Below are 112,994 nucleotides of genomic sequence, written 5' to 3'. Positions count from 1 at the left end.
AAAATGTCATAGTATAGTAAGGCATAAAATGTCATAAAAATGTCATAGTATAGTAAGGCATAAAATGTCATAAAAATATCAGAGTATAGTAAGGCTTGAAAACGTCATAGTACAGTAAGGTATAAGTATGTCATAGTATGGTAAGGCATAAAATGTCATAAAAACGTGATACTATAGTAAGGCATGAAAACGTCAAAAAATGTCATAGTATAGTAAAGAATAAAAATTTCATACTATAGTAAGGCATACAATGTCATAAAAGGTCATAGTATAGTAAGGCTTGAAAACGTCATAGTATAGCAAGGCATGAAATGTCAAAAAACATCACAGTATAGTAAGGCATAAAATGTCATAAAAACGTCATAGTATAGTAAGGTATAAAATGTCATAAATACGTCATAGTGTAGTAATACTTGAATACATAATAGTATAGTAAGGTTTGAAAACGTCATAGTATAGTAAGGCATAAAATGTCATAAATATGTCAAAGTGTCGTAATGCTTGAAAACATCATAGTATAGTAAGGCATAAAATGTCATAAAATGTATGTATAGTAAAGCATTAAATGTTCATGATAGTCAAAGGGTGTAGAAAAGCTTTGAAAACGTCCAGTATAGTAAGGCATAAAAAATCGTCAAAAAACAACATAGTAATAGTAAGGCATAAATACTAAAATAGTAAGGAATAAATATGTCATAGTATGGTAGGCATAAAATGTCATAAAAACGTGATACTATAGTTAAGGCAAGAAAACGTCAAAAAATTGTCATAGTATAGTAAAGGCATAAAAATGTCAAAAAACATCATAGAATAGTAGGAAATAAAATGTCATAAAAATGTCATAGATAGTAAAGCATAAAATGTAAAAAAAAAGTCATAGTAATAGTACAGGCCTTGAAAACGTCAATAGTATAGTAAGGCATGGAAATGTCAAAAAACATCCGCAGTATAAGTAAGGCTAAATGTGCATAAAAACCGTCATAAGTATAGTAAGGCATAAAATTTCAAAAAACATCATTAAGTATAGTAAAGGCTATAAAATGTCATAAAAACGTCATAGTAATAGTAAGGCATAAAATGTCACAGAAAACGTCATAGTAATAGTAAGGCATAAAATGTCATAAATATGCTCAAAGTGTCGTAATGCTTGAAAACATCATAGTATAGTAAAGGCATAAAATGTCATAAAAAAATGTCATAGTAATGTAATGCATAAAAATGTCATAAAAATGTCATAGTATATTAGGCATTAAATGTATAAATGTCATAGTATAGTAATGCATAAACTCGCTCCCACACCGCTCACTCCGCTCATCACCCGTAGGCATAAAATGTCATAAAAATGTCATAGTATAGTAAGGCAATAAAAATGTCAAAAAAGTCATAGTAAATAGTAAGGCATAAAATGTTCATAAAAATGTCATAGTATAGTAAGGCATAAAATGTCCAAAAACGTCATAGTATAGTAAGGCATAAAAATGCCATAAAAATTTCAAAGTATAGTAATGCATAAGTCATAAATATGTCAAAGTGTAGTAATGCTTGAAAACGTCATAGTATAGTAAGTGCATAAAATGTCAAAAAAAGGTATAGTATAGTAAGGCTTGAAAACGTCATAGTATAAGTTAAGGCATGAAATGTCATAAAACATCACAGTATAGTAAGGCATAAATGTCGTACAAATGTCATAGTATAAGGTAAGGCCATAAAATGTTCAAAAAACATAATAGTATAGTAAGGCATAAATGTCTAAATACGTCATAGGTGTAAGTAATACTTTGAAAACATAATAGTATAGTAAAGGCTTGAAAACGTCAATAGTATAGGTAAGGCATAAAATGTCACAAAAACGTCCTAGTATAGTAAGGGCTGCATAGAAACTGTCATACAATATGTCAAAAGTGTCGTAATGGCTTGAAAACATCATAGTATATGTAAGGCATAAAATTCAATAAAAATGTCATAGTATAGTAATGCATAAAATGTCATAAACCATCATAGTATTAAGATAAAAAGGCATAAAATGTCATAGAATAGTAAGATAAATTTTATAAATGTCATAGTATGGTAAGGCATAAAATGTCATAAATAACGTTTCAAAGTTAGTAATGCTAATGAAAACGTCATAGCTAATAGTAAGGCATAAAATGTTAAAAATCATAGTTATAGTAAGGGCATAAAAGTGTCATTAAATATGTCAAAGTGTAGTAGATGCTTGAAAAACTAGTATATAAGGCATAAATTCATAAATGTCATAGTATGAGGCATAAAATGTATAAAAATGTCATAGTATAAGCTAAGGCATTAAATGTCATAAATTGTCAAGTGTAGAAAAGGCTTGAAAACGTTCATAGTATAGTAAAGGCCAAAAAACGTCAAAAAACAACATAGTAATAGTCAAGGCATAAAAATATCATAAATAGTAGGAATAAATATGTTCATAGTATTGGTAAGGCATTAAACATGTCATAAAAACGTGATACTATAGTAAGGCATTGAAAACGTCAAAAAATGTCATAGTATAGTAAGGCATTAAAAATGTCAAAAAACATCATAGTATAGTAAGAATATATGTCATAAAAATGTATAGTTATAGTAAGGCATAAAATGTAAAAAAAAGTCAATAGTATAGAAAGGCTTAAAACGGTCAATAGTATAGTAAGGCCATGAAATGTCAAAAAACATCCGTATAGTAAGGCATAAATGTCCATAAAAACGCTCATAGTATAGTAAGGCATAAAATGTCAAAAAACAATCATAGTATAGTAAGGGCATTAAAATGTCAGTAAAAACGTCCATTAGTTAGTTAGTAAGGCATAAATGTCATAAAAATGTTCATAGTATAGTAAGGCAAAAATGCCATAAAAAATGTCATAGTATGGTAAGCATAAAATGTCATAAAAATGTCATAGTATATAAGCATAAAATGTCAAAAAACGTCATAGTATAGTAAGCAATAAAATGTACAAAAAGCTCATAGTATAGTAAGGCATAAAATGTCATATAAAAGTATCATTAGTATAGTAAGGCATACAAATGTCAATAAAATGTCACTAGTATAGAAGCATAAAATGTCATAAAATGTCATAGTATAGAAGGCATAAAAATGTTCAAAAAACGTCATAGTATAGTAAGGCATAAAATGTAAAAAAAAGTCATGAGTATAGTAAGGCTTGAAAACGTCATAAAGCTATAGTAAAGGCATGAATGTCAAAAACTATCCCAGTATAGTAAGGCATAAATGTCCATAAAAACGCATAGTATAGTAAGGCATAAAGATGTAAAAAACATCTAGTGCGCATAAATGTAAAACTCATAGTTAAGTAGGATAAATAGTCATAAAAATGTCATTAGTATAGTAAGGCATAAAATGTCAAAAAACGTCATAGTATAGTAAGGCATAAAATGCCATAAAATGTCTTAGTATAGTAAAGGCATAAAATGTCATAAAAATGTCATAAGTATTAGTAAGGCATAAAAATGTCATGAAAAATATAAGAGTTATAGTAAGGGCTTGAAACGTCATAGTACAGTAAGGTATAAGTATGTCATAGTATGGTAAGGGCATAAATGTCATAAACGTGACTACTATATAAGGCAATGAAAACTGTTCAAAAAATGTCATAGTATAGTAAAGAATAAAAATTTCATACTATAGTTAAGGCATACAATGTCATAAAAGGTCATAGTATATTAAGGCTTGAAAACTCTAGTATAGCAAGGGCTATGAAATGTCAAAACATCACAGTATAGTAAGGCATAAAATTCATAAAAACGTCATAGTATAGTAAGGTATAAAATGTCATAAATACGTCATAGTGTAGTACATACTTGAATTTACATAATAGTATGTAAGGGTGTTTGGGAAATATCACGCTCATGACGTGCATATAGATTGTAAGAGCATAAAATGTATAGAATAAGGTAAGATAGCTCGCTCTGCTCAACTGCTTATAAAGATGGGCAGTGAGAGAGGAGAGTATGTAAGGATAAAAATGTCATAAAAAGAGGCTTTATGAGTGATGGATAAAGGATATTCATATGTGTCAGGAGGAGTGGTCAAAGTGTAGTAATGCTTGAAAACGTGCAAGTAGTATAATAAGGCATAAAATGTCAAAAAACATCAAATAAGTATAAGTAAGGGAATAAAATGTCATAAAAACGTCACAGTATGATAAGGAAAAAAACGTCATAAAATCATCATAGTATAGTAAGGCAGAAAAACATCAAAAAACGTCAAAGTAAAGTAAGGCTTGATCACGTCATAGTATAGCAAGGAATAAATATGTCATAGTATAGTAAGGCATAAAAACGTCAAAAAATGTCATAGTATAGTAAGGCATAAAAATGTCAAAAAACTTCATACTATAGTAAGGCATAAAATGTCATAAAAACGTCATAGTATAGTAAGGCATAAAATGTCAAAAAAAGTCATAATATAGTAAGGCTTGAAAACGTCATAGTATAGTAAGGCATGAAATGTCAAAAAACATCATAGTATAGTAAGGCATAAAATGTCAAAAAACATCATAGTATAGTAAGGCATAAAATTTCAAGAAAGGTCATAGTATAGTAAAGAATAAAAATTTCATACAATAGTAAGGTATAAAATGTCATAAATACGTCATAGTTTAGTAATACTTGAAAACATAATAGTATAGTAAGGCTTGAAAACGACATAGTATAGTAAGGCATGAAATGTCAAAAAACATCATAGTATAGTAAGGCATGAAATGTCAAAAAACATCATAGTATAGTAAGGCATGAAATGTCAAAAAACATCATAGTATAGTAAGGCATGAAATGTCAAAAAACATCATAGTATAGTAAGGCATGAAATGTCAAAAAACATCATAGTATAGTAAGGCATGAAATGTCAAAAAACATCATAGTATAGTAAGGCATGAAATGTCAAAAAACATCATAGTATAGTAAGGCATGAAATGTCAAAAAACATCATAGTATAGTAAGGCATGAAATGTCAAAAAACATCATAGTATAGTAAGGCATAAAATGTCATAAAAATGTCATAGTATAGTAAGGCTTGAAAACGTCATAGTATAGTAAGGCATGAAATGTCAAAAAACATAACAGTATAGTTAGGCATAAAATGTCATAAAAACGTCATAGTATAGTAAGGCATAAAATGTCAGAAAACATCATAGTATAGTAAGGCATAAAATGTCATAAAAATGTCATAGTATAGTAAGGCATAAAATGTCAAAACTGTAACAAAAATGATATGACGGTATGAAATTTTAGGGCTGATAAGCAACAGAAAGTTGCTTCAAACTTGAAGTCTTGAACATTTTTCCTCATCTATGTTTTACTTCCCTTTCCTTTGTATTTTACATTTTATAATTACCATTGTTAAGTCTCCCTGAGCTATGATAATTTTACTCACTGTGGCACCATCTGGCCCTGGAGAGCACATCCTCTTGCAAATATGTTTGGGAGGTCAAACTCTCTGCAAGAACAAATTTGCAAACACTGAATTGAAAAGAATCCAGTTGTCTCGTTGACCTTGCTCAGTTAAGCTGTGCACATAACAGAAAACACTAATGGGTGCCAGCTGCCAGATAAAACCAAAGAAAAAAAAAAGGCAGGAAAAAAAAAAGTTTAAGTAAATATGGGGTCAGGCTGGAATCTAAAATGAGGTCAAACACAGTAAAGGTAACTTAGTGCAACCGATTGTTTTTCTCTCTTCAAGTTCAGGTAGAATGAAAAAACTTGCTTTTTTTTCCCCTTTATCCAACGGCTCATTAGTTTCTCTGTTGTTGTGAGCTTGTGCAAATTACATTATGTCCATTACTCCCATTGCTCAAACATTGAGCTCCCTGTACGGCTCCACCCAGCACTTCTGAGAAATGAATGGGCTCTGGAGTCGCGCTCGAAGCTATTTAGTTATTAGTTAATACATCAGCCATGTCATTGTACTGTCTGAGGCTTTCATAAAGAAGATGGAAGCGCCTGCTGATTTGATGTAGTCAGCTCAGCACACGGATGCCCTGCACCTTGGTTTATTATCCTATAAGATAAAATTGGCACAATGTTCAACATATGAGCAGAACGTGTTTATGTATGTTTATCTTTGGACTAATGTGACTCTGCTGCTGTGACTGAGTCATCCCTGCAGGGCTGAAGACATTGTGTTGATGTTGGTCAGCTCAGGCAGACAACAATTCAAACTGTCTATTAATCAACCTAAAGTCAGGTGCAACAGCATTATCCAAACACAGCTACTTCCCCTGGAACATTTTCCTCTGTCCTCCTGGGAACTGATATGATAATACTAGAGGCTGACAAAAATGAAACACTATTCAATTAAACCCTGTCCAGCTACGTCTTTAGTTGGGGCTTAAGCTGAAAACATCAGAGCTGAGCCAACCCATATTTAAAAGGGAACTCCGATGATTTTATACACAATACTGTTCATCCTGTGATTACAGTCCTACAAAGTCCTGGGTTAGGATCATCTGGGCTCACAGAACAGCAATCCTTAACATACATTGCTACTGAATGGTTTTATGTTTTGAAGGAAATATAATTGCTGTGTTTGTTTGTGCCCTAGCAATATTTTTTGGTGTTATAAGTGCAGTGTTTTGACAATGGAAGTTAATTGTGGTTTAGTTTCAAGAAAGAAAAACTAAACACGTGATTTTAGACATCATTTTCAACATTGAACTGCAGCTTTTTCTGACCTTCAGCAAGTGCTTTGAGTGGCCTTAACATAACCATATGAGGGTTAATCATGTTTTAGTTACCACAAGCATATATAGTGTAAAACAAACACTGTGCATTGCAACTTTGCAAAGCCCTTCAGTAAAACATTTTCTTATATTGCCTCCTTTATATAAAAAATAATCTGGGTGGCATCTTTAAATCTTGTAAAATGTATTTGTTGTTGCAGATTAGTGGAATATGAATGTAGTTTTTAGGAGACAGGAGACTTTATAACAAATTTATCACTGAAAGTCTGTGTTAAAAAGAAAGGGAGAGGCTTTATGATTGTGCGTTGACTGTTCTTTTTTTAAAATCCTTGTTTTATGAGCTTCCCCAAATTTATGAAAGTGTGATACTAAATGCCTGGAGTGCCCCTTTAATTTTCTATCTCAATACTTTATTCATTATTGTAGTATAAAAACCATGAATTTAGGTATTATTATTTAAAGCTCATGTTTATTTATGCAGAGGTTACATAAAAACCGAAACGCCCAAGAACTGCGTGAACTCAGCACATTTCTGCTCCTCTACCGATGTTTTAATAATCTCATGAGACACCGGGTTTGAGATGACAGCTCGGCTTGGGCTCCATTTATATAACATGAACACATTTCACCAACCTTTCTTACATTCTGATGCTGCTTACTGTGTTTTTGTATGGAAAGGAACTTAATCATATAAAGGGGTTTTAGGTTTTCTTTAATCCCCACAGTGAATAAAAGACACAGAAGACAGAATCCACATTGGTAAAAATAAGAACATTCACAATATATCTAATTTTAGCTAATGTAGACAGCAAGTGACAGAATAATACAGATAATCACTACTTATTTTCCAACAAAACATACATCTCAATAACCTGCAATAATCCATGCAGCATTTGGATGTTATTTTACCACCAATAAAAGGAGTGTGTTAGCTGTGTTAGCAAAAAAACAACTTTTCTTTCATTATAACAACCTTAGTGTTGTATTACATTCGATGTAACTCAAACACACCCAAAGTTACAAATTTCACAAGGACACTTGACCTGAAAATGAAGAAGGGAAAGTGCTTTACAACACAAAAATAACAGTAAGACATGCACACAGGAAAAGAGAAGAGAAATCAAATAAAGTTCTCAATGTAAAGCACTTGAGGCATTTGAGAAAATGGCAACAAGTACAACAGTCAGGAGGGAAAGAGTCAGATGCTACATAGTGACCTGAAGAGGTTTTCGACGTGGAGTCAGACAATCAAACGTTCTTTAAAAATCTGCAAAGTGGGCTGCAGTTACCTCGACTGATCTCAGCAAGAAAAAGAACAAAAAATATCGAGTGTTAAAGACGGCAAGGAACAATGAAATTCACATCTTTGTCCGCAGACCTTGCAGCCTAGACGTTTTAATCAGGACAAGCTAGCTCTGCTTTAAAGGAAGTGACCTTCAATTTGCTTTTTAAACTTTGTGTTATATGATGTGTGAACAGTCAGGGCTCATTCCACTGCCATTTCTGTTGTCAAGCATCTGAGGACAAGCGGTGATTGTGTCTTTTTTTCTTTTTTTTTTTCATTTGCATATATACAGCCAGGTACAAAGAGCAAAGTCTCTGCTTAAGGTTTGAGACGGGCTGAAACTTCAGTGCTCAGAACAAGAAATCAGGCCATTTGATAAGTTGTGTCGAAAACAAAAGAGCCAACATCTGAAATGAACAAGAATACAATTCAGAGGCCGCATCCTTCGAAGGAGGCAGTCGACGAAGTTGTTGCCCTTCGTTGCCTCCACAGGCCGCGAAGGCTGAACTGAAATGAGACAGTGTGGTCTATGGAGGATTTTCCCCTTAGCGTTGCTTGTAAAGCGCGGCTCCTGTCGCCTAGCAACCTTGACAACACATAACTTTTTTTCACAAAGACTTAGGGTCTTAAAGCCCTTGGTTTTAACAACTGTACCGTTAGCTGTTGAAATGAGCTGAAACCCAATACTAACATTTAAAAGTATAATCATGGGGCTCTCTGTCGGCGTTGTTTGCTGCCACATTATTTTCATTACTGGCGTGCAATGAATCTCGGGATAAGTTGGGCCACGAAGGATCCAACAGGTGAATCCTTTGTTGCCCAGGAAAAGAAGGCTGCATTTGAAATGGGACAGCGTAATCGCGCCGCTGTGATGCAATTCAAATGCAGCCACCAAAGGATGCAGCTCCTGAATTGGGACACGGCTAGGAAAAAAGCTAACCTGACTCCGTCTAAAGGTATCAAAATCATAAATGAGCTCTGAAAATTAAAAGTAACCTTTTATTTATTTTTTCCCCCTCCCACTCTTCCCATACTTTTATTCCTAGTGTTACAGAGCGAGTGTGTCTACAGTGCCCTTCCTGTGAGCCAGTAAATGATTCATGGAAGCCTATAAGAGGGCGTACACTCTCCATAATATTCAGGGTAACACATCGGTGGGCATTCGTGCAGTGTGTTCTGACTGAGAACAATAGAGTGTTTGTTGATCAGAAAATAACTGAGTGCACAGCCTGAAGCAGCAGAAAATGTTGGCAACATGCAACCTGCAGCAGAAAAAAAAAACAAACATGCTGCACACAAACCACTGCATCAACAAAAAATAAAAGCAACCATTATTTGAAAAGAAAAACAGAAAAAAAGAAAAAGATGAACAGAAGGAACACTGTGCTCTTCTTCCAGTTGTACATAAACGATTTAAAACAAATATGACAAAAGATGTTAATTTCTCATCCTGGTGTGTAGTGCGTTACAATTTAAGGTGGATATCCTGTACAGTAGAGGTAAACCGATTGGTGGAAAGCTGCCAGATGACTGCACAATCACAGGCTGAGTGGGAATGTATAAAAAGCTGTACGTTAATCATGTAACATGCATGGCATATTGTATGAATTCACGCTTCAGTAACTGAAAGAAGCATAATTTCAAAGCCGTCCCGAGGCCCAGATTTTTATCTCCGGGCTTTCTGAGCAGGGGAAAATAAAACTGCGAGATGTTTCTGCTTTGCATACGTCAGGTGGTGGACACTCTGATCTGCAGCTGCTTGGACTGAATACCTCTCCGGCTCTCGTCGTCCCAGAGGAAAACGGACCCGTGACCCTGCCTGTGTTCGGGCCGTCTCCTATCCGCTGAGCCACACCGGGAAGAATTTAAAATAGGGTGTTTTTACATATTGCTGATGCTCTTGTCAGCCCGGTCGGCTTACAATGAGTGACAAGGTGACAACAGGACAGATGAGTATTGAGTTCTGAGTTGTAGGACGGTGTCTGTTGCACTGTCTGGAAAACAGGGAGAGATCAGAGTTTCCTGATCCTGATGCAAAAGCAGTAAAAACATGTTTCCAAACATGCAGCTGACACACAAAACTGGGCTAAATTCAACAAAACAATCCCACCTCTTCTACATAACAGCTTCTCCTGGAGCTCTCAACCAAGTCACGCAGTCTTTGTCAGGAGAAGGAGTTTGCTACGTTGTTATGAAGATGTTGATATGTAGGATCAGTAGCTGTTATGATTCCATCTGTAGCATTTTTACAACTTCTATTAAGTGTGCAAAAAAGTTCATTTGTGACTTAGTGAAGGAAAAAGTAGTTACCACTAAATTTGCTTTAATTATTTTTCATTAAAACAGTTTTAGGAGCTAAAGAGCCAAAATAACTCAGCTCAGATAGAAAATAGCTCAGACAGTAAACGAAAAAACTGCATGTCCATGTTTGTTTCTGCACTACATCTAAGAAAAAACCTTGAAGGTTAGTTAAAGTGGAGCGATAATGGATGAGCAGCTTTGTTAGAAACACATGATGAGACTCACTGTTTTTCTTTGTCATTTACTGTTTGAGGTTTGAGGACGTGCAGAGGTGGAAAGGGAGCCTCAAACACATCCAATGGAATGACAAAAGTTCTAGATTATTTTGTCAAATGATTATTTCCAATGTCAAAAATGAACTTTGGCACTCAATCTGCTGAGTATTTCATGGTTTATTTCATCGCTTTGTTTCTAGACTAATCAAAACTGACATCAATTTGTCTTTGTAATTTTGTTTTGTCCTAATACTGATTCTCTCAGTGCCCAGAGATTTCTTACTCTGTGAATTAATGTTGTACACAAGTTTGACCAATTGGCGACGTAAACCCCTCCATCAGAAAGTGCTAGTTCTCACCACTGGGACTTTTTTTTTTCCAGGAACTAATTTGAGAGCCTTGTTCCTCCTGTTGAAATAGTTTTGTTGAAAGTTAAGTTTCTGAGTTTCTAAAAAGATTCTTGGAAAAGTTCCAGCAGCAGAGAAAGGCTCGTTTTCTACACATCAAAGTTACAAATAACCACTGCTTCAAAAGCATATTTCACTGTGCAGGTTGGACCTGCTTCACATTGAAATGTAGTCAGTGAAGTGTTGCTGGAACAGTGTTTATATGTAAAAACGGTAGCAAACAAATTCAGCCCAGTTGGAGTTTTAGTCTTTTTTTTTTTTTAACTGAAAGCTACTTTTTTCAAATTTTTGTTTTCAAGGTCAAAAAGGAACCTTCACACTTAAATTCAGCCCAGTTTCATCCACATGTTTTGTCTTGTAAATTATCACACGGGTGCGTACACAGACATGGCCTTAAAGCGGAGTGCCTGTGTGTTATAGTAAACAGTACAATGCAATGTTAAGACTGTGACGCTCAGCTGCAGTATATTACAGTCGCCGGGGACCCTGTGCATCAAGTCGCCTAAATTAGAAGTCTTTGAATCCTTCCAGTCCTCCCCCTCTGGGCCGTGATTCTGACCGGGACACTAATCACCGTGTCTCAGCCTTCCACAGCTACTGGCCAACCTACACACCTCGGCACTTCACTGATTATTCTTCACTGTCCTGGAACAGATGCATTCAAATGTAATGGCCTGAACCAGGAGACACGCACGCCGTGTCCAAAGACAAATGGGAAGATGTGTTCACACAGTGATACTGTTCACAAAGAGGCACAAAGCTGGACGAGAAGATGAGCGAGAGAGAGAGAGAGAGAGAGAGAGAGCTTCTTCTCTTGTCTCTATACGATGAACTGCAGAGTACTATATATTGCAGGCACAAAATGATAATAGAATACAATTAACTTCAAATGGTTTCACTGCACACATAAATCTCTCCCTCAGCGGGGTCACAAATGACTTTACTCCTTCCGTAAGGATGGGGTTTCTAATTGCACATTGCTCTATATGCTGTGATGCTCATATTGTCAATGGCACACTGTTAAAGAGCATTAGGAACTAAACTCTGCAGAATAAATACGGAAACCATCCAGACATCAAGCCAACGCCAAAACATGTCTCTTAAAATTCAATTTCACAGCATTATTTAAAAAAAAAAAAAAAAAAAAAGAACTGACATCTTTAAGTTGTGTGAGTCAACACACAAGCATAACAACCAAGCCGAACCATAAAAAAGCAGATTTACACTCACATCTCTGGTACGACTGAAATCAGCTTTTGTGTTTCCTTTTTCAAATGACCTTGTTTGTTGAAGCATCTTTAAGCAGAGCAAAGAAAATTGAAACTGACAGAGCATCTGCCTTCAATACTCCCTCAGTCAGAGATGAAGGCCTGAATTATACTCGTTATAGATTAATTACAGCCTGACAGAAGACAGTCACGCAGAGGAAACAGAGCAAGAGAGCTCGTCAGACGTCCATGGCAACGTGACTCGTCTCTGCGGCGGCTGAAGCTCCTCTTCAACCACAGTGCTGAAAAAAAAAAAAAAAAAAAACACTTCAATTCAGCCTCTGCGATGTACAGTACAGTACAAGGCCTGCGGAAATCAGAGCCGCTGCGGTCGCTGCGAGATGACGGATGGTCATGTCTTCTTTATGTTGTTTTCTATATTTATTTTTTTTCAAGTTGGTCTTTGAGCCATCCTTTTGCTAAACTCACAGAGCAGCGGATGGATCGATTAGTCAGTGCAGAGCAGAGCGCTGTGCACTACCTTCAGCTCTCAAATCCAGGAGAAAAAGACTTCATATTCAAGAAGCAGGAGATATGCTCTAGCTGTCCAGGTTGGTCAAACTTTTGTCTGATTGAGCGGCCATTGTCAAACAAACAAGTCCCTGGATTTTGGAGGCGCCCCCTCGAACCAACCAGGACTTGACAAACAACCGTCAACCAGCGTTGATATGGATATGCAGTGGTATTTGTGCAGAGTTAGATGTTTGTGCACATTAAGGGACACTCTGTCTGTCAGTGAAGAGATTCAGCTGGTCTTTGAATGATACTGATGATGACGATGACGACGGCGGCGGTGATGATGATGTGGTATTTCCGTGCTGGTTCAGCCAGGGTCACGACAGCTGCCACGGCGGGTTGAAGAACTTGATGGCGTGAGTCTTGGCCCACTTGGCAAACACAGATTTCTCCGTGATGAAGCGATGCCCACCGTAGGGGGCACTCTCGTGGAGCAGATACTCCGCACACTCGTCCCGGCTGCCGGCCTCGTAGTAGTGGTAAGGGACCTTTCTGTAACCCTCCGTCCTGAAGGGGAGAGAGGAATGACAAGAAAGATTAATCAACCAGGTTTATTAAAGGGAAAAGCCTTTTGTGGCCCCAGAGTGAGCTGTGGGAAATCTGCTCCGTCACAAGTTTGACAATGAAAACAATGTGTGGAAAGAAGTGAGCTGATCAGACCTCTGTCGCTCGCTCCTCAACTCAGCCTGAGGCTACATTAGCTGCTACTAGCATAACACAACTGAGTCTCTGACCAAACTGCTGGCGGGCGAGTTGCATTGTGAGTAATGGTGTCTTCTTTTGGCAAAGAAGAAGAACGTGTAGAATAAAAAAAAAAAAAAAGAAAATTTTTCTGGTTCTGTTGCATCGATTTGGATTTTTTTTAAAAAAAAAAAAAAAAAAAAACTGTCTGTCAATGTTATAGGAGTGAAAAGCTGCATCTGTGGAGAACTGTTTTAAAAGATATAACATTTAGTTTTATATCTTCAGGTGACACTTTATTCTGCTATATGTGGCTGCAAAATGGACAGTGTGTGGTCCCATGTTAACTACAGTCTATGGCCAAAAGAATGTGGACTGCAGTCTGACCGATGCTGAATTCTTAAGAGTGACATACAGTGTGTCATGTACACATATATATTTATATGTACATATTTACTCATTTATTCATATACACACATATATGCACATATATTTACAAAATCCTGTGGAAAAACCTTCTGTTATAGAAGCAGATTCATTCAACACAGCAATGACAACAAAGGCATTCTATTCTATTCTACATGGGTATATGATATATTTCATGCCACGTTTTTCTGCTAAAAGTAATCTATTTTGATTTGATTATATAACATACTATATGTTGTGATGAAAAGTATCATTGATGTCTGTTGGTCCAAGCAAGACATTTTCTATACATTACAAATATGTATATGTATGTATGTATGTAACAGTTTTATAATTATAATAAATATAATGATAATAATGAATAAATGTAATTGTAAGCTAGATTTTAAGGCATTGCATTCTCAAACAGTTTGGAACAAATGCCAGTATGTCCCTGGTTCCAAGTGGCTGTGGTTTTGATTGACTCAGCTTTACAAACATATAATGCAAAATAATAAGCAAAAGAAATTACTAAACTATTACACTGACGATCCTTCAGGACAGTGTTCAGCAATTTGAAATGAAGCTGCCCCAGGCAAAATTCTCCACTCAGCAGGTTCTCTCATTTTAAAAGTCGCTGTTGGCAGCGAAAAAGTATTCAATAAATACTCTTTTAACTAAACTGCATGTATTTGTAAGACATCACGATAAGATTAATTTCTATTCTGAGTCAAAGTGAATCTGAAAACATTCAGAAAACTGAGTTATGTAGAGCAGGAGAGGTAAAGCCTTTTCTGACCTCGATTTCATTATGAGTTGCTCTGTTTCCACTTGGCATCTTAAAACCATTAAAAAGAAGAGAATGAATAAAAGCGCAGGTGCAGTAGAACAGACTCATTGTGTATTCTGCAGTTGATTTCTAATAGTGAGTGTTAGCTCTATGAGAGGATGACTAGTGTGAAACGATTTCATTGGGGGAACGAACACAGACAGAGGAGAAACAGCCATCACAACAGCCTGCCAGTGAGTCCACAGAGAGAAGGCGACTGTGGCTGTCTGCCAGCGCATGGTAATACACAGCCCAATCACTGCCTCTCCTCTCTTTGTGTCACACAGTGGTTCACACCAGTGTTCACAAATAAATTCAATTTCACCCTCTCTGCAGCACCTGTTGATGTCCCATTACTACCCAACTGCTGAGGTCAATTCTGACTAAAGCCTCGAACATCATCACACAAAACATCCCTTCTTCTACTTCTTCTTCTTCTTTTACTGGAAACTCGGCTGCCAGCAGTACATACTGTGACACTAAACTAACACAATATCTTCCTGTCTCACGCAGGAAGGAAAGAAATAAGTGAGCGACAGGAGGGAAGGGAAGGCTGGCCCTTAACTGCCTGACTGAATCATACAGTCCTCTATGTTGGTTAAATTATCACTCCTTTCTGCCATGTGTCTCGGGCTGTTTTTATTTCCTGCTGTGCACAGGGAACACAGAGAGGATAAAAGGCGGGATTTTCACCGTGCATTAGGTAAAAGTGTTTGATTCGGGGGATTGAGGGAGCTCAGGTTGAGCCGCGAGAACGGCGGGGAGAGAGAACGGAGAGTCCATCTGAGAGGACTCGAGACTGAGTAGCCATGCCCAGAGCGACAGCATCTTGTTTGTCATCCCTCCCATAGCCTCGCAGCCAGACAGTAACTCACTCACCCAAAAGTCAGAAAGAAGATGACAGGCCAATATACAAATAAAACTTTAAGCAGAGGAGGAATTGGGTGCTACAGCCCAGCCACCCGCAGCAACTGAGGCTATGCAGCCTGCTGGGTTTTCTAGGCATGAAAATATAATGGTATTCACGACACAGAGAACCCAATATGGATTTCAGCATTGAAATTCAGCCATTAAATCCAAACTGAGGCACTGGAAATGTATTCCAACAGTCCACAGTTATGGGAGGCTGCGATTGGCCAGCGCCGCTATGAATGTGAATCTAGTTTTCTAAGTTTTGTGGGAATGCGTGCATTTTTCATCCCAATATGGGGAAGCGAAATGGCGGGTGGGGGTGGTGGAGGGGGTTAGTTGGTGTCTTACTTGCAGTAGGTGTCATTTATCATGCCGTAGATATGGATCTCTTTGCACATGTCCATGGCGAGGATGAGGGTGAACCAGCCGGTGCTGAGGTAGGAGCCGGACTGGATCCTGCAAATAATAAAATGTACATATATTTAGTTGTAATACTCATTTGCATAAAAATCTTTAACAATGATTTGCATTAACATAAAAACATCTACAGAGTTTCCAGAATGTTTCTCTGACCTTTGTACTTGCTGCTTGTAATGCAGTTGATCTAAGAATTTAAATTATTCTAACAGATGTTCTTATTGTACGCTGCTCTGGATAACAGCCTCAGCAAGGGATCAAAAATGTAAATGTAAATGTTTCTGCAGAACAGCAAGACAGCCCTCAGATGTATAACCATATGTCTGTCATACTGTAAGTTTTAACGAGTCATTTCCCTAATTTTAAAGACCCATTTATAATTGTGTGCATGAATACCTGAAGAGGTTGTGTGCATTGAGGAAATGTGTAAAATTCACTCTTCAGTATTTGAGAGACACTTGTTGGGTTGCTGAACAGCTCAGCGCAACCAGCCAACAGCAGTGCACATGTCGTCTCCTGTGAACGATGCAGGAACCCCGTAGACCAATCAATAACAACATGCATAATTCTTTCATCAGCATCAGACCTGCGGTGTGTGAGTTATATGACCTATCAAAGTTAGAAAAAAAAAGCTTTGATCATTTTCAAATACACAACACACAGCCGAGATGCATCAAGGTTTTGCCACATCCGGAGTAACAGCGTCTGAAGTGGGTCATAAAATATACACCCCCCACCCACGCAAGGCAGGGGGCCCCCCACACTCCCTGAGGGCCCCGCCTCACAGCAGTGCAAAATCCTATAAGGAGCCTTAGACCTTTTACAAATTAAAGAGAGTGCACAGCATGACACTGATAATGATGTGGGGAAAAATATGACAGTGTGACACAGTATCAGCATACAGATTATGGAGGACCACAGGTGTCATATAAATGGATGTAAAAGATTCTATGTATTGATATTTAACTGGACTATAAAAACAGAAATTTAAAAAACAAATACAAACTAATTAGGGATGAAACTAAAGACTATTTTCATTATCAATCCGCAGGTTATTTTGTTAATTGATAGTTTTGTTTATAAAATGTCAGAAAATAGTGAGAAGTGCCCTTAGTAATTTCCCTCTGCCCAAGGAGTTTGTTTTATTCAACCAACAACTGAAAAATCCAGACGTTCAGCTTATTACCATATAAGACATAAAGGCCATAAAATCATCATATTTTGTGAGCTGGTACCAGCAAATATTTGGTATTTTTACTTGAAAAATTACTAAAACAAATAATTTATTATTAAATTATTTTACTCATCAAGTTAAGAATAGATTAATTTATACATAAATGAATATATGATATAATATATATCTAACTGGACAATAAAACAGGAATTAATAAAAAAAAATTACAAATGAATAAATGAATCCACTGCCAAATTGATTCAATTATTGGGTATTTCATTTATTAATATTTAAGTGGGCAATAGAAAGAAGGATTGTAAAAATTTATAAGTCAATATATTAATCCATCAATAATAAATCATATATCATAAATATTAAGTAAACAAAATATAGATCCATCATTTAAAACAGATGACTATCTAAATAAATTATTATAAATTGATTTGAAAATACTGTTTTCAAAAAGATAAATTGCATGGCGTCTGAAGTTCTCCATAGAAGATGGCCAAAATGAAAATACTGGAGCCCAGAAACAGCAAACAAAAAAGAAACATAGCAACATGCATGATTTACTTTTGTCATGTTTCCTAAAATAAATCCTGTTAGCTGTGATGCATCCGTCGTTGTATGAACTACTATGGACAGCTCCTTCAGCCCAGGCTGTTCCAGGTTCAGCACCTTGGACAGCGATCAACACAAACACTGCTTCAGAATTATCTAAATCTGTACTACCCCACATTTTTGGCTTGTGAAAAACCCTTGTCACTAGTTGCATGTGTCTACCAGCTAATACCAGTTAAACAAGTGACTTTCTCTCTTTGTTTTATGTCAACAATTGTCAGAGGTAAAATCCATGAATTCAACAGAAAAAAGAAAAGGTTAGAAAGAATCTGAATAAGCATAATTTGGTGTAGCATAAATATATTTTCTCTGTTCTCACATCCAATTAATCATCCCTTATCCCCCATGGGGACCCTAAACCACAGTTACGAATTATCTAAATGATTTACTTGTACAGGAAAGCAGGAGAATGATATAAAACATAGGCTGATCGACTACAGTACAAGTTTGTAGATCAGTAAATGTCAGTTCACCATCACCTTGGAGAAGTCTACAAACAGGTACAGCCAGTTCATATTAACGTGAGCAATGCTGGCAAATGAAACCACATAGCAAAGAACTGGGCACTGATTAAAACCTGAACAAAGCTTTCCATAAGCTCTAAATGAGCTCATTAAGAATACTTAATTTCCAGTTTTGTGGTAAACATATTTTTAGTTTGTTGTGAATCACAAATAATTAACAGTAAAACTCCAATTAAACTGTTGTGCTGTGAAAGAAGCTGGCATACAATCGATGCAGGTTTGAATGATAACTAGAGGTTAATCTCCCAGACTATTCAAGTCTTTGTCCAGCCTGTTCATTGTGAACTATTCTCATCAATGAGGAGAATCTCTTTTACATTTCTCTCACATAGCACAACTTCTTGCCATTTGTCAAATGTCCATTAATGACAGTTTTTCAAATGATATACAATTATGAATTATGATTACCAGAAATTATGTAGATAGATATTATTAAAGATAGAAAGACAGCAGGGTGGAGAGCTGGCTGGGGAGAGGAGAAACAAAGACTAGGTCAGAACCTGTAGTGTATGGCTGGACCATGTATGGTCAATGTACAACATTGAAGATGTAGTTGTTGTATTTATTCTTTAAACATATATATTGAGCTATTTTAGTCTATTTTTATTTTGTTATTCATTGTGTTTATTATGTATTTTTTTTATTTTACTCTGCTATTTGTTGGGCTTATTTTTCTATTAGGGTTATTGAGCTATTTCATTTATTTCTATATTTGTTGTGTTTAGTCTTCTATAATAGATATTGAGGTATATTCTGTTTTATTTTGTTATTCGTTGTGTTATTTTTAGGGCTGGGACGATTATCCGACATAATCGACGTTGTCGATTATAAAAAATATTCGACGTGGAATTTTAGTGTCGACGCGTCATGTAAAACCACACAGGGTAAATGTTCATAGAACAAAACAGGAACTTTCTAATGGGACCGTTTATATCCATCGTCTTTAGTTTACCCGGATACAAGCGCAGCGCAAGGGCTGGGACAACGCGGTGACGTAATTGAGGTCATTGACTACGTGAATGATTGGCGTCTGTGAAAAAAAAAAAGAGAAAAAGATTTGCGTCTGTGTAATCTATTTGAACAACATGGCGGCGTCTACCAGCAGTACGACGGAGCGTGTGGAGCAACACGTGGCAAAAAAGGCTCGCACGCTACTCGCAAATTACTGTTAGGTTAATAAAAAAAATAATCGTTAGATTAGTCGAATAATCGAAAAAATAATCGCTAGATTAATCGTTTAAAGAATAATCGTTTGGGACAGCCCTAGTTATTTTTATTTTGTACCCAGCTGCTATAACACAAGAATTTCCCAATCTACCATTTATCTTTCCATCTATCTATCCATCTATTCAACTACAGACTATAATTGTCTATTTCAACAACTGATATCATTACATCCTATTTGCATTCCGTCAGCTGGTTTCAGCTCTTTATCTGTTTGCTTCTCTCCTACTCTCTGTGTGTATATAATATGTTAATTCAGCTCAATGAAGCTGTTTACATGTTTGCTCATTTACATGTTTTTCTGTGTCTGTTGTCAGACATGGAACAAGTTTGAAATAGTGACTGAAACATTAAGCGTCTGTCTGGGTAACAGACCGCTGCTCTGCCTCTCTGCGCCAATTCATTTTGAAAGCGCAACAGCCAATGGGGAAACTCCAACTCAGTCATATGACATTTGGCTGACCAATGGTGGAGTTATGATCACTCAGTTAGTCAGTGAGTAAGTCAGTCAGTAACAGACATTCGCAATAACAGGGCTGGTCCTGATGTTGTGGTGCAGCTAAAAAGAAAGGGGCCTACTGAAGGCAAACTGCAAGAGACCTCACAGATTTGTATTACAGTGCTGTGTCCAAAACGTTGCATTTGGGTTTAAAATTCTGACCTTTAATTAAAGTGACCTCATAAGGCCAACAGCTGTGATTTGTCATGTGTGCAGCAGGTTCTGAGTCAAACTGACAGTGTGGAAGTAACATGCTTTTTTTACCTTTCATTACTTTTAATTTGGTTTGATATATTTATGGATCTACAAAACACATGGTTTCTGGCATATGGGATGATTGAAACATGGTCCCACAATGTTAAAAACCAAGACAGACAAAAAACATTGAAGCTTAAACTTATGAAGACCATTGTCTAAATATTGTATTCACTGGGTTCACAAACAGCAGACTGTACCAAACACACAAAGGGACGCTGCAGTGTCCTCCTTAAATATATTCCAGAGCTGCTGCAAAATTTTATGCAAACAAATGCATCATTAAATGCAAGGGGGTCACACTTTCACACTGGAGAAACATTAACATACTGTAGGTTCCACATTTTTACAATTCACGGGTTACTTGTGCCGGCAAACAATGAGCAAGTGGAGGATGCAGCTTCTTGTTCAAGGACACCTAGACACGACAAAGCTGTTCAGCTGTTCTATGGGTAAATGAACCTGTAAACTTTCCTCTACCGCTCTGCATTCTTTAGAGATCAGTCAAACATTGTGAGTGATACTCTTGACATCTGTGTCCTTGTTCCCCGAGCTGACGAAGTCTGAGTTTCTGAAGGTGGAGCATGTATTGTGAGTTCAGCTGTGTTTTTCTTCAGTTTTTCAGAAATTAACTTCTCCATGCTCCTGCTGATTAACAAGTGAAATGTGCCATGCACTCATGTGTAGCTGAAGACTTCACCTACTGTAGCTGCCATCATTTAAACAAAGCAGGATCATGATTGAACTACTGGATAGTGTTGCAGCCAAGATTTTTAAAGTCCAACTGGACCAAACAACCCCCACTCCACCAGAAGTACACATCATTTTGACCAGATACCTTTTTTTTTTTTTTTTTTTAAATAAAAAAAGGATAGCTCCTGTAATATGTTTTTTCTTGGCTTAGTCATATTTAAAAGTAGCTATAATAGCTCACCGAAAATTATCACTAAACTCTCCAGTTCCTATATGAAGCTTTAAAGCATCTTTCACTTCATTGTTTTGGTTTTCTGGCTGCTGCTCTCATAATGTTGTGTTCCTCCAAAAACCCACTGTACACTTGCACCAAATGGCAGACAGACACAGTTAGTACCTGGTGACCACATCGGAACATTTGGCAGCTAAAGAGCCAGACATTTCCTTCAGGAAAAACTACACAGGTAATAAGGAGAGTTACTACCGAACTTAGATTCATCTGGTGGCCACAAACATGACCTCAAATCAATGCTAATGTTGCTCTGTGTCTACCAGATGTGAAAATGTGCAACTCTTTGCGAGAAGTTTACTATATCAAACAATACATCATGATATCAACTTAAAGGAGCTATTTATATGTTTTTTTTATTGCTTCATAGCTAATGTTAGAATTAACAGCTGTTTACTTACCAGTCTAGAAGAAATGTTGCGAGTTCAGCATCAAACTTTATTTCTTTTCTCACCAAGAGCTGTCTCCAGAGGTGGAAAGCAACTTCAATGTTAACTCTTGTCTCTATCAACTCTTTTCTTCCACTGAGGTTAGCGCGCTAACCAGCTAGCCCTGGCCTGTCTTGTATCTTTCGGATAGTGACCCACTGTAACCTCCAATCGGCCCTGAACACACACGCTGCTCAGAGGACGTATTATAAACTCTTATCTTGTAAAAAAAAAATGCAACAATGCTTGAAGCTCTTGTCAAGCGACAATCACCACTACCCACTCCCGTCAAGAAACCCTATTTGGCGGCAGAGAAAACTTACATATAGCCCCTTTAAGGTAATAATAAGTAATTTAAGTTTAGTGTTTACAGTATGTTTCCAAGTGGACTTTATAAAAAAAAATCCAATACATTTATATAATAGTCAATCACACAATGCAAACTGCACAACAGCAGAATAAAACATTTCAAGACACAAATACTGAAAACATGACCTCATAGCTATGACCCTAACTGTCTATAGAACTAGAAGAAGTAAGAAAACAACATGTTTCCGTCCAATCTTATTCCTTCAATGGCTAAGTAAATACACACTCCAAACGCTCAAATGTGACCACACAATGCCACTGCAGACACAAGCTGAAATTAATTTAGAAACCAATTAGCAGACTAAACTTAATTTTTTTTAGAGTCTCAGACATCATTACTATAAAATGTGTGTTTAAGGCCACAATTGTATTTTGGCTTTTGAGTTTGTATAGCCCAACAAACTCACACATACACACGGACACTGGGGTTGTGGGGAGGTGAAATTACAAAAAATGCAATTTGTTGAAATAAGGGAGTGGAGGAGCACAGACGGGAAATGGCACATTATCACTGATACACAGCTCGGCAGCTCTCAGCTGTCAGAGCTGTCAACACATCACTATTACCCTGCATTATTCATTAGCCATTTGCCACTCTAGCAGTAGACATACAGGCTCTCACACACAAACACAAGCACACATTCATACTTTCACACACATACACCACGTCCCCGGTCGAGAGCTGAATGTCCTGAAGCAAAAAAAGAAAAAAAGAAAAAAGCTTGCTGGAATAAATAAAAGTGGGTGGGATCTGCTGACCTGATAACTAACATTTCAAAGCAGGAAGTGGAGACACGGCGAGACCGACTGATAGAAGTCAAAGTCTAAAACAGGCAATGTGTTTACCTATGACAATTATAATGGGACAACTTTGTAGAAAGGATGCTGTTATTGCATGGCCAATTTAAAAAAGAGATAAGGCATAGTGTGAAGCTGCTTTGGCAGACGACAAATAACATCCAGAGCCTGAGGACAGAGGGAATGCAATTTGCTTGTTTTGTTAAAGCAGAAAAACACAGCCTTTTACTCAAAGACAGCAAACAAAGGTGTCATGAGGTCTGGCTCGGCGCTGCCTGGCTTTTTACCGAGTCTCTTTTAGTCCCCACTGCCACAGTTTACTTGAAAAATGAAACAAAATAAATTGTGTTTGGGCATGAACAAAGCTGGATAAAAAAGACAAAAATGAGAGAACACACGTAAAAAGCTTGGTTAAATCCTTTTTTTTTTTTTGTCTCTCCAACCCAAACCTGAGACAAGTGAGGCAGGAGTGATTGGGAATGACATGCTAGGACGCTGCGGTACTACTGGCACTGGGAAATGACGGGTGTTTGAGAAATGAAGTCAGACACTCTGAACGGGGTCTAAGTAAATAATCCCCTAAGTCTGACTGAGCTGGAGCTTGTTGTGCTTTACCTGCCGAGCGCCAGAGGCAACGGAGTGGTGGAGAACTGCCCAGGATCAGTGAGAGACTCCTCTACCACCGAATCTGTTCAATAATTCGCACTTGACATTCACATCAGGGGAGCTGTCCATGTGTGTGAGAAAATCCGCACTGACGACCGGTTTAGTCGAACTGTGCTTTATAATGCCTCTGCAGCTGCACAAATATGATACGACACCTGTCAAAAACACTTAGTGGAATATAACTCAGCTCCATTGTGATAAGTTGATCCTCCCTCTGCCAGGGAAATCATCTTGACTGTGATGAACTGCTTTACGTCAGACAAAAGTAAATGATAAAATAATATTAGACAAATGCAAATATTGCTATAATCACAGCAGGACACCTGAATGTCACGGTTTCACTGCATGTTCAGAGGAGCACCTGGTGCCATCATGCACCGATCAGCTTGAGTGTTTATCTAAACTATTAAAAACTGATGGTTGTACTTGTCAGTTTATAAATCGTGACTATGGACTGAAAAGAATGGTTTAATATTTTAATGCTCATTTGCTTTCTAAGAGTTAGCACAGATAACAAGATCCACTCTAACATCTGTACGCTAAATCTGAAGCTACTGCCAGCTGCTTAGCTTAGCTTAGCCTGGAAACAAGGGGAACCTGCTAGCCTGGCACTCTTCAACGGTAACTACATCTGCCTTCCAGCACCTCCGAAGCTCAGTAATGAAACATGTATGTCTTTGTTTAAAAACAAATAAGTATCTTTCCAAAAAAGTTAAAGTTAAACTAGGCTTAACTGCAAAGTTTCATGTTGTATGCTGCACGCCTTTTAATCCTGCAGGTTTGGCTTGATTCTTATCCTCCTATACGTTATCAATGTGGTATGATAAATGACTACTATTACTATCAATTCTGTGCAAAAGTGCCCCCCCCCCATCAGTACGTATTGTGGTTGTGGTTGGCCAGCAAGGACTTAAATTGGAGTAGACTGAGCTTAATTTGCTTGTGTGTGTGTGTGTGTGTGTGTGTGTGTGTGTGTGGGTTTTTCTTGATTGTGTGTCTGTTTTGTTTTGTATATGTGTTCATGCCGGGACAGCACTATAAGAAAGGTGTGCATTTAATTTGACCATGTGTGTATCTTGCTCTCCCGACATGTTCTGTCGTGTTGTTTCAAAATAAAGAAGAAGAAAAAAAAAAAGAACTAATCCTTTAAAGTGAACAGATTTAGTTGAAGGTGAAAATAAAACTTTTTTTGAATTTCTTGTTTTTCCTTTTAAACAGTATTATACTTACAGCAGCACTAATCAATATATTTTAGATTAGCAATGGATCAAACCCACAGAGATTTCTCAGCTGTTCCCCTCGGGTCTTGGGAGCGTTTCGGCATGTTAACCATAACACCAGCATAATAACCCACTGACAATTAACACCACAGTCTCAAGTTCCAGTATGAAGCTTTAAAGCATCTTTCAACTCATTGTTTTGACTTCCAGACGTGTAATTTTGCCGTTTTGATTCCCCGTCACCGCTGTGATCAGAAGCAGCAGCCAGTTGTTTTCAGCAAAAAAAAAAAAAAAACAACAAAAAAAAAACCCTCTAATAAACTCACCACAGCACAGCAACAAGCAGCAGACAAAATTGTAGAGCAGCTGGAGAACACACTGGAGCACGGAGCAGCTCAAGAGCCAGATATTTCTCTCAGACTCTCTTCACTTCAGTTTCAGTTTCAGAGCGAATATTAGACTTAATTGTTCCTTTATCAAAAGCTTTTGTGTTTTTGATACTATACCTTTTTTTTTTTAATGATTTGCCTTCTCAGCGTTTGTTTGGCGCTTTAAAGTGAAACCACAGAACATCACAACACTGGGCTATATCTGGCTGAAAGGTTATTTATCTAGGTTTCATATAACCTCTGTTTGAATAACATTTTAATGACTACAGTCTCACAGCAAAGACTTCTTCTTCAAGCAATCAGCAACCAGGAAAATAATGATGTCACGATCAAATTAATTTCCTTAAATCTTAACCCTTTCTAACAGAACTGTATTTGTGTGTTTTATTTATTTAAAAGCTGCTGTAAAGCTGTATCATTGATTTGTAAAAAAAAAAAAAAAAAAGACAGACCAGTGTGTAGGATTCAGGGGGATCTTTTGGCAGAAATGGAATATAAAACATTCATGTAATGTTGTGTAATCACTTGAAACTAATAATGGTTATGTTTTCGTTATCTTAGAATAAGACTCTGTTAATCTACGTAGGGAGCAGGTCCTCTTCCCCAGACCCCACCATGTTGCACCTCCATGTTTCTATAGTAGCCCAGAACAGACAAACCAGGGCTTTGTGTGTTTTATGTTACCTGAGGGCCGCCGTACGCTCTCATACACACTTGGAAAGGGAGGAGGGAGGGGAGGGGTATTCAGTTCACTCCAATCTGCAACCTCACCTGGAGATGCCACTGAATAACACGCCGGTCCTTTTATCCAGACGTCTAGACATCTTTTGACTTGCAAATCAGCAAACTGGTGCTTGCTCAGAATTTCTAATGGTTACCTCTTGTTCTGTTGTCTTTTTGAAGGTGCCATTTTATATATCATTATTATTATTATGATCGTTGTGATGGTGCTAAAGAGCAGCATCAGTGCAGTACCTCTTGTTCTTTCAGCCATGTCGGCTTGTGCTTTATGTGGAGTGACCCCGGCCCTCCACCACATCCATCCTCCATCAAGATACTTCAGACGCAGTCTCGTGAGAGTGTTTCATCAGACCAAACCCACGTCTCCTGCGTCTCTTAGAAGAGGGTGGACATTATATCAACCATCTCTCTCTCTTGATCTCTTCTTCTCTCTTCTCTTCTGCTTCAAAGAAACTGCCCCTCGAGCAGAGCTTCTGTTGTAAATTGTCCGGGTTTGCACAAGTACCATCTAACCACTGCAAACAAACAATGTTATTTTGAAGAAGGGTGTCTCCACTAGATGCACTCTTTTTTAAAATTGATCTGAGTGCCAGCAGACTCGCCTATGACGCCTCTGTGCCTCCCTTTCTTCATCCACATATGCTATTTTCTTCTGCGGGCAGAATGCAGCCCGATGCAAAGGATTGTTTGTTATTAATTGATTACTTCATACAACAATAGGGCACTAAAAAAGTTGGTGTGTTTGCCCGTGGGCGAGTTCTGCGTAGAAGAACAACACACCGTGTGTCTTCCTGTGTCCTCAACCAGCCGAGGAGCCTCTGGGACAAAACAGTGACAAAATCCCGAGCAGAGCCGCGGGGTGAGAACAGGCTTGCTGAGGCGTTTCTTAATTCTGCCAGGAGGCAATATGAAGCGTCGGGGGTGACCTCTACAACCTGCATTATGAAAAAGACGATTTGCTTTCCTCAAGTCTGGTTTTGTTTACTTTTGCACCAGACAATTATTCACCAGGAAGAGGACATTAGCCCTTAAGGAAAAGACGCCTGTTGATACCAAATGCTTCATCTTCTTTTGAATGATTTCAGGCCAGAGAGAAACTTGCTGTTTACTAGTTTGAGCTGCTTTTGTCCTGCCTTCGTTGATCTGAATGAGGTGGACAAAATAATAGGACCACCTGGTAATGCAATCCAGTTGAACAGCAACACAGACTACATCCCCCACAATGATCATACAACTGAATAAGCACATCTTCTCGGGAGACTGGAAAAGGCTCACATGAAATATAGTTGAGTTTAAAAAGTGAATATAATATCAAATATAGACGCTGTATTGACTGTATGTTGTACTAGGGCTGAACAATAAACCAAACTGATCAAATTACTGGCATTCTGAATCTGAGCTAAATGTACTCATCACAGTTTAATTGATAAATACGACAAACAAATCAGAAATAAGCGGTGACATGAGATGCAGTATAACACCCTCCAGCCCTGCACCACCTCTGTCTCTCTACGTGAGAAAAGGAAGCTCTGGCAGTGTTGTGAATCCTTGAATATCTTTTTCAAAGCCTTGATGAAATTTCGTTATTATAGTATTTTATTCAAAACACAAAATGTTTTGCTGCTTTTTCTGTAAAATATTCATGTGGCACTGATTACAGACAAGATCCACTGTTTGTCTCCATTTGAAAAAAGTGGCCACTTTCAACCTCAAGTTCACAGTTATGAATTCCTTGTTTTGTTTAGATTCAATTTTCTGATTTTATTTTGTACGTTGCATTTCCAGGGAACAAACAGCACACTAGCTATTGTTTGGTTTATTTTCTTCTCTTCTTTTCAATATACTTTCAATGTTTTTATGGATGAAGTAGTTGGTTTGCTCCTCTCAAGCTGAATGGTTTTGCTGTTAGTTTGCTCAGACTTCATTCCACTGGGTCGACCACATAATGCAGATTACTCAGCAGGGTTTTTACCAGTCCACTTTAGCTTCTGGTGAAATAATATGTAAGAAGCATCTGAGTACAAGACAAATGTCCTGTTTTGACATTTTCTGAATTTGCTTCTGCTCCACATGCAACATTCTGCAACACTTCTGGTGCAACTTTATTGGACTCTAGTTGTAGTTTTTCCTTTCAGGGAGTGTTTTATGTAAATTTTAAACTGCTGAATCTTTTCCACGGAGCACAGCAGAAACCTAAATGCATCCACTTCACAGAAACACATCATGGTTTTAAATGGTTAAATGTAAACCCAGACAAACCAAAGGAACGCAGAGCAGCTCCTGCAATCACAACATCGACACACAACACAATAGAGCCCGACCAATATTGGATTTTTGGGGCCGATGCCGATACCGATATTAGGGAGTTAAAAAATTCTGATATCGATATATCGGCCGATATATCATATCAGCCGATATATCATGTGAATAAGATATGTAATTCAAGCAGGATATTTTATAGTTTAACAATAAACTTTATTGTCCAAAATGACAAATTGTCCAAATTTCAGTGTAATGAAACGGTAAACTTCACTAGGAATTAAATAAAATAAATATAAAAATAAATAACTATTTATATATTTAAGTTGAATGAAAACAAAGGATCAAATATACATAAAATGCTGCCAGTATAACTTGACTTGACCTGAGCATTTCCACTGCATTATTGCTTCTCAGTAAAAGTATTCATATCAGCGCATATTGGAGAATATATGCACCGATACCGATATAGCTGTGATAGGCCAATATCAAAATCAGCCGACCGATAAATCGGTCAGGCTCTTCAACACCATACACTTTTTCAAGCTACTGGAGGACCCAGCACGTACCAGCTGAACACACACACACACACACACACACACACACACACACACATTATTTATAGAGAGACACAATTTCCCAATCAACACAAGTGTGAATACTTAAACTGATTAAATCCAGCTGAAACAGGAAAGAAGCTACACAGATGAACCAGGAGGCAACAGAAAAGAAGAACTACAGAGGAATTACATGAATTGTATTTAAAGTTTATGTCTGCACCTCTTAATGACATTAAAACATATGGCTGATTTTCTATAATTTCCTCACTGTCCACAAACCCAGTGAAAAACCCTTATTCCTCTGTGCCATGGAGCGCCATTGTTATAGAAATACTAAAAACACATCACTGAGTCACACTGTTGAGCTGTGTGACATGTCCTTTCAATACTATGAACATTGGCACTGTAGCTTCATTTGAGTCAATCCCACGTACACCTTCTTGCTGCTGGAAATACCCACTTGAGCCCCAAAAGTGAGTTAATCTGCCGCTGAAAATAGTCCCCAGCGAATGCACTATTTTCCTGCTGTTTTAAGACTTGCTAGAAACCACAGCGCACAGCTCTTTTAGGACGTCACTGAGCCTTTCTCAGAAATGAAAGAGAATATTTGTGAGCAGTTATTAAATATTTACTTTTTAAGAAGGAACAAATGGGTTTGGGGCTTAGTAACAGACAAACTAAAGAAGTCCAGTATTGAGAGGTTATTTTTATTGTAGTTTCCAGGCTTCACTGCACACTTAGTTTCCAGTGCACATACAGTATCCCCAGCCCCTGTTGAATATATGTATATTGAGCTCAGTGTGCCACGTTGAATCAAATACCTCCTGAAAGTCTCTAAAAACATGCCAAATTTTTCTGTTTTTTTTCTGTTTTGTGAATAGTTTTTTAGTTTTCAGAACACATGGGTGAAATTGAGGTCTGGAGTTTTTGTTTTAGTAAAAGGTCTAAAGGCTCTGTGGTCAGAAGGTCACTGCTTTGAAATTTGATAAGCCTCCCTCAGGCTGCTATTAAAACAAATGCCTCTGTAATTATTATGGCCAAATCGGTCTGTATTTTGGAAATGAAGGAATAAGGTTATTATCCTGAGAGCTTTGGGAAATCCATCCATCCATCCGTCCATCAATCAATCCATCCGTCCATCCATCAGAGCAGGGCTGTCTGTTTGCATCTCTACACACACAACAGGATTTCACAGTCTATAGAGGAACTGCACAGGCTTATTTCAGTTCCTGTTTGTGTCATTGTTTGTCTTTGACCATGTTTAAGTGAATGGACAATGGTCAAGGTTTTGTTGTTAATTTTAAAAGTATCCTTTCAAGCTGCATTGCTGTATTGTGAATAGTTTGGTTGCTTTAAGTCTTTTATTGCCTTTATTCAAAAAAAAAAAAAAAATCTTTAAAGGAAGTGTGTTCAATTGCTTTCTCTGTTTTGTCTTCTGATATGTAATCCATTCCTTTCCTGGAGATTAGTCATTTGCACTTTAGTCCTTTAGGGCCTGATGATATTGGATTTTAATCCCCTTGGGGATCTCTTTGTTCCAGCTTCAATATTCTTTTCTGTTTTTTAAATTCTTTTTCTCCAGTGGCCTTTTTTTCACTATTTCCTGTTCACACTCAATGTCCTCTCTTCTGTTTTTATCCCCTCTGCCCACAATTTCTCCCTCTGACCCTTTCAACTCTGTTCTTCCTCCCCTCTCGCTCTCTTCATCCCTCTCTCTGCTGTACTGTCTGTTCTGACCCTGTGTTCCCTGCCTTCTCCCCTCCCTCGGGTAAATGGCCTCGTTGTCCTCCTAAAGCAGATGCCGATACGAGCGCAGTGAGAGGACAGAGGGCAAAGAGCTGGTAAAAATGGACAGAGAGGCTCTGAACTCCCCGTGTGGAGGCTGATGCCCCAGCAAACAGCCAACAGTCGTGACACCGCACTCACATTTTGCACAGAGGATTTTGTGAAGTGAAGTATCCTGAATAATCCCGGGCACAGTGAGCTTACTGCCACCGCAGTCAAATTGCGCTCCATTTTAGTGATGATGGAGACCAGGAGGGAGAGGACAGAGGGCTCAGTGCCGACACAACCATGATACAATGAAAATACCAAAGTCGAGTAGGAATTTATTCCCTGAAGTGTCCCAGAAAAATGTCAGAGCTTCAAAGCGTGCTGCTGCTGCTGCTGCCACTGATGATACATTTATTCAGCTACACTATCATCATTACTCAGCCTTTTCTGAAGTGAGATCCCACTTAGATTGTTAAGTACAATGTCTGCCTATTTGGGTTGGGAAATGTCATAATTATCAGCTCTAAAAACAAACTTTTTAGACACTTTTAAAGGTTGACATTTTAGGCTAAAATACAAATGAGTCTAACAGTAAAATATTCCACATTAACAATTCTGCAGCAAAAAAAAGGAAAGCGTCAGATTGATAATGGCTAAGGGCCACGAGTCTGGCCACAGTCTGGATTCTGTTAGTCTGGTAATGTGGGATATTTTTTGGTCACCTTTTGAAGGTGCTTCATGCTGCATCATCTTCAACTACATATTCAACTTCATTACTATCCCAGAGGAAATTTGGTTTGCATGCAGGAGTGATCACACTTGTAACAATGAACAGAAACAATCAATTGTAAAGGACGTAAAAGCAATAAATACACAGTGTAAAAAATATTTAAAAAATCGAAATATACCACTGAAAAATAAAAGCAGCAACAGATCGAGCCAATAATAAAAACTCTATACCTCCTGGCCATCTATGTGTTCATGCAATAACTATTCGACATGTTTACAGTTAAGACAGGTCAAGTTGCATATGGACTCCAGATCTCTGAACCACCACCCACATCGCCGATTTGTTCCACAACACCACCCTACACTAGCTACTCTGCTTCATCCACGGCTACAAGTACAGACTGCTGTTGTTGACTTACAGAATTGTCAACTCTAAAACCTGCATATTTCCTCAACTGTCTAAAAACGATGTTAGCAGGACAGATACATCGCTCACTACTGAACAACCCTGCCCCCACGCTCCAATAATAGAGAACCACAATGAAAATTCAGTCTTATTATCAAGGCTAGCCTGAAGTTGCCACTGGCTTTTGTCCGAGCACATTAATCTGGACCAAAGCTCAAGACTTGACAAGTGACTTTTGATTTTGCACTTATCCAGTAATGAGCTGTTTTTATTGTGCACTTCCTGGACTGGAGTTTATACTGACTGAAACAAGGGCCCTTCAAACACGTGCATATCGGTGTGATCATTACTTGGAACAATGATATATCTAATCTATTATTGTGATCATCCATGGAGAAAGCATGCATGTCATGTGATGTATTGTATATTGTCTAATTATATGTGACTCTTTATTATAATTAGCAAATCAGTTCAGATTTCAGATGACTGATTCTGACGGGACAATGATCATGATCACATAACTGCTGTTGTTTGTGTGTCTCCCATAAACCATTTGTTTACTATAATAGTGCTTGAGGCTTCAAAATGTGCCCAATGTTCAGTTTCTCTTCAAATGTTGTGGAAGAATGAGAACAGAAGATATTCATGGCTTTATTTACTCCTGTGAATCTTTATACAAATCTAAAATCTGCGACCGGGGAGGAGGAGGGCAGCTGCATCTCATTTTTTGACACATGGTTCCCTGCAGGCTCTCTGTGCTGTTAGCACGAACCAGGCGACTGTGTCCACAGACACACTGCATGTGGAGAACATCTATCATCCTGACTTGCTCTGCACTCACAGCACTTGTCCCCTGTCGCATTTACACAAAAAAACACAAACACCCAAATGACCGACCAGATGGTGCTAAATAGCAAAATCCAAAAAAAAAAAAAACAAACAAAAAAAACAAAACAAAACATATCCCCCCCCCCCGCCGCAGCATGCCTGCTGCATCCTCACAGGCAACCAGCCCGCCCCCCCTAAGCCTGACATGCACCGAGCTCACGGCGAGGGGTTTCCACTGATCTCCCCATCTCCGCCCGGGAACCAGCACTTTAATAATTCTCTCAGAGCAGAAGAAGGCATCTGATGCTTTTATGCCCACCACCACCCCAGCAGTTTTCTCTCATTAATTTCACAGCACCCCAGTGAGTCTGAGGCGAAGGCATGAGGAGAAGACAACACACTAACATCTTAATCTGTTGGGTTTTTTTTGTAGGTGTAAGGTGAATTTGTCTGAGCTGTTTATTTTACAACGTTTCTCCCTCTAAGTCCCACAGCAAAATAAATGCATAATTATGTCTTATGTCTCTTGAATGACATTAAACCCTTGTTATAATTCATAAATCAGAGCCATTCAGTATTAGATTAAATTCATTACAGTGCTGCATATAGCTCTGATAATGAATCATAATTAACTCCCTGCCTATTCCCTAAAATAGACAGGTGTGAGGTGTCATTAGCTTTGATGAAAAGATCTAAAGTCTGACAAATTCAATGGCAAATTTTGACATAATAAAAAAAAGAAAAACTATTTTTCTACAGCCCCAGGGAGAAGATAATGTTTTTAACCATAGGAGAAAAATATTCGTATGATTTGTAATATCGTTTCTATTTATTCTTTTAATTGAGTTCAACTGATTGCGCTCAAATGCCTCAAAAGTGAGTCAAAGTCAAAAGCAGTCTGCCTGCACTGATAGCTGTTTCACACAATTACCACCCACAGATAATTTCCCTGTTTCAGTCACACTCCAACTAAAACTTCAAAGTAAATTTCTCTCCTGTTTCATCTGAAACAACTGGGCAGATATTTCAAACTGATTATATAACCTCGTCTCTCATTTTAGAAGACAAAGCCAGATTAGTCAACTCGAGCTGAGCGGAGAATCAAAGTGTAACACACACGTTAAGCATATTTTCCGTTACATTTTTGGGCATTTAGCTGACGCGCTAATCCTCGGCAACGTACAATGAGTGGAACGGCACATTCCTACTTGGGTTCAACTCATTTTAGTATTTTCACTTTTCAGTAGCTCATGCTGTGTGCCAATACTCTGACTATTTTCAGTATTCAATGTCTGCCCTAAATCTTCTCATTGTCTTACTGGAAGAAAAGCTCTGAAACAACATTCAGACCACAAGGTGACAATTTATCTGATCCAGTTAAGATGAAGTTAAAAATGCCTTTGAAGAGGGTTACATATTAGCATGCTAACATTCTCACAATGACAATGCTAACATGCTAATGTCTAGCAGGTTTAATGTTTACCATATTCGCCATTTCAGTTTAGCTTGTTAGCATGCTAACATTTGTGATTTCCCACACCCTCTGACTCTACAACAAAACGTGACTTCTGAGTGTATGCGTACCTAGAGGTATGTGTTAGCTTCAAGCTAGCAAGCCAGTTAAGAACATACAACGCGTGAATATGACTAACTTTGGGGTTACCAGGAGGGTAACTGCCTCCGCCCATCTCAGACACGGATCAGTATTAGTAACAGGTGAAAGGAGTCTCTTGCGCTCCAGCACCTCCACTAATGGAGATCGGTGCTCTCAAAGTAGGACAGGATACAAATCGTTGGATGGGCCACCTCACAACGACTGAACACAAATGAAATACTGGTGCCCACGAATCACTTTAGCAGTTTAATGATCAGGTATAAACGACTTTGTCGGGTTCAGTCATTCTGAAGTGGCCCATTGAAGTATCAGTAACCTGCCATCTAACTCCTTCTAAGACAGCGAATAAATGAGAGCGAATAATAAATGAGTGAATAAACACCCAAAATGTCAAAGTGACAGAAGGTTACTGAGATAAGTTATTTTAATGTAATTATTGAATTTCAAATTGTAATCCCTTGCACTACTAATTACTGAAAATCACCAAAGTAGTTAGAATCCATGCTCAGTGGAAAAAGTTGATCTGAACCAAATTTCATGACACTCGATCTAACAGTTGACATATGAGAGAGAGATCTCGCTGAGATATTTCAGTCTGGACCAAAGTGGTGGACCGACCGACAGACTGACACAGTCATTCCTAGAGCTACACCACTAAAAATCAAATCCACTGCGCACTTTATTTAGCTGTGTCATATAAGGATGTTTATATCTGCAGCAGATGACACTCACTTTCTGAAAAATGTAATAAACTGATATTTTATTCTAAAAAAAAAACTCAGACATGAACAAGACAGTAACTGATCATAAGGGGAACAAGTGTCAGACTCACAACTATCCAACATGTGTGCACTCTCCCACATAGGCCACTCATGGGCTGGTAATGAGTAGGCTATGTTCTCTGGTGTCATGGAGACAGGCCACCTGTCAACCAGAAACCATCCCACAGCCCGCCTGTCACCTATCAACAACCACTTTGACTTCTGGGGCAGGAGATTGAAACACAGACAGACATGAATGGCAGGTTTGAATTTTAATTTTCTCTGAGAGAAATGAGAAAGAGCTGCAACACCAATAACAAAAGGAATTTTAAAATGCCTTCACTGCTTCACCAAACCTAAACTGAATGTGAAGTACCACACGCTGGTTAAATATTGGAATTACTTGGTTTTTCATTTTCCAATTCTTGGACGGTAAAGCTCAATAATAACATTGATTCTTGTATCTCGCAGTGAATTCCCAAAGTCAGTCTTCAGTATCGTAAGTGCTGTTCTGCTGTTGTTATTTTCTGCTCTTGCCTTTAACAGTAAAAGTGGCTTAAAAAGCAGCAGAAACTGAATGTGAACTGGTGTCTGACATTGCATTTGTTTTCTGATAGACTGTCTGATAACCTGAGAGCAAAAGATTACAGCTCCAGTTCATCTTAAATTCAAGCTACAACTTCTGCTTCTTCAGCGTCTGCAGCTTGATAAAACAACTAACCTGAGAGAAGTCAAAAAATGCTGAAATAAACTGAGCAGAAATAAATCAACAATTTTGATAATTAATCATTCAAGTAGCTTGTGAAGCAATACAACTAAGAGTCTCTACCCCATGCTCTCTGAGGCTGTACATATGCAGTGTTGCTTTGAGCTAAATGCTAACATCGACATGCTAATCAACATGCTAACAGGTTGAAGTCGGCTGCTATATACATTGTAACTCACTTCAGCACTGAGAAATTGAGTTTTAAATGTCATTCATGCAACAGTTTTCTGGAGTTCATAGAACAATATATTGATAAAGAAACCTCATGGTTTATAAGCCTATTAGCTCCACTTATCAAAGCTCTGACAAACAGCCCCGAGTGAAAGAATCCCATCATTATCCAAGACCCAGCCAAGACCTTAACTCACTTCACAGGAATAAACAGTGTTTGTTTTGCTGAAAGAGAAGAGTCGGATTTATGCATTATTCAAAGTGAGTATAAAGTGTCTTGGAAAATGAAAGCCTCATGCAGGTTGAGATGTTTATCTTAACCCATTTTAGTCAGCAGCATAAGGAATAGGCTTTACTACATAACACCTGACAGTCTTTGCCCTCGAGCGGAAGCAAAGCATCAGCCGAGTGCCACGTTGGACTCACCTGTCTGCTCATTCATCCTTTCAATTGTGCACACGTGTTCTTATTTTGCTGACATTTCTGCGTGCCTTTCCTGCCTGTCGAGTCACCTGACCCGCTCCTCCTCCACGCTCACCTGCTCACCTGTTCCACACTCCCTCATTAGCTCCCTAGTATCCATATGTACCGGTCCGTTTCCACTTCTTTTCACCAGATTGTCTTTATGCCATGTTCCACAGACTTCCAGCGCTCTGTTCTTTGGCTGCCTGTTGTGAGCCTGATCATGTTTTTGACCTTGCCTGTGTTTTTTGGGGTTTTGCCTCAGTCTGACCCTTTGTACTTTTTTTGCATCCTTGTTTGTTTTGTTTTTTTTCTATGTGAAGACGCTTTACTTTTGCATCTGCCTCCTGAGTCATGCTCTTGGGTCCCTTTTTCTGAGAACCATGACAGTCACCAGCCACTGTCTCTGTGCACAGGAGCCATAAACCATTTATGAAGATTTATTTGGTCGAAAAGGCAGAATAACAAATGGTGGAAGGTCAGAGGAGGTGAGCAGGAGTCTGAATGGGTTTGGTATAAGTGAGCCATTTTTATGACTCCGGGAAAAAAAGAAATTACAGAAACAGAGGTAGCAGAAAAACCGTCTGAGGAAAGTGGCAGAGTCTAAAAGCTCTGCAGCCTATTCAACATGTTAATGGGATGCCTGTCCGAGAGCAGGGAAGTAAAAACCAAGGATTAGCAAAACAGATGAGGCCCAACTTAAGAGATTTCTCCCGGGACAGAGATCAAGACAAAGACCTAAGATCCAGAATTACACACAGAACTACTGATTATCATTGATTTTAAAGCTCAATAATCAATTAATCTCACTGTACTGTTTGAATAATTTAGAGAAGCAGCCTCTCTCTGGTGACACACCTTGGAGAGCTTCACAATAGGGAGTAATCCCACGCAAAAGTCCAATAACCATGGTGCTATTAAGCTCTCCCCGACTGATCAGGCTGCTTTAAAGCCACACCGGGTCCCCTCTCTTACAGTAAAGAAGATTTATGGTGGTTCACAAAGAAATGTGTTACGACCTTAATATGCAAAAACCCGCTCGCTCCGACAATGCAGCACAGCTCCTGGTTTTACAGGAGGCTTACAGCACACGCTGCCATGATTTTACATTTTCATGTCCATCACGCCACATTATGAAGATGGTAAATGATGCTGCACACAAATCAGAAATCTGAAAGGTGTGACAGACGGAATAATGGAGTGATTATTCTTCCTTTTAACAGGTAATACATTCGGTAATTTGACACATTTACGCAATAGACGATGCCCGATCTCCTTAGATTCATTTTCCACATCGGTACATTGATGTGCTCCGTCTGTCCGTAACTCAGTCGAATCTGAACACACAGACATGATACACAGATTTTTTATTTTCAATGTGACTTAACATTACCAAGGATATCATGATCGCCAGTGTCCATAAATCCAATGATGAAAATCATCATGTTGCTAAGTTGTCTTCAGTGTCCAAGTAGCGTAGTGATAATGGATTGTATGTCTGTGGGTACATTACAAGAAGGAACTACTAATAGCATACTTTAAATAGTGCCAATTCAGCAAACTGTTAACAAATATAGGCAAAAAAAAAAAAAAAACAGGGTATAAGTCGTAGCCTACAGCGTAACTCCTTTATTAAGTACCTCAAATGAACTCCACCCCAATTAGCTACTTTTTTTTTTTTTATCATTGTTTGGTGAACATTTCATGTTGTTTCATTGCCACACAATTAACTGCTAAATTGAGAAAAGTCTAGAAAATAACTTACAGATAACTTAATACTAAAAAATAATCTCTAGTTTCACACTGGTCTAATACATTCAGTAATATAATTACCACCCTGAAAGAGCTCATTGTGCATAACAACAAGTATTTTCATTTTTTCTTTTTCATTTTAATGAGATAACCTTTTGTACTTGTTACATTTTACACTGTGGTATTATTTAATTAAAGAATCTTTGTACTTCCTCTGCCACTGTTGATAAAGTTTAATCTAAAGTCTTTTAAATTGAAAGTAATAAACCTGCCTTTGCAAAAAGAAATTTGCATTTTTATACCTTGTATCCACAAAAGTAACATTTCAGAGTAAAACAATGAACACAAAGTTGCAGTAGTAAAGAATGAGTATGTAGGTAGATGCAGAGAATAATATAATGTAAGTTTTACTGAGGCTTGAACAGCTCCACATCATCGAGAGCTGCACTGAAAGCTGACCAGAAAGTAAACCATCTAATTTCACACAGCTCTGCAGATGCACAAGGGGCCGGAAAAAAAAAAAAAAAAAAACGCTGGATGTCTCTCTCTCTGGGATTACTATGATTAGCGTGGCAATGCATTTTAAAAAAAAAAAATTGAAAACAAAATATGAAGCCGTAATGAGCCGCGTTCGCAGATTGAAATGCACCCCGAAAGCTGGTGTTTGTCAGGCAAAGCAAATGGCCGAATGACTGTTTGTCACTGGCTGAGGAACTCTCTCGAACCAGCGTTGCTCTGTTTGGGGAGATGAGGGCTTGACAATTTTACAAGCACATTTTAATACTGCTGCCAAGAGGTGATTGCTTCCCTTTTTTACACAGCGTTGTACAACTATAATCTGAAGTGACTTGTTCACATCCAATTTAGAGCTGAACATATAACAGAGCATCAGTGACAGGATGCATTACAGCCGATGCTGCGCTGAGCCTTATGGCTGTCCTCATTCTTCTTTCTTAGGACACCGATAGGAGATCTATCCTTGTCCGGCTTGCACCAGTAGGCATTTTCTGTTTTGGCCTAGTTTGCAGATTATTTGATTGTGATTCCACAGTACAGTGAGCATAGAGAAACAAGTCTTTAGCCAGCCTAAACATCAGAGAAAAGCTTGTTTAAGTCAGAAGGTGTTAGAGGATCTATGAGACATGTAGAGAGAGGAAGTTATCTGCTCTGTTGGAGGACTTAGAATTCAGCACCTGCTGCAGTTAAAATGTCAAACACCGGCCTGGGAAAAGAAGAGGAGGAGGGAGAGAGAGAGGGAGGAGGAGGGCAAGTGTTAAAAATTTACTAGTGTTATACCTGTGAAACACTCTGAGGCCTGACCACAGCGCTCCACATATCACATGCTCTCAGGCTCTCACCTTCACGGCAAAAACACCCAGCTCTCAAACACACACACACACACACACACAAAGCACACAAAACACCAGCATGAACCAGCCACTGGCTCAGAGCCAAAGTCACATTAATTGGTTTTTCGCTGCAATGGTTCGGACAAAACCAAACACTTCCTGTGCATATGTACGGCCGCCACGTGCAGACCAGATTAATGCGAAGACAAAAGATATTTACAGGCCATTACCATCGCCGCAAATTCAAATTACTTTTCTATATTTACACTTAACATTACACTGCACATACCAGTACTCTCAGTTTTTAGAGACAGATGATTTATGTTATTCATTTTGCATTTACGTTAGCCGCGCTGCAACACTGTGTCGATGTGTTGCTGAAACTAGCAATTATTTTCGAGCTCGATTAGTCTGGCAATTATTTTCACAATTGTTTCGTCTCACAATTTTCTCGCGACAAAGATGACCGATTCAAATGTCCTGCTTTGTCTGATTAACAGTCCGAAAAGAAAAGAAAAAGAAAAAGAAAAAACTAATTTTCTCACATTTGAAAATTGTTGACATTTTTGCTTGAAAAATAATAAAAATAATTACTTGATTGTCAAAATACTTACGGATTAATTTTGTTGTTGTTCAATTAAAGTTCTACAAGAAAAAGGTTCATGAACCATTTTACTTAATATAAAAGGGGGAAAATGTCAGAACAACACATTTCTATGCATTCTATTGTCATTAAGTTGTCAATTAGTTTTCTTGCTGTTTCTACACTTCCTAATGACCTACTTTATATTCTCCTGCATGTTTTAGCGCTACTTTTCTTGTTTCTCCTACTAATTCCTGTTACTTTTTGCTTCTACGGTTCTATCATTTCTCATGAAGTTTCATCTTATGTTCTCTTGGCTAAATGTGGACAATACAGCATAAATCTGCAGTAAACTGTCTCGGTGACACTACTGCACAGACATAATCTTAATAGACACTGGCACACAGTGGAGCTTTGTGTTATGAGGTTATTCTATCTCTTTAGAGTGTTATTTTTCTGAAGCCACAGAAGCATGTAATCTAATAAGGCTTATTAGATGGCTGGGTTGCTATGGGACTCATGATGCATGTGTGTATGTGTGTGTGTGTGTGTGTGTGTGTGTGTGTGCTTGGGAGATTTCACCCAGTGAAGCTTGTGAGCTAACCATCATGTCTGTACCTGCGTTACTGCCCAGCAGGTAGAATAAGTGATTCATGTGAGTCGGACATGATTTTATTAGCATCCACTGCAGAGAGGAGATTTTATTCAAAAAGCAGGGAAGAAAAAAAACGAAATGGTCTGCTGTAGAAAGAGGTATGACAAATACGTATCATTTTTGTGACAGCACTGTTGGTGACATGAAAGCAATTTGCCGTTTTCCAACCACAGAGCTTTTTTTTCTTTTTGAGCATTTTCTCGCACAGAAAATCAAAAATCAAATCAGGTATGAAATGTGGGAAGGGGGGGAGGGGGGCACATTATGTGGCCACAACAGTATATGGACCGTTGTGTCAAAATGACAATGCCAGCATGCAAAAAGCAAAGAAAATGGTTTTCTCCGTTTGATGTGGAAGACGTTGAGTGGCCGACACTGAGCCCCGACCTCCATCCTGCACTTTTTGGGAAGGAACCCCGACCGTAAGTGAGGCCTTAAATTGATTGGTCGATGCGAGGGGTTTAGTGGGAGTCTCACCTGTAGTTCCACCACAGATTTTCATACATAGTTCAGAGGCGGCTGGATGTATCGTGCAGGATCCGTCATCTACTTTATAACATCCAGGTACCTTCTATCTACCATGTCTCATTTCTGAGTATGAGACTACTGCAGTGTGTTATCATTCTGTCGTTACTCTTACTCTAAGGTGCGAGGGGTGTGCGTTTGTCAACAGGAGCAGGTAAGTGAGCCTTTTTTCTCCTTGTTTACAGTTTTACTTTACTATCATCAATCTCAATCTCCTTTTAGCTGCAACACATGCAGCCGAAAGGACGAAACACAGGCGACACGAGTGGACCACTCACCGTTCTTAAACCTGCATTGACTGATTTCTTTTGCTTTGAACGCAACATCGACATACCGTCGCCTTTTAAGTTAATGTGGTGAACTTGTTAGCAAACAGCTGCTCATTCACACATGCAACAGTGATGGAACAACATTATCGTTCACTTGGGAGTCCTGTTTCTGGCCACCTGATGAATATATAAGTCCAGTATTCACATCTCTTCTTGCTCTGTTTTTGGTCTCTACCAATTCCAGAGGGAAATATCCGGCTCTTTAGCTGCTAAATGCTCCACTACGTTCAACCGGTGAAAGTGCTGCAAGAAAAAAGAAAAAAAAAAAAGCTGACAAGAGCTGCAGATTCACCTGATAATTCTCTGTAAGTTCATCACATCAAGCAACATCTTTGATATTGTTGACACTGTCATTTCATACACTGATATTATAAAAAAATATCCATTAGAGCAGCTTGAAGGTCACTATGTGGTGCAGCCATAGCTAATATGTCCCTGATGTGTAGTTACATTTTTAGGGACGCAAATGTCAGTGAAGCAGTGAGCTCCTTAATGCACATCTATAAACCACCCGACCTCTAATGATCATGTGGCTGAATAGGAACAAATATCTTGTGGAGATCCTTCCTGGATGAGTGGCAACGATACAACTGTTGTGTTGTATTAGATGTTGAACAATCAAAGATGTGTGATGTTCAGGTGTCCACACACTTTTGGCAGAGTGGTAGAATTCCCAAAAGTGTAAATAAGATAAAGTACAAGGAGGGCAGAAAAAAAAAAACTAAATAAAACCAAACCATGATTTTCACTATAGCTTTTATAGCTACTGAGCGATGAATTTCAAGCTGTTTTTGTTGTTTTTAAAGGCAAGTATACAGACAATACAGAGGCTGCGAGTAAACCCCACAACACAGATGAAGGATAAAAGGATTTTTGACTTTTTGACCTTCTAAATGGAAATGCAGTAACCCAGTGTCCCTCTCCCGCTAATAGTTTTGTTAGCATCCCCCAAGAATCATTACATCATTAGGATATAAATGCAAATGGACTTTAAGGAAGACTGCTCTTTGCCTTCAGCCGTCAATTTGCTTCTCTCCCTCCAACAAACGCCTCATTTCTCTCTCAGACGGGGCCACGAGAACACAGAAAATGACAAGCTGCTGACCCCCGACCCCCCCAACCCCACCCCACCCACACCCCCCCCACCACCACCCTTCCATTGGGAGTGGACACTGTGATGACTTTCTTGTTTTTATGAATTGACCTGTTTTGACCTGTTGAACAGCCACCCAGAACGCCGGGTTATTTGTGTTTCAGGGTTTCCAGTGGCTTCATTTAATAAGATAATTTCACAGCAATTACAAGCTTCCAACGCAGAAATGTAATGTCATTACACGCTTGCTCGGTGACAAGTGACTTGCTCTTGGTGTGGATGGAGAGTGCTGATTTTTTTCGGGCCGTATACAGTGGGAATCACGGCTCCATGTGGAGAGAAACACAAAGACTCCTCCCGCTCTCTTTTCTCTTTAAACGGCTTGTCATGATAAGCATGAAATTACAGTTATGTGGCGATGCTGCAAACACTATTTCAATCTCCTACATGAGCCAACAGCAACGTTCCTACTATCTGCTTCTTCTTCTCTTGACATCCAATACACAAAGCAATTACAGATACAGTCACGTACTACGCACCCTGTAAACAAGCCTGTGCACAGCTGGGGACTCATTTGACATGGAAGCCAGTGCCTCCTCTCAGTCACATTGGGACGTAGATTACATCAACAAAGTTCAGTGATCGGTGCTTTCTGTCAAATTCCTTCAGTTTGAGTTAGAATATTTCAGGGTCAGGCAGCAATTTTCATCTGTTTTGTTTGGAATATCACACATTTCAAAGATGCACCAGAAACTTTTTTGTTATTATAAAAGCACAATGAAAGTCTGGATGCAACAAAGGAGAGAATCCCATCTCTCTAAAGTGAAATTTGGTTTATGTATTAAGTGCAATTGATTTCTCTGTGATGATCTGACTGGATCTGACGGTGTATACGCGCTGTGCCCTCAGCAAATGGGGCTGTTGTTGTTCTCTTTGTTAATGCAGAGCAGAGGAAAGTAAGCGAGCCGAGCTCAACAAATGATCGGGACACCAAAACATCTGAGGAGAAATGTGTAGCATTTCAGACTCAACACCCTACACAAAAACACCCATGAAGAAGAGTAAGGATCTTTGCTGCCTTTTTAAAAATGTAACTAGTGGAGGCCTCACAAATCGACAGAGCAACGTCAGTTTATTTTTAGTAACTGTGATTAATTACTCACTGAAAAAATAATCAATTTATTCTTTACCAATTAGTGTGCGGAAAAGGTCATGTGTTACATTGCTTGTTACATTATTTTCACTTCTCATCTGTACGCTCTGTCAAAAGTGCCTATAACTAACCCCAAATTCTTCACACCCACGTCTCCTCCTTTTAATTTAAAGGTCCCGTGCTGTATTAAGTGAGATGTCCATGTGTTCTTTGATTATAAAGCAGGTCTAGGTTCTATATTAATACTATGAAAGTATCAAAGCGCTCAGTCCACAGCCTGTATTCAGAAACTGAGCTTTAAAACCGCCTAAATGCAGATTCACTGACCTGCTGTGACCGGAGCTCCAGAGAGACGCCTGAGCGAGGAGATGTAAAACTACATTCAGATGGTTCTTTTGGTTCTTAAAACCACAGATACTGTGTATCTTCTTATGGAGCAACACTTCAAATAAAACACAGCAAACACACAAACCATCCAGCAGCTATCTTAGCCTCAGCAGCTACACACACAGGATGTGAATACGACGACTTAACAGGAGTCACTTTTCTCCTCTTTTGGTAGAAGCTCTCTCACCTCTCTGTTAGCCCCTGCTCCTAGCTAGCAGATCCAGGATCAGTCCAGAGACCAAGCTGATAGTAACGTGCCAAAGTTGCGGTAAAACAATGAACAAGCTGACCACAAAAATACCAAGTAAGAAAGTGCTATTGGGATTAGAAACTCTGATGTAATTACTGAATTTCAAATTGTAATCACATACACACCATGTTTAAAAATTTTTTAAAAAATTTAAAAAAGTAATCACATTACTATAACATATCACTAAGTAATGCTTTACTGCCCAACATTGGTTGTCATTACATGTTGACTATTGAAAGCCCTGGTACAGAGGTCATTCATAGACGGGCCGCGGTCTAGATCCGGATGCAGACGTCATCCCATCCAGACCTGGACCTATAACAGCTTTTGTAGCCTTTACAGCACTGGTCATGTGATGCTACTCAGCCAATCAGTGTGAGTCAGGTCAGTGGGTGAGACACACACACACACACACTCATACACTCTCTCTCTCTCTCTCTCTCTCTCTCTCACACACACACACACACACACACACACACACACACACACACACACACACACACACACACAGGGGAGTAACAAGACGATAGACAAAGCCGGAGAAGTCAGTGGGGACAGTGGGGTATAAGAGGGAAAGAAAGAGAGAAAAAGGAGGTGTTATGTTCTTATTACAGCCCTTATTTTTCTTGAAATGATAAAAGAACATATAATCGTCATTATGGAAGCTATTTATAATCCCTCCAGTCAAGTCCATTTTGCCTCAACTAACAGTAGCCACGACCAGAAGCCACCATGTCACCAGGCCTCCAGCACCATCTATAAAAGGCAGCAAAAAGCCTCCAGTCTCTCTCAAGGATGTGAAAATGATTTCTGCCGTGTGGAAAAACAAACTGGATCAAGCTCAAACTTGCAGGGTTGTCAGGTGTAAAACCGTGAGCTCTTTCAATGAATGGAAGACTGAATTACTCTTTTGTTTGAGCGTTTGTATCAATGTGAGCTTTTACTCCATAGGGATGGTGTCGATTTTAACCCAGAAAAAACTCCCTCATCCCTAGAAAATCCCCGTGGGGTCTTTTCTTTTCTTCTGTCTTTTCTGATCCGTTCTGTCTGGAGCAGCTTCAGGCATTTCGAACTGACAACATCACAAAAGATGTCTGCAATCTACAACACATCACTTTGGTAAAGAGCTATTCACATTCACAAATATTGAACAGAATCTCTCAGACTGTGATTATAACGCAGAGGAGCTGTTGAACTAAGTGCTGTTTCATTTTCAACCCAAACTATTTTAGGATGAGTAAGCGCCGACTGCCAGGGGCACGCACAGTCATATGAAGTGGACGGCTGGAGATTATGAAGCATGATTACACAGCCGTGACATTCACGCTAATAAAAACAGATTAAAAATAAAATTCACCACATTTTCTGAGGCCCAAGAGACCGGAGCATCTGCTATTTAGTTCATCTATGATTAGACTGACTCGTCTCTACTGATAAATTGGAGATGAAATATCCATTTTCAGTTCCTGCGTCTGCCTGTTACTTAACCAGAGGCATCAGCGAGCCATTCAAGGGATAACATCTGTGGTTTTGTTTGGTTTGTGTCACTTTTCTAGGTTGACGTCCAGTTTCTTTCCACTGATTCTGGTCCAGCATGAAAAATAATTTCCTCAGACACGACGCTCAAATCAAAAAGATTGGCATTTAGTCACAGTTTCTCCGTCTTATCCATATTACAGGAGCTGCTCATCTGACAACCACAATATGTAACCAATGTCAGCAAATAATGTCACCTTACAGACTCACATCCAAGTCTTTTTATATCTGACGTCTCAACAGAAGTCCATTTACAGCCTGATGTGACACTATGAAAACAGTTGTGCATTAATACAAGTACTCTAATTCCATGCTGGATGTGTATCAGAACGGCTGCTTGAAGTGCACACTGGAGTGTAAAGACATGGCGCCTGTGTTGTACTGAAATTAAAGGCCACCTGTGGAGTTTTTGACCATGAGTTGTCCCTTGGAGTAATGTTTTGATTAGTAGGTAAGGGATCCACACTGTGTTATTTCCTGCACTAATGTGAGCATGTGACTTACCAGCACAAGGGAGATAGGACAAACATTTCTGCTGACTGCAGCTGCAAACACGTCATGTGTACTGGATGTTGGTGTAAAGTTTGTCTACAAAACTATAAGGGTTCTAATACATGCCTTATTTATTTCACCTCAACGACCCCTAAACTGACACAAACTAAACCACGGACCTCCATTTTTATAAGATTTTGTCCCAGAGTCCCCCATCTGATAAGACTGTTGCTTATATATGTTTTATTACAGAAAGCTTTTGATATCCATGAATAAAATAGTCATATATTCTTACTTATGGATGGAATTATAGTGAAAATAAATGATTCCCCTTTATGCTGTTGACTGCCAAGAACCCCCTCATGGATCCGTGGGTGTCCCCGGACCCCACTTTGAGAACCACGGATTTAAATGACTTTGTTTGCAGGACACGAGTTCATTTTGACACTAACATCCTCAGGCTGTGTGGGGAATGGTTTGATCAGATCTGGTTGACAGTGCCCTGGCAACTCAAGCAAACAATCCCACAACTGCCATCAGATTTTAATTAAAACACTGCAAAATTCTGTTGCACAGAAAAACACAAACAGAGAAATCTCTCATGTGTAAGAACCAAAATGGTTCTAACTTTGGCAGAATATATTATATTCATCTTGAATCATTGACCCACTGCTCATGGGAAGCTGATTGGGAAGCTCGTTAAATATGTTTTTAGGTTTTCAGAGCCGTTAAGTTTTTAGAATGCAAACAAATAAATCCTAGTATACGGCTGGACTGTGTGTGGTCAATGTGCGAAGTCAGGACGTATTTAAAAAACATCTGTAGAACCGCTATAAACAACCACTTTTCAATGGAAAGTATCTAAAGCACTGCTGGAATAGTCGCTAGATATCACTAAATGACCTAATACGCTAATTATAATATTAATGACATCATCATGTCGTGTTTTCATTCACATACAGAGTCCTGCATCACCCTGTTGGGGCTAATTTTGCTATAATGACCTGCTTGTTGCACATTATCCTTCTTATTACATGGTTACTTACTAAATAAATCAATAAGTTAGTAGTCTGTTAGACTCAACAGTTGGAACTGCGTCCATAGCAACGCACACTGTATAGCCTGCTTAAGATTTGCCTACTTAGTGTTATAATTCACATTAGACAAGAATATTTTCCATTGATGGTGAAGCGAGACAATGTGAATGGGACTTCTTTGGGAATATTGATGTTGATAAATTTGTCCTCATTCATCTCTGTGTTTTCTTCTTGCTGGGGCTTTGCAGTTGGAAAAACAACCGTACTAATGTTACAACTGGTAACAGTATTACTATTATCACTATCAGGGTTATTATGTAGAAATAGGCAACCAGCGCTCAGCAGATCTGCTGCCGCTGCCTGGACTGGAGGACAGGATCTTGCTCCACTGATTCCCTTTCTGTAATGGTTGGAGCCCAGTAGCTGCCCTCACATCTGTCCCCAGTCACAGACACTATCTCCCAACTCAAGACCAGCCTGAGAGAGGAGGTGGACAGCTGTGCTCCTCAAGCTGTGATTGGGGTACCTCCATGAAAGCCCAGCTGCCTGGCGGATTTGTGGTAACATTTGCCCAAGGAAATCGTGCCCCTTGGGCTCACCAGCGTACCACGCGGCTTGTCTGTTCAGAAGCTGGTGGTCGTTTTTTTTTTTTTTTAGGAGGACAAAGGGCTAAAAAACTGGCAACAGGGCAGTTCGGACTGGCAGCCTCCATCTGGATAACAAAACTGCTGCTGAGTCTAGAGTGGACACAGATATGGGTGTTCCTCTCGCTCGCGAGGCAGTACTGGCGACTCTCTTCTATAGAAAGAAGCTAAGGTCCAAAAAGTAGCTAGCTAAAAATTAAAAGTGCTGTGGATCCCCTGCTGATGTAACAGAAAATATTCACGCCAAATCATTTTTAAAAATCAACAGCCAATGCGAAAAGTCCAAAACTTGGCAGACCAATGATGTAACTCACTTCTAAAGGTTAAAACAGTTAAATGATTTTTATGCATTTGGGAAACAACATAGTGCAGGAATGAATAAGCAGTCACAGGGATAAATGAAATGCCCACACTACCAGAAAGCAAGAGAAGGTGTCTCACCGATGAAAACACACACATCCACTTCCACACAAACCCAAACTCGAGTGCATACGCCTGCTATGAAGGAGCAGCCGGCTGGGAGGCAGAGACCCAGGTCACGCAGGCCCAGGTGGCGGTGCTGTAAAGTGACAGTGTGATTTAAGTCCTGTGTCATGGTATGGTCTGTTATCTAGCAGCGCTAACAGGGCCACTCCGATACGGTCCGACACCCAAACGACTGCAGCTCAGGCGGTGGTGCTGATAACAGAGAGGTTGAAGCCTGTGCAACTTCCAGCTGTAGTGCGCAATTACACGAATCATATGTTTTAAGCAGCTGTCAAATACATTTACATCCAGGGTTTCTGTTATTGATTTGACTTTTTTTTTCTGCAGATTTCTTTGAGGTTATTTTCTCCTATTTTCAGGGCAGCTCACTGAAGAGGAAGACGGGACTGACTGGGAGGCAGACAAAGGCGACGAGGGACAAGTTTGAATTTGATTTGAATCCAGGATGTTATACATTAGACAGCTGAGGAAACAAGATACACCTTTCTCTTTGTTTGGAAATACATAAACACAGATGTTTCACCCTGCCAGCAAACAAAGACAATTCTCTGGCAGAAGCCTGTTGATGGAAAGATTCTCAGTATATTGTGTTTTCAGTAATTGGATGTTCAAAATATAAGAACGAAGCTCTTACAAATGTATCTCAGTGCACATTACACATCCAAATTTTCACAGTACGCTGCTTTGCAGTTTACATACACAAAACCAATGTACTTTACTGTTTTGTTCTTTGGGAAAATTATCTAAAAACCTTCCCAAGGGGCGTCATTTTCTCTGTGACTTTGGAATAACACTCAAACACAGAGAACACTTTTTTTTCCCCCCACAGATTCATAATACTTGTTCGTGTGTGTTCCGAGGTGTTACTGGAGCCGTCTTTCATCACTGCAATCCATTTCAATTTTCTTCCAGCTGTGAGAAACTCCTCAATTTCCTTTGAGGAATACATTGTGTAACAACAGTCATCGACTGTGTCTCAATTCCATACTACATGCCAGTTTTAAACATGTTTTATGATTTTGTTTACACACAATAAGTCAGGATGCATACTATGAAATGACTGATGTTTCATCGTGAGACAGCGGCAGAAAAATCTTGCAAAACAGTTTCTTCTAGGTCTTGGTCAGTTAGTTCTTCTTGGTCTTGGTCAGTATCTGTGGTTCTGCTCTTGACTTGGTCTTTCCCCTTTTTGACCTATTGTGGTGGTCGTTACTGTAGCTCCACTTAGATCATCATTACTCCTCCAACTCTGGGTCTCCTTAAGGTTTCATATCCACGCCCCTGTCCAGAAATGACTGAGCTTCCTGACAGACCCCTTTGACTGACTGATTTGGTTTTAAATTACTGGCTGAGAGAGAGTTACTCGGTCGACTGGTGAGTCAGTCAGCCGGCGCTGTGTTTCGCCTGATCTGCATAGCTGACGCTCCGGTGTTGCGTCGTGCAGGCGGCTCACGGCAACCTGGATAATTAGAGCTGTGTTCGATCACTGTACCATCTCCAGCAAGCTGATGATTATCCCTAGCACCAAGCAGAAAGCGTTGACAGTAAACCCATGAACACAAACACATACACACACACACACACATACACACACACACACACACACGACAGGGTAAATGCAAATGAGCTGCTCCAAGTGACTGTATTTTAAAAGAGTGTTTTGTTGTTGTGTACTTTTAGACGTTAATACATGTATCCAGCAGAGAAAACGATCTGGCTGTTTATTGAGTGTTATATTGCTGGTTTATTTCTGGAGTGATATCATACTGCATGAGCTCAATATAATGATTGTTACTCCCTTCCCTCCCTCTGATTACATTATAATATGCAGTGTTACTGCTGTCTTTCAGGCTAATTCAAAAGCTGCTGTTTCAGGCGAGCACATATAGTCACGGACAGGCAGAGACAGAGACGTATAGAAAATCCTCTCAGCGCTCGTCACATATTCATTAGATCCGGTTCATTGTTACACCCCGGGTTTGGTCTCTGTTACCAATCAGTAATGACTGAAGCGCTGCATCACACCCAGGAGCATTATGTCCTGTAATGAGATTCTTCTCCCCGAGCATCCCTCCCTAATCCCATGTCTCTATCCAACGCTTTGCAGACCTTCGGAAAAGCTGAGTCAAGCTGAACATGCACACTCTACATGAAATTCAGTGTTAACCCTGCCATCCTGAAAAAGAGCAAGACAATGGCACTGAAATGGAATGGATGCTGTGCCTATTACCGAACATGTTAATCCTCTTAAGAAGTTAAAAGAGGTCTTGATGACATGTGGGAGAGACAGGGGTGTGGGGCTCTGTGGAAGTGAGTGAGGGCCAGTCTGAGAAATGAGGTTCGTCCCGAACAATAGTGGGCCTTGGAGCCTGGTTCTCTTAGTCATTAACCTGTGATTCTCTTTGGGGAATAGGGTCTGTCTTTAAATTACCGGGTGCAATTGTTGCGTATCTTCTGCCAAATGCTAAACATCGATGATAAATTTCACCTATCCTCTGCAGACCTTCCAGGTTACCCGTCACTGATCTGCAGCTTGAACAATTTCTCCATTTTTGCACTTTCAGAATCTGCCAAGACACAGTTGGATAAGTTGTGAGACCAGCTGCTACTAGAGTGTTTAGAAAGACTGCCAGAATAATGCTACCTCATTAACCAGATTTCCCCAGACCAGCATTTGGCTGATGCCTATAACCCAGACAACACATACTTCTGAGGATCCCCATAAAAGCTTCTTTTGAGAAAACTGTCTCCGGGGCCGTGTAGATCCTCTTCAGAGGGGAAAGTTGAGTAACTCACTTTGATTACGCCTCATGAAAGGGAGGATGTGAGACAAGGAAAGCGCCGAGCATTGAGCAGACCATCAGCATCGATAAGGTCGATATTATAGCGGCGAACGGAACAGTGAATGTCAAAGCACTGAGAGGTAAATTTGTCAGAGTGATACATTGGAGCGTCTGCTGTGGAATGCAGTGACGCTGCGCCAAAAAAAACAGGATCAACAAATACAGAAGACTGAGCCCTGACTCACCTGTCTTTCCCCGTCTCCTTCTTGAAAACCATGTCGCAGTAGTTCATCCTGTCTTCAGTGGTGACGTAGATGCGTGCGTGAGGGTAGTTCTCTGCAGCCTGTCGCAGCATGTTGTACACGATCCCCTTCCCGTCCTTCCTCATGTTTCGTAGCGGCCCCCACACCACGTAGATGGTGTCATTGCCCTGCCCGAAGAAGTACTGGGGCTTCTGCAGCAGCAGGGGGACGCTGGTGTGGGAGACGACCCTCAACGTGGTTCGTTGGCCCACGTCATGCTCAAACCCCCGAGATGGCGCATTGTTCATCCGCCAGATGCAGGGAGAGCGATCGATCTGCGGGCCGGCAGCCTGCCCCAACATCTGGCCGGAGCTGGACACAATGCTGCAGAGCTCACAGTGCAGCTTCAGGGGCTGGAGGAGAGGAGGCAATTCAGTTACAATAATACAAATCTTTATCAGTCGCTGTATATTAAGTCTTTTCTTCATTTTGTTTCTACGGTTTTGGCATTCTGCACTGTAAAGGTTAGAGGTCAGGGTGAGCAACAACAACAGCGACAAGGCATCACAAGTCAAAGTCAACTAAGACAAGACCAAGTTACAAGTCAGTAGAGACAACTCCGAGTCAGGTCTCCAGTGTGTCAGAGTGAATCTCTATTCAATTTTCAAAATTAACAAAGAAAGCAAAACTCAACTCAATGGAAACAAGTCCAGGTCAAAGCTAAGGTCATTTGTGACCAGCCAAATTCAGGGTTTAAGTCAACGTCAATCCAGGCAAGTCACAGTAAAGTCTGAAGTAATTCACGACAAGTCCGAGTCCAGTCTCAAGTCAAAGTCAAGCAAGACTAATCCAGGTCAAGTCTCAAATAATTTGAGGTAAGTCGTAGTTAAGTCTCTATGAGGGTTAGTCTTACACCTCAAATTAACACAGACAAGTCCAAGTCAATTTATACATGTTCAGGTCAAGTCTCAAGTAATTTAAAATGTCAAGGTTAAGTCTCAAGTCCTTAATTTTGTGACTTTAGTATGACTCGAGTCTCAAGGCTACAGCCGTGGTTAATGAGACAAAAAGTCATCTTTAACCTTTATCAACCTCTATCAGTAACAGAGGGAACATCGGTAGGTCTGTGGTGCAGCTCACACAACAGAGGCAATATATCACAGTGTTAAAGTATGTTTATCATTTACTTTTAGAGCTTCCAGAGCAAGGCTTTTTAGCCTGTTTGTATGTGTTTGTATAGACAGGTAGCAACATCCTCCATCACTGAGAAGCAAAAAATGCAAGAAGTCTGGAAAAATTGTCAAAGACGACAACATTTACAAGAATTTAAAATCTGAAATCTTAGCTAGTGTCCACTCCTTCAACTCCAGCAGAATTTTATGGCCAATTTATGTTTAGCATTATTTTTCTTATTTATTACAAAAAAAAGAGATAAAAATTCTTCTAAAATGAATTCATTAACAATTATTTTTCCCATTAAGACCTTGACTGCTGAATTCACCTGGAGGCAAGTGTGTTTGGTTCTTGTCCATTTTAATTTAATCAAGCTTTTTTTCTTAAAACGAAATGCCGACCTCCGAGTGTACTTTTCTTCTAAAACATACTGCCTCTCATGTTGTTCTATTTTTTATCTTATGATGATATATTTTATGTGTGTGCAATAAGATTAAAGTGAGGTTTTGGCAAGCTAGTTGTGTGATCAGAACATAAAGTAAAATGCATTTGGAAATTACATATAAAAATAAAATTCATCGGGGGTTTTACAGCCCTGTATAACTTTCTTTTATGTCCTGAGATTAATGTCATTGTGCCCAGAACTAACGTTGATTAAGTTAATTGAATGTGGGACTTCAGAGTTCCGGCAGAGACTTACTGCGACAATGCGGCGCAGAGAAGCAAGGAAGTTGCGTCATTTATCTTACTGTATATTTTTTTTTGTATTTCTTATTATACTTTACTGGAGAAAGGGGATTTGTAATGAATCTTGAATAATTGCTCTTAGCTGCGCTTTGCCAAGGGAGGAAAAAAGCCTTCTCTGAATCTGAAATGAGAGATTTACCTAATTGAAGCTAATATGCTCGGTTTGTTTTGATGAGATTAAACTTACTTACGTGAATGAATGCAAGGAAAAGTTCGAAAAGAGAAAGCATTGTGTCATGACTAAGCCCCGTTTGATCATTTGCTTAATGGAGAATAAGTGTGATGTCATTGCTTTGAATATAAATTGCATTTGTGTTGCAGTGTTTTTAGGCAGAGAATGTGAAACTCTCCCTTACATGTTCTGTTTTTAGTGTTTCTGCAAACAGAATCCCACAAGACAATCCAGTAAATTCGATTACAACTGCTTGGCTTATCAGCACTCATATGACTCATTGTTATACAGACAGAAGACGCAGAAGATCAACTGCCTAGAAAGGAAGCAGTACAAAAACAGAACTCTTGGGTGAATTACTCCTACAGAGCTACCTGCTATTGGCTTTTCTCCCATGAATGGATTTAATCATGGGTCAAGAAATGATCCCTGGACCTAGGCTGGTAGCTCTCCATTTACTGGGTGGTTGAGACACACATCACAGCAGCCTTGAGCTGTCAGCAGCTCGTCCATCATCACCCGCTCCCCCTCAGCCCATCTCATAACTCCATCACGCCTCTCAGCACACACAGATTGGCCGAGCTCTGTTGAAAACGCTGGCTGGCTAACTGCATGTGAGACACATGGGTGCAGTGTGACTGGAAAATCCACCGCTGAGGAGCCTCAGAGCCTCAAAGCCTCAAAGCCTCAAAGCTTCAAAGCTTCAGAGCTTCAGAGCAAGGCATTTACCACAGTAGAGCTACTCAGTGACAAACAATAGAAGAGGGTTCTGTAAACAAACTGTATGAACAAGTGGTGAAAAAAGGAGCAGGAGTATTTTTTCTGTATTAAAAAGGTTCATTGAAAGATAAAAACATGCATCTGCTTAGTTTCAGTGAACATTATTACCTTCCCATTAACACTAATCACATTTACACGCATTAAGGAAGTGTCTAAACGCTCAAATTTATAACTAAAAACCAGAGTGGAGCATTTTTATTTAGCGCATACTGCAGGACTGGCATCCAGCTCCCGACAAATCCATTAATATTACATCCTGTAAATCAATAAAATGTTATAGCCTCTCCCTCCACTCAGCTGTGATTCACGTTTCACTTTCACATTCACGACGGCGCTGTTTCAGTGTGGCATGCCATAATCGGAAACAGAGAGCACTTTTATAATCCCAATAAATTTGGCACTCTGTGATAAGTACAAAATCACACAGCAAAGCCTCAGATTTTAATGCATGAGTGTGCTAAAAATAAAGTGGGTTATTTAAAAAAAAGCAGGGCTTAATTCCGGGGACACGGTCTTCATTAAATTATACCACTGGGATGTGAACTTAACCTTGACGTTCATTAAAACGCTCTAAACACGATTAATTAATAAGCAATAATTATTACGTTAACACGCCAAGTTCCCAGCGTAAGATGCCTCCCTGGGACTCGGAAGTCTTTTTGTGTTTAAAAATTCATCGATTAGCTGCATCCGTCTGCATGGTGAAAAGTGATTCATTCCAAATGCTCCTCATGGGGCACACACATTTCACTTAACAAGAAAAATGCAGTACATGTGTGAAATGTCATTTCGGAAAAAACAAATCAGAAAAAAATAAAGAATTATTTCAACTGACTGAGCTGAGGTTTAGCCATGCTGGTCAGGTATCATCACAGAGATTAGATGTGTAGCTGACTGACAAAGCTAACGATATCACCCATTCATGTGAGGTAAATATGATGGACATATATCTGACCTGACACTTGATGAAAACTCTGTTTAATAGAAACAAGAGGGCAATTAAATTAAATTAAATGTCAGTTTTGGATGCAAAATATCCCATTAAACCAAACTAACCTAACTCTGAAACACACATATTTCCATTTATGCATGCATAAATAAAACAAAGCTGCATTTTCATTCTCAAGTTAGTTTAATACAAGCACTGGCCCCCTCCATTAAGGCTTGTTTGTTTATTGGAAGTTCTGCTGCAGCTCCTGATGCTACAGTGATTTCCTGTTTACACTGTTTAATGCTTTTGATCAGAGGGCATCTACAGATGTTTCCTTGCTAATGATTTACACATCACTGAAGCCTTTACTAGCTGAGAAACTCCTCGAGTTTTAATGGTGCAACTAGCTGGTAGCTAATTAGCTCATTGGAACTTAGGGAGGATTGTACACAAAAACTTTATAATGGATCTACTAACAGCTGGACATGGTCCAAGAAGTAGAAGCACTTTCCTCCATGTTGGTTATTGTGTACATTTCAAAGGGCCTGTAAGTTTTCAGGTCTAAATGAAAATATTGAGTTTCTGTCTCCGTCTGTGATAGACCAGAGGCATGAATGTAAAGTGCCACAAGACAAATGTTTTCTATTTCTCCTGAAAAGCAGAGCGGGAACAATTTATCACACCTGGAGACAGACTCAATCAAATGAGGAAAATAAGGCAGACCATTCCCATGCTGCCGGGTTATGCATTATACATGCTTGCCAGAGGTTTATAACACCTCAAATGACACCTCGCTGCGGATCAGGTAAGATTGCCTCACTGTCCGGGAGAAATATTACTGCTTCTTAAGGTGTTGCTGTGTGCTTAACAAAGGCTGACAGCTCACACAGCAGGATTTCACTCCGGACTTAATCACTTACGACACCCTGTATGAGAGTATCACCTTGACCAGACTTCCACAATTCTGTGCATCCTTTGTCAGAGATTTCAGGAGCGTGCAGGAACACTTTTGACACTCACGTTCAGGCCAATCACTGCCCCTTCTGATTCGCTACAGAAAACTCACTGGCGGGGTAATATGAGCTGAAAGGAAGCCTAATTCTGCAGAAACTGCCAGTCTTTCCGTATGATTTGCATAAATATCCATGAGGAGAGGGCAGTGATTTAAGCAGGCTTGTCTGGAGGCAGGAGGAGGTGCAGTCGTGGAGACTGGTGTAAGACATGATTGCCTCTGGGCCCATGTTGTGTGGATGAACCTCTCCGGAGGCAGGGGGATGACACTCCGCATTAATCTGCCAATATCAGCCTGCTGAATATGAGGCATGCACTTTCCATGAAGGACCAACGCATCCGTCGCAACTTCAACCCTAGATGTATCGCAGCCCAAACTGAAAGCGCAATCCTCATTCCCCCGTCAGCCGGAAACGTTGCACGCATCTCTGCGAGCGGTATGTATGATTTTCCAGCGTGACTACTCCATTTCCACCAATATGAGCACAATTTCAGTTTTCGCCAGCTGCCTCCCCAAATAACATATACACAGCTTGGTTTTTACATTTTGATGTGGTGGGAGTTAAAAGGCTTTGATATTTCAATTTCCATAAACTGTGCAGGGAATATACAGCACAGAGCTGTTTGAAGGAAGGATGAAGAATAGGATCACGGACATGGGTGTTTAAAATTACAAAGAAATAATGCACACAAGAGACATCAAACAGGCGTTTTCTGATCCATCACAGAGACCCCTAATAAAATAAATAAAATAAATAAAAAAATCCTCAAGGAGGTGCCGTGCATTTGCATGAGTGCATTTGAATACACCTTCATTATCGTGAGGATGCTGTGTGATGGAAGGTTAATGTTAATGGAGGGCTATAGAATATGAATGCACCATAAAAGAAAAGGTTACCTGCGCATGCTGTAAGTTATAACACTCGCGCCGAAATAAGGCAAATGTAAGAAGGTTCATTGTAAAACATTAGACGTTTAGTGCTTTCACCGTAAGAGTGAATGATTTCAGCAGGGATGCATGCTGAAATGCATATGTGAAAATAAAAGTTTTTACATGAAATGATGTTCATGTTTTTTTGTGTGTGGAAGACTAGCGACCACTGTGTGGAAGTTAATGGGGATGCAAAGAAAGAAAGAAAGAAAGAAAGAAAGAAAGAAAGAAAGAAAGAAAGAAATGTTGGCTACATGAAAGTTAAAGCTTCCAGGATTTTGCCTGTGCTGTTGTAAATGTTCATCAATCAGCTCCTAGTTATTTTGTACCCTACAGATGGAACAACTTCAAACACTTAGAAGTTTCCCTGCAGTTTGCCAAGATCACTGCAACATAACCACTTTGTCCTTTATCATCATTTATCAGCCGTCACATTTATTTTTATCATTTCACTACAGGGTGTCACACTCACCTCCGAGTTTCAGTCTGCTCCCTAAATCCTTTCCTTCATTCAGCCCCGTTGTTTGTGCATACATGTTGTTACTCTGCTGTCCTTTCAGGCCCTGCCGCCTCCCACCTGCCTGCCTGCCTTTCCCGCCAGTAGAATCACCTGACCTGCGCCTCCTCCCCACTCACCTGCGCTCCATTACCTCATTAGCTCCCTAGTTTAAACATACACTGGCCCATTTTTACTTGCTCTCTGCCAGATTGTCTTCGTGCCAGTTATTTCTCTCTGTTCTTTGCCTGCTTGCGCTGAGCCTGATCATGTTTTCGACTTTGTGTGTGTTTTTTGGGGATTTTGCTTCACTCTGACCCTTTGTACTTTGCTTGCCTGCTTGGATTTTGGCATCCTAGTTTTTCTCAAAGTGCAGACTCTGTACTCTTACATCTTCCTCCTGAGTCCTTCTCTTGCGTCACTTTTCTGAGAATCATGACAATTATTTGTAGAACTCTGTAAATATGGTTCTGCTGTAAACAAAAACGGCTTTCTCTCCTTGAGTTTTCTCTGTGGAAATAAAGGTTTCAGCCACTCGATCAATCAGCTTAGCTGAATAGAACTGTCCTCAACCAAACAGGTAATGTCCTTGGTAATTTGTTATTTGCACACTAAATTAAGTGTGACATTACACACTAAAATGGCATAAGATGTTGTAGATTTTATGTTGTGAAAGTAACTTCACACTAATGTACAGCTCATTTAAGTCATTTTGTGTGTGACGGCTCTACTTTGACTCGATTAGCATTTTCAGATATAACTGAGCAAGACTCTGCCAAGATTAATGAGACTACAAAGCAGCTGATTTCACAGAGCAACATAAAAAAAATTACATATGACATATTTCAGTTGAAAAAACAATTTGAAAATAGAGTAGAAACAGAAATATCAAACGAGACATGGTGTGTCTGCCCAGCTGGGCTCGTGCTGTGACTGTGTTTGTGTTTTGCTGACATGTACTTGTGTATCTCTTACTGTGTATCTGTACTTAATGTCCCTCACCTCCTGTTTGGGAATGCTGACGTAGCCCAGGTGAGGCTTAAAGGCCTTGTACGGCTGCTTGGAGAACATCCAGTGGCTGCTGAACGTCTGACCGAAAACAGGCTGCAGGAGGAAGTACGGCTTCTCCGAGTAGTTCACCACGACCACGAAGAGCGACACCGCCACGATCAGACTGGTGGCGATAAGAGACTTCTTCTGTGGAGAGGATGGAGAGAGCACTTAATGACAAGTCTGAGAAATGCATACATATCATAAGATGGGTCAGATCTTAATTTTCATTTCTTTATTGTCAGTAGTTTAATAGTTTGACTTGAAAGGTAAACAAAAAAGTGGAGGCTCACCAGCTGCATCATAAATCTGCCAGCAGCCTCAGCTGCCAAACGCAGTACGCCGTCTTATAACAATTATATACTGTATAAAAACAACTAACACAGTGTATAACAGGAAATATACAATAACAACCAGGCAAGAAAAAGTAAGGTGACACATTTTTTTATATAATATACAGCCTACAGTATGATAAATATACACATTTTATATATAAAGCTTATGAAAGCTTATGTTTCTAAATGTATTTTAGACACTGTATAAATGCATTATCACACTGGGAAAGCTTCAACGTGCAGTAATGTGAGTTGCATAAACCTTGATGGAAAGATTCGTCACAGAACAAGTAACAACCTCAACTTTCTATACAACTGAGCCAAAGAGGCAGGGCAGCGGGAATATCTGGTGCATCCAACAGTCATTGCGCGTGTGAGTCTTTAAGCAAAGTTTAATGCATCGTGAAACTGTGAAATCAAATCTGCAACTTGATTTGATTTTGATGAGGGAATAAGGGGAAGCCAAGTTCAAGTATTTCAGATAAACGAAAATGGTATATGGGGCGCCTCGGTGGCTCACCTGGTAGAGCGCCTCCCACATGGGCTTAGTCCTAACCGCAGTGGCCGTGGGGTTTGAATCCGACCCACGGCCATTTGCTGCATGTCATCCCCTCACTCTCTCTCCCTGACCTTCCTGTCTACCTCTGTCAGTAAAGTGTAACAGTAAACTGCTTAAAGTTGCACTGATTATTCACAATGTAAATCAATATAGACATATAGACATCAGCCGTACATGAAAGAACACATCCTACACAACTTTTTCTGAATATATTTTTCTCTGATTTTGCCAACACTGTACTTCTTGTCAGTAGTCACACTGCATGTGCACTTGATGCAACTTAACTGAGTAATTGAGAGGCTTCTTTGAAGAGATTTCAGACAGTTGTTTTCTCCTCTAGAGATACAGTTGACGTTTCTGTTCTCTGCCTGTCTGTTCTGAGTCTGATCGTGTGTCTGACTTTGTGACAGTTGGCTTTTTTTGTTCAGATCATTCGCTGTTTGGTTCAAGTCTTACATCTTGGAGACCGTGATATCATTAACTGTACAGATCACTGGTGCAGATCACTTCCTTCACCAAATTTGGGTTTTATGTAGATCTTTGTTACATGTGATGCAGAATATAAGAAAATGAAAGCTATTACTTGCAGCATATCTATCTCTGTCATTTTGCAGCATCCAGTGTATACAGTATATACACAGGTATTTATCACTCTTAACAAACCTCCATCCGCATGAAAACGCAGAAAGTTAAATGAAAAAAAAGTCTAACATAAAAGCGCATCTTACTCAGGTCACTTTGATGTTGTTTGACCAGTGAGACAGAGACGACGGCACTGTCACAGTGAGAAGACATTTCTGCAGTGGCAGAGAAACTTCATAACATGGAGGGAAGACAGTGTTGAATTCAATCATTTTGTTTTCGACTGAATACAGATGACTCACGGTAACCTCTTCCCTTCACTTCAGATGTGATGAGCATGATAAGATCTCTCTGACGCCCCTTCTCCAGAGATAGTCAATTAGCAGAGATTAACACTTAATCTTTGCTAATTGACACGCAGAATTTCTATTTTTCACTGAATCTGATGTCATTACGCCATCGTACTTTAGAAAACTTGAGATGGCACACGGTTGAAAAGTTGCCCCTCACTTTTTTTTTTTTAGCTGTGCCAGCAACACGACTCTTGGGATGGCGATTTTGGGTCGGTGAGTTGGTCCACAAGTTTGGTTCCCACTGAAATAACTCAACCACTATTGGATGGATTTTTGCAGACGTTCATGGTCCCCACGGGATGAATGATACTGGTGATGCCCTGACTGTTTATCAAGTTGCACCAGCAGGTTGATGCTTGTGGTTCAGAGTGAAAAACCTTGACTATTAAAGGATGGATGGTCATGGAATTTGCTAAAGATATTTAAGGTCCCCAGAGAATAAATTCTACTGACTTTGATGATCGTCTGACCTCCTGATGGTGCTGGAGAAAAATCTATATTTTTACTTATTAAAGGTCCCATGTTGAAGACAGTGAGATTTTCATGTTTTTTTTTTATTTTTTATTATAAAGCAGGTCTAGACTTTATATTACTGCGAGTAACAAAATAATCAATCCATGGGGAGATGTATCCAGGCCACATTCAGAAACGAGCCGTCAGCACATACAGTCAACGCCCTCAGCCATGCCTCCAGCACAGCCCGCCCTAACAACCCAACAAGCTTAACAACATCCTTTACAGCGACTATAATAACAAGACAACACTAAGTGGTCAATCCGTCGCTGAGCTAGCAAGCCACAAGACAGAAAGATGTCCAGGAGAGCATCATTGAATGACAGGAAGCCACAGCTTTTCCAAAGACAATAACATTAGAGATCAGTGGCTGAAGTTTATTTTTTCAGTCAACGGCTCATTTCAGCCGCTGACTAACCATCGCCATTTGTATTTCCCAGTGAGTTTTACCAAGCTACAGTAGTAGGCTACAATCCATTCCCTATGGTTGGCCTGGTTGTGCATGACTCAGGAAACAGTCAGCCAATCAGAAGAGAGGCTCAGAGACTGACACACCATGTTCTGACTAACTTAAAACCACAATTATTTCTTCTTATGGATATCTAAATCATTTTTTTAAAAGTGTAAAATGAGGAAATGTGGAATATCTAAACATTTATTTGAAGGATTGGCTCAAAACTTGATGCAGACATTCGTGGTTCCCAGGTAATGTATAATTTAATAACTTTGGTGATCCCCCAACTTTTCTTGTAGCGCCACCATCAGGTCAAAGTTTTTGTCCAGCACCTTGGTTTTTGATAAAATACCTGCAAAGCTAATGACATTCCCATCAGCCTCAGCTGCAATTTGAGTTTTGTTCTAATTAGCAAATGTTAGCATGCTAACATGCTAGATTAAGATGGTGAACAAAATAAATAAATATTACACCTGCTGACCATCGGCAGGCATCATCATTGTGAGCATGTTAGTGTGCTGATGTTTTGTCTTGCTTTTATCAAGGTGTCTACTGTGCACAAATATAATAATCTACCTTTCTGTTTCAGCATCTCCACTGATAAAGCCGCAGCTGAGGCGTCACTGTTCCATACATTGAGAAACAGCAAAATGATCGTCTAGAGGTGAGAGGTATTACGGCCTGGCAGAAGGAGCTGAGAGTGATGAATAATGGATAAGAGATGGAGGACAAGGAAAGGTCTCACAGAGGAGAAGCCATTGGCGGGGCAGAGCTGGAGATCAATGCACAGAAGAGAGAAAGAATCAGACAAGAGATGAAAAAAAAAAATCTGTGGTGTGTAACACCATCTCAGAGTGTGAGGTGATGACAGATTTCAATGGAGTCAGAGACATTTTTTTTTTTCTCCAGGAAACTTCAATAACTTGCTGCTAATCTAACAGACAACACCAGTGGGAAACTCTGGATTTTTAGGAAGGTGGTATTTCGGAGACTCTTTGAAGTTATCTGATGGTGAGAAGATTGGATGTGGCGCGACATAATGGTGAAGCCCCCACAGCCAAAGTGCCTGCACCACCACGAGCTCTGATCTCCAACATCAAACGTCCCAAGGGAGCAGCCGGAGGCCTTCGCTTCTCAGAGACGAGATCAAACATGTGAGGGTGGGGGCGGGGCGGATGAAAAAAAGACGGTGGCCATTTGCTGCCCCGACAAGCCTATCGCATTTTACCAATTGCATGCATGTTACATCACGAATCATTTCATGGCATTACTGTCCATCTTTGATCACAAACAGAGGGGTCTCAACTTTGATCTTGTATGAAACAGCACAAAGGGGACAAATGAGAAAGTCTCTATTGCCACTCAATACTTTAAGTATTTTACAAAATAACATCACTTTCTTGAAAGGACATTCAGTCTGTTCTATGCCATTCTAGAAAAAAAAAAAAAACCAAATGGCAGGTCATTTTCCGGAAATGTGCTGTAATAGCTAGTCATCAAGACTCCATTATGGAGCATGAAACCAATCCCTTATAAAGCAAGATGGTTCTTGAAGAGGGGGAGAAAAAAAAAAGGAAAAAAAAAGAAACAACCCTCGGCTCAGGCTGCAGCGCTGCAACATCCATCTGCTCTCATGAGGACAGAAAATTTCCTTGTCTCCTTCAACCTCAATCTGGCCACAAATCACAGGGGAAATAATGTGTCAAAGTCTGGAGGCGATTGGAGGGCTGTGCGTGGGCATAGCGGGGCGCTGAACCTCCACAAGCTCGAGTGTGAGGCTCACGACTCCCATCCTCATTTGCTCATCCATCAGGGTGATCACAAGTCGGCCTGTTGAGCCGTTTGACAGAGGAATGAAAGCCTGGATGTTGAGGAAGCGGTACAGTAGTGGAGTAGGGGAAATGGGGACTATCAACACCAGCAGAGAGGCAGCAGAACGGCTATAAAGTTTCAACATTAGAGCTTTCAGTCAATGTTAAAACATTTTGCTTGAGGAATATGACTCTATATGCAGCTGCAACGACCTTGTTTGTGACCATCAAATCAGACAATGATGGCCATTAACTGCAGCGCCACTTATGGCTGTAGCCCGGGGACGTTTCATTTAACACACCAAGACCAAAAAGCTTTGTGGGGGCTATTTTTAAAAGGTGCTAAAACCTCCTCTGAGCAGGTATTGATCTCAGTTCGCAGACACAGTGTGTGGGATCATTGGGACCTGGGACATGAGGGAGCCATAATTTTCCCCCAGTCTCTCCTGCAGTGAGCTTGTGTGACCAGATTACATATAGGAGGAAAAACTAGCAGAAAGTTATTGATGGCCACCTCGTACATTTGTGGCAATGACCTAATTGAACTATCAGAAATTGAGAAAGCAATAGCCAGTGGTGGAATGTAACTAAATACATTTACTCTAGTACAAATTACTTTATTTGTTACTTTATTCTTCTATTCCACTGCATTTCAGGGGGAAATATTGTATTTAAATATTGTTATAACAGAGGTTTTCAAAGTGGGAGGCAGGCCTCACCAGGGGGCTTCCAAAAAGTTTCAAGGGAGGCTCAGTGAATGGAAGGGAAAAAATATTACAAGTTATACATTAGTTATCAAAAGGAGATCACAGAGATTAGCCTACATGTGTGGGATTTGGTTAAAGAGATAGTTCAGAGTAGTTTGGTGGAATTTTACTGTTTTTCCCAGAGTCAGAAACTAGTAAAAGCCTTCAGACAGACCTTTCTCATGTATTTGGTTTAGTCTCAAGTTATGACAAATAGCACTATTAGGCTATCTTGGCTCAGTTGTTGAGTGTCTATGGGATCAAATAACATAATCATAATCCCATAGGCACCCAGGAATTGAGCGAAACAAAGCAATTAAACTAAGGTGTGGTGAGAGGTTTATCTGAGCGGAGGCCCACAGCTTTAAAAACCCCTGGGCTAAAAAATCCATTATATGTACATATTTAATTATAGAATGTAAATTCCCCCCAGGCTTTAAATATAGAGAATATACAGACAACCATGGCTGCAACAAGCAATTATTTTCAATATTAATTCACTAGTTGAGCATTTTCTTTATGAATCACTTGGTCGACAAAAGTTCAGAGGACTGTGAAGAGTGAGAAATATCGTCGTCTGTACGACCAAACAGTTCAAAACCCAAAGTTCCATCTCATTGATTATCAAAGATGTTGCTGATCAACTCATCTGTTAATCGATGAATGACTGCTGCTACAGGTGACATGACCTCTTCAATAGAAGCAACGCGGGGTGTTTTTACTCAGTACTTTAATACTATTTACTTACGTGACAATTAATTGTAATGTTTTTTTATACTGTGGTAATAGCATGTTTAATATGAGGATATAAAATTCTTCTGCTCATTATTTGGTATCTACAGGGATAATATGAGAATAAATGTCTAAAGATTAGTTTCTCTATCAATCACTGCAGCAATTCTCCCACTTAATGTACACCAAATAGGCAATAAATTTGTAAATTACAGAATGATCAACAAGTAGCGCCCCATTCACTTGTGTGATGAATGAAAACTCAGAGCAAATTAGCTGTTTATTTCCCCATATATAATGTGTAATCAAAGTTTCACCTCCATCAGGCTCTATCTGGGCATGAAGAGAATACAATTTCCCACAAAGACTCCGGCTCCAGCTCAGTAAACAACAGGACCACACTGTAGTTCAATCCAAAAAGCTAATCGCGATGGGTATTGGAATAATGAGAAGCTCAACCTGAAGAAAATGGCTCATGAAAAAACATATCTGGTAACTATTTTCGAGTGCCTCCTGGGCAATGGGCAGAAAAAAAAAAAAGAGAAAAAAAAAAACAGAAAATTACATTTGCAATGCAAAAGCGCTACCTCCCTGATACCTGATTCTTGCCACCACGGTCCAGCGAGCAGTTAAAATCCAATTTCAATTAAGGCGTTTGAGAAAATATTTACCAAGTTTTTCTCTCACTCTTCCTCGTCCTCCTCTTTTTAAGCCTTAGCCTCTCCAGGGCAGTAAGAAAGGAGCATAAACAAAGAGCCACTCTTGAGAGTGAGAGAGAAGTCCAGACGTATGACTTCATTCGTGTCACATTTCCAGCAAAGGTCTCACTTCAAAAGTCATCCAAGTACAAGATAACAAACTATTCTTTTCCCTGGAGGAGGAGGAAGGGGGAGGGCTCTCTGCTGCTGGTAAAACGGTCACGCACAAGTTCCCCCTCCAAATTTCACCCAAAGGAGCTCCGACTGCCACAAGAACTGTGAAAGAGAATTAATACAATTTGTAGATGTTATTGCATTTAGATTAGGTTTATGATTAATTCCATTCATGAGCTGTCTTTTGGGTTTTTACTCATCAGATTGGCACATTTTTTGTTTTCTTTCTATTTCAGTTTCCAGTGGAAGTGAAGAAGTATTCAGATCATTAACTTCATTGTACAAATTTCACTTAGGTAAAAGAACATAAGTATTATGCGCAAAATGTGCTTAAAGTACAAGTTTCATAGTGCTATATACAGCATATTGTGGGATTATTATCACATCTGTGTTAATGCGTGAGCAGCAATTTTGCAGCTGGTGAAGGTGGAGCTGATTTTAACTACTTTTATAAAGTGTTGGGCTGTTGAATCTGCCAATAACTGAGTCCTAAAAACCTTATTTTGCAGTGTGGTAAGAAGACTTCAACTTGATTTCAATTTAAGCCACCACGTGCTGCCAGAACAGCTTCAATGCTCCTTGTGATTGACTCTCCAAGTCTCTTCTTCCAAAAGATATTCCCTCATGTGGCGATTTGATGAAGGCGGTGAAGAGCGCTGTCTAACACATTTGTCCAGAATCTCCCATAGGTGTTTAACTGGGTTGAGATCAGATGACTGTGAAGGTCATAGCATATGATTCACAGCATTTACATACTCATCAAACCATCCAGTGAGCCCTCGTGCCCTATGGATGGAAGCGTCATCATCATCCTGGAAGGGAACATTCCCATCAGGATAGAAATGTTTCCTCTAAGGGGACAAGTGGACCCAAACCCCCCCCCCCCCCCCCCCCCCCCCAGCATAACAGAGCCAGCGGACCCCCTCACTGTAGGGGTGAAGCATTCAGGCCTGTACCACCCACTTGTCAAGAATATGGTGAAGGACGACTCAACTGACCGTGTCACGTTTTTTCGCCCTTTATTCCGTTGCCTCTGGTTTTTGCACCACTGAACTCTCAAAAGTGCATTCATCTTGATAATGAGGGGTTTATGCACTGCAACCTTACTATAATACCCCCCTCTATGTCATTGTCCACAGACTGTTCTTGCTGACACAGTCTGATCACGTCTTGCACTGACATTCTCAATCACCCGAGGAAGAGCTGCTCTTCTGTTTTTCCTTACATATCGCGCTAATGCATGAGCATCACGGTCATCGAATGTGCGCTGTTGACCGCGCTGTCCGACCCTATTTATTGAAGCCTCTCCCACAGATCTACATGCAGATGTCACTTCAGTCACTGATATTGAAACGCTCGTCAGTTGAGCAGACTTTGTGACTGAAGCTCCTGCCACCCGTGCCCCAACAATGAACCCGATTTCAAAGTCACTTAGATCTTTTCCTCTTGATACAAGATCAGAATCAACTGGGCCTGCTCAGCATTCTCATACACGCCACAGAGCATGATTGGATGTTAATTGAACTAACTGTACCATGCAGTGCACAATGCACCAGCGTTCCAATATAACGCACTGAAGGTGTTCTAGCGGGACACATGGTGGCCCGACACCTCATTAAGACATAGTTTTTTAACATAGTTAACATAGTTTTTTTCCTTTAATTGTCACCCGTCTGTGTGTCTGTATCTTGAAGAAACATTGCTGCAGTAGAATTATGACTTTCATAAGAAAATAAAACTTTGCAGAGAGGGATATTTTTTCAGTGAACAATGTTTTGCTCAGCACATCATCTGTTCTTGTATGAGAAATAATCCGCAAAATGACGAGTAACTACACCTGCCGGATAAATGAAGTGGATAGAAGAGTAGAAGTATAATTTAGCATAAAAATGGAAATACCTCAAATCAACATTTCACTGAGTTAATGAGCTAAAGCAGAGCTGAACTAATGCGAAGACAAAGCAGGGTAGGAGCATGCTTGTATTCACTCAGAGGGAGAGGGAGGGATGCTGAAGTTGCAGCAGCGTGAATGAACGAGCAGCAGCAAAGTTCATTACTCATGTGGGATGTTTGTAGCCTGCTGATCCCTACTGAGCCCAGCAGAGGGGGCAGTCACCTCACGCAGCGTGTCAGGGCGGCACTCAAGATGGGACGAGAGGAGCTCGAACCCACATCTTAAAAAAAAAAAAAAAAAAAGGGATGTGTGGAGTTCCTCTGACTAAAGCTCTGCTCTGAGGAAATCATTCACTCCCAGGAGTTACAGAGCATTAATCAGCCAGACTCCAGCAGCAGGAGGTTTATTTTCTGACATGCAAAGACTGAAAAGTCTTTTCTCTGCAAATACAAACAACCCACCTCATTCATTTACATTTTACTTTGCAGACTGTTTGCCAGCAGTCTGGTTAGGCAATAACATATCACGCCGTCTCTCACAAAATGGCTTGTTAAACTCGCACGCTGGCAGATCCAAAATGACAAGAGCTGGAATTTTTTCACCTAAATATCAACAGGCAAAAAAGAAAAGTCTTAAAGACAGGTGCCCAGACAGAACCTGTAATCCAGAGATCACTTGTATATTTAAATATACTGACAGAGAGAGTACAAGCTACCGACAGCGTGCAGGACATGTCTCAAAACTCACTGGCAGACATTAGCACACTGCACATAAGACATCAAGCCGGAGCATGAAACATTATATGCGGTGAGATGATATAATTTTAGCGCTAAAACGACCAGTAACTTCAGTGGTTAATCAATTTAGAAAATTAATCAGGCCTTTAAGTCATTTATCAGGCCAAACATTCACTGGTTCCAGCTTCTCAAATGTGATAATTGCAAACTAAATATCTTTTATTTTGGACAAAACAAGAAGACGTCAGCTTGTGGTTCTGGGAAAGTGTGATTTTTCATTTTTTTCTGACACTGTAAAGATTAAATGATCAATAAGTTAATGGAAATAGTCAACTGATCAGTCATGAAAACAGAAGTGTTAGTTACAGCCCTAAATAATTTGTCAGCCACTGGAGATTTAGCCATACATAAATCTCTGTCATATCTCTACAAGTTTTAGACTATTGAGTAATGTTGCTAAATCAATTAGCACAAGTTTATTGGATTTTTATATTGTTATCGCATCTGTGTGATCATGTATCCATTTGTTGCAGCTTTTAATTTGTTGGGTTAGCCAAAATCCAAAACGTTTCTGAATTGCTCCGAAAGAAATCTAAAACATCTACATCTTACAGCTCCATTACAGTCGGGCAAACTCCATCTGCTGTTGAAGATCACAGAGATATGCTCAAAAGCTCCAGAACAGCCAATGAGTGGACCTTACAGTGAGTTAAGTTTCCCAGAAACTGTATTACATCACAATATATATCTATATTGTAATATTACATATACAGTGATATACAAATTTACTCTTATCGCTCACTGCTACATTCAAGTCCACCGACCCAGTTATTGTGATCTAACGATATGAGAGCACCTATCCTTTTTGAAAGATTTCTCCTGTCCAGGGATCAGTTTGTAGGAAAGGAGATGTCAGTAAAGACAAGTGGGAGGCTGTTCTCTCCTGCAGTCCCCTTTGGTGTGTTTTATAATTCATAATAAAAAAAAGTCCTCACTTAGAGAGCAGCTTTAAATGTCTGCGCAGTGCAAACGAAACCTCAGTTATGCCTGATGTGGGTGGTGTTTCCTTCCTCCGGTACAATAACAAAATGTCCTGATGCTGCTGCCTTTGGTGCATGCCACTTCTGTGGTATCACCGTTATCAGCGGTGACATATGAAAAGAAAATCCTTCAATCCAGGTCAAATGAGCACTAATCTGCTCTGTTGGCATGATACCGAATCATTATGGTACAGAGCATCGTAAAAAAAAAAAAAAAAAATCTTAATCTGGGACCGAAAAGGAATCTGTTTTGTTTTCATGTAGATGAAATTCTGCAGAGGGGAACAATAAGGAAGAAACACCCTTTTCATCCATTCGCTTTTTCATAGCTATAAACATCAGCAAGGCAAATCCCAGACTTAAATCAGTAGATATGAATATAAATGTGTGTTTGCGTGCATGTGCGTATCAGCACACGTGTATTCGAATGCGTGACTGTGGCAGGGAAAGCAGTCAAAACCCATTTGATTAATGCATATCTGATATCAAATGGAACATAATCCCCACAAGTATAAAGGATTAAACACTCTACAATATTCACCTCCCCTTCTGGATCCAGCAAACTTTTAGGGTGAGGTTAAAAAAACAAACAAACAAACAAAAAACAGCACCATATGTTCACAGACACAGTGAAGCTCCACGCTCTGCCGCGTAGGTTGATGCTCGCTCACTTGAGAAAGTTATGAATTTTGTCAAAAATAGAAAAAGCTGCACTTTGTTGCACTTTAGGAAGATGAGAGCCTTAACATCTGTATGAACAGACCTGTCAGAAACAAAGCTGATAGAGATTTTACATTCGACTGGAAGTTGTTTACATAGAGATTGACATTGCTCTCAATTTCTTCCTCACAGCATTTGAAACAACTGTTTCTCCCAGGGCGAAGCTCTGTGTTTCATTTGACAGTACAGTGACAAAGTACTCGAGTACTCTACTGAAGTAGCTTCAAGGTACTTGTACTCTATCATCAGTAATTCTACTTATATATTATTCTAAAATGAGATATATTCTGCACAACAACTTATTTTGCTTTGGGTATTTCAAGTTTATTTGGATGTTAACACGTTTGTACCAAGATTTTGAAGCAGGACTTTTACTCTACACTGCAATATTCCTACTTAAGTTAAAGATCTGAATACTTCTTCCACCACTGGTCAAAACACTCCCACAGTCATCACTGACATGACTAAAACAAACTGGAGCTGAAATGATTAGTTGATTAAACAAATACAGTATTTAATCAGCCAGAGAAATAATCAGTTAATTGTTGAAAGTCACGTTCCAAGTAAATTGCCAAACATTTCATTTCAACTTGGACAAAACAAGTACTTCGAAAACTTTACTTTGAGAAATCTGAAGTGTAAAGGTTAAAGTCTGTGTTGACTCAATTATATGAATGTTTACCACTGAAGAGACTGTCTGAGTGTGACCAGCCCTATAATCGCAAATGTCCCTGACTGACTGACTGACTGACTGACTGATCATAATTCCACCATTGGTCAGCTGAATGCCACATGACTGATTTGGAGTTTGCCTATTGACCGTCGCTCCATGAATTGGCGCAAACAGCAGTAATGACAACTTTGTGGCTTTTTTTTTTTAAAAAAGCGCCTATAGTGACAAATCTAGCAACTTCACTGACAAACCTTAGATACACGACCACGCGTTACAGCCATATACCAGGCTTAGACCTAGTCTTGTCAAACTATCAACGAATTGTCGACTGGATTTTAACTCTGCATTCAAATGTGGCCGTAACAATTATAACTAGTTATTTTGTGACAATGTTGCACAATACATCTTGACCAAATTCAGGGTAAGGATTTTGAGACCCTTACTTTGTTGTTTCAGTGGCGCTGAGGTCTCTGTGGGGGGAGCTCCACCACAATTTGAACATTTAAATTCAAACTCAGCATTTGTAGCAATGTAAAAGCTCATTCAAATTTACATATGTAACTTTGTCTATTTTTATTTTTAATGGACATTATACAACCTCTAAGTTATAGTTTTTTCTCTTTTTATCACTATTTTTCACTATTACTATCTTTGCATGTTATATTTTCATTTTGTTTCATTACTTGTATTTCTTTTTAGCGCTGTTCAGCTGTTAAAAGTGTGTTTGTTGAACTTGGCTCAGGGTAATAAAGTGTAAATCAGAAGCACGGTGTGAAGACAGCGACAGCCTGGCTATGAAGATGCAGAGGCTCAATTTTTCAGACCACCTGCTCCACTCACTTGTATTTTACGGCCAAATGGAGCCTAAATGTGGCAAAAAGCAAACGTTCCCTGTTCTATAAAATCCATGCTTCTGTTGTCAAGGGTTATATTTAAAGGGGACATGGAGCCAGAATGTCTCGCGGCATTCAGCCGATCACAGAAAATGACTTCTGCTGCTCACTTCGGACAAGAGCAGTTTTAGCTTTATCATACTGTAATATCTGAGTGCAGTAAGCGCTGCCTCTTACAGTCGCAGATGGCCAACAGGCAGAGGAGCCCGCACTGCTGGCCAAGGACAACGCCACCATATAGTAATAAATCAGCTGCTCTCCATCCACCACAGGTGCCCTAACTTTAAGCCACAAATCAGGGCGGCAGACAACCAGTTTGCAAGAGAAACTTAAGTGCAAAATCACAAGTAGACAGCGCACGCAGTAAAGAGCAGATGCTGCAGATCCACACATCCAGTTTTGTATTTCTATGAAGTACTTCACAGTAGAATAGCAATTATTCTCCCTGTCTACTTGTGTTTGAAGGGCGAAAGGCAGGCGGGAATCTCGCTGTTGAGAAAAACATCGACCACAGAAAATCCATTTCAATTTGCCAAATGCCAGTGCAGGATTACTGACATTTAACAACTGATATTTCCCCTGAAACTCAGTGGTATCCCTCCATAACTCCGTAATAGAACTATCTCATTGATAGTGATTACACACAGCATGAGTGCTCACACAGAGAAATCTGAGTATATATATATCACCAGTGCAAACTACAAAATCTGAAAGGATTAGACAGACAGAGAGATGCAGCACATCATCTGCAAGTCAGGGGGAAACAAACAGCGTCGCCGATTGCCTTCTCCACTTGACTAGACAGGCGTCCGGCCTCTGCAGAGATTTTCCTGAAGGTGTTATTTGCTGAAGAAATGTGCCTGACAAGGAAACTTCTCCTCAAGGCTGCCAGAGACAGAAAGCAATATGTACACTGAATTTCCAAGTGACTGAGCAATAAAAGGAATCTGTCCTGTTTGGAGCTCAGCCCTCAGAGGGATGATGACTTAGATACCGTACCTTGAGGTTACGAGCGCATTGTTCTAACTGGCAAGATGATTTGTGTCTCGTCTCCTGCAACTACTGTAACTTTTAAGAGATGGTTTTACAGCGACAACACCACTCGGTCTTTTTGTCCAACAGAAGAGATAAAATAGGAAGAAGCAGAAGAAAAAAAAAGACAAATGGCTCAAGCTCAAAGTGCTCACTCTCACTAGAGCTGAAATGATTAGTCAATTAATTGATTTGTTGATCGATTGTTAAAAAGCTAGAGGAATAGCCAGGTTACAGGAGTCTACAGCCATGCCAGCCGCTCGCAGCGGCGCGAGAGGAGAAGTCAGAGGATCAACAAACTGATTGCAATTCATTCTGAGGAGAATATCAATGTGTGTCCCAAACTGTTTGGTTATCTATTTAATAGTTGTTGAGACATTTCACTCAAAACCGCAAAGGTCGAGCTCATTGCGTCTCTAGAGGAAAAGTCAGAGGATGACCAGAGTCATTAGGATTCCTCCTCTGGGAACCATGAATGTCGCCATAAAATCTCATGCCAATCCAACAGTCGTTAAAATACTTCATTAAAGAACTCGTAAAATATGTTGCTTATGAAAAGTATTTGCTTGAACATGATCAGGATGTTACCACCTCTGCCTCAGGAAAAAAAAACAAACAAAAAAAACTCTTGGAGGAATTCCCTTTCAATTGTTTCAGTCCATTTTCAAACTGACATGCCCCTTCCCTAATGATTAATGATGAATCCCAGGACATGAGCCAAACATCTTTTCTGATTATAATGTCTGTCAGGATGAGGTTACATGACAATGAGAGCCAAGCATAAGAAAAGACGGCTCTTATCTTCCTGAGCCGCGGAACAAACGGGATATGTTGGATCGGATAACGGATTTGTTGCATTTAAGACATATTTTTAAGTCATGTCTCATTCCAGATTTATTTTCTGGAGTTTTTTTTTTTAACTGGTGGAGAGAAAGTCTGACTCAACTGAATCCTTTTTGTTCCAAGCTGCAGACATTTCTCTCAGATTTCCAATCAGAAAAAAATTCAGATGATTTGCCAGCACAGCTCTTTGTTTTTCATTAATCCTCTTAGATTGTGAAGGTTCTCCAAGAGCTTGAACAACAGCCTTACCAAACACGTGATAAACAAACCGACAAACTGGCCAGGTGAATCGAAGGCCACCAAAAAGCCTCGCTATGTGGCACACGCAGGTGTTCACTCTGCAAAATAACAATCAAGTTCGCAGAGTCTGCTCTGTCAAAGCCTCTGTGTGTGGCTGCACTGTTGGCAAATGTGAAGGATGGGAAAGGTGGCATTTAATGTGTGTGTGTGGGTTAGGGTCTGGGAGGAGGCAGCGGTGTCACAGTCAACAACAAAAACAAAAACAGCAGTTATCAGGGAGATCAATAAGAAGCCAAAATACAAATATGGACGCACAAAAACCATCACAAAACCGACCGCGAAACCTCAAACGCAACAGCGTGACTGGAAGAACAGCAGCGCGGCTTCCTCGCAAAGCAACAGCAAGCTCACTGAGCAGATACGACATTACCCAGAGTACACGGTGACATTTTGAACCGCTGTCCATTTCCTTTTTTCATAATGACCACAACAAAAGAAAGTTCCAGGGCAGAGGCGAGGACAAAAGCAGACGGGGGATTATATTTCATGAAAAAAATTGACTGCACTTTATTTAATACCCTCACTTAACCACCAGGCTCTATTTGTGTCTGTCAACCTCTTCAGTTCACGGAGGTAATCAGCCTCCCAGTGCTGGCGCCCAGAGCAGTGCCGGGCTTCCACCGGGGATAATAACACTGGCACTGAAACCTTTTATTAGCTGGCTTGGTCAAGAGCCCTCAGGAAGGGGCCTATACTATGACCAGACCTGGCTCCCACTGAGCACATCACTGACTTTATAGCACAACCTGACACTTCAATGAGAGAGAGAAGAGGAGAGTGAATCAAAGCTGGGATATCCATCAAGGATATCTGATGCTGTATATGTCATCCGCAATTTTGCAACAGGATGAAAATAAATCCTAACATGTCAAGGCAATAAATTAAGCTAAAAAGCCGGTCTGGAGGGACCGGGTGTGGCACGGGGGTTTGCAATTGAACAACACTAATGCAATTACAGGGATTTTCTGCTTGCTCAGAGGCTCGGTTCAAGGGCGGAGCGCAGAGAGCTCAAGGCGAGCTGCACAAAATCAGCTGTTACCCAGAGTAACAACCAAGCTTCATCTTGCCACCTCAATGTCTGGAAAAGCTGTTGAGAAAATACATATAGGATTAGAGTGGCATGGCCGTGAGATCAAGGGTATTCTGCACTTCCGATGCATCCTGCCTGGATCAAATAGAGCTCTGCTGGTTTGGACTCTTCATTTGTGAGCAACAACAGGGATGTGAGTTGTGATCTGAGACTGTCTCCTGCAGGATTTTATAAAAAATATGACAGCAAGTTGATATTCCAAAGAAAGGTTTTTACCTCCCCCTGTCCAGAAGACGCTAAAAGGACTGGGTCAGGGACACACAAGCACCACTGCAGCTAAATGGGTTTCAGTATTTTGCTTAAGGACACTTTAGCAAGGCAAACACTTGAACCGTTACTTTAAGTTTACACACAGTCATCCCACTCACTCTGACACCTCCTGCTGCCCCTTTTCATTCTGTATGACTTCTTCTTTTTGTCGTTTGGACAGCATTTCTAAGCCACATCCAAGTCTATGGAGAGCACAACTCCTTATCAAACATGGCCTCTGCTGCTCTGTCTCTTCTGGGGCTTTGGAGCACCCCTGTGCCAATGAGCAGCAAGGCCTTGCCAGCAGTACAACAACCTCTCAGGCCTTGCCAAGTGTACAATGTGCGGGGGGTGGGGGGTGGGGGGGCCTTGCCAAATGTAATCCAGCAATGGTGAAATGTGCTCAAATGTATCCAACTGGCTGGGAGTTGTATGACTCAGTAACTACTTCATGTTAGGAAATGAACACAAACTGAGAACATAAATGCCACTGAAAGTTGATCAAATTTGCCCAGAAATGTGTGATGTAGAGAGCTGAGTGCGCCAGGGAAGGAAAAGACTGATCAGAAAACAAGATTCCAATTTTTCCACATTTCATGCCAAGTGTCATAATTAGATTCAAACATGGTAGTCATGGTGACGTTTTAATATTGCATTAATATTACCATAAAATCAGTTTTCCTTGCCTATGTGGAATATGCTTTCCCCCATAAACGGACCAGTGGCGAAGGGGTCAATTAACTAATTAGTACACAGACAGAAGATGAATCAACAGCAATTTTGATTAGCGCTGCAACAATCTATGATTTATCTGGCTAATTAGTACTCAGTTAATCGACTATAACGTTTTTGGTTGATAAAATATTAGAAAGCAGTGAAAAATGCTTGTTACAATCGACTAAAGGCCCAGATGATAAAAAAAATAGGATAATGTGATTCTTTGCGTTGTTGCCTGAGAATGTCGCTAGGACAAAACAAGACATTTGAAGATGTTTTTCATCATTTTCAAGAAAATTATGTTTTGCTTTCTTAGTCAACAATACGATCATGAGATGCATCGACTGAACATAATCATAAGTTGCAGCTCTAATGTTTTTTTATAATGCACCACAAAACCTGACAAAAAAACAACCTTGTTCAATCAGTTCTCTTGCCACATTGTATTGTATCTATTGTAATGCAAATACGCATATGTCAGCACTAACAAGCGGTTCAACACAGCCATCAGATGACATCACCACTCACATAGACTGGGCAACCGTTGGTCACCATGTCCTTCATACGTACACAGTGTGAAGTCCATCCGGTATTTGTCATTTCCTCGCTGCAGTAAGTTGGCGAGTCGCCTCTTGGATCATATTCTAACCCAAAACTCCAGATTTCATCCAGGGACCCTTCAGGGCCGGATGATGCCATCTGACCACATACGATCTGCCGTCTTGGCAGCTCGGTCCCGCAGATTATTGTGAAGGCGCTCGGTCAGTCTTTATCTACGAGTAGGAGTTCACATCTGAGCGGAGAGTCAGGTGTTAAGAGGCCAGTCTTAATCCTGAAATGGTGTTTGACCCTTTAATCCCCGAGGAACTGGCTGTCCAGAGGCTGCTGAAGGTGTGCGCGCCGCAGACGGCTCGCACAGGTGTAGCTCAAAACAAACACTGTGGCCGACAGATAATCTGACAATTATCCTTCCTAAAACCAACAAGACAAACACTAACACTAGATTAATACGAGAACTGGAGGGAAAGTGCTGCTGAAAGGAAATTAAACAGTGTTTCTAGCTGTTTGGACCCCCGAGAGAGTTGGAAGATAATTTAGGAGCAGCTTGAGAAGATTAATGAAAACTGAAAAAACTGCACTGCTGATAAAAAAAATATCATTTTTCTGATCTTGATGATTAAAATGTCTTTTCTCAGTAAAGAAAGAACACAGGAGACTCCAAGCAAGAGCTGAAATGAATCACTGAGTCAAGAAAATTAATCTTCAACTGTTTTCATAATCAATTAAGCATTTAAGTCATTTTTTCAACAAAAAATATTCTGAACGTTACTTTGTTCCAGTTTCTCAAAACGTGAGAAAGTGCTGCTTCTCTTTGTCTTGTACGTGACAGTAAATTGATTATCTTTGGATTAAGGTTGTAAATCAGACGAAATGAGACATTTTGAACACACCACCACACGCTGTACGACATTGTGATGGACATTATAAACTATTTTTATAGACACAGCTATTTGGATAAACATCATTTCAGTCATTTCAAGCAAAAATAGCCACTAGTCTCTGCTTTCAGTTTCCTAAATGTGCTTTTCTTTGTTATATATGACATTCATTGAATATCTTTAGGACTATCGGTCAGAAAACAAGAAAGCTGAGGACATAAGCATGGGCTCTGAAAAAATGGCATTCACAATTTGTCACAGCTTTTCTTTTTACATTTCATAGACTAAACAAACGAAAATAATGATCATATCACTCAATAATCAATTCAGTTAACTCAAACATTAATGGAGTAGAAAGAACAAAAAAAAAAAGAAAAAAATCATATAATTTGGTGCCAGTTCAACTTTTCACCCAATACAATAAGTCAAGTAGAAGCATTTAGTTCGTATCGGGAGTCAAAAGCCAAATCTGTTAAAAAAAAAAAAAAAAACTTTCACTGAAGATTTATAGTCTCTCTCTTCTGCAAGTGGAGTTTTTAAATGTTTGGATCCCTGAGGGAGTCAGAAGATAATTTAGAAGCAGCTTGAGATGAGTTATGAAATCTGAAAAATGCCCCCCTGATCATTTGTCTGATCCCTGTGATTAAAGTTTCCCTTCTCTCAGTGAAGCCAGAAAACTGCAAATTAATAAAGTATCAAAGAAGAAAAACTGCACTGCACCATTTCTATCTGTGCTTTTCACACGAAACAACGGGCGATGGCGGCCAAAGCCAAATCTCTTACAATACTTTCACTCAGTGGAGGTTCAGCCGCTGCTGAAAGTGGAGTTTTCAATTGTTTGGACCCGGCAGGACGTAACAAGATAATTTAAGAGCAGCTTCTGCTCATTTATTAAATGTGAAAATAGGCTATTATTTCTCTAATCTTTGTGATTACAATGTCTACTCTCATGGAAGAAAGAATACTGAGGACTCTAAACATTAAAAGTAAAAAAATGCACATCATTTGGTAACAAAGTTCACATACACATCACATGGAGGCACTGGTTTGCCCTCTGGAGCTGAAATCTTAACTCAAGTAAAAGCTGCAATTTCACTCTTCTGAAAGATGATGTTTCGTTTAAGTCAGTCAGGGCTAAAGCAATTTTCACTTTAATGAAAATGCAGTTAAATGTTCTACTGTACTGATTACAACAAGTTTGTACTTTCTCCTGATGTCTAGAAGAAACGATGGCAGATTATTAACTCGTTTTTCTACATCATTATTGGCTCCATCCTCTTGTTTTAGAGCAGTCAAAGTACGAAACCTCAAACTTGACGTCACAGCTTCAGAAAACTCCTTTTATGAATGCAAGTACAGTAATAAAAGGAGCAATGGCCCAGAGGTTCTATGCGAGTGACATGTAATTATATGCTGCTGACCGTGACTGCAATTACAGAGCTGAACTTAATTTGTAGGCTGCCATATCACCTCTTTCATTAAACTCTGGCTGTCTTCTCTTTGTGTTTTTGTTCAAATCGGGGTGAAGAGGGAACAGACAAAAACTGCCAAGAAAAAGACCAGCACCGTCAGCGGAGTTCAAGCAGTCCGAATTGGCACATGATTAAACCACCGGGGATTAGTGACCACCTGAACAACATGAACAACACGCGGTGAGATCAAGAAAAGCTGTAAGTCCCAGATGTTGATAAGATTCCCTGTGTGAGCGGAGGGTCAGCCCGCTGGCCCAGTTACTACTACATCTGCTGCAGCCTGGATTAATGCCAGATCTGGAGGGAGGTTATCACCCTTGGTTACCACCGTGAATACGCGAATCCCTAGCACGAGCTTCTGCAGCAGCGTGTGTATGCGTGTGCACAACAGATGTAGGTTACATTACCATAATAAAGCAGCCGCACGCTTAAATGGTACCCTGTTGGCTCAGAAAGGCTTTAAAGAATTGATGGCAACAGCAGAGCAAAAGACAAAGACTTCCTTTTAGGCGATTCAGTCAGGAAGCGGATTCGGTTAAAGTCAAGCTGAGATTTGAATTCTTCTCACTTTGTGTGTTGGGATGATATTACTACAGCTACTGTGCATATTTCTCCATTTTTCAAAACATTATAAAAACATTTTTTGGACATATTTATGGAAACTGTTTATGCATGGTCCCCCCCCCCCCCACTGATGGCCCTGCAGTCACATCATTTAAATAGCCTGAAACAGCATGCAGTGTAATAGTGTATCATCTGAATCACTTGCTTCCCAGCTTTACGGGGAGCAAGTGAGATTCCGTGTTTAGCTGTCCTGTCTTGGTTCACTCTCAGCGCTCTCATAGCATCGTTTTCAACCACAGCAGGCAGCTGTTTTCAACAACAACAACAAAAAAAAAAAAAAGCCATAAATATCCACTGTACACTACCTGCTCAGCACCAAACAGCAAACAGGCACAGATAGAGACCAGCCAGTGAACATGGTGGAGCATAAGAGACAGATATTTTCTTTCTGGAGCTGGTAGAGACTAAAGAACAAGCTAAAAGAGAGCAAATATTGGACTTGTATTCACCAGGTGGCCATGAACACAACTCCAAACGAATGTTAATGTGTCTTCATAACTGCCTGGCGTGTAAAGGAGCAACTATTTGCTAAAAAGATCAAATGCTGTGTTCAACAAGTAGCTTCCACTGCCACCAAATGACCAAAAAAATCCAACAAGTCCTTCTACCTGAACGACCATATAGTTTGTTTGTTCCCTACCTTCGGATTCTACCCGTTTAATTGGTTAGGGTTGGGTAAATAAAAACACTACTTGATGACCATGTCCTGAAATCTCACATGGTGCAAAGCAATGGCCAATAATGTTGGGCCGCAAGCTAGTTAAAACAAAATGAATGAAAATGAATTTAAAAAAAAAATGTTTCCTGGAATTTACTTTCCATATTCAAGGGACTGGTCTCTTTTGTTGAGCCGTCACGTTTACGTTGCGTTCATGTCATACTGGAGTTATCGATTGAGCAAATGATGTTCTTGCTAAGTAGAATGTTCTTTAAAGAAATGTAGCTTATGTTAGTGTCTTTTTGTTTTGTTGGCGTTTATTGATTAAGACATCTCCACAAATGTGTGAGAAGCACAAAGACATGCAGACTGACAGCTGCCATCATGAGTTGTCTGATGGCATGAACCCTCTTCAAGTCTTAAACACGGGAATCTTTCCCTTCGTTAGCTTCCCTCCCACACGACGTGAACACGGCATTAACCCGCAAAGGTCTAGGTCTTACGGCAAACGGCGTTTATTGAAGCTTAAAAAAAAACAGAAATATTAAATAAACCTGTCTAAATGAATTAGATTAGATACCTTTGAAAGCAATGAACATACTGTTGAGAAAGGCTCTGTTCCAAGCCGGAATTTTTAGTGATTTGCGTAGCTATAAATGTCAAGTGGATTTGAATGAAGTGTTCGGGAACAGAGGTTCACATTTCACTCTGGCTCTCTGTAACTTACATTTCTTCCTTTTACAATTTTGACAAAAGAAGTGCATGAGTCAAAAACTAATTCTAATGTGTCTGTTTGACTTTTTGCAATTATTTTGTTGGTTTCTTGTTGTACACTGAATTCTGTTTTTTTGTTTGTTTTGATTTTATCATGCATTAATTTAGATTTTGCATATTCATGAGTAAAACGAAACTTCTGCTATAAAGTGACTTACAGCATGCCTTCAAGTGATCATTATTGTATGAAGGAATCTATTAAACTATTGGTAGCTGGTCTATATACTGTAGGATTAAAAATGAATTTTAATTCTCCCTTTAGGACCCCGCGCTGCCGACATGAAACTACAAAACAATGGATTCCCAAATTTCTCATGTAAACTTCACACTCAGGGAAACAGATAAAAGGAACCAAAGGCACAAAGGGAAATCTGAGAACGGATTTGATAACACTTTGAATATAAACCAGGGGCTCAGCCTCATTCAACATCCTGTCAGTGCCCTGTGCTTTCTCGAAAACTGTGGCAGGGTACTTTTTATCAGCCTGCCTTCTGCTGTAACACAATCACATGGGACAAGAGAGACTGAGAGAAGTGCCATTCATCCCTGAACTCATGAGGACTGGGAGACTCACCACATTCCCCATAGCTGTTATACAGAAATACACACACAAACAACTGTGTGTTTGTGTGAGCATGCATTAATTCATTAGAAATCTGTGTTTGTGTGCTTTCTGCTCATGTGAACTTGTATGAACCCAGCATCACCATCTTTTGATGAGGAGTGATGGAGAGCTCTTCCTGAGCTGTCACGATGGGAGACAGCAGCGGCTGCTTTGCCTTTCCCAGCTCAAGCACAGTTCTTCGCGCATGAATTCACTCCAATTAAAACACAGGCTAACAAACAGGGGGACCCTGCACGTCAGACCTCTCTCTCTGCTGGCCTCTCTCACCAATTAAAAATGTGAACTCAGTAGCAGAGTGCGAGTAAAGCTACTCTCAGTGTCATGAACCATACTCGGGCAGGTGGGTGAGTTCATACAAGTGACAAACTGCTCAATTTGTTGACAGAAATTGAGATTTAACCAGAGAAGACGAATAAAACCTTGTTAATGCCTTCCTGATGCCGGAGATGAACTTTAAAGTTTCAGCAAACTATTCACAAGGGGTTTTGAAATACTAAGTACTGTATATACAGCATACAGTATATACAGCATATTGTTTGAGTTTTTTGCTGTGGTTCAACACTTTTTGTTTACTCACTCTTAATAAAATTAGAATAACAGTAGATTAACAAAGTGCCAAATGATAAATGGTGCCTTGATGTGGATTTGGGGGATAAAGAGAAGAGTTAATATCCTCCATATTTAATTATAACATACAACAGTATATCATCTCTGACATATATGTCAGCTGATAAGAAACCAGAAAATGCAGTACAGATATGTTTTAGGTTATTTAGGCCTATAGTCCACATGTCCAGGTGTATTTATTAAAACAGGGGTTTCCTTCCTCCGATCTTGAAAAAAATTTCCGTCCACATGAAAACGCAAAACAAGCTGTCGAGAGCATGTCAAGTCGACAGGCAGCGATATCACCGTATCGTCAAGCTATGTTGGCCAATCAGAAGCTCGAAAAACTAGAATTATCACCACACGGTTATCTGCCTCCGCCACTCAGACTAATTTCAGGTCACATCCCTGTTTATCCAGAATCATATAAAATATTAACCATTTGTGTGAAATTTGGTCATAATTGCTGTGTGAAGTCTTGAGTTAGTCACTGTGACCTTGACCTTTGTCCTCTGATGCCCAAAATACAATCAGTTCGTTCTTGAGCCCTAGTGAATGTTTGTGCCAAATTTGAAGACGTTCTGTGAAGGCATTACTGAGATATTGTGTCCACGGGAATAGAACGGATGAACGGACAACCCGAAAACAATAAGGTTAAAAAGGTATCACCGGCTCTGGTTACAACATGACAATGATGTTACAGGCAAGCTTACGAGCCAAGAACTCTGTTTTCCCCGTCTACATGACAACACTGAAAACAACAGAGTGGCCGGACTTTTACAACAGGTCTGTTTTCAGTGACCTGAAATGGAGTTTGCATGTGGAGGAAAACGCATATAGAAACAGCAGCGTTTTCAAAATTACCATGTGGAAAGGGCCTTAGAAACAGTGTTGTGATTACATGGTTGGTCAATTTTTCCACCATAAAATGTGCCTTTCAGAACATTTCTGGTTCACAATTGGGCTTTAAAGTGCCCTTATCAGAAAAGTTCATTTATGTTATGCATTAATGTTAAAAATAATAATAATATCATTTGTCATTTTTTCAAACTCTCAAATACTGATATCGCTTTAGGCCTCAGAAAACCTGTGTGATTGAGGCCCTACTGAAAAACAGCAAAGAGCCCCAGGTTCCAAAAGGCATCATGGAAAACTGAAATGTTGAAAAGTACAATAAAGAAGAGCAGGCACAACCTGAGGAGACACACAAGTCCATCCACCTGTTTATCTATCCATCCTCAACACCAACCAAATCACCAAATCATGAGCGCTCTCCCACCATGCTTTGTCTACAGGCAACTTTACTTTATTTCTGAGAAAAATAGTGTGAAATCTGCGGTTATCAATGAAAAGCAGTGGTCCTGCATCACACTGTGAGACACGTCCACTGAGGGCTGATTTTGGCAGCCAAAGACAGCCTGTGGCAAAATTCAGAGAGTGTCAGAAATTTAGGAACAAGTTCTCACAGTGTGACCGCTGCTACAATCAATCAGAATACGACATGAAACGACGCAGAATACACCAGCAACATGTATTACTGGCCATTTTTCAATGAAACTTGGGAATAAAAACACACATAAACATACATATGCACACACACCAAGATGTTGGAGGCAAAAGGAAAAAAAAACAGTCATGTGACTTTAGCAAAGTCTCAAAAACAAAACCAGCATCTTTAAAGCATAAGATGGATGACACAAGCGGCGTACATTGTAGTGCTATAATTAACCATAGTTCAATCAACACATGCCTTAAACTGATAAGACTTTATCAGCCACATTTCACACAGTGTGACATGCAATAAACTTACATCACTGTTGTCTGAAGGTGGTTTAATAAGCAGAAAAATATCCTGGACGGCTCAATTTATATGTCGCAAACACAAAACAAGACATGACATACGATATAAAAACATATGACAGCAAAGTCCATATGTTGAAATGTCTATTATCCCAGGACATGGAAGTGGCCGACTAGTTGACTATATAGTAGAGCTAAAGTGAAGTGAATTACTAGAGGATGACAGGTTTGTTCTGGCTTGTCAATATTTCAGGCAGTAGCTTAATGAAGATTTGTATTATGGCCATCCGAGTCTTTATGTAGGCTACCTAATAACCACTTTCCAACACAACTAACAAGGAAACAAGAATACTGGTGTCATTTAATTTAAAGTTACAGATCATTTACTTTGATACACTTTTCCTATATTTTATGTTTATATATACATATATATATATATATATATATATATATAAACAGTGTCAAATCTAGCTTGAAACTAACGGCTGCCTCAGATAACAAAAACAGCCTAAACAAGTCAGATGTGACTATAAAGTTTGCAAAGTGACATGTTGTTGAAGGATTGCTTTCTGTCTGACACTCTTTTTTATTCCTGTGCGTGTTTGAGGACTGACAGGAACCAAAGTACCGTTTAATAAATAAAAACTCAACTTTGGCACAATGAAATATGGATAAAACAAGTCTGAAGTCTGACAAAACCAGACTAGGGCTGTATATTAGCTGTGACGAACTGTCTGACTCTACACCAGCAGGACGGATGCAGAGGAAAATAACTTTTTACAGTATGAAAACAGCAGTTACCACCACAGCACAGTGAGATCAGTATCACTTTGCTATGGATTAGGGATGGGTGATGGGTGATAATTCAATAACAGCATTTATCAAGTTTCAGCAGAGTCATACTGGGGTGATATGACCTTATCATGCTGTTGTTCAACAACTTTTCGTCCAAACGTATGATTACAGGCGAGCTGAAGTTTTGTCTTACTCACACAGAAAGTTTGGAGAAGCACAAGTGGGACACAGCTCATTGCTTTGAACATTTTTTGTATGTTTCATGTGTCTGGTTTATGCGATTTTGCATGCAGTTGCCATATTATGATTAGGGCTGGGTATCACAGTTTTCAGCACCTGCGCCAATACAACTACCTACCAATTAAAGCTAAAACGATTAATCGATTAATTGATTAGTTAATCTACAGCAAAGTGATCTTTTCATTTCATTTTTCAAGCAAAAATGCCAGATGTTTCCTAGTTCCTAATCTTAAGTGATTGTAAACTAAATATCCCTGGGATTTGTGACTGATGGACAGACAAAAAAAATGACATTGATGATGACACATCAGGCTTTGGGACGTTTTTTTTAAACTTATAGACCAAGAGATTAACTAACTAGTTGAGAAAATAATCAGCATATGAATAAATTGTGAAAATAATTGTTAGTTGCAGCCCCTGTACCAAAGCTTAAATTAAACTTTTTCAATTTCTTACATTAAAGAATGTAAAGCAGGAGAACTTTGCCTGAGTAAAATACTGTGTGAATTCACAAAATCATTATATTAATCAGGAAACATCTGATCCAAAAAATAAGCAAGAGTAAGAATCATCAGAATTAATCACATCCAGAGCCAACATTCAGTACTTTACACCTTTCTATACACAAAGCTTCATTTCAGCTTCAGATAACAAACTCAGAGACTGGAGTGCTGAAATGAAATGCAAAAATTTTCCATGCAAATAACTGTAGCTGTATTCACGTAGGTATGTGTGTGTGTGTGTGTGTGTGTGTGTGTGTGTGTGTGTGTGTGTGTATATGTGTGTGAGGTTGGGGGGTGGGGGTGTCAAGTGACACGGTTTGAGCATTTTGAATAGCAAATGCTGCTCCTGTTAAAAGACACAATAGTGACACACATTCACAGATATCAACAACAGCTTCTTACAGCACACAAACGCAAAGCCATTTCTGTGACGCAAACAACGTTTTACATCCATTACCTGGTTGTAAACTGAATATCTCAGAGTTTTAGACTACTGGTTTGACAAAGAACATTCCGTGTTCATCAACAAGTATGATACGTCACTTCTCAAGACAAAAAATCAAATGTTCTCTGGTTCCAGCTTCTCCAGTGTGACGATTTGCTTCTCTCTTTTATATCATTGTCAATTGAATATCTTCGGGTTTTAGAATGACGGTCGGACAAACCAGAAATTAATATAGCTGAAACAATTACTTGTTCGAGTCATTTTTCAATCAATAATACCAAACATTTGCCAAGTTCAACTTCTCAAATATGAGGATTTGCTGCTTGTCTCTGTTTTCTATCACATCCTCCATCTTTGGCTTTGGGACTGTTGGTTCAGCAACACAGGCAATTTTTAAGACATTACTTTGAACTCTGAGAAACTGCAATTGACATATTTCATCATTTTCTGTTATTACATATACAAAAAGATTAACTAAGAAAGAAATTTTAAGTCATTTTTAAAGAATAAATGCCAGTCAATCCCTTGTGGCAACTTCTCTGAGTTACATCATTGTTAGCTGAATATATTCAGGTCTGAGATGGCTGGGCAGACATAACACACTAACTGAAGATGTCACCTTTAACTCCAGGAAGCTCTGATGGACATTTTTCACTATTCTCTGACATTTTATGGAGAAAAACAAATGAAATATCTTTGAGTTTTAGGTTGTTGGTCAGACACGATAAACTACCTGAAGATGTCATATTCAGGTCTAGGGAACTCTAGGGAGGGACATTTTACACTATTTACTGACATTTTGTGGACAATTTAATGAAGGTAATCATTTGTTGCAGCCCTGACTAATCCTAAGTGGATTGTTCTGTGTCACATATGAAAAACTATACCATAACATCTGGCAGCGTTGTTGATGTCAACATCTGTAAATGTGTGAATTTGTGAAATTAACTGAATTGAAGTGAAAATAGAAAAAGAGGAACAGAGTGGGAGTCAGTGAGGAAGTTTTTGTCAACTTTCTCCTTGTCTGTTCACACACCTCTTTAAGGTGTCTGTGTGTTGTCAACTCCTCACATCATGTGAACACCTGAACGTGTCAGGAGGGATGTTGGCTGGCTGGCCTGCATATGCCTGCTTTCTCTAGGAGCAATAAACACAAACACACACTGAATGCACCACACAAGCACGAGGGCCCGGTTTCCTCTGTGTTTCCTGTCATGTGCACGAACCAGAATCACAAATTCAGAGCCCAAAACCAGGCGAACGTCCAGAAACCAGGGGAGGGTTCAGTACCTCCACGGAGCATCACCACCACCACAGCTCCCTGCTCACATTTCACCTCACATCTGTTAAAATGAATAGACTTAAAAGGCGACCACGTCAGCTGCCTGTGTGCTTTTTCCCCCCTTTTCCCCCCCTTTTTTTTTTTTTTTTTGACTGTGATGTATGTGTGAGAGAAACCCCCACTTACCTTCCACATCCAGGCCATTCTTATTTCTACGCAAACAATGGTGGACCGCTTGTTTTCGTCAGCCCCAAAACGCCGATGACCGCGTCCGTTTCCAAACGCATTTATTCATGTATGCATCACAGGAGGAGACGCAGACGCGGTGTGGTTAAATGCGGGGATCGGCTCCATAAATATTGGAGTGTACCGTTATTCGTCTCCTCTCTCTGGGTTTTTTTTTCTCCCACGGAGCTGCTGGGACCTGGACCGACGCTGCGCTGCTACTGGCCGGCACAGACGCACAGTCCCGCCCTCCTCAGTCACATGACCGCCGTTGATTTCCTCCTGCCTTTACAACATGCCAGTGTGGAGAGAACTTGGCCCATAATCTTTTCTTTTTTCTCATAAAATATCCCCGAATTTCTTTTTTTAAAAATGTGTGAAAACAACACAGGATTTTTACACAAAAGAGTCACTGAGGAGGTTTCTAAATATGATTCATAAATTGTATATGATTATTATATTCTATATAATTACAATGTTTATAATAATTCACATAAAAAGTTAGTCCTGTTTTCTGAGCCATAATGGTAGGACAATACTGATGCCCCAAGATACCTATGCATTTTTTGCAATGTGAGAACAAGATGTTAAATTTGCAATAGCTGATATTTTTGTCACATGGGAGCAAACACAGCATTGACATATCACCTTTTAGGTTTGTATGGTGAAACTTGTTAGCAACCAGATTCTCATTTACTCATTCAGCATTTACAGAGCAACATTATCATTCATTTGGATGTGAGTTTGTGGCCACCCAGCGAGCTAAGATATAATGTTCACACTCTTTTAGCTCTGTTTTTGGTCACTGCCAACTCCTGAGGGAAATATCTGGCTCTTTAGCCACTCCTAAATGCTCCACTACGTCCACCAGCTAGTTGCTAACTGCTGTTTGGTGCTGCAGTGGCTTTTTAGCAGGCCACAAATGTTATGCTATGAAAGCGGTGAAAGTGAACCAAAACAATGACCTGAAACTCACTACAAAGCTCCAGAAAACTGACGGGAGCTGCACATTCGGGAGATAATTCTCTGTAGGTTCATCACTGCGAGTTTCACATTAGCCGAGTTTGCATCCAAATGTAGCACAAATTTTTATAATATCAAGAAATCTTTCAGAAAAAGACAAGAATGAATTATGGATGTTGTCCAAAGAAATCAGCGATATCACCGTATCGTCAAGCTATGTTGGCCAATCAGACGCTCGAAAAACTAGAATTATCATCTCAGGGTTGTCTGCCTCTGCCTCTCAGACTAGTTTCAGGTCACATCCCTGTTTTTCCAGAACCATATAAAATATTAACCATTTGTGCAAAATTTGGTCATAATTGCTGTGTGAAGTCTTGAGTTATGGCTAAAAAGCGTTTTGTGAGGTCATCCTGACCTTGACCTTTCACCACCAAAGTCTAATCAGTTTGTCCTTGAGTCCAACTGGAGATTTTTGCAAAATTCGGAGGGATTCCCTTGAAGAGTTCTGGAGATATCGCATTCACCAGGCCAAAATTATGTTTTGTGATGTCACTGTGAGCTTGACCTTTGTCCTCTGATGCCCTAAATACAATCAGTTCGTTCTTGAGCCCTAGTGAATGTTTGTGCCAAATTTGAAGAAGATATGTCAAGGCGTTACTGAGATATTGTGTCCACGGGAATAGAACGGATGAACAGACAACCCGAAAACAATAAGGTAAAAAGGTATCACCAGCTCTGGTTACAACATGACAATGATGTTACAGGCAAGCTTACGAGCCAAGAACTCTGTTTTCCCCGTCTACATGACAACACTGAAAACAACAGAGTGGCCGGACTTTTGCAACAGGTCTGTTTTCAGTGACCTGAAATGGAGTTTGCATGTGGAGGAAAACGCATATAGAAACAGCAGCGTTTTCAAAATTACCATGTGGAAAGGGCCTTAGAAACAGTGTTGTGATTACATGGTTGGTCAATTTTTCCACCATAAAATGTGCCTTTCAGAACATTTCTGGTTCACAATTGGGCTTTAAAGTGCCCTTATCAGAAAAGTTCATTTATGTTATGCATTAATGTTAAAAATAATAATAATATCATTTGTCATTTTTTCAAACTCTCAAATACTGATATCGCTTTAGGCCTCAGAAAACCTGTGTGATTGAGGCCCTACTGAAAAACAGCAAAGAGCCCCAGGTTCCAAAAGGCATCATGGAAAACTGAAATGTTGAAAAGTACAATAAAGAAGAGCAGGCACAACCTGAGGAGACACACAAGTCCATCCACCTGTTTATCTATCCATCCTCAACACCAACCAAATCACCAAATCATGAGCGCTCTCCCACCATGCTTTGTCTACAGGCAACTTTACTTTATTTCTGAGAAAAATAGTGTGAAATCTGCGGTTATCAATGAAAAGCAGTGGTCCTGCATCAGAAATTCGTTTTTTAAAAATGTGTAAAAACAACACAGGATTTTTACACAAAAGAGTCACTGAGGAGGTTTCTAAATATGATTCATAAATTGTATATAATTATTATATTCTATATAATTAAAATGTTTATAATAATTCACATAAAAAGTTAGCCCTGTTTTCTGAGCCATAATGGTAGGACAATACTGATGCCCCAAGATACCTATGCATTTTTTGCAATGTGAGAACAAGATGTTAAATTTGCAATAGCTGATATTTTTGTCACATGGGAGCAAACACAGCATTGACATATCATCACCTTTTAGGTTTGTATGGTGAAACTTGTTAGCAACCAGATTCTCATTTACTCATTCAGCAACATTATCATTCATTTGGATGTGAGTTTGTGGCCACCCAGCGAGCTAAGATATAATGTTCACACTCTTTTAGCTCTGTTTTTGGTCACTGCCAACTCCTGAGGGAAATATCTGGCTCTTTAGCCACTCCTAAATGCTCCACTACGTCCACCAGCTAGTTGCTAACTGCTGTTTGGTGCTGCGGTGGCTTTTTAGCAGGCCACAAATGTTATGCTATGAAAATAGTGAAAGTGAACCAAAACAATGACCTGAAACTCACTACAAATTAATACATTTAAAAATAGTTTTTGCAATCTATTATTTTCATGCTTTCATGTGGAAAACAGAACTTGTGGGAACCAGATACTAGATAATAGAATATTTTGTGAAACGACAAATATGAGAGCATGTACGTCCAGGTTCTAGGCTGTCTAGACTGTGTTCACACTGCTGCTGGTTTGGACCAGCAGAGCGTCTAAAGAACAGGGGACGAGGGACGTAGAAAATGTGGAATAATTCAATTTTACTGGTGAGTCACTCCTCTGATTCACATAATACAAATCTGTTGGGATGCGGTCGCAATGCTGCCAATTTATTTCCTCCTCTGTGTAATGCAGCCTCTGTGGAAATAGAAAACAATGTACTGAGCCAGAGTCAACCAGACAACAGAGTTAACTTATACATACAAAGTCACAGCAAGTGACAAAAATAGTGTAGTCATACCACTAGACTCCCCCTCACTGCAATTTTATTATTATTGATAGTAAGATACTAAGTACTTTTTTGATCAAGTATTCAGGTTAGCAAGCTGTGTCTTTCCTTACTCTTTTTCAATTGAACATGCTGATTTCATATTTTGTCCTGTCACATTAAACAGTAGAAATTAACAGTAAAAAACCATGTATTTCAAAATCAGTAAATCATACTCAGTGTTTTGTATCCGACACAAAGCGTATTCAAAACATATGGTGTATTAAACTACCATATACTGTGCAAAACATACAGCACTGCTTCTATTGTCCCACTAAAGTGGCCATAATCATGGGACTAAAACACACATCTTTTTTATCAGTCATGTTGATAAAATAGGATAGGATGTCACCTCTGTTTTGATAAGGAATCCTGTCTGAGAATATAGATGATATCTTCTCTGGTGGGGAGACAGTACAGAAAAACTCAGGTTTGTAGATATATTGTATTACTGTATGTTTTCTTCAAATGCTGAATTCAGCTGAATGCAGACATGTTGCAATGAACAACACTGATGTGGTGGAAACCTTTAGGGGTTCCTGATAGAAACAGAAACATTAATCTACATGTTAGGATTATTTGCCTCAAAGAGTTGCATTCAGGGTTCAAACAGGGCAACTAAAGGAAATCATTAAATATTAAAGAGTGAGCCAAATTAGTTTTTCATACAAGTGAATGTCAGTAATAACCTCTTTTAAGGTCATCATGACATTTCAGCAAAAGATGTCATTGTGGTCATGTTTCAATTTTCTGTATCTGGGCCTGTATTTATCCATCCATCCATTATCTATACTGCTTATCCTTGTAGGGACACGGGGGGGCTGGAGCCAATCCCAGCTGACATTGGGCAAGGGCAGGGTATTCCCTGGACAGGCCTATCACAGGGCTGACATGTAGAGACAAACAACTACTTGCGCACATATTCACACCTATGGGCACTTTAGAGTCGCGAATTAACCTCTGTGCACGTCTTTGGACTGTGGGAGGAAGCCGGAGTACCCGGAGAGAACCCACACAGGCACAGGCAGAACATGCAAACTCCACACAGAAAGGCAATTTGCCAGGGGTCAGAACCCAGAACCTTCTCGCTGTGAGGCGACAGTGCCAACCACTGTTCCACCGTGCAAACCTCCTGTATTTATCAAACTGCTACATGTAAAAGTTTGGACTCAAATAAAAAATAAAAGTAAAAATACTTCACTTCTACACCTGCTCACAAACTTGCCATTTATCAGTGGTGCCAACACTGAAGAATATATTCTGACAGTGATTTTATTCACAATCACTGTCTCAGCCTCTTCATTGTCTGCACTTGTCAGCGTGGCATTAAATTCTCCTTTAGTATGATTTCTCTGACATACCTCATCTACCAACAGCAAAATGTTTGTACCAGACTTTTGTTTCAAATTAAGCAAATTTTCTATCATTTCATCCCTATTTGTGTTATGAATACACAGTATTAGATTATTGTTCATTTCCCGTGTTATTTATTTCCAGAGATTTAAAGATTTCACGCAAACAAACTGAACTTGTGAGTGAGATTTGGTATTTGGGGTGGGGGGTTTAAGACATTTGGAGGGCAAAGATTACAATAGCTAGATAACAATAGCTTTAAAAAGTGGGCAGGAGCATAAGTTATATTATAAATTATCTCGCATGCAGTAATGCATGATAATCAGGTTAAATGTTGCAATGAATGATCTACACTACAGTCTGGAAATACACAAGAGGCTAAAATGATCATGAAACACCTGAAAATGAATGCTGACATTGTTCAATTAAGTTGTTCAAGGAAAGGCAAACTCACACCACAGACACCACTGAAATCTAATTATAAGGGAGCAATAGGTCAATGATGTATGTGGTGGGGTATCTCTGTGCTAATTAGCCTTACATTGTTTGAATGGGATCAGGTCAGTCAGTTTTTGTTTGTGGGCCGTACCTGCTCTTCCTCTCTAATCTCCTTCACCTTCTCTTTTTTCTCCCTATCCTCATCTTGTTGCGCATCTCTTCCCCTCCCAATGTTAGCTAACTACCTAGTTTGTGAAACTCTGTAGTTACCTGTATCGCTCTTCAGTGGATTCAGCTGCCTCTGCCTGCCCGCGTGTACCCAGTTTGGATGAAACACCGCCCACTTCCGTATGACGTAATCCTCGACGACAGATACCTTCAACTGCCGGTGCTCCTCTATGTTTAGTCTGAACAATACAACACGTTTATGCGAAGCATAATTAACGTTAGACCAACTTCTTAGAAATTGTTTGTTAGCGCCGTTTCCATGGCAACGCCGCCTTCGAAGCTTCCATGTTTCATAAACAATATGCTGCATGCCAGGTTTGTTGACTTGTATATATACACTATGCACACTCCATACATACACATCTGGGGTCTTTGATTTTATATACATATATATATATATATATATACTGCATTTATATATATACTGTATACATATATATATATATATATAAACACACACACACAACTGTGTGAGAGTTGACTGCCCTGGTTAAACTTTCTTCCTCTTGAGTATACTTGAGAAACTGCTAAAGTGTAATTCTTAGAAGTCTGACAAATACAGGCCTCGGTTATGTTCAGGGTCACTGGAGGACCAGAGGCTATAACCTCAGCGTGTCCTGGGTGAGAGCTGGGGTATGGTTGGTGTCACTCAGTGGGAAAAACACATTCACATGACTTAAGGAGTATCCAGTCCACCACATACGTGTCTTTGGATTGTGGAGGAAACCAGAGCACCCAGAGGACATAGGAGACGTCAAAGAGAGAGCAGACAACACCACACAGGAAGAATCCAGCTGACAGGATCAGGTTCAAAGAGGTTGTAAAGTGACAAGGATAACCACCAAGCCAGTGGACTGCCACTGTGTGAAGTCATTAGTGTGTTTAATGACTTTGTTGTACTTTATAATATTTTATGGCCCATAATATGAGTATATAATTCCCATAATACTCCTGTAGGGAATACTACAGATTTATTGTATCCTTATTGTTCTTTTACTATCCTCTTTATTGCAGTTGTGTCTAGGACCCTCTACGATTTATAACAGGGTTGCAAAAGTTATTTTTGTAAGCAATAATTACCTTCCTGTAGTTCCCTCCTACCTTCAAGTTTACTCAAAAACTTTCTGCAGAAAGAAACAAATATTGTTTTTAATCTAATTCCTATGTGACAAATGTTTTGACTGCCTCTGCAGGAGCAGAGGGGCTGTATCATGTTGTGAGTTGCTTTGTTAAATTTCATACTGTGGTTACATTAAAAGTTTTTGTGTGGTGGTTCTGATTCAACTAGAGCAGACTAGTAGAGGGCCATATATACGACACTAAAAGTAAGGAGAGATCAATAAAAAATATCTTTTGTACCATAAAATCTGCATACTTGGTGAAATGGCATTGGTCTCTAGTCAAATACAGTGGGTCCTTTATAGCACTGTGAAAAACATTACTACTGAATATGCAGGTTTGGAGCAGAAACCAGCTCTTCCAAATTTCACATAAAACCATATTGATTAAAATAAAGTGCCTTAAACCTGGAAACATTTGCATCAAAAATGTTTGTTTAGGTACAAGATATCAAATGTGGCTAGTCACCAGTATTTTTTATGTTGAATCAAACCTTTGAGATGTGTCTCTTGTGAACATGACTAGCTTTGGATCAGGTGTGGGAACTTTATTGCATCTACTTCCTGTGTTCTAATCCCAGTGTCTCTAACCTATTGTTCACATTACAAAACTAGTATTACCACCTTGTGGTTGTATGACTCCACTAACGAGTCAAGTTGCAGGAAATATGGTGAATTTTTCCCCTTCTTGAGTTACAGTACTGAATAATGCCCAGAGGTGTTTTTGCAGTGAACTTGACCTCGGACCTTTTGGATAGAAAATGTCATAATTTTAGACACTGGTGTTAAATTTTGTCATAATAACTGTATGAAGTCTTGAGTTATGGCCAAAACCATGTTTTATGATGTCACAGTGACCTTGACCTTTGGCTTTTAACACCAAATTCTAATCAGTTCATCCTTGAGTCCAAGGATGGGACGAGAATGGGAGGGATGGACGGACGACCCAAAAACATTATGTTTCAGTTCAAACACATTGCTGTTAGTGGATTTCAAACAGTTAAGAACGATCAGTCACAACCAAAATCCAGTTATAGTGATCTTAATTTAAAATGGATCAGAATAAATGTAGGAACAAAAAGTATAATTTTTTCAGTGTCTTGACAAAGCAGCATTTATCACACTCCTTTGTTGAAAGAAGATTTGAGTAAAATGCATGAGCCCATTTAAAGATACCAAGGACACAAACAAGCGGTCCGGCCACACCAACAACCAGACATCGCATTTCAAATTGACCTTCTGTGATAGCATATATTTGGAGAAATATAAAAGAAATCTTTACAAAAACAGTTGGACTTATCAGAGATGGTGATAAAAACATGGCAAACATCCTGTCTGTCTTCTCCATCATGTTATTCAGATGCTGCCTTTGTGTTCCTCCTGCCTGTATGGGAGGCTGTAATTGAGTTCAGCTGCAGCCTGCCTTCCTGCCAGATGACATGACACCTTGAGTAAATAGAAATTTTCCAAGATGTCAGTCTTGTTTGCAAATGAAAGAAACCAATCTGAGTTTTTCTTTCTTTCTGTTTTTTTTTTAACACAAAAAATATTTGATATACACCATCTGCAATTACTGAGACACAAACAGGCATGAATCCGCTGAGGTACAAACACTTGCTGGTGGAAAAGAGGCATACACACACACACACACACACACACACACACACACACACGCATATAAATCCTCTAAGCAGGTAACCACAGGCTGCTGGTGCACCTCACTTCTTTTGATTAGCTGTCGGCACATTGATTAAACTTCTCAGTTATTTTCTCTTGAATCTTGCCATGTGTGAAGCAGGTCCTCTCACCAAATCAATAGCTCTATCAGGGTTATCACCAAATCTCTCTCTTTCTCTCTCTCTCTCTCTCTCTCTCCCTCTCTCTCTCTCTCTCTCTCCCTCTCTTCTTTTAAAGCTTTTCAAACAGAGCATGAAAAAAAAGAAGTAATCCTCAAACTCTGAGAGTGCCACATCACGGATTAAATTCTCTGGAGTGCGCACCCTATTTAAAAAGAGAAAGTCAAGGTCGCCTGCAGACCGTGCATGTGAAATTACCTCTGGATGATTAAGAGACTGTGGATGATACGCACATTTTTTGGATGCGATAATGAGCTACTGGGCTCAGGAAAGTAGAGGAAGGTAACACTATGTCTTCGAGATACAAAAAAAACAAAAAAAAAACAGTTCTTTTTTTCAGGTCTCAGATGGCAGTCTCAGCTTTGTACAGTAGATCTAATGACAGACAGGTTCACCTGAATCTAGACGCACATGTGCAGCTTTCTTCCAAAAATCAGACGCCGATCTGAAACTAATGCTGTGTGCCAGCTCCATACGACAACCATGCAGTGCGAACAAGTGTGTAGTATACAAAATATATAATTTATACTAACTCTCAACAGTGAAGTGAAAGTGAAGACACTGCATGTTTTTTACTGACAAGAAAATGATGCGTAGCTGCTGCATGTCAGTCAGTCTGCAGCTGTTGAGTGTCACTAACAGTTAAACTTTACAAGTTTTGACATCAGAATGTTTTTCCAAGGATTTTATAGTTATTTCTGGATTGTTGGGAATATTAACAAAGCTGTTTCACTATCATCCACATTATATTTTACTTTTTTCCCCCCTTGGTACATAATGTGAAAGCAATGTCCATTAGCATCAAACTCAAAAATCCCGGGTGTTTAAGTATGAATGCTGTTTTGAGTATACCCATGTAATTTCCCCAGAGTGAACAGGCTACAACATATATTGAAAACCTGCTGTGGTCTAGTAGTCTGCAGCCATTGCTAGCGGCTCTGTGAGGCCGTACTTAAGAACGGCAGTGCTTTGAGCTAAATGCTAACATGTTAAAATGCTCACAATGATAATGCTAACATGCTCATGGTTAGCAGGTATAAAGTCAGCTGTGTTCAACATCTCACCATCAACCTTGAGGTGTTGCTGGAGGAAAAGTAAGAGGATCACCAGAAGTCATGAGGATTCAGTGTTTTAGTGTCTGTCCATTCATTAGATATTGAGATCCATTTCTGTATGAGAGAAAACTTTAAAAAGAGTCAGGGGATCACAAAAGTCACAGGGATTCATCCTCTGAGAGCCATGAATGTCTGCACAAACTTTCATGTTAATCCATCTAACAGTCATTAATATATTTCAGTTTTGACCAAAGCAGTGGAGCAACCAAGCTACTGTGGCTAAAAATGATTATTAATAATAATAATAATAATAATAATACAGTTTTCACAGGTGACATCTTCCTTGACAATTGGAGACTCTTTTGTTTTGTCTGTGTTTTTCATAGAAATGTTCACATGACCTACGTGGGAGTAAATCACAAATTACACCATTCATTTTCACAGAGCTTCTGCTGAACAGCTGATGAATAATTACCTGCAGAGAGGAGAGACATCGGACCTGAACACAGAACAGAAGAAAATGTTCCCAAAGAAACTTTATGTCACTCATGTGATGGAAAGGTGTGACAAAAAAAGTGCCTGAAGACTAAAAGTTCAAAAAATAATTGCGTCTACAACTACAATATGTTCATTTAAAAGTGTGAAGACGTGTGAAGATGCCAGGCAACACAAGTTGACTGATCATAATGGACTCAGAAAAAAAAAAAAAAGCTGCTCTCAGGTTCAGAGTATAATAAATGAAAAATTGTGCACAGAAGAGAAGATTCAGAACAGACTTTTTCCTCTCAGAGCTTTTATCTAAAAATTCTCGACACCACGCTGTGAAGCAGGGCTCTGATTTCACTCTCAGAGTGCCTGGGTGAATTTGCTTGATGAGAATGGTCAGCGTTGGTCCGGTTCCCAGGCTTGAGTCCAGTGAAGCCAGTAAGAGGATGCCTGGGTGATGATGCCCTCTCTGCTCTGTGAAACCCTCTTCCTCTGCTGACAGACGCAGACACAAAGACCCCGCTGGAGGTTCCCAGCTGATGGAGACAAGTCGCTCTTCACAGTCCGTCGGTCTGTAAAGAGGCAAGGTGGAAAGTGACTGAAAATCTGCAGATCAAATCAAATCAAAACTGTATTTATAATTTACAAATTTTTTTTACGCATGATACTTCATTATTATTGCACACAGTTAATTCCCACTAAATGTCAGCGTAACTTTACATCCAACTACTGGCTGGAGATCTGTGTCTGTATCTGTATCAGTATATCAAAGTTAGCCCACAGTAATTATCATCTGTTGTGAGACTTTACCTGACACACGTCCTCTTGACAAATTACGAAATAATTTTAGCAAACAACATTTTTCTTAAATAAAAGTTCACCTGAAGTGCATTAAACGGTCTTCAGCTCTGCTCTTTAAAAAGAAAAATGTTCATATTAAGCACAGTTACTGCCATCTCACTGAGAGAGCAGACAGACTTTAATGTTGTAATTTGACAATGACAATGTAATTTGTGACTTGACTTTAACCCAGAAAAGAGTCAAACTAATTCTGTTTTTTGTGTATCCAAACTGGTAAAAGACACAACCTAACCCAATAAAACAATTTAATAAGCTTTTTTGTTGAAAAACTCATATTTTCTACAGTAAAACCTTTATCTAAGACCTTATAAGTATTAGATTTACTTCATCAGTCTCCCCAAAAAGTCCATTTAGTATGTGTTCTGGAGCTTTTGATGGCATCACAGTCTTCTTCAACAGAAAGTTTTTTCAGGTGTCGGGGAATCAAAATGTTCAACTCTTGATTTTTCTGGGCACATTAACTCTCACTTTATAATGAATTTGGACAAATTTAGTTCCTTCAATAACTTTTTATAATACAATACTAATTAACACTTATTCTAGTTCAAACTGCCTTTTTTATTGATTTCAAACAACAGGTAAATCTTAAATCTTAAATCATGGAAAAATATTCAAATTACCTGCAGGGATCAAAATTAAAACCCACAAATTACTTGAATTTGACAGGTTACAATTTCACTCTTCTTCTTGATCACCTTTTAATGAGCCATTTAGAATTCAGTAGCAATCTAACGGTGCGCTTTCTAGCACACGTGCAGTCTCACGGTGACCTGAATAAAGTATAACTCAAGCAGCACTTTAACACAAGTGAAGCATTTCAAACTAGAACTCAGCACAGAGGATGCATTCACACATCAGATCGCCTCCAGCAATAGAAACAGGATAAGCTCCTGTCCCATGTTCCTCTCTGCTTCTATGAAGGCTTATGAAGATGATTCATTTTGACTCATTCAGACAGATTTGTCTCTCCTGCCACTGAAAAGAAGCATAAATTGAAATCTAATTACCATGAGTCCTTTTTGAACACTGTGTCACTGTGTGTTTTTGTCACTGTGTGTTTTTGTTAACGCATGTAATGGTTCATCTTAAGACACAAGATTCATTCATATTCATATCGTAAGTTGAACTATGACTGAAATAAATAACCTTATTGGGTGTCGGCTCACAGGTTAAAGTCGACTTTAATTTGCCCTTTGGCAGCTGTAAGAACATCCTACTGTCTTTCTGACAGTATATCTTTCCATTAACTCAAAATAACCTCCGATCACCTTTTTTTTTTTTTTATTTCCTGTGGTGGAGGAAGCATTCAGATCCTTTGCTTGGTTTAAAGTACTAATACAACACTGTAAAAACACTCTGTTAATAGTACAAGTCCTGCATGATATGACCAAAAGCTCCAAAAAAAAAAAAAAAAAGCTATGGACCTTGAGGTGAGATTGTTTTGTTAGTCTCACATTTCACATGAATCTGTGTCTATCAAAAATAGATCTTGTATATTCTGCCAAACACAAAAACCTCTGATTCAGGCTGGTGGTTCTTTTCCCCCCGTTGCAACAGCTTTTTGTCGATGCATGGTCATAATTTCCAGCTGCAGCACAAGAAAAGTCTGAAGTTGTTCTTTTTATCCCCAGACAAACTGACCACTTCTTTCTTAACCAGGTGGATGGTGTTCATTGGGTTAAAAGAAAAAAAGTTGAACATATAAATGAGATATAAAATAATGCTGTTGTCACAACACGTGGATATTTTACCACAAGATCACATATACTGGCAGACAAAGGAAATGTGTTGGCGATCTTGCCACAAATGTTAATTAACATTAACATTTCCTCATATTGTTAATAGAAAACATAATCCAGTCTCGTGCCGCAGTCTGCTCTCCCATTAAAATGATTTTCTCTGGGTTGCTCAGAGCGCCTCCCTCCGTGGTTGCTGTTACAGCTGAGGTTAGTGTAGTAGTTCGTGAGTCTTGTTAGAACTACTAGATGTGGATGGAGAAACAGAGGCTTCACAAGAAATAAAGAGGGGAGGACAGACAGCTGCACCGTGGAGCCAATCACCCACTGGTACAATCCAAAACCAATAAGCCAAATAAAAACACCACAAAAATGCACCACCGCAAACCATATAACTTTAAAGGTGATTAAACGCCCAGCATACTGACCACACCCAAGGATGGAGGCCGCCACAAGCCGCAGTACTGGAAACAAAGAGCAACAGAGATGCTAACCTTTATCTCAAAGCAACCTTGAACTAAATCCTAAAAACAATAACACAACTAATAACGTTAAAATGACCCTAAAGAAAACAATGGTCAAATAAACGTCAGTCAGTGCTTTTCCTGACAACATACCTGGCACCAGCTTCTTGTCCTCTTGTCAGAGTTATAGCAAACTCACCTTAAAGTTTTAAAATACAATATCTCAAGGTATTTATTCCCTTACTTTTACCCTTTACTTTGAAGTAATATAAAGACTCTATGTATGATGAAATAAAGCCACGAGTTGACAGGACAAACACACAAGACAGACACAGCCTCATTTACTCTCCTCATTTACTGCTGCTCCTTCATTGGTGCATTGAGTCCTACTTCTGACTGGTTAGCGTTAAAGTTAAGGTTTGGCTCAGATTTAGGTAAAGGGGAACACATACCGACAGAGAGAGAATGTTTGACACAGCATCAGTCGGCAGTACGTTTCCTTCGACATGTATTTCCTGTTACAAATCAGTTGTATTTAAACAGAATTTCTAGGAAACAAGGTTGGGCAACAGAGGTTGCAACAATACTTTGAGCTTTAGAGATGTTGGTGGGTGGACTTTTTAATCTTTGGACAACACAAGGCTAGCTGTTTCCCCCTGTTTCCAGTCTTTATGCTATGCTAAGCTAAGCTAACTGTCTCCTAGCTTCATATTTATTGTATAGGCATGGGAGTGGTATTGTTCTTCTCAGCCAAAGTGGGGCCAAAGTAAATAAGCATATTTCCTGAAGTAAAATATCTTGAGAAAGGATGTAAAATCATCTTCACCCTTGACTTGATCTGATCTGTTTGCGAGTGTTTTCTCTCACAGACAGAAGAAGACCCGTGTGGCTTCAGCAGATCTCAGTGATCAATTTGTTTTTTGAGGAGTTTTATTTTTCTTCAGCTCTGGACTCCTGTTTTATAGAGTTGGTTGTGAGATCATGGTCCCCAGCTGATCTTCCACTTCAACCAAAGCACTGAAAATCTATATTTCTATGTGACAGGTGTGTCAGGAGACACTGCAGATTTGACCAAAGCAACAACTTTGCTGTCAGCAGAAACTGTGGTAACTTGATGGTCCAAAAATCTCCACAGTGACATGAAGTAAATTATGAATTCAGTGGAAATAAACTCTCTCCTAACAAGAGCCTCCAGTCCACGCCAGAGTGTTGTGCTGTAAAATCAGACCTTGCCGGAGCTGTTGGGAGTAAATAATAACATGTCACGCTGTGTCCCTGATAATAACCACAAACTGGGTGAAAGGTACAACAGGAATCTCTTGTGTCTACTTTTCAAAAGTATATTCCATTTTCCACCAAACTCATGAGTCATCTCCACTCTCACATACAACAGCGGTTTTAATTAAACATTTATTAAGTGATTGTCTGCTCTGCCTGTGGTTCAACAGCATTTGGCTGCAGCCCCCGTGGCCTGGACTAATCCTCGGTATTTTGTGCTGAGAGATAACAAGAGGGTGACGCAAGTGAGAAGAGGAGAGGGAGGAAAAATGGGTTGTGGCTTTCCTTACAAACAAACAAAAAGACTGAGAGGTGAAAGCTGCGTTCTATCCAGCTGTCTCTCCGCTTCTTCTTCTCTGTCTGGTTTCCCCCTCTCTGCCTTTATCTCTCACTCACATTTTTCCTTTTTCCTCTCTTCCACCTTCTGTCTTCCTCTTCATCTCTCTCTTCCTCACTAATGAGAGCCGGTGGGGTTTCACAGTAGCCTAACAACCAGCATGTTTTTCTCTGCCCAGACTCCAGGGGCCCACAGATTACTGCTCCCCCATCGACTAAATAAATAGACAAATAAATACAAAACTCACAGGGCTGCCAGTATATTTCTAGCAGGTCCACGCTGCACTGAGAATATCACATGATTAAAAATGCATACAGCAGGAACAGAGGTGTGGCCAGGGGTGACATGGATGACACCCAGCCAAGTTAGTATCATGGATGGATTACTGAACAGGTCTACCAGGTACAGGACCTGGAGCCCTGGACCAGAACCTCAGGATGAAGTCAACATTTCTCGTTGGAAAGTCAATTAAACAACAAAGAGGCACAAAATGATCACAAAAAGATATGAAAAAAGGCCACAAAGAGAAGCAAACTGACCATATTTGTGGCCATAAACTGGCTACACAAAAACACACAGAAAAACCAATAAGATGCAAAACAACTACAAAGAGATGCAAAATGACTGCAAACAACTACAAAGAGATGCAAAACGGCTACAGTGAGATTCAAAACCACCACAGGGAGAAGCGAAACAACCCCAAAAGATACAACATACACACAAAAATACACAAATGACCCCAAAAAGATACAAATGATCGCAAAATAATGCAAAAAAGACAGAGAAATGCAAAACAATCAAAAAAGGGACCTGCATCATTTGTAGTAGTTTAGTGTCTCTTTCAGGCTCTGGGTGTCTTGCTCCTGTGGAGGAACCCACCACCAAAATCTGTCTGTGTTACAAAAAGCAGCTATTTATTGATTGTATTTCATATTAGTACATTTCAAACTGCTTGTTTGTCACTCATTTATTACCATGAATAAATAACATAGCTGTTAATGATGAGCACTTTATTATTATTATTATTATTATTATTAATAATAATAATAATAATAAGAAGAAGAAGAAGAAGAAGAACCAGGGCTTTAAATGAGTCATAACACACTTTGCTCAGTTTACACATGTGCCCCCCTATGTTTAAAATTTTCTTCAGTTCCTAAAAGTTACTGAACCCACGTCTGAGCAGGAATCCAGAAGTGCATGAGAGCAATAAAGCGTACCGAGTCTTCCACTATCATGATGCATTAATTAGTGCATGAAGATAATAATGTTCCGCATAGTTATTGTTATCGCTTTATCATTAGTCTGACATTTTATGAAAGCAATTGTTAGACATTGTTCCAGGTAAAGTGTCATTTTCTTATCAGGCTGTACAATGCAGAGAAAGTCCTTATCTTTATTACGTGTAGGAAAACAGGTAGGAGAGAATTACCTGGCTCTAATTACTCAGGCGGAGAGCATCAATCTTTATGTGGCTCCATTATTACCATCTGCCACTGCTTAGAAACATAATTTCTAGCACAGTAAGAGTCGTGGCATTTTGTGGAGTGCAAGCATTATTACTACAGCCTCCACAGCATGAATCAGTGTGGATGTGACGTAGGATGTAAAATAAATGAGAAAAGGTTAAAAAAAAAATTTTTTAAGTAATATATATTGCTTTGAATGGTCAGAATATTTCAGCTGAAACAATTAATTCGTTTTAAGAAATTTTTTTAAAGGCAAATATGCCCAAAATTCAATTGTTCCAGCTCCTGAAATGTAAATATTTGCATATTAAGTTTTTCTTGGTCTTCAACATATACAGTATATAATTAGCCAAAACAACTCCTGAAAATAAGAGCTTTAAATTTAATTTCCATCTCATTTTGGTTCCACATTTATACATATTTCAGTGACTTAAATGACATACATAATAAAACATTTTTTTGCTTTAGCATGATCAGTTTCTTACTTTATATTTGCTTTTGAATGATCAATGGATTTTAAATGGTAAGGCTGCCATCTAGTGGTACTCACTTGTTCTTTGAATCCAGTGGTCTGTCTGCCTGTGCTCCTAGTCTTGTATCTTTCTTTGTCAGAGGTTTTTTTTGAAAAAAAAGTGGTTTATTCAGTGAAGGAAATTCTGGAAAGTAGCTTTCACCTCAACACTGCAGACCGCACTGCCCGTCTCTGTGTCAGGGGCCCCTTTGTGTGTTTAAAAGTAGGGAGGGCTGATGGTTTAACAGAAGGGACTCAAGCACTAACATGCAAGCCCTGCCTGACTGGATACCAAAACGAAGAAGAGAGAGACACACATTACAACTCCTTCAGAGGAATGACAGTTCTCTGCACAGGACATTATTACTCCTCTATATCTCCACATAAGAAATATTTGTTTACTGCTGTATTAGTGTTTAAAATCTAATTTACAGAACGTTTAATCCTCAAGTTGTTTAGTCTATAAAACTGCAATAAATGTCCACCATTGGGCATCTCTACCATTGATGTCCTCAAATATCTTTTTTGTCCAAAAGCCCAAAATATCAAGTTTGCAATTAAATAAAACAAAAGATCTTCACACTGGAGAAGGGGAAACAAGCTTTTTTTTTTGTATATTAGCTTCATAAATGATTCCAATGATTAATTCCATTATCAAAATAGTTGCATTAATTTTCTGTCAATTAATCAACCCATTGTTTCGGCTCTAATCGTGCCACACTTGAACTTGGCATTTTACTTCTGTACACAATTAAACGAAAGCTAACAAGCCAATTTAATTAGATTAAAACGACATATACAAGCAGGCAGATGCAGATAAAAAGCAATCACATCCACCATGTTAATCGACTAACTGGCTGCTGCCTTGATTAGTTCTTGAAAAAAAAAAAAAAAAACTAGATCCCTGATCTCAGTGGGAGTGAGCTGCTGATAAACAGAGCCCCATTTTTCTTTGCTTGATAACAGTTAATTCACACAGTGTTTGTTAAATGCTCCAGAGTCTCTTAGTGCAGAAACAAACAGAATCACAGCTGAGGAGAAATCATACATTTATTGCCAACCGAGATAACAAATAATTTACATCTAGATGTGCATCAGTCAGCAGCTTTTTGGATCAGCGCTGCCCCCACAACACATAGATAAGACCTGGTAGTTGAACACGTGGTTTAGGACACAGTTAAGGTTTTAATTTATTGTTAAGATTTTAAAAAAATCTTTAAGCAGAACAATTCATTAAGAATTGTAATTTAAATCCTATTACCACAATATAAGCTTTTGTTTAGGTAATGTCTTTGCTGTAATTTTGCATAAATAAACTAATACATTTCTGTTTAGTTGTCCATCATTGGTAACATTTCACTCAACATTTATAAGTAGTACACAAATATTTAATAAATGGTTTATAACACTATAATGTAGTTGTACTCAGCTTTAAGGACATTGTAAGTGATTATTACAGTATAACTTCCCCTATGAAGACATTTTATATTTTCACAACTGTGTTGTACTACCGTCCTTCATTACCCTGTGGGCCTCCACTTACGGGTGCAAATTCATTAAGAAATACATATCTGCGCACCACTACATTACAGTGTTATATACCATGTATTAAATGTTTATATATGACTTAGAAATGCAAAATAAAGTGTTGCCCAGTCATTCAAATTCTGAGAACTGACTGAACTGTGTGATTTATTTACTCTCTGCTAGAACGGAAAACAGAAACATATGTGCATTCAGTGAGACAACATGAGTGCAGCACAATGAAAATCAGGTATTCCTGAAAGAAAAATAACCTTAAATTAAATTTTCCAAAAAGCCATTTCACAGATTCTGTTCAGAATCATCTGAACATAAAACTGGAAACATTTCTTCACACAGTGTGAGGGCAAACCTAACCCTCTGCCCACAGCTACATTACAATGCTGGACTGAGTAGCAAGGATTTAAATAAATAGCGCAGCTGAGACTGTGGATAAGATGTTAAATATACTTGGCAAGAGACAACGCCATGTGTTTTTGCTCTGGGTGTCTCCTTCCGTCAATGCTTGCCAAAATAATGGTCTCTGTATTGTTAAATTGAGGTTATTCTAATGCAGTAACATGAACAAAAACGTCCCGTGTTGCATCTCCAGTTGTGAGAGGTATTATTAGTAGTGTTGGTGTGACTGCTCTAGCGTAAACAGGATGAGGATAGTTCGCCCTTGTCATGCTCTCACTTTTCAACTATGGAAGTTATTTTATTTGAAACAGGTAAAGGCAGACAAAGAGAAGTGGTGCCTTTAAACCAAATCAATAACAAACAGTCAAGTGTCTTATGAAATGATAAACCTAACTTTCACTTTTCAGCTGAATTTGGCTGATCTTCTCCCACACATAGTCCTTCTACGCTCTCAAGGTCAAACATGTCAAGTAAAACTGAATATTCCTGTTATTCAAGTAACAAAGATGATAATAAAGCATAGTAGAACAAAAGGAGGAAGAAATCAGCACTTCTTCCCGTCTCCGGCCAGAAAAATGACAATAAAGATAATAATAACTTCCTTGGCTAGTTGACAAGCTGAAAAGGTGATGAGAGCAAGAAAAAGACCAGAGAGAGACATTTCCAAACTGTTTCTTGTGCTAACAGTTTAGTTTTCCCTCAAACTGACATATGTGAACAAAAGTAGAGGAATGTAGTTTCATGATTTCTGTGCTGTTGTAACGACGGTTACACTTCAAAACATCTTTTCCTCATTCCTTCAAAAACTGTCTAAACCATCTCTCAATCGAATCCAAGAAAACCAACTTGATAACATAACGAGCGGTTGAGGGTTTAAAGACAGAAAGGTTCAGAGGGAATGAGCTGCAGAACTGCATTACGCTTTTTGTCCTTAGTGAGCGGAGACTGACACCTGCATCTAAAATGTGTCTGTAGACTTCAGCTAACACTACGATGTGTGGTACTTCTCTCTCTGCTCCCAACATCCGGAGGTGGTAGTTGAGTGTGTGTATGTATGAATGTGGGATGTTGGGATGATGGGTGTCAGGGGGCTAGCTGAGGAGGTCCGGCTGCAGTCCGATCCTCTGCAGGACGTCCTCCGGCATGCACAGTACGGGATTCACCGGCTTGATCTGTTCATCTCCGAGGAGAGAGAGACCTGCAACTCCGAACAGAGTGTGGAAAGGATCCACCTGCAGAGAGGAGGGAGGGTTAATGAGAACCAGAGATATATATATAAAAAAAAAAAAGAGAGTTGCATGTTGTCAACCACTACTGCGTTGTTATGATACGCTGTGAGAAAACATTGTGGCACAGGCTTTCAGGATGTAAAATGTCACAATCTGCATCTTATTAATGGGCTTAAATGGTGGGAAATGTGGAATGGAAGCAGCAGCCTGTTTTTTTTTAAAAAATGTAATTAAGAAAACTGGTGTACCGATAACTGGCTGGTTTCATATTCTCTAATGTGAATGTAAGCTTATTGTCTTTGTATTCTATCATAATAAACTGAAAACCTTCGGTTCTGGATGCTTGCTCTGACAAAACAAAATGAAAATTCAGACTTTTCATTATTTTTTCGGCATTTTTAGACCAAGCTATTAATTGATTAATAGGGAAATATTGTGCCGATTAACCAGAGATGAATATAAATAGTTGTTGTCCTGACGCCGTTTATGTAAATTAGGAAAAACAGATAAGGATTGCTCTATTTTCTGCAGTTTTCTGCTGATGAAGTTTCAGTTTAATATTCAGTATAAAACTAAAAATACTGAGCCCTATCAAATGCATCAGCACAGTATCTTCCAGACTTTTTAAAACTTATAAATTTTTTATCTAAACACTTTCAAGCATTCCAGTACTGAGGGAGCTCCCTGTGTATCTACTGTAAGATAACTTTTATCTTCAGTGTATGAGACAGAGAGACAAAGGATAGGATCTGTGTGTACGGCTGAGGAAAACTAAAGAGGGCAGGGGAGGGTAAAAAAAGGCTCAGGGTACAGAGAGATGATTACAGATAAAACAAGAGACGTGATTTTGAGAAATGACAGGTTTTCTTTCCATGGCAACACACGGATTTTAGTGGTGTTGTGTTTGACAGCTCACCATGTCTCCTGGTCTATCAGCAAAACCTCCCGTCTCCTCGTCCTGGCAGGCCAGAATAAACATCCGCAGCTTGGCCTTGTCGATCCAGTGAATCCTGCTGATGATTTTCAGCGACGCCAACACCCACCATGAGTAGCACACATCTGGAAGCTGAGTGGAGCGAAGAAAACGTAACTAGCAGTTACAATATATTTTGCAGTAGTTAGGTGTAATAATTCAAACCAAAATCATCTACAGATATTATTACCTATATATGGCCTGCATTGTCTTTTTAATGTAAGTCTTGTTGAGAATAACTGGTGTTGAGAAATACACTTTACAAAGAGGTCAGCACTAACAGCTAAGGCACAGAGAGGAAAACAAAATATAAAACTCTGCAGCATTGATCAGGAGGGTGTGAAATGTGTAGTAAGGATTCCTCTGGTGTGTGTTTATGTTTCCTTCATACATTTTATTTATCTTACATGCAGTTATGTGTTCAATACTGTATGAGGAATAAAAAACATTAGAGCCAGAAGCAGTGAAATAATGTAAAGTGGTAGATGTATTTTATTTACAACTGTGATTGATTGAAATGAAGAGACTCAATTTCCCCTGAGACTAGACACATTTATGTTAAAACTCTCCCAACATGAAGAAAAATCTATTCCCAACACTGGAGACTATGAACCATCAAAGCAGCAGAACTAAAACATTATACGCCGACAAGCTGGCGTCTGATTTCTCAGAACAACATCCGTCAAGCACAAACCTTCTCAGGTCGTCCATTCAGGCCCCCGGACGGCAGCTGCCTCTCGCAGAGCCACCAGCCCAGCAGGTCGGCATTCACCTGGTGCAGCTGACCGGTGAGCGACAAGAAACCGGTGCAGCAGTAAATCTGACAGACCGAAGGGAAAAGAACATTATTATTTGAGAAGGATTTTAATACATGACATCGCTCATGGGGGTGTAAATGTAATAGCAGCCACCTTCAAGAATCAGAACAGTTCCTCCCGTTTCCATCAAGGACTGACAGCCTTTTAGCTGAGTCAGCCTCCCTCCTACGAGACCTGCCTGCAGCCTCACATTTGTGATGTGTGAATAATGACTTAAATGCCTGATGCTATGTGGAAACTTAACACCCGATTTATTACATTTTACTTCTAGTTTTAACTTGTTGCCTCTGTTTAAAAATGGTTGAACAAAAGTAAAACTCTCACAACATTTGTCTCACTCTCTACGAGTACAGCAGTGGACTCACCTGACCAGCGTGAGACTCTGAACCGGGTCTGCAGCCAAAACCTCCATCAAAGTTCATACAGGATAAGACGAACTCTACAGCTTTGTCAACATTTATCTTGTCCATCTTACCCTTAGAAAGAACAGAGGAGCAAGAGACACCTTTAAATTACTGTTGTGGATGTGCTTTATGATAAAAACCTTTGCAAAGGTCGTACACATACCAGTAATGCAAGTGTAGCGACAGCACAGAAGGAAAACCTTGTGTCTATTTCTCCTGTAAAGACAAAAAACTGTCACTATATGAAACATTGTAGTATTTATAGTATTTATTTATTTTATTTATTATATTTAAAGCAAACTATAATATACATAAAGGACAACTCCTATACTTCCTTTACTGAGATTTCAGCTGTAAGTCCTAAGTTGTATATTTGAATAAATATATTTGAAAAGATGTGCGTTCTCAATTTGGATATAAAAAGTGTGCGCTGACACTGCCAATTATGTCATCTACTGTACTAAAATTCTTGTTACTTTTTTTTCCATTTAAGGAGAAAATGTTACTTGAGACAACATAAATCAGAATAAACCCTCCTCACCCCATTTGTCTCCTGCAAATGAGCCGTCTTCCTGCTGCAGCCCTTTGACGTATTCCACCACTTTGTCCACATCAATCGCGTCTACATTGTCATATAAGCACAAGATCTGGGGAGGGTTTTTTTTTTTTTTTAAAATACTGTAATTAATAAAAGTGAAAAAGCAGTAAAGAAAACACACAAGGTTTACAGAGCAATTCGGTTAATTTACAAACCTGATACTAACAGAAGAGGTAAATAAAAACATCACTTTAATCATAAAGATCCTTCAGGAGAAAAAAAAAAAACCTTTTAAAAACCACAGACAATGAGGCAGCTCAAGAGAGTGACATAAATGGTATAATCACTGAAATTACTAGAAAATGTCAGTGCGGAGATTCTAACATAGTGCAGCATCTAGCAATTATTTTCATTATTGATTAATCTGCCAATTATTTTCTGCATTAATCTCCCAAAATAGTAAAAAAATATTCATGTTCATGGTGACAGCTTCAAATGTTTTGTGTTGTCCATTTACAATCTAAAACCCAGAGACATGAAACAGGGAAAAGCAGAAAATCTTAATATTTTAGAGGCTTAAAACACATCTTTGGCATTTTTGCTTCAAAAATTACTTTAACAGTTGATTATCAAAAGAGTTCAGTTATTTTAACGATAATTATCTAATTGATTAATGGACTAATCATTGCAGCTCTGTTCAGGGGAAATGAAAATAAAAATTAATGGCACTTCACTGATTTTAAAGTTCTGTCATTCAGGATTAAAATCAATGAAAATATATTTCTGCTTTCTCCGCTCTGCTTATTTGATTAATCGTAAAGAACATGACATCTCATAAAATTCAAATCACAGATAAGTATTGTCTTTTTCGTTGGCAACAATTCCATCTGGAGATTTCACAATTAGTCCATTGACAGAAAATTTATCAGCAACTATTTTGATGATCAATAAATTGTTTATGGTTATTTTAACACAGAATTCCAGCTTCTCCAATGTGTATATATTTTGTTTTCCTTAGTATTCTGTGATAGTATTTTTGAGTTTTGTACTGTGAAAACTAGACGTCACATTAGGCTTTTGGAATCTGTGATGTGATTTTTCAATTAATTTTATGACATTGTATATACTTTATAGACTAGCACCTACTAAACTTATTGAGTGAAGAAGCCACAGATGAATTGATGAAAACAATTGTTAGTTGCAGCCCTACTTCCAACCTATCACAGTATGAAAGTTGCTGAGAGAACAAGAATAAATACTAATCTGTCAAAGTTAATGTTGACAGTTGCGGAGTCACCTGGACAGCGCTAAGGGTGTAGAGCAGGTGGGGGTCGTGTCCGATGCTGGCGCTGATACCTCCGCACTCATGTTGACAGGATTTGATGAAGTCTATGATCTCCTCACGGTTCATGCGGGGCAGCTGGCTCATCAGGTCCATCACTGTCAGCCCCCAGTAGATACCGCTCATCCTCAGGTACTCAGACAGCGTGTACTCCTAGACAAACACAAAGAAAGAAATATTGTTCATTGCAGCCTTACTTATGAGTATTTATTCATATCTTGCACATCTAATTTTGATTCAACTGTTATGTTCTTTCTTCGTTTTTAGTTCACTTATTTGTGTGAAAATATATGAAATGTAAGTGGTCAGAGTGTCCAGGGTAGATATTAATATAAAAAAATAAAAAACACTCACATAGTCATCTTTTTTGGAGCCGTAGGCAGCGATGTAGTCTGCATGTTTGTCCAACAACAGTGAGCTGGGAGCGTCAGGCTTAATGATGACATCTTTCACTTGGGTACCCTGACATGAAACACACATACACAAAACAGTGAAAACAGACCACAATTTCAAACTGACCTAGTTACACTTTGATAAACTGATAACCCCATCCTTTCACTATGAAAACCTGACACTGAATAAATTCATATTATGCGTCTAACTGACTGAATGAAATAAATATTGGTTGTTGACAGGCTGTGCTATCGGCAAGCAACATGCTAACACTGATGCTAGTTACATTTTAGCCATTTAACTTGCAGCTTTCACACATTTGCAGTTAAATTTGGACAGTCTGGAGACAAGCGGACCTTCAAACCCACTTCCGCTATAATGTTATCTTAAAATAAACCTACTATCAAATAAATTTACAACAATATGCTGGTTACCATTCTGAAAATTGTCGCATGATAGTTTCTTCTTTGCTTCCTCCGCCTTCTTCTTCTTCTTCTTCTTGTTAAATGGCGGTTGGAACGAGGTACATTACCGCCACCTTCTGCTTCGTGTGTGGACAAGAGTATCAATTCTTCTTCGATGTTTTATGGAAGTTAGCATCACGATGCTGCATTACTGCCACCTACAGTTTTATTCTCCCTCACTGTCCAATCATTTGAAATCCGTCTCTCCACTCCAGTCGTCCTTAAAAAACAAAATCACCATTTCCTTACTTGAAAGAGTGTATGTTTTTTCTCTCCTATAAAATTTTGCTATTAGCAATCAGGTTTCTCACATTCCACTGAAGAATTGTAATTATTAGTATTATCAACCCACACATGTTGTCTCTTGACTGTATCATGAGTTCATGGTTTACTTCTTAAACCCATCACAATGGTCCAAATGGTGCTCTGCAGCTCTGACAATTATCTGAATCCTGTCTCTTTTAAATTTGATCTCACCAATTTCTTCTTCTCTATCCATGCATTCTTATTTTGCTCTTCTTTCGCTGCCACTTTGTTACATCTTCCCTCCTTATTCTGTTTTTTTCTGTCCTGCCAATTTAACTGCCTCAGCATGAGACTTTTTCCTCCACCCTAATCTGTTGCACCTTTGCCTCTTTTTTCAACACTAATCTTCACTGCACTGTAAATCCCAGTTTGATCACTCAACTTAAAAGTTTATTGGAGACAGCTTGCATACAAAACCTTTAGTTTAGTACAGTAACAATAAAGTAATGAGTACACCTCACACAACATACGTAACTGTTTCACATGACTCTTGTCTGACTGGAAATTCATGTCAGTTTAATAGAACTTGTTTT

General features: G+C 39.3%; 2 protein-coding genes across 2 annotated transcripts; both read right to left on the bottom strand.

Moving 5' to 3' along the window:
* Positions 1-12,466: 12,466 nt before the first annotated feature.
* Positions 12,467-87,527, bottom strand: st6galnac3 (ST6 N-acetylgalactosaminide alpha-2,6-sialyltransferase 3). Its single transcript, XM_022758146.1, has 5 exons — positions 87,348-87,527; positions 58,706-58,900; positions 51,466-51,875; positions 15,878-15,985; positions 12,467-13,209 (listed from the first exon to the last, which is right to left on the bottom strand). Exons 1-5 carry the CDS (start codon positions 87,363-87,365, stop codon positions 13,020-13,022), a joined length of 921 nt encoding a protein of 306 aa, XP_022613867.1. The 5' UTR covers positions 87,366-87,527; the 3' UTR covers positions 12,467-13,019.
* An 18,794-nt stretch (positions 87,528-106,321) lies between these two features.
* rabggtb (Rab geranylgeranyltransferase beta subunit) lies at positions 106,322-112,193 on the bottom strand. The gene is made up of 9 exons (XM_022758286.1): positions 112,126-112,193; positions 111,653-111,760; positions 111,254-111,451; positions 109,960-110,065; positions 109,582-109,634; positions 109,380-109,490; positions 108,891-109,016; positions 108,140-108,289; positions 106,322-107,226 (listed from the first exon to the last, which is right to left on the bottom strand). Exons 1-9 carry the CDS (start codon positions 112,126-112,128, stop codon positions 107,086-107,088), a joined length of 996 nt encoding a protein of 331 aa, XP_022614007.1. The 5' UTR covers positions 112,129-112,193; the 3' UTR covers positions 106,322-107,085.
* Positions 112,194-112,994: the final 801 nt, after the last annotated feature.

Source organism: Seriola dumerili, unplaced genomic scaffold (genome assembly GCF_002260705.1).
Source record: "Seriola dumerili isolate Sdu_G_001 unplaced genomic scaffold, Sdu_1.0 BDQW01000291.1, whole genome shotgun sequence".
In the NCBI taxonomy this organism is placed as follows: Eukaryota; Metazoa; Chordata; class Actinopteri; order Carangiformes; family Carangidae; genus Seriola; species Seriola dumerili.
This window is presented reverse-complemented; position numbering and strand designations above follow the sequence as displayed.

Bases quoted from the DNA above. Each gene is read 5' to 3' on its own strand.
- st6galnac3 (XM_022758146.1), bottom strand. The intron at 51,876-58,705 runs GTGAGGGACATT...CCTCTCCTCCAG, and splicing joins TCAGCATTCCCAAACAGGAG to CCCCTGAAGCTGCACTGTGA. The intron at 13,210-15,877 runs GTAAGACACCAA...TCTCCCCTTCAG, and splicing joins ATAAATGACACCTACTGCAA to GACGGAGGGTTACAGAAAGG.
- rabggtb (XM_022758286.1), bottom strand. The intron at 111,452-111,652 runs GTGAGTGTTTTT...GTGTTTGTCTAG, and splicing joins GCTCCAAAAAAGATGACTAT to GAGTACACGCTGTCTGAGTA. The intron at 109,491-109,581 runs GTATGTGTACGA...GTTCTTTCTAAG, and splicing joins TCGCTACACTTGCATTACTG to GGTAAGATGGACAAGATAAA.